The sequence below is a fragment of the Falco punctatus genome (genome assembly GCF_963210335.1).
Source record: "Falco punctatus genome assembly, chromosome: 4".
Classification (NCBI taxonomy): Eukaryota; Metazoa; Chordata; class Aves; order Falconiformes; family Falconidae; genus Falco; species Falco punctatus.
In genome coordinates, this window is record NC_137583.1 from 85,094,689 (window position 1) to 85,238,068 (window position 143,380).

At 44.3% G+C, this 143,380-nt stretch overlaps 3 protein-coding genes across 6 annotated transcripts in view; 1 reads left to right on the forward strand and 2 right to left on the reverse strand.

Annotated features, from left to right (window-relative positions):
* Positions 1-553: 553 nt before the first annotated feature.
* VOPP1 (VOPP1 WW domain binding protein) lies at positions 554-65,600 on the forward strand. The gene is made up of 5 exons (XM_080386112.1): positions 554-1,003; positions 43,779-43,837; positions 59,090-59,167; positions 61,227-61,363; positions 65,244-65,600. The coding sequence occupies exons 1-5, from the start codon at positions 953-955 to the stop codon at positions 65,423-65,425; spliced, it is 507 nt and encodes a 168-aa protein (XP_080242238.1). The 5' UTR covers positions 554-952; the 3' UTR covers positions 65,426-65,600.
* Positions 65,601-74,151: 8,551 nt separating this feature from the next.
* On the reverse strand, positions 74,152-105,327 carry LANCL2 (LanC like glutathione S-transferase 2). Of its 2 annotated transcripts, none has more exons than XM_080386090.1 (9): positions 103,750-105,327; positions 92,366-92,483; positions 89,365-89,572; positions 87,048-87,195; positions 86,300-86,446; positions 82,544-82,726; positions 80,287-80,463; positions 77,164-77,236; positions 74,152-75,414 (listed from the first exon to the last, which is right to left on the reverse strand). In XM_080386090.1, exons 1-9 carry the CDS (start codon positions 103,951-103,953, stop codon positions 75,299-75,301), a joined length of 1,374 nt encoding a protein of 457 aa, XP_080242216.1. In that variant the 5' UTR covers positions 103,954-105,327; the 3' UTR covers positions 74,152-75,298. The 2 variants fall into 2 exon arrangements, with proteins under 2 accessions (XP_080242216.1, XP_080242217.1); XM_080386091.1 differs by lacking the exon at positions 103,750-105,327 and adding an exon at positions 93,107-95,674.
* Positions 105,328-139,016: 33,689 nt separating this feature from the next.
* Positions 139,017-143,380, reverse strand: part of EGFR (epidermal growth factor receptor) — a 204,392-nt gene continuing 200,028 nt past the window's right edge. For 2 of the 3 annotated variants that reach the window (XM_080386069.1, XM_080386070.1), the window contains 5 exons: positions 143,356-143,380; positions 142,741-142,908; positions 142,603-142,650; positions 142,391-142,496; positions 139,017-141,401 (listed from right to left, as the gene is read on the reverse strand). The exon at positions 143,356-143,380 is cut by the window's right edge and continues 73 nt beyond it. In XM_080386069.1, the coding sequence (XP_080242195.1) occupies positions 141,025-141,401; positions 142,391-142,496; positions 142,603-142,650; positions 142,741-142,908; positions 143,356-143,380 (724 nt within the window). In that variant the 3' untranslated portion in view covers positions 139,017-141,024. The remainder of the gene's footprint in view (positions 141,402-142,390; positions 142,497-142,602; positions 142,651-142,740; positions 142,909-143,355) is intronic. The other variant, XM_080386068.1, reaches the window with a different exon arrangement.

Consider the following 143,380-nt stretch of genomic DNA (forward strand, 5'->3'; position numbering starts at 1 on the left):
CACCCACAGCTGCTCTGGGCAGCCTGTGCCCGCGCCTCGCCGCCCCCATGGGAAGGAGTTTCCTCCGAATAACTCCCCTAAATCCACCCTCTTTCAGTCTGAAACCACCACCCCCGTCGCTGCAGGTAAAAAGTCTCTCTCCATCTCTTTTACAAGCCCCCTCTAAGCACGGAGAGGCCGCAGCAGGGCCTCCCCGGAGCCCCCCGGCCCCTCTCCTCAGGAGGGGCGGCCCGCGGGAGGGACACGGAGCGGACGGGCCCGTCCTGTGCTGGGAGCCGGGGCGGGTGTGACGCGTGGGGCACACGGGGAGGGCCGGCCCCCCACCCGCACTCGGCCGTGTCGAACTCCAGGAGGCTCGCACGGGGCTGCTCCTCCTCCTCAGGGCCGCCGGCCCCGGGCACCCCGCGCAGCCCCTCGGGGCGGAGGAGCCGGCGGAGGGCGGGCGCCGTCACGAGCGGGCGGGGCCCGTTACTCGCCCCCCCCCCGGGGCCAGGGCTTTCCCCGCCGCGCCTCGACGCCGCCGTCCCCTCCCGGCCGGGCAGCGGGGCGGTACCGCGGCGGGCCCGGCCCCTCTCCCCGCCCTCGGCGGCGCCCGGCCTCTTTGTGCCGCCCGCCCGGGCGCCGCGCTGCCCGCCTCCCGCCTCGCCTGGCCGCGGCGCTGCCCGCCGGGCTCCGGCCGCCGCTGCCCGCGGGGATTGGCGGGCCAGCCCGCCCTCGTCCTCACCCTCTGCTGCGGGGCTTCCCCGCCTCCGGCCCGCTCCGCCTCACACCCTGCCCCCGGCGCGGCTGCCGGCCGCCCCTTCCCCCGTCAGCCCGCCCTGCCCGCTGCCCCGCCGCGCCGGTGGCCGTGGCCCCCCCGCCGCTGGGGATGGTGCCGCTGACAGCGCCCGTCCGCGCCTGAGCCGGCAGGGCGAGCCCGCCGCTGTGGGAGGAGGAGGAGGAGGAGGGAGAGATGAACCGCTTCCAGCCCGGGGTCGCGCTGCTGCTCTCGCTGCTCTGGGAGGTGAGGTGGGCCGGGGCGGGGGTCACCCCCCCGGGGCGGCCGGCGGGGGGAGCGGGCGGCTCGTACCCAGCGGGGAGCCGGGCTGGGCGAGCCCCGGCTGCGCTGCCGCGGGTGCCGGCCGGGTGCCGTTCGCGCCGGCCGGGCTCGCTCCGTTGGAGCATTCCCTTGCGGGAGCGGACGGACAGCCCGTGTGCGGCGCGCTGGAGCGGGGTGACGCGGGACCGGCGGGCAGCACGGGCTGCTGGAGCTGGCCGCCTCCCCAAGGGGCGCGGAACGTGGCGCCTTTCAGGCAGGGTTAAATGGAAAGGGTGTCTGGTAGGTGTCTTTCGGTTTTATTTTAAATAGCCTTTTCGTGGATAAAACGTGCGTGGCGAGCTCGAGGTGCCGAGGCGAGCGCCCGGGAGGCGCCGGGGCGACCGCGGCCGGCGGGGTTCAACTTCGCGCCACGGCGGCGCTCGGCTCCGGTGGCTGCGGACAAGCAAACAGCAATTAATAATAAATAATAAATAATAATAAAAAAAGGCAGCTTACGTTAATTGGAGGGTGGATTTGTGCCATGCAGTTATGTCGTGGGTCGGGGAAGCCAGCTCCTTTTTTAGCAGGCGCGGCTGTAGGTGGTTTCTGGTGGAGAGGTGTCCCTTGGGCTGGGGTCCGGCCATGGGGCAACGCTGGCCATGGGGCAATGCTGGCCAGCAGGCTCTCATCCTTGCCCCGACACCTGTGGTGACAGGGTGCTAGTGTGACTTCGCAAACACCCGTGGACTTCTCCGAGGTGCCCCCTTACACCTGTGCAGCCCAGAGGCAGTCTGGCTGGAGGGGTGGAGAGCTGTGTTGCTTCTGTGTTGGAGCAGTCTGGACAGAAAAGGAATTAATTTTTTCCAAAAAAACAACATACCACCAAACTCATACATGGAAACCAGAGCGCTGGCTGTGTAATTTTGTTTTTGGTAATGGATATAATTCATGAAAATGATGTTTACTACATGTTTATGCCACCTACATAGATGAACAATTTCTGGTATGTTGCCCACTATGTCATCCAGCATCATCCCATTAAAACACTCAGATCGAAATCACCATTTAATGTAAATAAATGTAACTCGTTTCAAGTTAATTGAGCTGTGTCTCGTTACCTCAGTTGTAAACCTGGCCCAGAGCCTTGCCTGCAATTGCTCCTTGATTCTGCAGAAGCTGTTCAGAAAGCACGAATGGCAAAATGTCGATTAAATGAAGCAGACACCAGCTGTTCCCAGAGGGAATTTGTTCATCTGAGAGTGTGAAAGGTTCTGCCCCTCCAAGATGTATTTGATTAGATGTCTCTGCTCTCTTAAGGTGTGTTCTGTTGAGAAAGAACCTGTGTGCCTGACAGAAGTGATTTGCATAAATCCTCTTTGGATGTAGCCAATGTTGCTGTTATTTAAGCTTTTACACCAGTTTTAATTGTGGGATGTCTTTTTGGTTTGTTTTGACGCTTTCTTTTGATCTAGAACATTTGTTTTGCCATCTGGTTTTTTGCATTTTTTTTGGGGGGGAAGTGCTTAGGATACCTTTTAAATGAGATCCTATGCAAGTAAGAGGTATTGCAGATTGTTTCAAGTTGTATTCTACAGGAAAAAAAGGCCCAGAAACAGAATGCTGGGGGTTTAAATAACTGAATTGGAGACATCTGGTAGTTTAGAAGGTTTTTGGTATTTGAAACTTTTGCTGTCTTCTGCATTGACTTCCATATAGGTTATTATCTGAAATAGTTTTGTTACAATTATTTTAGATCTATTTGCAGCTTTGACCTGATCTTAGTTAATCCTTAACAGTGTGATAATGATGGTGGTGGTGGGAGCCATTTAGTCCTTCAGAGCAATTTGTGGTAGTTTACTGATGTTTAAAGTTCTCCTTGGTTAAATTACCCAAAATGCTTGTTGGAAGATGTTCATGTATTTTTTTGTCTGTGTGCATTCAAAACACTGTTTCTGGTTATATTGATGAAAGGAATAGTCTTTCACAAGAAAAAAAAACCAACAACCCACAAACAAATAAAAACTTGCATCAAATTGATGGTAGGTGTGAATTTGGATGTGGGAGTGTTTCTTTGTGGCTGTCGGGCTGAAACCTGGTCAGTAACCGACTGTGCCGTGTTCCTGTGGGGAAGTGATGGTTTGCTGTGCTTGATGGAAAGGCAGAAGATGCAGAAGAGGGGCTGAGGGGCAGGGGAAGGCCCTTGTGTGTGCTCATGGGTGGTTTCACAAAGGCAACTGAAGGCATTGCTATCGAAGCAGGATTTACATGTAAGAGTTTGCTGGCTCTCAATGTTAGGGTGTCATCCTTTCTCTGTGTCTAGAAGAGCCTGAGACACACTACAGAAATGTCCAGAGCACTGTGGTGGTAAGAAAGGGGGATTAATTCTGTGTTTTCTTGCTGGATGAGGGGTTTCCACCATAACCACAAAGACTTCCCATGATGGAAGAAAAAGGTCTGATCCCAGGACCAAGCAGACTTTGCTCTGAGATGACCTTGATGTTAGGGGAGGAAAACCAAAGATGTCATGAGTTTTGCTCACAACTTAGTCACGGTTGAGCAGTTTAACACTGTAAGCTAAAATGAGGAACTTTGCAGGTGGATAACCTGCAAAGGTAGTCTTGGTTCTTTCAGGAAGAAATGAATGCTGTTGAATCTTCATGCATCTTTTCAGATTAATTTGGCTGCTTGGAGGTAGCAGTGTGGTGTTAACCTCAATTGCCTGAAACGCCCCTTTTCACTGGGAACTTGGGTATCTGGTAGATCTGTAATACTGGGGTATGTGATTTCAGCATTCATGAATAGCCAGTGGTCTCACTTGCTAGTGTGACTTGTGGTTCCACTGAGAGGACTGTGTTTTGTCTCAGTTTTGTATGGGTAGATGGCTCTCAGTTTTATGGGAGGCTTTGAGGAGGGCCTCAAAGTGGTGTCTGTTTGGGGTATATATCAAGATTTTCTGGTTCTATTTCATCAGACATTCCAAGGGCTTTGGCTGTCTGAGCTTAAATGTGACTTTAATGAATAGTGATGTTTTTGGGATGGGGAAAAAATAAAACGAAACAAGCAGCCTGCCTGCCCCCATGATGACGAAGCAAGCTTATTTTCAGCCTGAATAAGGGCACCAGAGTATCTCTGTGTAGCTTGCTTCTCAGGCCGAGTGCTTGCTTGCTTTCCTGCAAGCTGCAGAAGTGCAGGATGGAGGAGAGCTGGGTAGCTGAGGCTCAATTCAGGATTGGGGAGGCTCGACTCCGTTTTTTAAGCTCAGTAGAGGACCCTGCCTGTGCTGTGGTTGTAATAAAGAAGGTGTTGTATTGTAACTGCTGCTGAGTAACTTGCTGGGTAGCCTTAACTTCCAACACTGTCAAACAGTTTTAGGTGCCTAAGCTTCTGGTTGGCCCATGTGGTGTGTTCAGGGAAACCAAGGAGCTAATCGAACTGCCTGAATATTTAAGTCAAGCTTACTAGTGCTCTGTGTTAAGGTAAGCTGAGGCCTGTGGTAGTTGCTGTAGGTTGTACGAGATGTGGGTGAGAATCCCACCAGGAAGGTTTCCACATCGCTATAGAAGATTTAATCGTCACTTTTGGAAATAATAGCATTGATATTTCTACACGCTCAGTTTCTCGTTTCTAAGAATTATAATGTGGATGCTGATAACTGAATGTTTGGGAAAAAGTGATCAGTGTAGTCCTCTTCTTGTTAATTTGTCAGATGAAAGATACTACAAAAGAGTCAAGTGCCTTTTTTAAAAAGAATGGACAGACATGTCATATGAACAACAAAATGTGTTATCTTGAAATAAAATTCAAACATACCTGACAGTCTGTCATACAAGATTTGTTTAAATAAAAGCAAAGTTGGCTAATGCTTCTCAGTTGGGTAACTTCTGTGTGGAGCTTTTTGGTGTTATTTTTATAAGTGAACTTCAACAGGCCAGATTTTAGCAAATAAGAGACCTAAAATATCTGCCCTTCCTGAAGAGGTTTTTTTGTTTTGCTTTGGGTTTTTTTTTTAATTTTTGTATGGACAACCACATTAAGATGGGCAGTCTTAAATAAAAAAAACATGCACTTTGATTGCTGTAGGCACAGGCAGAGTTCAAGAAGTTGTGAGGATTATGGGGACCTGAACCCACACCCCAGTCCCAGTTTCTGGAATATTTTTCTATGCGTTAGCTGTGAGGTCCTTCTTTGTATATGTATTATAGGAATGTACATACCCTTGAACATACGAATGTGTGTGTACAGCAGGGTGGTTGTCTCTGTGATGTCCCTCTGTGGAAGCCCACTGATACAGTCACATTGATGTTCTAACTCTTGTGGGTGTTGCGTCAATGCGTGGTGAGAGGAATAATCCTGTCCAAAGTGATGGAGAAATGTCTATCCCAAAAATTCTGCAAGGGAGTTGTTAGTGTAGAAGTGTCCACTAACCCTCTCCTGCTTGTTAGTTGTAGTTATCTAGGGGCTTAGTAGATTACACAATTTTGGGTGTCTTTTTTTTTTTCCCTTACCCTCTTCAAGCCAGTTGGAAAGCAGCTATTGCATTGCTGAGTGAAGGCAGGAAAGAGCTTACTTGTGATTTATAGTTTGGGGATCCAACTGGTGCTGGCAAGTCTTCCCTGCCTCTTGACAGCAGCGAGATGGGCTGTGATTTCCAGGCGAGAGGACTGAGCTTGCACACTTTTCTCACTGTGCTCCTGCTGAGGAGGAGACAGATTCGGTTCGCTGCAGGAAGGGGACTGTGGCAGTGCTGTTTGCATGCTCTAAGGGGAGGTGCAAATAGCTATGTGGTGTTTTTTTGGTGGGTTTGGGTGGTGTTTGTTTTTTTTATCGGAAAAAGCATCTATAAAAACTGTTCATATTTTTTATAGCAGTCAAAAATGTTTAGCACCTTCCGTTACACTTTCTCCGGAAAAGGGAAGTCCTCCAACTCTCTTTTGTCTCTGTACTTCCCACTCAACTAATGCAGGTGTCTGGAAGGATGTATTAAACTTGACCAAAGCAAACCTTTAGTCTTAGCTGCTCTTTGAAAATGGATTTGGCTAAAAATCAGTGAAGAAAGGCTCGATGGAAACTCTCCTTGGTTTAATGCAAATTTATTTTGGTTTACTCCACTAAGAAGAGGCTTAGGAAAACTGGAATAAGTGTGCCCACATACAGGTTTGCACTGCTTATCTATGTAGGCTGGATTTGCAGGCAGGAACAGATCAATGTTTGAGTTTATACTACAGAATTTAAAACAATAAATTCTTATTTTTTGCTGAGACAACATGGCTACTGATATACTTTAAATTTGTTGTGATATAAAGTAAAATCCATATAAATAAAAAACCCTACAGAAAACTAACATTGAATTTTTGAAGATGCTGTATTGTTTTGTGTTTTGCTGAAGGCTTTATTGAAATCCTGTTAGGGTTTATTATGGAAATACAAACTTTTCTGACTAGCAAGAGGTGAAGCCTTTTTAAAACAATCTTTTTTTTTTTTTTTCTTTGCTTTGATAGTGCCTTTTGGGCAACGAATCTTAGGTCTGTCCAAAGGCTGGGGATGCAGCCTGGGATATTTGAGCACTGATATTTGAGCTTCCGAGACAAGGGAAAGATAAGGTCTTAAAAAGTGGATATTATCACTTTCCTGACATCAGTAAGGTAACATAGGAGATGAAATACCATGCCTGGTGTTTCTGGGGAGCATGGGACGGGAGTCTGGGTTTGGGGGAGTGGGGTCGGGGGGGGAGAAAGAGGAAAGCATTCTTTGAGAACAATGTATCTTGACAGGTTTCTTGCATATTAAATAGAAAGTTTTCACTGCTGAGTTAAAAATGTCTTTCTTCTCAAGTGTGTCTTCAGCTTTGCACTAAATAGGTGTTAACTAAACCCGTGTTTTAAATAACTCTACTAAAAATCTCTTCCTCTTTCTCAATGACTCAGCTTTCAGTCTGGTAGATTTTTAGAAGGAAAGGAATTGGCAAGAAAGAGTTTCTAATCTGTGTCTCATCCAATGCAGAGGTGGATTGTTGCTGGCAAGGGTGGTCCCTAGCCCATTATTCTGCCAGCTCCTGAAGGTCTAGAATCATAGAATCATCTAGGTTGGAAAAGACCTTCAAGATCACGCAAGTCCAACCATCTAATGTCTGTGCAGCCACAGAAGGATTGGATCATCCCACTGACTGAGCCACCAAAAAGAGGATGGGGAAAAATGTGAGAGGGGGTAGTTTTCCATTGGTTCAGCAGAGGTTTGTGCTGTGGCAGCATCATTAAATTTTCTGCAGGTGAGGAGGGGGAATGCATGGCTTGGAGCAAGGCTGCCCATTTTGGTAGCACATTTCTTGCTTCAATACATGAAGTGTCACCTAATGGGAGTCATAGGATTGTGTAGGTTGGAAAAGACCCTTAAGATCATAGAGTCCAACCATAAACCTAGCACTGCCAAGTCCTGCATTAAAACAAGTCCCTATAGACAATAGTGCACTTGTACTGGAGTAGAAGGCAATCATGCAGACCTTTTCCATGCTCTGTTAGAAGGGAAAACTAGTGGAGTCTGTTTTTTTTTGTTTTCCCCTGAAAGATGCTGTTAGATAAAACTAACTTTTCCAGATGGTGTCCTATCATTTCCCCACATTGCTTGCCAAGTGTCTGTCAGAACAGAAGTTCTCAACCTGGAGCAAATGACCTCACTGGCCTTTCCCATCTGTGGGGTGGGAGGGGGCTGTGGCTGGAGACCGTACCTCTGGGGAAGGTCCACCATCAGCTGGCAGCATGAGAAGGACCATTTTCCTTAAGTCCAGCCAGTGGGTAACTGTGAACACAGCAGTCCTCTAGCACACCCTTCACTGAGTCTTTCTCATTTGGAGGTCTGAAAGGAAAAAAAAGTATCTTTGCCTTTCCTTGGAAGTGACTGTGAAGTGATCAGGACCTTAAGTTCAAAGTTCAAAGACAGTGGAAAGTGGGTGGTTTTGGGGAATACTGAAGCAGGGTGGTGGGAGCATGCCCTGACTCCAGCCCTGGCTGCAATCGATCCTTCTGTAAGCAGCTTGTCCTTTCCAGCTGGAGTAGGAATGATGGTGTGTGTTAGTTGGCTTGGTCTCCCACCTCTGACATTGATGGACATCATGCAGCTAAACAGCTGGCAATAATTTTGAGGGTGGAGCCTTCCTTCTCAGGTCTTGTGCTGGTAGAATTAGAGGTGAGGGTCATGGACCCCAAGTATACAGCCCATACCTGTACTTGCCTTGATTTAGTGTATAGGAAAGACAGATTTGTACATTTAAAGTATTTTTATGCCTTTCTAATTAAATGCATTCTGGTTGGTTTGGATCCTCCCTCTAGAGGAAGAAGAACCGGAGAAATCTTAAACTAAATTAATGTGAGAGGAACGTGAGTGTATGGGAGGGTGGCAAGAGTCTCATTGATGGCAGACCAGAGACCGTGGGCAGCAGGTATTTCAAGAGCCTTCCACTTGATGTGGGGTGAGTATTTTATTACACGTGTTCATATTCTTCTTGGGCCTCAGCAGCACTGCCAGCCAAGGGAGGGTGATGGTTTTGTAGACCCACCTGCTTAGCTCGGTCTTGCCAGCCCTGTAGTTGCAGTGATAGGCTTGTGCTACCATGGGGTGAAGAGCTGGTACTGTGCCCATGATCTGGAAGGTTTAGTCATCAAGACATTAGGAGCTCCATCAGGCAATGTATACTAGCAAAAAAAAAAAAAAAAAAAAATCAATGCCTGTAGTAATGAAGACAGGCTTGTTTTTAGTTGCTGCATACTTGGGGTTTTTTGCAGTCACAGTTGTGTCTTTCTGCATGTCTGATGGGTGTAGGTAGGCCAACAAAATTTGTCTTGTCTGTCTTGGTCTCAGTCAGTGTTTCTCCTTTTCTGGACAGGAGATGCTCCTTGACTCACCAGAGAAGTTTAGTTGTTTGTACTGTGCCGGTTTTAGTACAGTCCCTTTAGTGTCAACACAGCAGACTGATATCAAAATGCTGTGCTGCGTTGGCTCTTTATTAAGGCATGATGGTATAACAGCCTAAGGGTCTCTACCTGGGGAATTGCCCAGGTGGAATTCAGTGTTTCATTTCTCTGTTAACACAACAAACTCCTTTTTGCTTCCCCCACGATATCTCCGTAAATGCGGAAGGTTGGTGCAGGCACTGCTCGCTGTGGTGGGTGACTGTAAGACTGTAAGCATGCTTCGGCTCTGGATGCAAGAACTGGACAAGGATGAGTCAAGCAAGTGTTTTCTTTCATTTCTGCTCCTCGGGGGAGGGGGGGGGGGAAATGTATTGCTCATCGCTACAGATAATTATCTCAATACTGGTGTAAGTGAGATCCAGGAATTCACTGCTGACTCTCTCACAGTGTGAGCTCCCAGCTCAGGGCCCCGTTCCCCTCCACGCTTGGAGCCATGAATTCAACCTGGTACAGGAAGGGTTATGGCTGTAAAAGTCCACCTTCATTTGTTCAAATGCCATTAAATCTGGTAGGGTTTCAGTCCAAAACAGAGGAGGAAACTTTCTTCTCTGAATATGCTGCTTTCAAATGGTCAGCTGGTTGCCTAGCATGAAATAAAAAAAAGCAGGGGAGTAAGGGTGCGTGAGAAGTTTTAAATCTACCCTTACATGGTTTGCTTTTCTTTTTAAGGCTGATACGAGCTGCTCCTATTTTGAGTGCTGTCTTGTCTATCCCAAACAAATGTCCCTAATGAGAATCGTGATTTTTCAGTGCTTTGAGCAGCAGCAGTGCTGTCACAGCGGGCACTAATGTGGGCAGCAGTGGTTTGTGTGAGGGGACCCCAGTTCTGCTCTCATCCGCTTGTCGACTACAGCAACCTGCATTCCTGGCTTTCATACAGACTTAATAATAGCGTATGGGATTGGGTTAAACCTCTTCAGAACTAGGTCATCCTGTAGTTTGTGATAGTGTAAGGATAACATTAAGTTGCTGCATTATTTTTTTTTTTTTCTGTAGCTGAAATGATAGTGGTCTCTGTTCCCAAACTTGTGCGTGTGTGTCCCTGCATAAAGTGTATTGTGCCACGTTAAGGCTGGGGGCTTGCCGGTATATTGCTTGGAATGATCTGTATTTCTAGGGAAACTAGGGAGCTGGGGAGGCAGTAGGTGCCAAATAATGGCTAAATATTACTAGTTGCCTAACCTCTAGATAAAGCTAAGGCAGATGCCTTTGGATTTGAGTGTCAGTCAAAAGAGGTGAATTGAGAACAAAGTTTGTTCTGTCTTCTGTTCCTTTGGTATTTACACAACTAAGTGTTTGGGTTTTGGTAGCGTCAATACCTTGCTGTTGAGGGGCTTCACAGTTTAGGGCTTTCCCATAACGTGCACAGCTAACTGAGCTTAACGCTGATCTCGCAGCATGATAATGGAAAATCATCTCAGGATCCACAGGCTTGTATTTTCTCAAATCCAGGGTTTAAATTGTACTTCTCACTTCACTGCAGGTAATGCTTTTGATGCTGACTTCTTAAAGCCCTGGGAGAACGCTAGTAAATTGGGTCTCACTATATGTGACAATCATCTGCCTAGATGTCTGCAGTGTTCCTAGAAGGCATCGAGTGAGATCCTGACGATGCTGTAGGAGACACATTGGGGTATGCCCAAAACCTTCTGGTGGATGAAACTTGAGCGGCTGTGCTGACCCACACTGCCAGCTCCCCGTGTGTGTGCCCATCACAAGGTGCCCTGCGGGAACCTGTTTCAGTTGGAGCTTCACCTGGCTTTCCCCATGTACGAAAACCACAGGCATAGCCCTGGCACAGAGCCAGGGGCATTTGGATTAAGCTTGTTTTAATTCTGTAGTAATCTTGACGTCCTATTTTTATTAAAGCTCTAATCCTGGGCTCTATCCAAAGCTCATTAAAAGTCAATGGAAACATCCCACTTGCTTCCAGTGAATGCTGGGTCAGGCTGCCCAGAGGGCACTGGGCACCTTTGACATCTTGACCAGCTGGAGGTGCAGGTGGTCTCCGTTCTGTGCATCTTCTGGAGCAGCGCAGGCAGGGATGCTCATATCTTCCCTGGGCTGAGGGCCTGTGTTTATACATTGCTGCTTCTGAAAGTCTTGGTTGCCTTGAGTTGGCTTTTAATGTCGCTCATCCATACACCTGCAGTAACTAGTGTGTCCCGCCCATGGTGCTGCTGGTGCAGCTTTCCTTGGGGAAGGAGCTGCTTCAGCTGGCCGCGGTCGCCCTCCGTGTTGCATAAGGAGAAGAGCATCGTAGTGATTATATAAAAGAGATTATGTAACTGGGTGATTTGGTAATTGCCTCTCCGGTGAATGCTAAGAATAGCTTGCGAATACGCGTTTATTTCTGTGATAGCCATCCACAGTGATTAAACATTGGAAACCGTGGGTGCTGGGCTGTGGCGTGGGGTGAGATACCTGACGCTTGGGTGTGTGTTTGCACTGAGGCTCCCCAGCTCCATCACCCCTGCGCTGCTCTGGCAAGACGTGTCAGCTTCTGTTCCCCCTGCCCCACAGAGTGGTGTGACCTGCTGCACAGGCACAGTGAAGGTATAAAACTGCTCTGACTGCAGGCTCTTGAGGAACCTGTGCTAGCTGTTGGTGGCATCCTGATGATGGTGTGCAATGCACAGGCAGAGCAGATGATGGATGAGGGAACACATGTTGCTGCTTCATGAATTGCAGCTGTTTTTGCTTTCTCTTGCTTCACAGTATACAATTTTTTTCATGACGAAGTGGCCAGTACCTCCCATGAGGTGTTTGAGGGTGCTGGAAAATTTCCAGGACTGGACAATTTCCAGGATCCTGGTGAGGAGCAAGGAGCCTCCTGGGCTGCTTGAGACAACGGAGAAGACCCCATGCTTCAGCCTGGCTTTTACTGCTTGCATCTCTGTGGGTTTATCCCTTGCTTGCAGAAGGGAAGGTGACTCACAAAAAATTCAGATCCAGCCAAAGCCAGCAAGAGCTCCTGTAGTACTAATTGAAGTCTTCAGGGAGAAACTGGGCAGGAGATGTTTGCCATTCTTTGCAGTCTCTTAGCTCCGAGAATGTTGTGCAGGGGTGACCTAAGGATAGCTCCAGAGAAGGTGGGAAGGGGGTGGGAGGCTGCAGGGGGGAGAGGAAGGGAGCAAAAAGAGCTCTCTGAGCGCCAGTGATTCATCTGGGAACATTAATCCTGGCTCTGAAAGTGTTCCTGCAGTTCTCAGCTCAAGTGCTGAAGTCTGGGCGGCTGTTGGGCTGCTTTTTTGTTTGTGGTTTGTTTGGGTTTTTTTTCCCCTGGCTTCCTTTATTCTTGCTTTTATAGGTTTTTAATTTCCCTTTCTATACACTGTCCTGAAGGTATAGTTGCCACCTTTTGTTGTCGCTCCAGCCACGTCATCTTCTCTACTTTGAATTGCTTTATTGGCTCGTCATCTCTTGCTGCCTTGCAGCTCAAGCTGTTTAACCTTATCTTCAAGCTGTCACATAATCCCCTCTCCACCTACAGCTCTAACCCGTTTTCCTCCTCCTGGCCTTGCTCTGGACTGTTCCACCCTTTTTTGGCTTAGGGATGGCTTTCTTCTCTCTTTTGTGTGTTACTGATTTCATGATTTGTAATAGTTTCCACCTCTTTGGCTGCCGAGTCCCCGTTCTCTTTTTAAAATGCTTTAACTTTTCCTGTACTTTCGTCTTCTCTTTCTTTTGTAGGCTTCCTTCAGCCCCACCTATGAATCAGCCCTGGCACATCCACCTCCCACGTGGACTTTGCTTCTTCCATCATTTCTTTACTTTCCCCTATTTGCAGAGGGAAGGGCCATATCATCTGCACTTACAAGTGCCCTGTAAATCCATTTCTTGTGTGTTGCAATTAGGTATTGAATATAGATTTTAAAAAAAATGTAGTTAAAAATCCCTTCTACTTGAAAGGATACAGATTTCCATTGTGTCCCTTTTCCCTGAATGTCCGTTTCCTTGCATGCTTATTCTCGTTTTTGTGTGTTAGTCTAGAGATTTGAGGGTTTGGCTTGCTGCTTCTCCATAGAATTCCCTTTGCAGCATGGGTGACCCCTCGTTACAGCAGGCTGCCCTGCGTACAGACCCTTTCTCCTTTGTATTTATGCCTCCTGGTTTTCGTAGGGTATCAACCCTGGGATATGCTGCTGTTGCTGTCAGGGCAAAGGAACATTAGGGGAATGTTCTCAATAAACATATGGTTGTTGCATAATGTAGATGGAAAGTAGGCAGAGGGCATGGTGCATGCAGCTAGTGAGCTTTCTGAGAACTGCAGAGAACATGGGCAGGCACAGGCCAGGGGTAATATGAAATTATTATGATACCCATTTAAATTCTCAGGTGCTTAATGAACTTAATTTTTCAGTCTCAAACTGCATATCTGGAGAAGGATGTGAGTTAAGTTGAGAGTTTTTGTGCAAGAGCATGTAAGGATGTGGGAGCTTCTGTAACATGAAAACTGTTTAATTTGCATCTGTGCAAATACATTAAGAATAATCCTAATGGGACTGGTAGGCAAGTGTGAAGTAGTGAAAAGAGGAGAAGGACCATAATCATGTACTATGTTATCTTGTTAAAACCAGTGAAACTGAAATGTCTCATTTACAATCAGCATTAATGAGAGGTATGTCTGTAAACTCCTGCCTAGGACCAAAGGAAAATTCTTGGTTTCAGATGGATAAGAAGGCTCAAAATACATAAATATAGTGTAAGCAGGTGGTATGAGGGCAATTTTAAGATCTGGAGCAGAAACACTGTACAAGATTTTGCTTTGCTTTTGTCTGCCTTCCCAGTGTCACCTACAGCATGTATAATCTGATTAATTTTAGTAGGAGTGTATATTCTTCTATTTTCTGGGACCTCCAGATGCAGACTTTGACTCCAGCTGCAGGTTGCTAGTTTGTGGAAGAAGCCCTGGGGTTCGGCTGGAATGTACCAGTGGTACTGGGTTTGGTGGCAGCACTCTGGCTGGTGGGGAGGAGAACTGGTTCCATGCGTTGATGTTTGGTGATCTTCTCCCTTCCAAGAAAATAGACTGTAAAGATATTAAACTTCTTACAGAGGCTTAAGTTCAGTTAAATAGATTTCCGAAAGCAAGTCTGATGGAGCTAAAAAGAAAAAGAGCAGTGTCTGCAAATATTCCACTGTCTGGAAGTGCCTGATGGAGCCAAATAATTAATTTCTAAGAAGTTTTCTTCTGAAATGTTCCTGCAGCAAGCTTTTGAAAAAAGATCTAGAGAGGCTTGAAAACAGGAACTCTTTGTAGAACGTCTTTCCTTCAAGTGAGAGCATTTAAACATGATGTGAAGCAAGGCTATGAACAATTAGTGCTGGGTTTCATGACACTGCCTAGAGGAAGCTTGGCAGCCTTTTTCACAGCGGTAGAGATGGCACTTGTAATTTCATTGTCAGCATTTCCAAGTGTTACTCTAGGACTGCTAATGACTCCCTGGACATCTGGAAGGTGACTGCCTCGCTTGTAAGGATTGTAAACATGTGGCTCTTGAGGGAGGGCTGAGACCTGGCTGTGAAGCAGTCTGCATGAACAAATGACTCTTCCGAGGTGTTTGATCTCCCTGTCTATGCAGGTTTGCCATGTTTGCCTGGACTCGACCCTCCCTCAGCCTGGTAGGTGTGTTTGCAGCTGGTCCATGGCAGGGATACATCATCTTTGTGCCTGGGAGCTGTATGTGTGTCAGCGGCACGCAGAAGTGAAGCACTGAAGGCAGCAAAACTAAATCACGTATGTGACTTTAATACCTGCCTCTTCAACTGAAGGAAAAAAAAATAAAAATCACCGTTCCTTTCTCTATCAGTGCTGTACATTGTTCTGGAGGGACAACTCTTTCTTAACCATGTCCTAGACTTTGATATGTGCTGTATTCATGGAAGCGGCTTCTCCAAATATCCATCTTCCAAATAGGTTTAATCTAATTTGTATTTTTACAGTGTTTCTTCATGCTTTATTCAAACACAAGTAATCAAATAAAGAACAAATCAGGCTGTTATGCTTCAGAAGTCTCTGACAGTTAGTACTTACATTTTTATGGGAAACCAGAATTTTGCAATTATTTGTAATGACAAAAAGTGTCCTTGTCTGGCAGCTCTCACAGAAGGGTTTAATAGTACTTAAGAAACATCAGATATGCCATGGCATTTTCCAGTCACATCCAGGCCAGATGTATAGCCATTGTACGGATGGGTAAATGGGCAGAAAGCAGTGAAAGTGTCGGGCACATTCTTCATGGCAGAATGAGAAGCTTAGTGTTTCTGACTCTTATTCTCACTCCAGTGCAGGATAAGGAAACTGCTTTGACTTCGCGGTAAACACTTGCTTTGCAGCAAGCCCTTCCCTTTCACAAACTTCAAACACGGGCATTTTCAGATGTCCCATGCTAGACATCTCATAGATGGGATGAATCCATACAGGCACATAAGTGGTCTGGAGAAAAAATGCTTGGATTGGGACTCCTTTCCTTGTGGAATTGTCACCCTAATGCTTGTTCAGTGCGTACTGTTAGTAGTGAAGCTGAGATCGGTAGGTACATCCAGTTTCTTTACCTTACAGGCATTTTATCCTAATCTTTTGATTCACACACTTGGATGCTTACCACTGAACTATGCTTGTACTCTGTTTCAGTACTTAATGATTTTCTGTTGATCTAAATAATCTCAGACTGTTAGTGATGGCAATAATTATTTGGGCAGAATATGAAATAACACAAGTCTTCACCTGCTTCCCACCTCTTTGGGTAGTTGACTAAATCTGTTTAACTTGCTGTCCTTTTAGTGCTGCATTTACATGCACTGAAATGCTGCAGGAGCTAATACTTGTGTTTGACTGTTTGTGGGGTTTTTTTCCTTCTTAATTAATCATTTATTGAAATATGCAGTCCTAGGACAATCTAAAGTTTTGCAAAATTGGATCAATCGCACTGAGTAGTTTTGGTCAAAACTGAAGTAACAGCACATTGAAACAGTTTCAGTACTTTCAAAAGCTGGTTTTCTTTAAGTACTTCTGAAAGCTAAGGAATTGAAAGTATAGGTTTACAATATGTGGTCAGAGGAGCGTGGAACTTTTTTTCTGAAAAGCTTGGCATTCACCCATGGTGTGGGAGGCCAGTTCTTTTCTCCTTTATGTCCTCAGGATTATTTGAGTGTGTATCACTCTTCTCCTGGGAGTGTTCCTAGTCTGCAGGAGATAGGGTGTCCTGGAATTGATTTATGTCAATTGTTGACATTATACCTCTTTTCCACTGTGTAAAATACAAAGGAAATATGTGCTGAACTCTGGAAAGCTACACTATAGCACAGTGGTTTAGATGCTCTTTGAAGAGGGAGACCTGTGCAGTGCTTCTTCCAATTGTGCCCCTTTGGAGACAGAAGAACATAAAAATGAAAGACAAAAAAGGATGAGACATTAGGTCTTTCGGTTGCTATTAAATAGCATGGCCTTGACTTGGGAAGCCCTTATGTAAGGGATTTGGGGAATCTGCTTGGGTCTGTCGGAGAAATAGGTAATTCTGTCCTTGCTGGTTTTTATGCAATGTTCAAAAAAATTTTGCTGCCGTCTCCTGATAGAGGTAGGATGCTAGTGTAGATGGGCATTTGCTCCTATATTTATGCATTTCGCACAAGTAGCAGCAACACTACCACAAAAATTTGAGATGTTGTCTCCTCTGACTGCCTGCAGCTTGATGTTTGTTCACTTCCAGGAAAGTGAGAGAGGTTTGAGTCCTTCTAGATGGGAGACTTGAACGCAGATTTGCCATATCCTGGCAGAGCACATTAACTGGTTTGGGTGGCTCTTGACTGCTGGGTGACAATCGCTACTGCCTCCTTTCCCTTACCTCTCTGTTCTGCAGATGTGCCCTTTGGGACACTTCATAGATGCCAAGAAAACAAAGGTTTGGGGCTTGATGTTTTATTTTTTGTTTTGGGACTGCAGGAAACAATTAGGTTTTAGAATCCCCAAAATACAGTTATGTGCCTGAGTCCCTAATATGAGTCTGTTTTCTCAGAAGATTTCTGTTAAGTTTCAGATCAAGCTAGCACCATCTGGAGTTCACCTGCTGCTACATATTTAATTCATATACTGATAAGAAATATTTATATTTAATAAATAGCTCATAAAAATCTGTCTTCCCTCCTCCTTTTATGGTGAGAGCATCTCATAGCAGCATTATGAATGTTGCGTATCTAGGCAAGGAGTGTAGCAATACTGTAGAGATTTATTTCAAATAATCACTGTTCCTCTGCAATAACTGGGGAGATGGGAAGGGTGGTATGGTGAAGGCTGTGGAGAAGGCAATGCCTAGCATGCCTTTCACAACCTTAAAGACTGTCATAAACAGATCTGTATAATGTTTGGGCTTAGGGCATTGGTAGTGTCTTCTAAGCACCAGATTTCTGTGGGGCTGTGGAGTGCTGACATTGCTGTGCTACTTCATGGTACCTTCCTCAGCTCCTGCCTTTCTGATGGGGACTGAGGTTGGGAATTCATGCTGACTCTGGTTTTGGGGCTGTCCTTCCCTTTAGTGAAAACCTTAAGGCAATCTTACATACTTAAAAAAAAATAAAAAATTATGTTTACTTCTGTAAAGTAAACTTATGTTTACTTACTGCATGTTTAATACATAAAGTGGTGAGTTTATACGTTCCTGCATAGGTCTCTTCTATGTCTGCTGCTCTAATTGGTTTTGTTTGTTTTTTCTAATATTGTGAAATAATCCAATGATTTACTCTTTTTCTGGACTAGTCCAGTTTTCCAGTCTTACATTTCTGTGGCTGGTGGCAGGGCTGGTAAATCAGGATTGATTTAGTGCTGGCAGCTCTATTGTCAAGAGAGACCGTTCAAGGGCTCTACACAGGGAAATTAAGAGATAAACAGTTTTCTAATAAGGTTGTGCACATCGGCAACAGCAGTCCTAAAGTTCCTTGGACTGATGTGTAGAATTGGCACTCCAGGTTTCTTGTTGCTTGTTGTGGATTTAGGCTCAGAGGAGACTCTGCATCTTCAGCCTGTGATCACAATTTTATGCGCATAAGTAGTGCTGGATTCAACGACGTCCCCGAGGACTTCTCGGTTCTACTCTCAGGCAGATGCAGCGCAGGCAGCGTTGGGGCAAGCTGCCGACATGTATATCTTGCAAATATGGCTCAGACCTGACCTGGAGGGAATACATCTGTGGGTAGAGACACAGCCTGAGCTTCCCGTGTCCCCAGTGCTCTGTCCCTCAGCTGAGGCAACACTGATAATGAATCATGGGGATGACTTTTTTTGTTGGGTGCAGAAGGGCCCATTACGGTGATAATGATGGTTAAAAGCCCCATGTTATTTCTTTAGAGTTCAGCTTATGTTAGAAATGATCAGCTACCTCATTCATTTCTTCATATATTTGAAGATGCTTTTTCCAACAAATGTTTTTGTGTAACCTACCATACTTTATAGGGAGCAATATAAAAGTATGGCCCTGTGGCTAAGGGCAGTGTCGCTTAGGAAGGTGGGGTTCTGCTTTCGGCTCTGCTGCCAGACGTGGGTATGTTTTTTTGTAATCTTTGTCCCATATCTTCTTTTAGTGCTTAAGAAATGATTGAGTTCTATTCTTAAGTGGTCTTGGAAGATATGGGTTAAAAACTGTAGGAAAGAAAGAGATAAGTTTAACTGTACTGGTTTCATTAAAAGCTGGTTTAAATAAAATTAAGCAGATTCTGCCATTAACAGAGGTGGGGAAGAGGAATTACTGAGTACTAAGGAGGGCCAAGGACCACAGAATTATCACCTGCTGTGGTGTTAGCTCTTGCCTCAAGCAGCGCTCACTGATTGTGGGCTGGGGGTCCTGTCTCAGTAGGTTCCCTCTCTTCCATAATTTATATATATTTTTGCTGATGAACTTAAAGGTCTTTAATGAAACTTTAAAAAAAATAAAAAAACCAAGCAAAGTGGTTATCAGTTTCTTTCCCTCTGAGAGGATTAACTTCTGGGGTTCTCTTTTTTTTTTTTTTTTTTTTTTTCCATTCCCTCCCCTCCCCCCCCCCCTTTGTTTCATGGCTGTGGTCACATCAACTTTCCTCTTGGCCTGAAAAGCCCTAGGCAGTGCCTGACTTGTGGTACAGTGAGGGTTGTTCCTTAAGGAGCCCCAGGCAGTGCCACCGAGTAGTCTTAAACTCTCCTTCAACATCCATAAGAGCAGGGCTATCCTGTTTCTGTTGTGTCTTTATTCTGGAACTCGGATACATTGTTTTGCAAGAAAAGAGAAAACTCTTCCTATTTAAATCCATGCAGCTTTGATTTGAGATTAATTTTCAAATGAATTCTAACTCCGAGCAAAGTCCAGTCATAATATTGCCTCAAAATTATGGTTTCCCTATGGTTTTCCAGATGCTTGCCCACGTTTGTCAGAAAATCTTTTAAATGAGAAAGGTGTTCCACCAGAGTTTTTTGATTTGTCTTGAAACCTGAAATACCTTTTGTGGCTTTATCATAATGCTTTCATGAAGAGCACCTTCAATAAGCTACCATGTAGACCCATCCATACATTATGCTGCTGTTTGGGAAGTGTTGGTCAAAATCTGATGTCTTTCTAAATCCTCCTCTAGCCAGTTCTCAGGCCGTGGAGTTCAGTGGGACTTGCTTGGGTGAGAGGAGACGCTCCTCCTACTCGGAGAGCTGTTGTGTGAAAAAATGTGTCTTGCAGGAGGAAGATCATCTTTGTGGTTGCCCATGGATTTTTAAATCTGCATAATCATGGGTTTTATATAGCTACAGTCAAAGAATACAGGTAGAATCTGTATATTTAATGGAATACTGAATACTGCAAAACTTTCATGTATGAACTTGCAGAAGGTTTTTTGATTGGTTGGTTTGTTTCTCAAACTCTCTGTAGGGTCAGAGATCATGTGTCTGAAAAATTCTATACGTGTTGTGTGGGTTTTAGGTAATTAATACTTTATGCTTGCCCCTGAGATATGTGGTAGTGGTTAAAATTCAATTAAGTGGTGATTATACAATGATTATACTGAATGATGAATATTTCATTTATTTCATTTGAAATAAGAAATAAAATATATTTCTGCCATGCTGGTTTTATTTCAAAAGACTTTATCAAGACTAGCATGTTTAAAATCTGTTCAATGTCCTAAATTTATTCTGCTGGAAGAAAGCAAATACTTCTTTGAGGACTTCTTTTTAAAGGGATTTTGTTGCCTTGCTTTGTAAGGATGCTTCTGGCACCTTTTTATAAAGGCTTTGTGCCTTGTCACCTTCAGATACAGGCCAAAGTCATATTCTGTTCGCACCATTTATTAACTGACCTCTTGCTAATTGCAGCTTGATAAATATGCACGACTACAAGACTGAAAGAAATAAGATGGGTGAGACAAGTGGCCACCTGTACCTGTCTTGGATGGTGGCAGGTGCTGTGCCAGAAAGGCCGTGGGCCTGCCCGCTGTCTGAGGTCCGCTCCCTTCATACTTCTCCAGTGTATGGACCACTCTGCATCAGAGGTATTAGGGTGTAGCTCCCTTCTTATTTTCTTTGTTACTGTTTCAGATCTATCTTCCATGGGTTTGTCTAGCCCCTTTTGAAGCTGTCTGCTTCTGCAGTCTCTTGCAGCAACAGATTTCAGATTTTGTCTATCTGCTGTGGAAAGAAGTATTTCTTAATTTAATTTCCTGCTAGGACAAGGGACATTCATTGAAACTAATGTTACGGGGTTTGGCAAATGAAACAGTTCTGTATTTAGCTTCATTCAGCCCTGCATTCAACCTTGCTCTTGCCCATCACCTAGTCACCTGTTTTCCATGTTGAAGGCTTCCAAAACTTTTAGACCCTTCTAGAAAGGTAGCTGCTCCATCTCATTATTTGTTGTGGTTTCCCTTTCTCTGTACTTCTGACTCCTAGCTACGGGTGCTTCTTGGGAAGCAGAAATAAGGATGGAGGTGTACTTTACATTCCTAAGGGAGAAATTGGCCACTGGTATCTGCCAAAAGTTTGGGATTGCCATCCTATATGGAAAAAGAGCTCAAAATCATCTTTAAAATAAATCTATTTTTTTAATTTCTAAGCTTTTAAGGAACTGTAATGAAATTATTCATTGGTTTGAGTTGGATTCCAGTAGTGTTACTGACTTTTAGTTGTAACTTACTCTGCATGGGGTTATTAGTAAAGGACTTCTCAACACAGAGAGCTAAAGACCGTGAAACTTACTTTGAACAGTACATATGGACAAAGCCTGCCTTGTGAAGCTTCATTGCTTTTGATGGGGCTGGCTGAGGGGTACATTAGTATGTGTTCCTACACCGAGAAAGAGAGAAACTGTGCCCGTAGGAAGAGACAGACAGATTTTAGCCTGAAGGACTGTGGATCAGTACAGCTGTCAAAGCCGGTGGGCATACATGTACTGCTTCTGCAGCAAGCGCTCAGCTGCCTTCTGCCGTGCGAACATCCGAAGGAGGGCTGCTCATCATCACGCCCGACTTGTAAGAGCTGTACTGCATAAATGGAAGTTTTATTGTGTGATTTCTAGCTCACACTATTGCTTAGGAGGAAGTTTGGTTTTATGTGGCTGTAGTGCTGCAGTGTCTGCCAGTGGTGTACCAAGTGACACTGCTAACATCTGTCCAGTGGTAGTTGTGTGTCTCAAGGTAAAAGGTTTTGTGGTGGAGCTTTTGGGTTGGTTGGGTGTGGGTTTTTTTAATGTATATATCTCTATGCACTTTTTAATTGTTGTTTCTAAAGGCAAAATCAGGGAGATGTGTTGTGCATTTGGAAAGAAAAGCAGTGGTGTCAGTAAAGGTTTCTGTCTGTCTTTCAGAGTAAGACTTGAGAGATCACAGAGTTTAGACTTGGACCGCTGTCAGGGGAAGCTTGTCTTACTCTGCTTTCTCAAAGATAAGCTAAGGTGACCTGCTGGAGAGCCTTGTACCAAGTTGGGTGAAGACACGGACCCAGGGTCAGCTGGGCCAGATCAACCAGCTGGGTGATCTTCCAGTGACCTGGGTGATTTTTCAGATGAGAAGCTTATTAGGCCATGGGAAGCTTCTTAAGCTCAGTTTTGTATTGTGTGAAACTTTGTGGTAGAGAGTGAAGGTTTTGTGTGTGGATGTGGTGTTCTTTTTTCTTTCTGTTTTTTGTAGCCTGTATTGTTGAGGGAATGCACTTTTGGGACTCGGTGCCTGTTGGATTTTCTGGACACTGATGTCTTTATGGTGTATCACAAACATCTGTTGGTGCTGTGGTTGAACTAAGGGAAGGCAAAGGCACCCATGCCAAGACATGATCCGCAGGATGAAGTGGGACCTCAAGGCTGTTTGGATCTTTTAACTGTGCTCTGCCCTTGAAGCTGCAGGCAGATTTGACCACTTGAGGATGTGTGTGGAAAGTTAGAGATGAATGGAAAATTCTCAAAACACATTCTGCTGCCCATTTTGCTTTCATTATCTAACCCTGTCACCGCAGCAGTACCGCTGTGATCACAGCACTGAGATGCAGGTAGGCTGAAAATCATCTGCAGATTGTTAGCACTCAGGTCCATGTCAGTATTGTTATAAATAAAGATCCTTTTGAACCTTAATTTGGTTATATGGACACAAACCACTGGAGAAAGAACTGGATTACATGCTTTGATCTGTATTGTATCAGTCAGATGACGTAGTTGGGCTGTTAAAAACTAATGCTTTGTGAGTCTATCTTACATTAAATATTGTAAATCAAAGCTCAACTGCTAGGGATCTTACACGGTGGATTGTTGGGTTTTTGTGGTTGGTTTTGTTTTTTTTTCAGATGAGCTCCAAGTGTGGGCCTATAGTAACTGTAAGTTTGTTCATAGATACAGTGGGGGGTTTTTTTGTGAGTAATATGTCCATGATTTTAATGTTCCTTGTGGAAGAAACAAGAAGTTGGGTGCTGCTTCCTCAGAGACATGTTGTTTCTCTTGTTTGCCCATTCTTTTAAATTTGGATATGTGTAGTCTGTTTCATATAGGTCTGTGTAGACTTTAGTTTACCTGTATTTTGCGGATGTGTGGCTAGGCGTGTGTTTAAGGACTGTTTTAAGCATCTCTGATACTTGAAGTCAAAGACTTACGGTTTCTATGTCATGTAAATGAAGCGTGGTTTATTACCACACTTCAGACCTGAGCTAGTTGAATGGATGACATGTAAAATTCAAGCATAGAAATCTTGGTTTGAGCTCAGGTCTAAATTTTTCTGAGACTTTGGGCCATGCATACACTTACTCTTTTCCCTTTGTGATGAATTGGAAATAGTACTATGTCAGCAATCCTTTACTTGGTACCTGGGTGTCTTCAAAATTGTTCTACAAATTCAAGAATGTCACTTGATAAAGCTTACCAAAAAAAAAGAGAGAGAAGAAAGTATTAACTCACAGCCTAATGCCGAAATAATGTTCTATCTGTTTAGATGGGGCCAGAAAATCAGGTAGTAATCTTGTCAATGCAGATGGGATTTAAAAAAAAAAAAGTTTTAAAAATTACCATTTCTGTAAGAATGCTGGTAGTGGTGACACACTGAGAACTAGATCCCCAATAAAAATACTTGTAGGTTTGTGAGGTTAATGCTGTCACCGTGGGTAGCTGGTGTTTGTTGATGCTACACACCACACTCCAAGGAAAACTTGCAGAAACACAGGGACACTAACAGTAGTGTAGTGTTGACTTTGGATGTAGTATCAGAAAAGAAACTGGTGTGAGATTCCTTGATGCTCCTGATGTTTCCTTGAGGTTCCTGCTGCTGCAAGATGCTCTTGCTTTGCTGCTGTTTGGATGAAAACATAACTAGGGTAGTCAGAATAAGGCTTTTTGCATCCCTGTCCCATTGTCCTTGTCCTAGTGCTTTCATCCTAAATCCACCCTAATCTTCAAATAAATCTGTGAAGTTCTTAATAAGCCTCCATCATGCTGCCTTTTTCCCTAACCATTGGGAAAGGCTTTCAATAAATACCTGCAGTTTCTTCCCTTGCTTTTCTGCGGGCCCTACCATGGACTTCAAGCCATGAATGCAAAACTGACAGCAGTTGAGTGGCCCTATCAAGACTGTTTGCTGTCATGACAAGGAATATTGCTTTGCTGTTTGTGTTTTACCCTCTGTTTGCATCTTGCTTTCTGTTGCTTCTGGTTTTTTATACTTTGATAGTCCCTGTTCCCTTTTTGTGTAGTGGCTGTGCAACAATATTCTGGTTCCTGATTAGGGCTTCTGGATGCAACCGATGATAAATATGAAATAATAGCCATCCTGACATACCTTCTATCAAACTCTACTTCTGGTGAATTTATTTCCCCTTTATTTCTTCATGTGGTACTAAGCGCAGCAAACAGCTGCTTCTATCAGCAGAAACTTGGGAGAATGGACTTTCCCACTGTTCATTTTCCCTCCGGTCCATATGGATTTCTCCTTAGACCTAGGGGCAGAAGCAGTATGCCTGTGCAGTTGTATAACACGCCATTGCTTGCTTTTCTGCCCTGAACTCATAATGAAATAATCTAAATGATTATAAAAGCTTTAGCACCAGCTTCATTTCATTTTAATAGACCAATAAAAGCAACCAGTGTGCAAGCTGCTGGCTCCAGTACTCCTGCATAAGCCATTAGCAAAACAACATTACTGACTCTTGACAAAGAAAAACAGCAGTGACAGATCCAAGAATTTGCTCCAAAAGTCGTCGACCAAGTGCCAGTGAATCCAGAGAACCACTTTCATGCATGCTGGCTGCTGTGAGCTCTTTGTTTGAGGTTGAGAAGTCGGTACTTTCTCATAATTTGTTTTACATTCTGGCTTTTTCTTTGTCTTCTGTAAATATCCTTTGCAGTGTTTCCAGCAATGATGGCAACTTCCCAGACGCCTGAGGAGCTTTTCCAGTTAACTTGCGTGCATGGAGACCTGATGGGTTTCACATTTTATGCGTGAGATTGGCTCATCTGGCCACCTCTTATGCTCTGCCCCCTGCAATAGCAGCTGATGTATTTGTAATGTTATACCCCACATGCCAGGTACAGTGTATTGGCTTTGAAGAACAGGAGTCTCTCCCCGAAGCCCAAAGGAGCCCCCAGATGTCACTGCTGCAAGGCCTCTGGTTACCTCACTGGTTGTGGGGAGGTGGGAGAGGAAGCATGACCATCTCGTGGGCCCCAGGACGTGGAGCCTCCTGTGCTGAGCAACAATAAAAAAAAACCCTTGGGGGCCCTCTGTTTGCCTGAAGTTTAAGTGTGCCTTGACGGGTGCCTATACAATTGATATATTGTGTATTTCAAAGTATACAGAAACAGTAAAACTACCTACTAACCCTCGCTGAATATAAACTAGTACCATCTGTTTATATATTATCCTCTAGGGTTTTGCTGTGTTTAAGAAACAAAAGCACTGCTCACGTTCTGGTACCGGCATGGAAACCAGTGGTGTGGTTTCAGCCATGGCTGCCTGTCAGAGTGGTTGCACCCTGGGACTTCCAGATACTTCAGATGAAGGGTAAAACTCCCAGCTGGGCAGGTTAGAAGACCTTGGCTCTGCCAGCACCCTTTTTCTGGACAGTCTGTGGTTAGGCTTTGCCTAAACCCCCTGAAAGGGAGTACATGGTTCTGAGAGATGTGGTCCCCTCTTCTGTGTCTCTTCAAGTTGGAAAAAACCCAGCTCTTTAACTTCACTTGCTGAATTCAAAGACGTTGTGATCACTCCTTTCCAGGAAAAGCTTTCAGCATTTCAAATAGCCTTAAGACATTCACTGAGCCTGGCCATTCCCAAAAACGTCTGGTCAGCTGGAGCAATTTAAAAATGCAGTATCAGCTAGACCAAGATGCTGGAAGAGAGAGGTGGATGACCTCAGCGTGAGTGAGAGGACAGGAGAGAGGATGAAATTATCCCAAAACAGAGCTTGGGAAAAGAATTACTATCCCTCTGTTTTGTGTTATGTTCTGGTAGTTGTGCATTAGGTACAAATAAGGGAATGGAGACTTCTTTCTGTGCCCCTTTAACATGGAATGACATTTACTAAGTTCATGTGGTCTCTTCCCTTCCATCTCTTTACTTTTGCAGAACTGGGTGAACAGCACAGCACCATCACGTTCTGTCCAGATCGTGTTTCTCTGTTAAGATTTGTTTCGCTGTCCCTGCAGAACATCTGCCAATCATCTAGGCAGATGTCGTTACAAAGCAATTTATTTTATTTTGTGATTTGTTTGTGTTCAATGGTGTCATTGGCAACAATCTGAGAGCTCGTGACCTGGTGTCCTGGTCCCATGTTCTTCTCTCCTTGCTTCTTTTGACTGACCTTTATAGTGTGAACTTTTGAAAACTGTTCGTCCTGTCGTTTCCCATCTCCTGATGTCTGTTCTGGTTTAAAGGAGATGTTTCCAACCTATTAAGAATGCCTTTACTATGGCAGCTAGTCTTTTAAACTTGCATTTTTTTGGTAGAGCTGTTCTGAAACAGGACAAGAATTTCCAAATGATCACTCCTAGGCTCTCGGTGCATTGTGGATTTGTTATTTTCAGTAATCTTTGCCATTTAGTTGTCAGTCTCACATTGGTGATCTTCCTTTCCCCCCTTATCAGCTGGTAGAGTCAAGGGGTTATGATTACTTTCACAAGTGAACAGGGAGCTTTGTAGCCTGGTGGTTGCAGATAAAAGTTTTATTCTCTTTGAAGAGAGTTATAAAAAGCCAACACAAAAACATACCATGTAAAGAATTCCAAGTGTCCTGCTGCAAAGCCCTACTAATTCTGGTTTCAAAGTGAAGAGTTTCTCCTGATGGCGTTTCCTTTCCTTTCCTTTTTATTTAAATAAACATTGTACTGTTCCAAGAGCTGGTCTATGTGCATGTGCCTGGAAGAGTCATCAAGTCATCTCACAGATGTAGTCATTGGAGATGTAGGGTTTTGTTTTGTTTTGTTGGGTTTTTTTCCCTGAAAAATACTTTGTGAACACGGGGCCATGGTAAAACAGCTTTATGGTGGGGGGGGGGGGTTCTTTTTTTTTTTTTTTCCTCCCACACACACCCCACTGGAAGGAAAACATAGTTGGCCCTTTAGCTGAATTACCTGGTGGTGTAGTTGCAAGCCCTGAGGTCTCACTGAAAGCTTCTGGCTGGACTAGGCTTGAAGTGTGAAAAACATCCTTAGTGTAAATGTTTCCAAAGTGTTGTACGAGTACCACTGATGGCACGTGAGCCAGTCCAGACAGATGCAGATACTGCCTGCGTGTGCATATTTAGGGTCCGTTGGTATCAGTGTAATACCAGTTGAATTCTCCTTCTGAAATATCTGTATTAAGCGGGTTGTTGGAGCCCAGTGATGACCAGGGTCTGGTTTCACCCCTCCCACGCATCACCTTCACGTTGCAGTGTATGCAAGAGCATTGCTGTGATGCCAGGTGTGCAAGTCTCTGTGGAGATGTCGCCTCTATTTTCTTTGTTCATCTTGTTTTACCTAGTTCCGCAATTGCTCTGTCGCACAGGCGGTTGCTTACATTATTGGTAGCTCTCATACTAAATTTAAAAGCTGCATAAAATCACTTCTGAGGTCTAGTTTCTTTCTCTGGAGAGAAAATGAACTGTTTCAGCAAGCTGGTATCTTCTTGGAGGAATATGTACTGCATGGGCCCTGTCTGAGAGTGCCGGGTAGCAGCCATGCCGGCCTCAAACCATGAAAGCCCAGTCTTTTAGCACCGGGGACTATAGCCTATAGGTCTTTACCTGGCTGGATAGGTGTCTCTGTGCCTTGATATATTTAGTATCCTGTGATGTGACCTAATATGTACAAGCATCTTCTGTCACAGGAGCAGACGTGCATGCAGGGAGCAAGCTGTGGACAGCCAGAACAATTAATCTAACATGACTAATGAGTTCAGCCGTATTACTGATGTCTCTGTAGACACCAGAGGATATGGCTTTGCTCAGTTAAGCAGCAAGAGGAAGGGAGCAGGAAGGACCCAAGACACCTTCGACAAGCAGGATGAGGTCAGGGAGAGCCCAGAAGCCTGACGGATGGCTGGAGACTGAACAGTCTCCAGCAGCTCTCCATGGCTCTCACCATTGCTTTGTCCCTTGGCAGAAGATTCCCCGGGATCTAGCCTGGCTGCTGTTCTTCACTCTGGGGCTGAGGGCAGGAGCACAGCGCTGTTGGCAGCACCTGCGTGCTCTGCTTGCCCTTAGGCGCTCAGCAGCGATGCGGTTCGCCACATCGGTGCTCTCGGTTGCCTTTGGTTTAAACTCATCCTGTTCTTTACTGCAGGAACACACTGGGCTGTGTATAAAACTGTTCTCTACATCTGGTTTTCAACACAATCAACCCATCTTCTCCCTCATCTCAATCATGTTCATCAGGCTGTTTATTTGATGTTAGAGAGAGGTCTGAACTAGTCTGATGATCCGTTGAGTGTTGGATCAAGCCTTTGCGTTCACAAGGAAGGACAGCAGTGCTTGCCTTGGACAGCAGTGGGGAAGTCTCACTGAAAGCTGGGTTGTTGGGGCCTTTTTCAATTTTTTTTTTTTCTTCCTCCCTGGAGTAGATTAAAATTGTATCTGACCATAATAGGGGGCCTTAGCAATGTTGCAAGCTTTGACTTTTTTTTAAAGTTTCACCCCCTTTAAAACTGTTACTTAGCGTGTTTTCAATTGCACTCTGCCAGTGGGCCCTTAACAAGAGGAGAACAGAAGTTTTTTTCCCACTAAATATTACCTGCTGAATGCTCTGGCTTTATGACCTCTAGCTATGCTTTTATGCATGTGAATGAGGCGAGTGATGCCCAATAGAGATAGAAGCTCTGCATTTCCAGTTATAGCCAAGTTTCCCAGTTTTCCTGCCACTTCTGAGCCTTTGAGTTTTACTCCTTACCTGTCTTAATTTTTCATTGGTGCTTCATCACTACTCATGGATGTTGTGTGTGAATTTATAAGCATTGTGTCTCTACTAATTCTGCTCAGTCTAGTTTGTAAGCGGGTTAGCATGAGAAGATACTTAGCAACAGAAGACAGAGCTGCAAGTGATGTAACTAAATAAGCGTTTCTGCTGCATCTGACTTCAGGGCTTCAGAAGTGTTTTTAAATGTGGTTTTAGTTTTTCGATTCTCCTTGGCAAAGCTTAAGAGGCATGTTCTGTTTCATTTCTGTTCCCTATGAAATACCAAGTACTTTATTACCTTGTTCTGTACTAAACTAGGGAAATCCACTCGTCCAGATATAGAAAAATTAAAGACTTTATTCAGGGAGATAAGCAAGCAAACCCTCTCTGTGTAATGCATTCCACACCAGAAACACTCGATACTTAAAATAGAAAGAAAAATCAGCTCTTCAGCTGTAAAAATGTTTTCTACTTCATGAATTTTTATTAAGCACATTTTTTTCCTGCTATACGTGTTAGTAAGTCTGCAAGCCTGATCTAGTCAGCTGTTGAGTCAACTAATAATTTTAAATGAGAAAGAAAATGCAGGAGAAAACATTTGGTGTGGACGTCCAGTGGTCCACATCGTGTTGTCCTCCTGCCCTTTCTCTGCTTGCTGTAGTCGTTGACTTGCCTTCGGCATTCACACGAGCTGAAGTATCTGCCTCCTGCTTAGATAGCCTTGTGCCAGGTCTGAAGCTGGAGCATATTGTTCCATCATTAAATGGGCAACGTTGAATACTTGGGAAATTAACAACAGCTGCAAGTTCTTTAGCTATTTTTATTTGTACTGTGGCTATAATTTTTCTAGTGTGTTTGTGCTGAAGTCAGAAGAGGAAAGGAAAATAGATCCCCCAAGAGGCTGACTTTTTGTTTTTAATTTAAAAAAGGCCCTGTCAAACAAAAGCATCCATAAAACAAATAGTACTGAGGGCAGCCTTGCAGTTTATTCAGTGTTACGTTGGGGCCCTCAGTCTGGTTGCTGGTATGACTTTCTGGGGTTTTAGTGGCACCTTGGCACATGGTGAAGTAACCAGCACCTTCCACAGTCAGCCCTCTCCTTTAAAAGTCCTACTGTTAGTAGCATCTGCCTAGTCTTTTGTAAGGGTTGGTGGCACCAAAGCAATTTTCTGTTTTATTTATGCTTTATGCTCCTATCCAGACACCTAAATCCATGGCAGCCGCTCTGTTCAGCAGTTATTAGATGAGGCTCTAAAATCAAGCTAAGAAAGCTTAGGAGGATGATTGTAAAACAAGGTTTCTTAAGTACCCTTTAATAGTCCAATGACTTAGATTGCTTCCCAGAAGTTGCATGATCCCGCATCAGGAATGACAAGGCAGAGACCGCACTTTAAAGTGAAAGGCCAGTGTGGATCCCTGAGCTGGCATCTTGCCCTGGTACCAAAGGGGTTCAGGCTCCTGCTCTGCTCCTTCCCCCACCACACCAGGCGGCTGCGGATGCAAGTGGGGACACGGGGAGGTGATGCTGAGCGAGAGTGGATGCCCCAGTGTTTGGTGGTGGTGCTTTTTGAGCACCTGGAATTCATGTCCCTCACAAGGAGTTAGGACGTTGTCTCAACGTGTGAAACCTAGTGAGAAACAGCAGCTGAAAGGGTCACTGAGGGGGGGAAATGGGGTTTTCGCTTCATCTGCGGCTTTTTTAACATGCTGACTAAATACATGGTGAATGCAAGAGTGAATGAAAGGAAGACCATCCTGAAGCATTACCCTTTCTGAGAATACAAGATTATGATCCTTAAAAGCCTTGCCATTAGGCAACTGTAGGAACCAGACATAAGTGTATTGTTTGCTTTTTTCTTTTAAAGCAATTTCGCAAGAAATGTAGCAAGAATGCTTTTTTCCTTTGACTGAAGACAGAGGTGGTCCAGTTCTTTTGTGGTTTTATGTGATCCAACTCATGGCCAGACATCCATTCCTTAGGCTGGACATAATTTTAGAAAAATGCATACCACTGGGAATCCATAGCCGTTCCTTTAAAAATGTTGAAAATGTGTTGGTGTATTTCTGGATTTGAGTGGAAATGAATAAGGGAAGTAGTTTCCTGTACCTAGTTGGCAAAGCCAAACCTCTTCCAAACTTGTGCATATACTGAACTTCGTTACTGTGACTAGTAACACAGGGTCCTCTTCATCTACGGAGTCCTAGTCACGTATTTCAAGGAGTGAGGCTTTACTTGGTATCTGCTGTGTGATTTGAGAGTCTGTAAACTGGGGTAAACATTGCTGCTGCTTTAGAGAAACATAGCTTTATTGACATGAGCTGCATTTAAAATGTTCAAAGTTTTCATCTTTTTCAATGAAAAAAGAACAATGTCATGGCAAATGTGAACGGCTTCTTGATGGTGAGGTGCCAGGCTTTTCCTTTCCCAGATTAGAGGCTCAGGAGGCTAAGCATACGACAAAACAAAGGGGTGGGTTTTTTGTGGTTTGGTGGGTTTTGGTTTGGTGGGTTTTTTTGCCTTGCACCGTGGGAAGGTGGTAATGAGATTTGTGCCCTGGGCTGGCATGAGGAGCTGTAGCTAGTTCATGGCATCATGCTTCTGTGTCAGAAAGGGCTTCTGGTTTGAAACTCAGTTGCAGGTGAAAAATGAGAACTGCTGCCTTGCATGGAGGAGATGCATGAGCCATCTGTCTGCGGTATAAAAATGACAAAGCTGGTGGAATCGCCTCTTCACTAGTACCTTTCATGAGATGCTGTCATTCCAATACAGTGGCCTGTCATTCAGAGGCTGCGTCTGTGATTTCTTTGGCTGTCACCCTGTTGGTTTCTGACCTCTGAAGCCTGTTTGGAAAAGTGCTGGAAAGAAGCCTTGACTGTGGCTCAGAGTCAGTGCTATTTATTCCAGTTAGCCTCTTCTGCTGCCTGATGATTTTGTTTCTGAGCAGCAGAAGGGAGGGGAGGGGAGGTGATCTGACCGTGGTCTGATGTCCTTCTGGATAATCCACATCCTGAAAACTACACCTGTGGGGTCGCAGGAGACGACTTGGAATGATTCTGGTTTGTTTCTTCACTTCTTACCTGCTAACTCCAGCTGTCATGCACTGTGGTGAAAGAAGAATTAGCCCCAGATTTTATTCCACTTCTCATCTTGCCGGTTGTCTTGGATACATCATTCTCTTGCTTGCTTCTCTGTCCTGCTGCTCCTGTTCTATTCCTTTCTCCCATCCATGAGTTTACATTTGTGGTTACAAGCTAAAGGGCCCTTTGTCTGCACAGAACTGCTCTGGAAAAACATAGGAACTGTGATGCTGCTTTATGTCTTCGTTCTGCAGTGCTGTTTCCCCTCTGGGATGAACCCATGAGCAGCTGACAGGTCTGTGAAGAGAGGGGCAGCAAGCCAAGCCGTATCCTGTGGAGGAAGGAGCAATGCCCTTGATACCTCTGGAGGTGCCCACTTCTTGCATGGGGGAATGACTTGTCTCCAAAAGTTCAATTTATGCAACACTGTCAATGCTGACCAAATATGTGAGTGTGTCTGTGCTTGTTTCTGAACTGTTGCTGCTATTTCCATCTGTTAATGTGGGCAGGCACTATTAAAATTCTCAGCACTTTCAGTCTAGTTGAATAATTTTTGAGCTGCTAGGTTCATAAATTAAACATGTATAGCCATATCTCATGCTACTATCCATCGGTCACAATACCTCCAGGCAGGGATCTTGAGCTTTTCTGGAGTGTAGACCACATGTGAATGGAGAGTGAATGTTTCATTTATACCTCATCTCACTCTTTCAGTTCTCAGTTGCAGAACATCCGTGAGGTCACCTCAGATATTCTGAGTTAATAACCTTAGTAAAGAGATTTTTGATGTCTGTGTAGTCTGTGTCAAAGGGAAGAGAGGAGTTCATTGCAGCATCTCAACTTCTTTGTGTGTCTTGTCAAGTAACTTCCCTGCGCATGAATATGATCTGTCATCTGCAAGCAGGAATAAAGAAGAATACAAGCTCAGGTGAACCACAGACTGCAAGAGTGGTGACTAGGCATCCAACAGTGATACAGTGCAGGTTTCCTAGTTAACTATTAGAGAAAGCTGAAAGCTTGATGGGGTCCCAATGAAATCCAGGTATATGGATGGATGTTTGAGCAAGGAGCATGCACTGACTGAACAAGAGAGGAGGCATATAAAAACCCACCTACGTCCAGCGTGCCCCTGATCAAGTTGTGAAGTGGGTGGTTTGAGGGCTGAAAGGCGGTGTGAGCCAAGACATGACTCCTATACCAAGAGATTATTTGAATTTGTCTGGTTATTGTGTATCCAGTATCTCTATCTAGACAGTCATCTTTGGAACAAGTTATAGATATTTTGTTAAATATGTTTTCTTTTCCCCCCTCCTTCCAGAAAGCTGTTTTGAATGTGGAAGAACTCAGTGATCACTCAAAGCAAGGAAACTATTCTTTTAGAAAAATTCCAAATGCTGGTATGATTTTGATTTAGAGAAGGGATTTTTCCACACTCTCAGTAAAATAGTTAACATTTGATAAATGGGGACACTGGAGTTTATTGTTTAGGTACATTCACGCTTGTAACAGAAGAAAAGCAAATGTTACAGTCTTACATAGGAAGCTACTTCATTTGGAAAAATGCTTTGCTGTTAGGAAACACTGTTACTTGCCAGAAAGGGTTGACTACTTGTTTGCTATTCTAGTCCTTTCATGGGAAATAATCCAAGGGCAAATGATTAGTATTTCTTCCTGCTCAAATAAGTAGTTGTGAGGTACAGCTGTTGGATTTGTCTCACTGGAATTTGGTAATCGTGTGTTATCACTGTGGTGGCGCATTAGACACTCTGAGCAGGAGTCAGTTTAGGTTCTTAGTTTAATTTAAAAGGCATTGATGTTTCAGTCTACCTGGGGAGCGTCTGCCCAAAAGCCACAGTAGAGCATCTCCCTGAGAGCTTGAATTGACTTGTTAAACAAATACAAATTACGCTCTGTCAGACTCTTCTGCTGCATCTTTGAGGAGAGTTTTGGCCTGAGAGATGTGTTTGCTGCCAATCAACAGGAATTTTAATAGATGTGAGCAAGAATAGAAAAACCTGATTATTAGCCTCGATGAACCCAAACCTATAAATTCCCAGTGTTCCAGGAACTGAATCCCAACATGAACAGTTTTCTGGACTGGAACATGGAGATGATCATATTTTGGCATTCTAATATTCACGGTATCACAGCCCTGTTCATTGAGCTAGCCTTGCAGACCAGACTGCGTTCACCTTTGCTGTGTTACTATGTGCGTTTACTTAAAGGTAGTAATTCTAATATAGCTGGAGCAAATGAACTGAAGTTTCCTTTAGGGCTGTTTCTCCAGTCTTAGTCTGGTCATTAAACCAGATTGGACCTGTACCATAAATTGTACATCTGTGCTTTTCCCTTGAGAGACTGAGGTGCCTCGTGAGGATGTGAAGGACACAGTAATGATGGCTGTTAATAGAAGTAGCTGTAGGTAAGCATCTGACAGTTCACTGTTAAGCAGGTAAGAGCTGACCAAGAACAAAGCTTCCTCCAGCAGAGTGTTGAAGTAAATGCTTCTGCTCAAAGAAGTACCTGGTTTCTGACTTGCTGGGTTTTGGGTTTTGTTTTTTTTTTTTTTTTTTAGAAAATGGTTTTCAAATATCGGGATGTTTCCAAGGTAACCTCTTTAATTTTGACTGTATTGAGATACTCATTTAATACACATATGATATGTAATCTGATTTAAAATGAACAGATTTTCCTAAAAATAACTTAACACTAAACATGGTGGTTTTCTGGAATAACCTCTTGAACGCGACAACTTGCCTTGGCCTTGCATACCTTCCAGGTGAACAGCACGTAGATGGTATTTCATTATCATCGATTTCTTTTGTTCCCTGCACTAGGTGTGTGATTGGTCGTGGGCTCTGCATCTTGTTTCTTGAGACTGAATAGTTGCTGCCTTCAATGTTACAGATGTTTTCAGGACTTCAAAGCTAAAGGATTTTGATCCAGTATTTGCAGTTTTGCAATACATATCTCAAGAAAACTGAAAAGGCAGAATTCTTACTTGAATAAAAAAAGTATTTTGTTTTCTAATGACTCCTCATAAGAAGGATCTGAGGCTAGTGTGCATCACTGTATTAAATGTCAAGAATGAAAAAAAAGGGTAGTAGGGAGGGGAGTGAGAGTTGCTGTGATTATGCAGCTGCACTCTGTCCTGTCAGCTCGCACTCTCTCTCTGTGGAATGAATGAGCATGTGAGGGATGCATAACATCAGCAGAACAAAGCCCAGGAACTCCCAAAGCAACTGCCCTGAGCCCTGGTGACCATCAAAGAAATCTTATTTTCCTGCAGCCTTCGATGGGCTGTCATAGCTTAACTAACCAGCTTCTGTAGCACAACACTGTTACTGGCTCAATCTTGTCTATGCTGCAAGTGACTGAGAAAATTGAGTTCTGAATCCATCTTCCTTTGCTCAGTCTTTCTTTGCTTTGTTTTTTTTTTATTATGGGAGATGAAAGGCAGCCCCTGAGGATTTAAGCACTAGGTAATTTAAAGGTTGTTTTCTTTCTTGGGGTGGTAAAGCAGAAGAATGAAATGTACATAGGAAATGGGCAAATTTGCCAGTTCAGCATGAAATGAAGGAGCGAACACCGGCATGTTTTAGATGAAAATGGGGGAACCCAAATCTAGACTTTGCTCTTAATAGTACTCTAGATAGTAACAATTCCTGCGAGGAGTAAGTGCCTACCTAGGGTCAAGGCTGAAGATGAAGCAAGCTTCCAGTTCTTAGTCAAAGGAAAGAAAGTTTGGTATCTATGTCCTGATGGTGACACTTTCAGCGTTACCTGTGTTCATTAGAGGCTTAAAAGTAAAATTACTGTGTTGCTAAATCTTTTTGTTGGTAAAAACAAGTGTATTTGTTTTGTTCGGTTTTTAAAGAGACTGAGGCTGGCAACAGTGCGTATCCTCGCTCTTGGCGTGGTCTTCCTTTCAATTCCTGACAAATAATCCCTTGCCCCCATGCACCCTACTTTATGGGTTGTTTTATAAGGTGACTTACGACTTGTTCTGTAGCTAAAGAATGCAAGTAATAACCTTGGCTTTGTTTCTCATGCATGTATAAAAGGAAACGTAGTAATTGCAGAAGCTAAATTCAATTTTGGAGCTGTGGAACCTGCCTAGTACCATTTGAAACACATGAAGCACTTCTAGCAGAGTTGGGAAAATATTACATCAGTTTCCTTCCAGTTGGAACAAAAAAGTCTCCCACTACCCCCTTGAAGCTGCAGAGACCCCAGTGGAATGTTGAATCTTTTTTGCTTTTCTTGGGTGAAAATGCTTTCAATATGTGGCACGCCTCATGCTTTCTTGCAGATCTGGCATTAGAACTTTCAATGTAAGGCCAGTTCCACCAGGAAGATGTGTGAAAAAACAAAACAAAACCAACCCCCCCCCCCCCCCCCCCCCCCCCCAAACAACCAACAACAAAAACCAAACCCCAGCTTTTACATTTGTGCAAATGTTGCTGAGTTGATGTGTGTAGAAATAAGAAGCTAAAGCAAGTCCTGACCATCTCTGGTACCGAGCATCTCTTGGCACTTTCATGAGCATCTGGCTTGATGTTCTCATGTAGATCCAAGCTGGATATTTTATGTAACTACAATAACTATTGTAACTGTGGTGTCCCAAACAGTTTGAAGAAGATTCAGTACAATTGTTCCATCCAAGGCAGTCAGTGAGGGTTTGGGTTGATGGCAAGTTGAATGTGAGTCAACAACATGCCCTGGCAGCCAAAAGGACCAACTAGCACAGCATAGCTAGCTAGAAGAGGTGACTGTCCCACTCTGCACCACGCTGGTGCAACCCCACATTGAGTATTGTGTGCAGTTTTGGGTGCCTCAATATTAGAAGAACATCAGACCGTTAGAGTGTGTCCAGAGGAGGACAGTCAAGATGGTGAAAGGCCTTGAGGGCAAGACATAGGAGGAGTGGCTGAGGTCATTTGGCTTCTTCAGCTTGGAGAAGGCTGAGGGGTGACCGCATCGCAGTCAACAACTTCAAAGGAGGCAGCAGAGGGGGATGTGCTGATCTCCTCTCTCTGGACAGGAGGAAATAGGATTAAGCTGGGTCAGGGGAAGTTGAGTCTGGACATTAGGAGAAGACTCTTCGCTGAGAGTTGTCGGTCACTGGAACGGGCTCCCCAGGGAAATGCTCATGGCACCAAGCCTGTCAGAGTTCAAGGAGCATCTGGATGATGCTCTTAGTCATGTGATTTAGAGTTAGCTTGTCCTGTGAGGAGCAGGGAGTTGCACTCAATGATCCTTATGGGTCCCTTCCAACTTGAGATACTCTGTAATTGTTGATAATTTCTCATATTAGTGCTCACAGATGCAATGAGCTCTTTGGTAGGTGCAACTGCTGTGCGCACAGGGAGTGATGCGATGGGTGTGGGTGAGGTTTTATGCCAGCGGTTTGTCGTGGTAGCCAGCTGTGCAGTGGGGGGGGATCACAGCTGCATGTGGCTGGGCCAGGGGTTGTGCTGTGGGGCGGGGGAAGGCTCACAGGGGCAGGTTGCTGGGCCGGGGGCTGGGCAGTTGGGGGGGAGGGGGGGCTCGCAGGGGCGGGTTGCTGGGCAGTGGGGGGGGGGGGGGGAGGGGGGGCTCGCAGGGGCGGGTTGCTGGGCAGTGGGGGGGGGGAGGGGGGCGGCGGGCGCTGTCCGCGGTGCTGACGCCGGGGCGGGGCCGGGGCGGGAGGGGCGCAGCCGGTGCCTGGTCTGTGAGAGCCTGGGGGCTCTGCGAAGTGAGGGTCTCTTGCCTTGCCTTTCTATTCTTAGTTTTTTTATTTTTTTTTCCCCTCGGATACTGATAAAAGGATCACATTCAGTTGAAATTGTATCATTTAAGGACTGAAGTGCATTTGCAATTTACTGCATAACAGGGCCAAAAAAAAAAAAAAAAAAAAAAAATAAGCAAGCCAGGCTTCTGAAATGAAATTGCATGCAAGTGATGTTTTTATTTCTTTTGTGGGAAAGGTTAATAGATCTAAATGTAAAGTAATGCTGTATGATGGGAGGCTGTCTAATGCTAAACCCACATTAATTCTAAATAAAAATATGACTATTAACGAGTGTGCACTGGGCAGCAGAAGGACTAATAAGCATTAGCTACTTCTGCTGAAATTTTTTACTGTTGCAAAGCACAGACTGATTAATTCAAGGAGGAAAAGTTGCATCTTTTAAGAATACTGTATGGGAAATACTTCCCCCATTCTTAGAGAACAACCCAAGAGACTGGCCAGAAATAACTCCTTCTAAAATATATGGAAATCTTTCTTTATACTACGAGTTACATCACTTAGTAATCTTGGTCTTAATGAAGCAGCTGTGTATCTGGAACAGTATTTGTTCTGTTTACTGTCACATGGGAGCGAAAGCTTGGTAGAGGATCAGCATCCTTTCATACGAGAGTTTCCTACTGTTTCCTTGTTACCTTAGTAAATGAAAATACCTTAATGTAGTTCTGGTTGTTATTAAGAGTTGCTTCTGTCTTTTGTGACAATAATATTTGTTGAAATTGCTGATAACATGTCTTGTGAGCTCAGTTTCTTAGAGCAGTTCAGAGATGGACTGCTTTTACCCTCAGCTGTTAGCATCACCAGGGAAGAAGCACAGATGAATTTTGATGGATTCTGGCAAGGCTAAAACAAAGTGTATTTTCTCTAGTAAATTGTTTTCACCCTTAGGCTGCACTTTTCGCTTTTGGTATATGTTGTCTCTTTCTCTAATGGATGATATTTTGCCCTTTTCTTGGCTGTGGGAGAGTAGTATGCTCGTATTCTTGTCTCTGTGAACTCAATCTTTCAAACTTTCAGCATGTAGAAGTTCTTCTGATTTCAGTGCACCTTATCTAACAAGCAGCTTATATCTAATAACACTCGGCTCTTGTCTAGGCACTGAAATGGATGGTGTTCTGAAAGCTGATACAATTTTAAAGATCAGATTCCATAAAACATTGTGATCCCTAGCCAACAATGTGCTTTCTGGAACTGATTATTTAGTCTGGAGTTGCACTGTAGACTGTCCCATCCTTTTGTCTGGGCTTCAGCAGGTACTTGCCCTGTGCAGTGACCAATGAATCTAAAGACCTGTGTGGGTGAGTTTTTCAAGAGGCCTTCTGTAATAGAGGCAGCAGGCATAGCCACTTGTTCCTCAGATGTTGTGGAGCCATATGGTCAGAAAGGCATTGTCCTTCCTGTTTCCTCAGTTACTGTTTTGATCTAGCTATGTGGAAGACTGAGTTCTAGGTATGTTGGAATAGGATTGTGTGATGCTTAGAGACAATGAGGTCTTGTTCAGTGTCTTAGACACTTTTAATTCTTTTTTCATGTTCATCTATGAATTAATCCTAGCAGAGGCTCAGAGACTGTAGCCACAAGAATGGCATTTGGACCACCTTGCATCCTTCTAGTGTATAGCATGTACCCAGCTGAATTGGAGGTAACAGACACTGTGGGCCGTTTCTGTCATATCAGTATGGCAGGCCGCTGTTAAATACCTGCTTTTTCCTTCTGAATCTACTGATTTGGATCCTTGTAATTGTAATATGCAGTGGAAATTGCATGTAGCATCTGGCTTTTTGTCTAGTTATAAAGAGCAAGCCTCACCCTCGGTTGCTCATAACTGATAGGGTTTCATTGACTTTGTGATTGATAGCAGACCTGTGCCTCCTACAGAATCTGGCTTTGAGCAGATGCCACAAACTCACTCAGAGTGTCCCTTCAGCATACAGATAGCAATCGCCCTCCCCCTGCCCTCCACAAACACATCCGTCCACAGCATGCTGCTTTTTTCACTGGCACCTTTAACAAAAATGGACTGTACTCGTACTGGAAAGTATTTACTCTCTACAGATGGAGCTGTAATTGTTTTTTACTGTTTTTATTATTAATTTCCAAACCTCCAATTAAAACACTGGGCATGAGTCCACTGCTCCCTTAATTACAAAGAGTAATTAATTGATCAGATCTGTTTTCTTTTTATTGTCTTGTGGACTGAGAGATAATGATGTGCAATGTGGAGGATATTCCTGTTAGAGATAGTATTTCTACAAATCCTGCAAAGCATAACTAATGATCTGTGGAGTACCATCCGACATTCAGTGAGCAGGCTGCCTGCTCTGTCTTCCCCCACACCATATGCATACATATGTACTTGCATTCCGTATTTTATGGCGTGATCAAATCTGGGTTTTGGTTAATGTTTTAGTAACTTCTCTTTCTCATTGTTCTGACTAACAGCAGTTAACATTTGCAATTTCAATCTGTGGCAGGGAGCACATTTCCTGTCCTAAAGGAAATCTGAATGAATTTAGAGGCCACAGAAAAGGATGGCTTACAGTTTCTGTTGCTGCAGTCTGTCAAAGAAAACAGGCTACAAGACAGATGCTGATTTGTTTAAAAACAAACAAACAAAAACACAAGTCTTGTGTTTTTTCTCTTTCCAAATATGCAATCTTAAGGAATGTATTCGAGCATCTGGCTAATCTCTAAAGATTACATATGCACACCCAATTAGACCTGCATAATTTATTTAAAAAATGAACATACCCATGTATTTGTATTTTATAGTTGTGCCAAATTGTTAAAGGACATAGAAGGAGGAATTTTATAAGCAAAATAGGCAGAGTCCTTCTCCTAGAAAAGTTGAAAGCATCAGCAGGGTCATATCTAAGCTTAGTTTAAAACCCATAAACACACTTACTTTGCTATTAGTGAATGGGTGAAATGGCTTTTTGAAGACATGAATGTTCGTTTGTCTGCTTGTTAGAAACTCTGCGATACAGCCTAGCTAGCAGTGTGGGCACCAGCCCTGACGGCTGAGGTCCTGTTGTGTTGCAGCAATATGAGTGATCTTCCCTGTGATTCTGTCCTGTGGGCTGCAGGGAGGTGCTGCCAGCTGTGGCTTCTTGAGGGTTTAATAGCCTCAAACGACTGCAAAGACATCACCCTCCAAAGGCTCTGTGGGGATGAGAGCCGCATGCTGGCGGCATGCATCCCCTCTCACGCTTGTATGGCTCTCCACCAGCTCAACTGAAGGGCCCACACCACTCAGAAGAATAACTTGTACCTTGGCAAGAGATGGATGATCACAGTGTGCTTCAGAGGATGTGTGTGGGATGGGAAAAAGTAATCCGTGCCCTGACTACACTGTTCATCTCTCTGATACCTGAGTGCTACAGATGCTCAGATCCTTAGAGGCAGTGACATTCCTGTCTTATTCTTAGCAATGAATTCCTGCAAGGTCTGCTAACCAGCAGCAGAGGCGGTGGTTAGTAGCCGCCTGCTTTATGTCGGGGTTTACTGGCATAAAGTTGCCATGGAGATCAGTAGGAGTTTTAACGGAGCAGAGGCCGCGGCGGTTTGCCCTGTGCGTGCAAATCTGTTTGACGTGTCACGGGTATCAGATTTGGCTGTGCTGCTCGCCTTTGAGGTCCGGTTGTTTGTTTGCCTGATTCCCATGTGGGAGAGCTGAACAACTGCCATGCCAGTGTCCATAGCACTGCAACATGAAAAAAAAACCCACAACAAAACCAACACAATTGGGATTGGTACCTGCTGTTCCAGGGCCCATATAAAAGCAAAGCCTGGGCACTGAAAGATTTTTAGTGCAGGTATCCAAGCCCTGTAAGCTAGAAGGAACTGTTAATTGCAAAAACTGGAGCCACCCCTGTGACAGCAGTAAGCATATTGGCTCCTGAAACACAGAATTGTTAAGAGGCAGAAACAGAAATGGTACAACTTGGGAGCTGTGGAAAGAAGGAATCTTCCCAACTCATTTTAGCACTTGTAAAGCAGATCAAAATATGGGGAGAAGGGCGAGCAGAATGAGTACTGAATATAAATGTCTGCTTTACACTTGTAAAGGGTATGCAGGCTCCACGTGCTCAGAAACATTGCTGGGAAAACATCAATTAAAATGCTCAAGACTGACGAAGGCTTTAAGGCTGTTGAGGTAAATGGTGACTCATATTGGTTGAGATGCAGGAAGGAAAAACATTGAACGGCATACATCCCGAGCCGGACTCTGAAGTGAGGGTTCCCAAGGGATCGACCTGCAGGCAGCAGGGATTTTAGCCAGGGCATCTTCAAAGGTGAAGAGCCCAAGTATTTTTCACTGACTTGGCAGCAGACAGGCTGGGTTTACAATGCATATGTGTTTGCAGGGTGTTACAGACAGAAACTTGGTGTATTTCTAATTTTAGATGACGAGGAAACAACCAGCTGATGAAAATATTTGGAAGAAAGGCTTGGAAAATTGGAGGCTTTGAAGGAGTGAGGGTGGGGGTGGGGGAAAGGAGTAGGGCAAATGTGGAGATGGATCTTTGAACACTGCTTGCTCCAGCAGCAGCCTCTGAGCCCTCCTGCATATACTGCCTGGGCTGTGGCATTGATCTGGGAGGGGAAGGAGGCTTCTGCTGTGTTTATCCTGAGGAAAAAAGCTCCAGTCCTTTCAACAGAAGCTAAAGCTTGTGCACGTTGGAGACTGGTGTGAGCCTGTTGTACTAGTGGAAAGACCTGATTGCATGCATCAAAAGTATCATTCCTCCTCCTCCTCCTCCCCCCTCCATCTCCTATACCTCTTTTAACAATTTAATTCATAGCAGTTTGTCTTCATGGGCTGTAATTGATCTGTCTGTGATTTAGCTCATCAGATGCTCATTAAAGAGCTTGCAGCCTTTCTTATTCATGAGGAGTGAGAGTCAGGGATCTAAAAACACTTTGTCTTTGTCTTAACTGGATTCATTCAGTATTCTGGGATTCAGGGAGGCTAATAAACTTATACGAGCTATTATTTAAAGGTGAGCTGCCAAGTGAACATGAAGGATGATCCAAGCACCACCGCTGTGCCGAGCGCTCTCCGACATTGAGTGTCAGGTGTGAGCAGCACTGGGAATTGTTGCTAAAACCCCAGCGAAATATTCCTTGCCGCTCTGCAGAGGGTGTCCTGCAATGCCCTGGCCGTATGTGATCGGATAATACAGCTTGCAGCAGAGCTCCTGGAGCTACGTCTGCAATGAAGGCAGCATTTTTATGCTAGCGATGCCAGCGGGATACGCAGAAATATTTTGTGTGTTGTATATAGAGTTTGGGCTTGACATCTGGTTTTCTTTTTTTTAAGCGCCGCTATTGTTCTGAGCTGCCGTCTGTACTCTGGCAGTGCCTGTAACGATGTGTGCTTCCCACGATGCCTGCACACACACGCTGAGAAAGTGCCTGTTGCCATTCTTTCACAAGGAGATGCTGGCAAGCTGCAAAAGAGAACAATACCCCTGGGCTGCAGAACGCGGTTTCCTCTCCCCGGTACTTTAATGAACGCTTGAGATATTTCTAAGCTGTAGGAAGAGGAGACGGGATGGATGGGTTCTCCATTCCGCTGCTTTCTGAGCCTGGCTCTGCACACCAGAGACTTCCAGAAAGACGAATAATTCTCTTCTTAAATTCAATGTTATTGAATTTGCGATGTAGTCATATGCACAGCGTCATCAAACTGGTTATGCCTTGGAGGTTTCTTAAGAGCCTGTTTGTGGTTATAATCACTGAAGTTCTCTGTTATCTTTTAAGATGGCAGTTCTGCCAGGGAGCACGTGCAGCTGGGTCCTGTGCCGGCACTGAATGTGCTGGCTTTGTGGGTGAATCCTGGGGAGCTGTGGGGCCCACAGACAGAGCCCCCCCGTGAGGGATCTCAGCCCTGGCAGGGCATGCTGCCATTCACCGACAACAGCAACTGGGAAGTCAGTTCCTATCGGGACTGGGGAATCTGTAGGAATATAAACGTTTCCTAAATACTCAGAATATTTATAAATACTGTATGTTTGTGTTTATAATTGTACATTGTGTTACCTAAACATTAATACTATGTTTTTCTTTCTTTGTAGTGTACAGAGGCCAAAAAGCATTGCTGGTACTTTGAAGGATTATATCCTACATACTATATGTAAGTAGTCATCGCTTTTGGTTTTGTGTTTTCTAGTGCTCAAGAGAGAATTAGATTCCATAGGCTCTTAGTGTGTTGTTCTTTTGCTGATTATACTTTTTCTATAGATTCTGAGACTTTTCTCTAATTTAAAAATGAAGATGCAATACACTTTCCTTTCCTTCCCTCCAGCGTCCCATCTCTTTCCTTTTCTCCTCATTAAGGAAAAGTGTACAGACTTGTTTCACCACCCAGTCCAGGTGACCTTTCCAATCAAAACCAAAATGCAACATCTTAAACATCTCTTATTTCAGAGTGCTGGAAGGAAACATAAGTAGAGCCATGTGAGGACAGTTCTCCCTTTGTTTTGAACAAGGGCAGGTAATCAGGCAGGATACCAGGAACACTTTGAAAGTAAGTTGGTTCCTGTTGTTCAGTTTAGGGAGTTGGGATGATTTGTCACCCGTGGAATAACTGTCCTTTTGATGAGTGGCACCTACATTTACATCAGGCTTGGGTGTGAACTGAATGTCAATGACCCGTAGGTGCACGAGTGAGGATCTCTCCGAGTTGCAGTCTTCTGTTTTAAATGGCCCACAGCAACAACAAAAAGGCAGAGGAAATGTGTGGGTGGGAGGTATCTTCCCTGTGGATGTGGGGTCAAAAAGGACATATGTACTAAACTTTGTCCCCGAGTTATATAACTGTATAATTGCAAACACCTGTAAATGCAAGTTTAAAAAAAAAAAAAAAAAAAAATTAAAGTGGGGTGGAGGAGTAGGGTGCAGCGTTAGGATATCTGTTCCCTGAGAAAACTTCGTTGCTGAAGGATTGGAAATTACTGTAATCCTCATGCTACCCAAGAACTTCCCTCCCTTTTCTTCTCCACCTCCACTTCATCTGCCAGAAAGGGGAGAGAAAAATGCTGGAGACAAAAGGCAGCCAGCAAGCCAGGCAAGAAACAAAGCTCACTGGAAGAATGAAATGCTGTATGGTTTAATCATCTGCGATCCTGATTATTAACTGCTTAGGAAATGTTTGTGCCCGGAACACACTGTCTTTTTTTTCAGGTGACTGAAGTGTTGAGAATTACTCATAAGTGGTTGGCCAGAACAGATGGGTGAATTTAAATAAGTTAATTTTCTTTGCATGCTAATAACAACAGGCCTTTGGTTCCACCTACATTTTATTTTGTTTTGCTGCAATGTGGGAAAGAAGCTGGGAATTTATGAAATTACTGAAATCTCACTGTACCTTGACATTCAGGAGTGTGTTACTCATCACCTCGGTGTTCTGCTTACGTTTGTGCCCACATGCTTTGGCAGCTAATTTTTGTCTCCCTTTGTATTACCAAGGGGTAGCTACTCATATACTGGGTGTTTGCTCAGACTTTTCGTGCCACAGGTAAATACATCTTGAGCCCTGCAAAAGTAAGGGGTGCAAGGGGAGGCTCACTATCTGTAGTAGATCTGATGCACGCAAGGTTACTTCCTAATTGGTTTCCTTTTGGTAACTACTTTACTGTTTTCTTTGTGTGCTGAAATGGAGTGTCTTGTAGAAAAGCAGTGTGTTTTACTTTCCAGTCTGTCAAAGAGGTTAATGGGAATTGCACACAGCTTTGAACATTGGAGGGAAGAAAGTTGTGAGCAGGGCTGTGGTGTTGGTGGGTCATTGGTTGATTTGGGAGATCTTTTAATGTGGGGGAAGAGAACAAGTTAATTGGAAGACTGTTAGAAGTAGTTGCATGTGCCTCTGGTAGTTACTGTGGCACCCTGTTGCCTGCGTCATTGCGTAAAAGCGTAGGGACTGCCAGTCTGTTGGATCGTGTGAGTAAATGGAAAAAGGAAGGGGAAAGGGTGGGATGTTTGTGCTCGGTGAGTGTGGTGGTGAGTGTCACGTTAGTGATGATGTTATTGCGATTGTGAGTTTAAGTGGTGAAGAAGAAAAACGCTGAGGAAAGACAATAAGGATGTGGGGATGGTAAAGCTCAGAGGATAGATGATGCGTGACAAGTGGAGTAATGTGGAAGGGAGGTGAGAGAGGGTATCTGAGCACACAGGAGCCCAGCAGGGTTAACGGGGGCATGCATCAAAACAACAGGAAGGTCATCGCTGTCTGCAGGCCTGGGGTTTCCTGCTCTGCTACTCCTGCAATTTCAGTGTCGGCTGCCTGCAGTAGGGGAGAGGCACAACACCAACCTCAGTACCTTAGGCTGAAGTCCTATTCCTTTGGCACTTGTTTGACACGCTTCTGAGTTAATTCAACTTGCTAATCCCACAGAAAGTTGTTCATTTTAGCACATTTGAGTCAGTGTTGAATCAGCATAGTACAGTTTTTGGTGAACACTGGTGAAATGGGAGGGAGTGAGTATTCTGCATATTGTGGGGGTGGAGGCATGAATAGGATCTTCTCCATTAGCATATGGTTAGATGTTAAATCATCTAAAGGCATAATACGTAACTTTATCTAGAGAGTGTCTTCTCTGTGCAAGTCTAGATTTGGGATGCGCTGTAGTGAAACTAGCGTGTAGTATAGGGTTTTATTTTATCTTGCAGTTTCTGGAGCAACAGTCCATACGAAGCAGATATATTTAGTCAAATGAGTTTGCAATAGATTTCATTCCGTTCCTTTCTATCGTTGGTTTCTGACAAAAGTTTTTTCTACCCAGTTAACATATGTAATCGGTCCTTTGGTCTTGAGACTATCTTTGGAGACTTCTGAAACCCAGCAATGTAATCCTTTTTAATGATTACCCTGTGATTTCAGTCCCATGCTGGCAGTATGTCATGTTTCTCTTGGAGACACTTTTTATTACAGTAAAAAGGTTGGCTTGTCAGCTCAGAAATACTGAGTCCTGTGTCTGTTCACAGATCTAGCGTGGCATGCTCAGACCAAGGCACCCCTAGACTGGCATGTCCATATGCCTTATCTCTTGTGGGTAGCACATCCTCCTAGAAGGAGCCTGCTTCTCTTTAAATTGCCCAGAGTAATAGAAATCTGAGTTGGACTGTCACATAGAATGGTTCTTTGCTTTTATTGGAAGTTTAAAGGCAAGATAGCTGAGTTAATCTTTCCTGTAAAGGCTCTACTTCAGCCATCCGAAGACAGAGATAAGACTGTGTCTGCTAAGCAAGAGGAACATGGGATAAGAAATCAGTGTGCCAAAACAAGTGTACTGGAAATTCAGCTACACTGGGGGGGTGTGGGGGGGAACCTGCAGTGATGTGGCTGTTCTTCTTTTGGAGCTTAAGGTGTTTTTAGTTTTTGATTCAATCTGTCTTCCAGTGTACATATTTTAAAAATAAAAAGTTATTAGAGTTGGGACTCAAAGCTTTCTGAAAACTTGTTGGTTATGCTTTCTGTATTAACAGCTAGGGCAAAGAATGGAGGTCTCTGTTACAGAACTAGTGATACATCTCTCTGTCCAAATACTTAATGGTATTAGTACCTTTTTAAAAATTATGTTCCAGTGAACATAATTATTCTAGACTTCATAGATCAGCAGTAAAATTTAATTCAAGCCTGTTTCTTCCAAGTATAATTCCATTTCTGAAGGCTAGGCTGAGGAGTTGATAATTTTCCAAACTTTTCTGCCTCTGCTGTGTGAATAAGATGTAACTTATTTCAGCCCAGAAGCTATCATGGAAAGCTTGCCAGGATTTTGAGATACATACATTGGTCTTCTGTTACTGATACAGAGAATTCCCAAGATTGCTCATAAGTTGCTTCACTAACCAAACTATCCATTTCTCCACGTCCTCGTTGCCTGAGTCGCAGGATATTGTCAGTTAGATACTTTCCTTCTGCTTCAGCAAAATGCTTATTTATGTGGCCTGAAAAAATAAGTAAACAAATATAAAGCAGAGAAAGGAATTAGTTATTGCAGTCTAATTCTTATCCTTTGGCAATGCAGGGAGCCGAGTTATCCCTGACTTTGCTTAAAGAATTAGATCATACATCATCTTGTGTGGATGCACGGAAAGCAATTCAGAATTAAAGCTGTCTCAACAGACTTGACTCTGATCCTCTACATGGATCCTCATCCTTCTCTCAATTAAATAAGCCAGCTCAATTTTATTCTAGATGTAGCTGAAGTGCTGATGTCTGGGGGAAGAGATGATCAAGATACTTCTCCTATGTGGCAATAGTGTGAATAATGGCAGTGAATGCATTAGATTGCAAAATGACCTCCTTGTGTAAGATACTCGGGTTGTTTTTTCCACTTTTCAGTTGGGAATGAATAGTAGAGGGAAAGCTGTCTTACATTTTGCTGCTGAGGAATAGTTTGATTAGAATGATTGTGAATGTCCCCTCATTGCAGGCTGAAGTATGTTCCCCAGGATGACTGACCAATCCCATAGGTCTTTTCTGTTTATTTTTCCTCCTGTTGTTAGGTGCCATCACATCGAAGCTTTTAAGGAGGTGATAAATTCCAGATGCTAGAACCTGCATGTTTCTAATCCTCTCCTTTCCAGGCTCCGTGGCATGTTTATGAAGCAGCACAAATGTTTTTGAGTATGAGTGGTAAGCATGTGTCCACAGCGATAGAGGTGCTGTGGCTGATGTTGCTGGGTCAGTGAAGTAGTTGCCCGCGGGGAGGGGGTTGGCAGACTTAGAGGGAGAGAAGAGTTTTGATGCTGTCCGGTACTTAGTTAACACTATTTCAGCTCATCCTGCTGGATTATTGTGCATTGAATTGTTAAATAACGTGATGTTGTAAGAGGAAAAGATAGTAACTCTGAATAGAGAATTGGAGAGGAACTCAGGTGGGAAGGGCTTTCAGGAGACCTCCAGTCCAACCTCCTGCTCGGAGTAGGGTCAGCCACGAGGTCAGCCCAGATTGCTCAAGGGTTTAACCAGTTAGGTCTTGGGAAAGCTCCAGTGAAGAAGATGGCACAACCTCTCTGGGCAACATGCTCCAATGCTTGGCTGTCCTCATGGTGGGTGATTTTTCCACATACCAAGTCAGAACCTCTTTTTGTTTCAGTTAACATCCATCATGTTTGCCCACTCTGCACCACTGGGAGGATCCTGACTCTGTCATCGTAGTAACCTCCTCCTGGGTACTAGCAAGTTGCTCTTGGATCCCTCTGAAGCCATTTTTTCCCTCGTTTGAACAAACCCAAGTCCCTCAGCCTCCCCTTACAGGGCAAGTGCTGCAGCCCCTGACCATCTTGGTGGTCCTTTGCTGAGCTTGCTCCCATTTATCAATTTCATTCTTTCTACTGGGGATACCAAAACCAAATGCGGTATTTTAGGTGTGGTCCAACAAATGCTTGGTGGAAAGTGACAGTCACTCCCCTTGAGCCACTGGTTAGGCTTCTGATGACGCAGTCCAGGATGCTGTTGGCCTTTATTGCTGCTGTGGCACGCTGCTGGCTCACGTTCAGCTTGCTGTCTACCACGACCTCTAGGGCCTTCTCAGCAGAGCTGTTCCACAGCCAGCAAGATGTTCATCCTTCCCACAAGCAAGACTTTGCATTTGGTTTTGTTCAGTTTCATGAGGTTCCTGTCGGGCCGTTCCTCCAGCCAGTCTAGATCTTTGAGTGACAGGCCTGCCCTGGAGCTCGCTGACTGATCCCTGGCTGGGTGCCATCTCCAGACTTGGTGAGAGCACTCTATCACCAGTTCCAGAAACGTGCTGGTCAACAGGACAGGTCCAGACCTCGGTGGTACTACCAGAAATTACTTTATACTCTCTAGGGTAAGTGTGGCTTGCTGACCACTGTCCTCTGAGCCCCGCCATCCAACCAGGTTTTTTTCTACCCATCTAGCTGTCCACCTGTCCAGGCTGTAATGTCTGAACTTGGGTACAGGAGTATTGAGGGACATGGTGTGGAAAGTCTTGCTGAAGTTGAGGTAAATGATGACTGCTGCTCTCCAGCTGGTCCGCAGATACCACTGCCAGTGTAGTGGTGGAAAGTTGTTTTTTTTGCTGCACTTGGTGCAGCTTCCAACTGTCACTGGTGGGTGAGGTTTGGCTTTCTTGCCATCACACCTACCTGTGTATGTGGTCATTTTTCAACTCCTCCTTGGTACCCTGTACCTGCTTCCGCCTCCTGAATACTGCCTTGTTTTCGTTGGAGCTCTGCCATGGGTTCCTTGTCTTAAGTATGTTTTGGTTGTTTACTGATGTGCTACTAGGTGAAAGACCTCCAGAAAGAAACATAGAAACTTTCTCGGGAAGAAAATGTTAACCATTGCTGCTGGCAAATGTGTGAAGAGTAGAATAAAGCTAAGGGAGTGCTGTCTTGTAAACTCGTTCTAATTTTTATGCAAAACAGAACATGAATTAATGTTAAAGGCATGTGCGGGTGGAAGTGCTGTGTTTTTAGCATGTTTCTGCCATAGAAAGTAGTTTATTGCAGACAGCTGCACATCTACACATTTATTTGATTAAATCTGTTTAATTTTTCATTTAGAATTAGTATAAGAACATGAATGCAAGCCTAAAAAAAGGAATGTTAAATAATATTCTTGACGTTTAAAACATGTTCCTGCCCTACATGGGAACAGTCAATTCTTTTTCTTATTATGGAGAATGCTGATTGTATTGTTTGTCATTTTTCATGGTTTTTTTATATAAATTTCTTGGCCTTTTCCACACATTCCATTTCTTTTGCAGATTAAGTTTTCTTGTATTTGTCACACAGCTGTATTCACCTGTGGTTTGAATGTAAGCCCTTACGTGCTTGGCGGTCAGTCTATACTAGTAACTTTGTGCATTATCAAGAATCTGCAAAATGTTCAGATGCAAACAATAAAAAAGTGATTTTTCTCTCACTGTTATCTGATTAAGATAGCTTAGAGAGCACTTCTTTGTTCAACATGTGTGTAAGAGGCTGGGAACAAAAACCCAGTCTAGACACAGGGCATGTTCACGATGAGAGCCACTTTCTGTGCCCCGCATCCTGTTGTGTTTACTGCTTTTAATTAAGTTGGCTTTCCTGATGATACACTTAGCATTCCCATTGCAATTACAGCTGCATGAAGTGTCAGCAGGTGTGTGCATAGGGCAGTAATCTAGCTGTGGATTTATTCTTCTATTTGATTTAAAGCCAGCATGGAGGGAGGGAGAGGGGAGGCAGCGTAATAGTTTTTCATGCTTCCAGGCACCTTGAATGGCTGGCAGCATACAGAAATGGAGACCTGGACTCAGGCCAGGGCCACCAGTTTAGCAGCGAGCAGCCGCAGGAAGGGCCTGTTTGCATATGTAGTTCAGCACAAGAACGTAAGTGAAGGAAGACAGCAGTAATTATCAGATCATCTGCATATAAAGGCAACAAAACCCCACCACCATTGCTCAGTCCTGCGCGGCCTTAAACAGTAATGGTACAAAGCATCGCAGCTAGCTTCAGTGGTTCATGCCCTTAAGGTGGTACATGCCTTGCTTCAAATAAGGAACTAGCTTCCCTTGGTGTTGATGGATCTGTTGAGGTTGTAGTCCTGGCTGCTGTAATCACCCAGCAGCTTGATGCCTTGCCATGTGCTTGGGTTTGCTTCGATAGATCGGTTGTCCGGTGCGCAACCTGGGGAGAATTAGGCTACCAAATTAACAAGCCACTCATCTCGCCATGAGTGAGTCCTGAAGAGGGGAGAGAGATTTAATATCTCAGCCTGCACAGGCAATCAAGCAGGTGACTGACCTAATCTGAGATTCGAAGCTCTGACCAGTTTTGGAGTTGGAGGCTGACCAGGTGTAGGCAGCTTATTCTGAGGAAAGTGAGGAGGAGAGGGCAGTCCCTGGTGTCTGGCGGAGTGCTGCCCTGAAACCAAACTCCGCTGGCAGAGGTAGAGGAGGGAACCCAGTCCCACCCCGCCTTTCATTTCCAGAGTATGCAATAACCACGGTTGTGCCTTATCATGAGTGAGCCTCAGTTTTTCCAGTTGAGGCTGTTTAACTTGAAATGCACATCCAAGCATTAACTTTTCCATGTCCCAGGCAAGAATCCCAGTGCAGGGCTGAGAATCCATTTCTGGCTTCCTGTCAGTGGGAAAGGAAGGCTCATACCTGGTTTGAGCCCCGGTGGACAGCATCAAGGAGCGCCTGACCCTGAAATCATCTTGAAGCTTCTAACCCTTTCTGGATAGAGAGACCCTGGATTAAAATTTTGAAAGACTTGGTGGCACTACTGTTGGCCATTAGTTCTTCTTGGCATTTGATCATTTCCTTGGTGAAGGAAAAGAAAAAGATTTACTATGCATTAGTATTTTAAATTGAGGTAGACACCCATCGCCCCCTGCCAGCAGGCTGCTTATCATCTCCCAGAGCTGCGATTAGATGTAATAGGGCTGCTCACCCACTGGGAGCAGCTTGAGGTATGAAGAACTAATTATCCGTGTAATAAGGGGCCTGATGATTAACTAGGAGTCCTCGTTCCTGTTGGTATTAGACATTTACAATTCTACCTCCAGAAGATTAAAACTTGCTGTACAGGTTATCCATTGTTTACCTTAAGCTATGCTGGTTCTCTGCTTCATTCTGCGAAGGAAAGGCCTGCAGCTGATGCTGAAAAATGGCTAGTTAAGGTACTGAATACAAACCACAGCAATTCTTGCTGGGTTTTGCCATAGAGGGAGCAGAGAAAATTTCTGGATGACTTTCTGGCCAGCACACGTGCGCTGGTCAGAAAGTCTCACACATGGTGAGAGATGCTGCCGTGACAGTCAACAAGGAGGGTCCCTCTGTGGTGCGGCTTTCCTCCTGGGCTCTGGGAAGAGAGGGCTGGGGTTATGGCAAGCTGTTGCGTAGTAAAAGGCTTGTAGAAGGGTCGGTTTGGTAGGAGCAACTGAGCAAATACTTCTCAGTCCATCAGAAGTGGGGGAGAGTTTATCACATTCTGCGAAGCTTTTGCACAGAGACAGTGGTTATAGGCTCCTCAACTAGAGAATAATTGAGAAACTAGGAGCAACTGGACAATTATTCAATTTTCTCAATGAACATTTCTCAATTATTCAGCTAAATAATTGAGAAAATAGGAGCAACTGAGCAAATCCTTCTCATTCTACAAGAAGTGGGGGAGGATTTACCATATTCTGTGGAGCTTCTGTGCAGAGACAGTGGTTATAGGCTCTTCAGCTAAAGAATAATTGAGAAATAATCCCTTTTTCAGTTGTTGCCTGCTCTTGTTTTTCATGTCTGTGTGGAGGATAGGAGCCAAGCATCTTGTCTCGTTGTGGGAGATTTTAGTTCTGTCAAAGCAGACAGAAATCTAATCTGAGCAAATATTGTTTCTGTCTCTGTTATTTCTACTCTGGAGAAAAAAAAATGACCTGACAGAGCCCTTTTCCTCCTTTTTGCCTTACATTTTTGTACGTAGTTAAGGGCTGGGTGATTTATCAAGTGCCTGGGTAACTGTCTCCAGTGCTCTCCTGGGTACCAGCGATGGGTTTTTACTCTCAAGTACAGATGTGCCACTGAGATCATGACTGCATTCATCTGTGAAGCAGTTACATATATATACTTACATATTTGTTATATATATTAGTTATATATTTGCCAAAATCAGACCTGAGTTTTACAAGGCACTGTTTGTGCCATGTGCTAAGAGACTGCCTTTGCTATGTATGAGAAAAGAAAGAGAAATGCTTTTGGGTAATGCAAACCTGTGGCTGCAAGTAACTGTGGTGGAACTGTGTCCCAGCTGAAAATCAGGCTGTGTACGCAGCCGGCCAAGGAGACACGACCAGCACTGAGACCAGGGCTGGGAAGCAGAAGTTGCCCGTTGCACTGCTCCACCAGCCAAAGACCTTGCCCGTGTTACTGCTCCTCAAGCAGTTGAGTGGGTGCCAGCAGAGGGATGTGGCCTTTGTGTTACCGCGTCATTCTGGAGAGAGATGAAACCCCTCTGGGACTCAGAAATAGCTACTTAGGTGGGACTCCTGAGCACAGAGTTGGACCCTGTGTTTCAGTTTCCATGTTCGGTGGGCTGCTGTAGCGAAATGGATTCCTTGGGATGACATCACCACCATGCTTGCAGCATTAAGTTCCTCCACATGCCTGGTGGTCTTCCCCATGCATGCAGTCGATAACCTGGGTCTTTCCTTACGTAGCGGTACAGGCAGCGGCTTTGCTTTGAAACCTGCTTTTTATTGAAAGATGGAAATGCACATACAGAATGGTCTGAAATGGATTGATCAGTGGTGAAACAAACCCAGTAGAAAAATAACTCCCTCTCTTTTCATTTATGTTTTACGCCTTCTATCGATCCTGTTCCTCATTGCTCACCCTTCAGGTCTAATTCTGAGTCTTGTGGCAGTGCAGTCGGGTTGAGCCCAGTGGCTTTACACCTTGTACATAGCACAGCCAAGACTCTGAGCTTCTTCAGAATTCTTTCTGCTAGTCAATTGGTGGTGGTTGCCTACTTTGTTTTTGTTTTATGGCTCATTTTATTTTTCTCTGTTCAGCACCGCTGTATCCTGGCAGTTGACTTCCAAGTGGATTAAATACTTTTTTAAAAAAAAAACAAACCAAAGAAACCAAAACTTTTTTGTCCTAGAACAAGTGAATATGTATGCACACTTCAGCTGTCTGCCTTCATCTGTTCAATGGTAGCAAATCTGAGCCTTCTGGCTTTGAGTGCTCAGCACTGAGTCTGCCTGGAGGTGACCCAGTCTCACCAGTCCATCCCTTCCAGTTCTTATGAGCACTTATGGTTCTCCTTCTGGTTTTTTGCCCATGCCAGTATTAGGACCACAGCTGCGGCTTCCATAACTTAATCTGGTGCTACTAGTCATTCCCCCCACTATCTTGCTTTTCTGTTCTTAGTTTGGGTCTACTGCAATATCCTCCTTGATTTAAACTTCTGTCTCCCTTTGGTGTCCCTCCCCTTCAGACACTGCCAGTGCTTCTTGTATTCCAGTGAATCCCAGTTTGCTTTATAGATCTTACACAGACACGTAGCAATCACCTATGACTGGCATGCAACCTTTTTTTGGAATTAAGTCAGGCTTGTCTTCAGGACACTGGTTAGAAATCATGCAGTTTACTGTTACCTGGTGGTTGTGGGTGTTTTGTGGTTCTTTCACTCTCCCATCCTCTTGCTTCTGCGTCTACAGTAGAATTTCTGCCACTACACGTGGATTAACAATTTACATTGCATTTTACTCTTCCAAAAACCATTGCTAATCAAATATCTGAAATACTAAATCAGATTTTGGCACATATGATGCAAACAGTCTGGAGAGGAAGCCTAGGAATGCTACAGCCTGCATTTCAAAGGGGTGGTGTTGATGGGGAATACCCACATTGAGTGAGGACAGGGAACACTCGGACCACTATGGCCACACAGTCTACTGAAGACTGTAATCCTTGCTTTAACTCTTTAACGTCTCCGCTTCTCAGCAAGCGCCAATCAGGGAATTATTTTTAGATGCAGTTCTTTGCTGTGCCAGCTCTGGTAAGAAGGGACTTGTTCAGCTGTGTAGATGGTGTAAATGGAGAAGAGCTTCTGGACCATTTCATTGAGCACTTATTATCCACAGAACATGTGCAAGTACGGGGTTTGTTTGTGGGGCTTGGGTCATACCGTATACCCTCACGTGAAACTTTGTGCTTTGCCTGTCCATTAAGGGAAGAAGTTCAGAGTCACGATTTAAGTGGGAACCCATACGAAAAGCTTGGTGCTGTGATCTGACAGGCAGGGTAACTTTGTCTCTGACGCAGCAGTTCCTTGATGCACTAGCAGTGCCAGTCGTTGGACAGGCAGACACATTAATTCCACTCTGCTGAATTATGAATGAAAAGATGTACCTCCTAAATCATACATCATGTTGCAGACAGTTTTCAAAGAGAGACCATATGCTTGGTGAGGTTGCAGATTAGCAAAGCAACTAGCGGATCATCTGTTATCCGCTGTAATGGGTTAAATTTTGATCAATGAAAGAAGCATTGCCCTAGGGAAATGAAGTTCTTGGGATCATCACCGATGTGTGAAAGAGGAAAACTGGCTTTAGAAGAGTCTTCTGTAGGAGATGGCTTTGGTCCAGTTCAGATTGATAGTGAGGCTCAGTCTTCTTCAGCTGGCACTGGGCACCAGCAGTCCTCCATAATGCAGAGCTAAAGCGTGAGCGTGACTTAAAGAGTATGCATACAAATTGTGTGTGTAATTGTGTGTTTTTTTAACGAACCAGGGTCTTAATTCTGCTGGGATTTGCTGTCAGGCTGTAAGAGATAGTACATCAAAGGCTTATACTTAAGCTTCTATGTTTCTCCGTTAATAAGCTGATTTTACTGTTGTCTTTCACCTAATAATAAATATGGCTCCTGTAAGTAAGTTAATTTTCTTGTAATCGGGATTGATGTTGTCAGAAGTTGTGTTGTTTTTCTTATGGTGCATTGAATTGAGAAGAGATCAGCAAAGCTCCTGCAGTACCCCTACAGCAGGATCGCAGATGGGCTGCTTGTTCTTCCAGTCTTTTTTGGTGCTGTTATCCAGTGGTGGGGAATGCAAAGAGCAGGTTGTTGCCCTGGCATCAGCCTTGATTCCAGGCACCTACATACGGGTGCCTGTGTCCATACTCGCAGGCACCTAAAATGAAGTGCCTGATTGGTTTTATGGGTAAAAAGTGAGAAGGTTACTAGTGTCAGATCCCAAAGGATTTTCCTCTGGGTGTGATACTGGTTTAGCTTCGCAGATCCACCCAGCAAGTGCAGAGCTTGTCTTTGGATGACTTCCCTCGGGAAGCTTGCTGGCTCTTAGAAAATAGAGCTTCTCTGAATCCAGCCGTGATGAGGGACGACTCCTTCCTTTGCATCATTGTTTGCAATCATCTGCGTAGGAGGCAGAACTCTTTGGCGGCCTGTTTGTTTGCCCTTCAGTGGTCTCAGGTGCTTCATAAAGATTGAGCAGTTGAGCCTTTCTGGCTTACAACCAGTACTTTAGCCCTCTTCTGCTGGAAGAAAAGCTCAGCCACTCAGACTTTAAAAATGGTGCTGACTTGTAGCCCAGACAATTTAGAAATTAAAAATAAAAAGTAAATTCAAGTACTGTGCTTCTCATGCAGATGCTGTTTTAATTTTGGTTGTTTGAAACACCATAATTATATATTTTAAAATAGCCTTTTCCCATCTCTTCTGACTCTGGAGAAAACAGATGCAAAATAAGCAGGGCAAGGGTGGACACGAGGGAGGTGTACGTGCAGCCACCCTGGGCTCTCTGTTTTATTTTAACTTTCAGTGCAAGTTAAGCTTTTGGGGCTAGATCTGGGCAATGACTTTGGAGCCAGAGGCCAACCTGGTGCGTCCGCTCCCCACCCTGCTTGTGGTCAGGTGTAGGTGTCTGGCTGACAGAGCTGGTATGTGGAGGCAGAGATAAAGCTGCTTCACATCCCTAAAATCCTTTTTCTTTTTCTTTTTTCTTTTCCTTAATTGCCTCAAGAAGGGCTTCTAGATTTACGGGCTTTGTTTTCTTTCTGCTTTTCTGGCCCAGCAAAGTCCTTACTGTGCAGCATCAGCAAAAGGGGCAAATGCCCATCGATATGGATGAGGTGCTCCAATCAAAAAGCATGTTGAAGACCAGACAGGGGCTACCGTGACCACTGGTTTAACAGAAGGCCGTGGCTGCCACCCCATTTCATAAGGGTGTTCTGTTCATGCCTTTAATGTTTGTCTTGAAAGCTCCTGTTGGGTTGATCCACTTGGGGAGCATGGAGAGGCATGCTTAATTTATCGGTCCTGATGGAACTGAAATTAATGCTAACTTGCTGAGCCTTGTCAGTAGTTTTGTGAGGTCTGGTAGCTTTGAGTATGAGTTGTTTAGGGTCCTGGCAACCTTTAAAGAAGGATGTTGGAAATGAGTCACTTTCAGGGACGGCAAAGCAGGTATTTTCTCTTTTAGCATGAGCAACTTAAACTCTGCTCGAGTCTCAAACTGGGTGCCTGAGCATATTAATTGACCTTGCCATGCTGATCATACTGGGTCCTCCGGCTTGCTGAAATCCTGCCTGCTTGTCATCAGAAAAGCGTTGCAAAACAGAGGATTATGTATCCATAAAGCATCTTTCTCTGGCCCCAATTAAAGGCTGAAGCCTCTGTGACGACGTATTTTGTGAGTGAAGGCTTGTTAATTGAGCGTGTAAATGTGTAATTGTCTGTACAGTTATCCAATTGAAGTTTTTATTAGTTTGCATACAAATACGGGAGCACAGTCACGCATGTTGGGTAAAATTTCCAAACCCAGATGCTTAATTCAATATGTGCGTTAAGCATACAGATGTGAACACCCTTAAGAAGATCAATGCAGTTGTGGTAACCTCCTCTTTTCTTTTGGTGTGTGGATATCTGCATGTTTTCATCTGATTCTGTCACATACCATAGTTTCTGTGTTGCCTCTGTCCTTTTTCCTGCTAAATAAGTTTCATCAGGGTGGGAAGCGGCAGTTACCACAGAAATTGTTCAGAGGTTGCTATTAATGCATGTGCTGACTTGTAATGAAGTGGTGCCTTGTGCTTACAGTGATTGGTGCTGTACCACCTTTAAAACGGTTCTGTGCCATATGAAATATGAATTTGAAATGTAGTGGGGTGTTTTTAGAGGAAAGCCTAATTAAATAACGGGAGGTGTTGGCAGTTGCGGTCCAATACAACTTCTGAGAAGCAAAATATGCTGTTAAATTTGCAAATAATGGTATGCTTGAAGTTTTCTCTGCGCTTGGTGGTTTCTCTGTTTGGAAGCTGCTGATTTGCAGAGAGTGAGTGATCTGGCAGTTTTGACCTTGCAATTATTGTCTGTTGCAGTGAATAAAACCTCAAATGGCTCATGTTTGAGGTCTGCAGTGTTCGTTTACTGTGAAAGAAAACAGAGTAATACTGCTTTTCTTTATAACATGTCCTTTTATATAAACTACATTCAGTCTTTCTGAGTTGGCTTTGAAAGAAGTGTATAGGAAGGCAGTTCCAATAACATGCAAAAACTTCTTAAATAACGATATTGCTGTGTCACAGATGTGTATGTGTGATTGACAAGTTTATCTGGCCAAGGGTAATCTGTTCTTATTCATAGACCCACAGAACGGTTTGGGTTGGAAGGGTCCTTTAAAGATCATCTAGGCCAGCCCCATCCGTGGGCAGGGACATCTTTCGCTGGGTCAGGTTGCTGAAAGCCCCTTCCAGCCTGGCCATGAACACTCCTGGGAGGCTTTGCCTCCCCAGCTGATGGTGATGTTGTAAGTGACGCCCTGGGCAGGGGTGGGAACACCATCAGGGTTGGGGATGCCGTTTCAGTCTGAGTGACACCCACTCCCCTAACGCTCTTTCCTCTTTGTTTTTCTGCAGATGTCGCTCCTATGAGGATTGCTGTGGTTCAAGATGCTGTGTAAGAGCTCTCTCTATCCAGCGACTATGGTATTTTTGGTAGGTCAGGACATTTGGGAATTTTATGTTTGTCCTGTTCTTGTCTTGTTTGTAGGACTTAAATGAGGGTATTGCCAGCCCTAGTATTTTAAAGTAAAGCAGGTACAAGTACGCAGTGATGTACGTGTGTACATACAAATGCAAGGACTTCCTTTTTTTTTCTTGTAAGTTTCTCCTGATGTAGTGAGAAAACACTGAAAAAGGAGGTCACTTGTGTCACATTGACCTTTCCTGCCTCTGTGTCCTGCTGGCCTTCTGCAGTGGTCCCACTTTTATACAAAATTGCTGGATTCCTTATGCCTGTCCCAGCTATGACCAAGCGGCAGAGTTTGTGCAATTTTGTTGGGCACCGAGTTTTAAAAGAGGATTGTATAAGAAGGATTGTGCATTTAGGCATGGTTTAAGATATTCTTGCCAGCTGAATTGAGGTTTCAATTAAAAAGGAAGAGAAGTACATTTGTGACTCTGAGGATTTCACTGGAGATGACAGCAAGGGAAAAGAAGGCAGAAAGATTTGAGCTTGTGAAACCAGCAGCTCAGTAATCTGGATAAAGCTTAAACTAATCACTGTTATATGTGTAATGAAAAAATAAGGTAAATTCATTTTGGAGAGGAATTTACGAAAGCACCTGAATAAAACCTTCCCATTACAGTAGAGAGAAAGCAAAAGCTCTCCTAGAAAACCTGATTTCAGGTGTTTTCATGTAGAATTGGAAGACTGCTTAAAAAAAAAAAAAGCCTTCAAAACTGAAACAAATAAACACTGAAAAACAGAAGCCTGATATATGCTATAATACAGAGATTTCCCAAAGCTGACTGTGGGATTTTGGTGTACAATCCTTACTGATATAACTGAAGAGCTCTGCATCTCAATCCCTGGGGTGACGTCGTAAATCTCTGTTTTTCTGTTCAGAACAAATCCTTGGCAGGAACACTGCCAAAAGGGAGAATGTATTAATATTGGCTCAGGGAAACAGGACCTCCTTCTGCTCTCGTTTCCACTGCAGAAACAAGAACAGAATTTGACCCTTTCCATGCAATACCTCTCGCTGCTGTGCAGTGTCGCGCTCCTCCTCTTGGGCACCTGGCGGTGCTCCTGGGGAGGTGAGCGTGGTGTGTAGGCTTACCTCTGGCCAACTTGGGTGGCCTCTGGCCAACTTCCATCCTTTCCAAAAGAGCACTGTTGTCGTCATTCTCCAGTAAAAGGCCCTGAAATGAGGTGGCCGTTAGAGGCAGGAGAATCGTTTGGGTTTACGGGAGCTTGCACCAGCCACCAGCCTGTCTGGTATCAAGGAAATATGGTGAAAGCCACTGTCTGAAGAAGAAAAATTATCTGACCTGCCCTTGCTGCATGTGCCTGTTTCCACAGCACCAAGGGAATGGCGAGGACAGCTTAGTCAGTTTGGAAAAGGAACTGGGAGAAGAACTGAAGCAGAATAATGTCCTTTTCCTCGGGAATGTGTATCCTGTCTAGGAAGCACAAAGCAAAGCTTGTCATCTTCAGTGCTGAGTGCTTCAGTCTTCTGGCTTGAGCTTAAATGCCAGCTACCATATTTCCCACAGGAGACAGAATTACAGTCTTGAGTAATTTAAGAACATCTAAGAATCTTCTTTTAAGGGCAGCTGCAGAATAGTTTTCCTCTCTGTCCCCCACAAACCTCCTGGCTGGCCTTGATGCTGTAAGTACAAGGCTTGTGTCCAAGATATGCAGTTTGACCTGGAATTTCAGTTCAGCATGCCAGTGCAGTGGTCAGGTATGAACCTGAACTTTCCAAAAGTCCGAGGGCGTTTTAGTTCCAAATTTGTATTTTTCGTGGCAGAAAACATCGGACAATAGTGTTAATCGCTGAAGTCATCTGTAATAGACCCAAAGTGCCCCACGAGTGCTATCTCAGATGACATAGACCTGCTCTCAAGAGACAACCTATTTAAGAAACCCTGGTAAAAGTTGTAGGGTGATGATTGCTAGGTGATACTCCTGTTTCTCTCGACAAACGCTCTGGGTTTGAGAGCTGCCTGGATGTGGGTGGGTTTTGACTTCCCTCTTCTCTTTGCCTAGGTTCCTTTTGATGATGGGAGTTCTGTTCTGTTGTGGAGCTGGTTTCTTTATCCGAAGGCGGATGTACCCTCCTCCACTAGTAGAAGAACCTACTTTTAATGTGTCTTACACCAGACAACCAGTCAACACTGCATCAGGTCAGAAACTGCTCGTTAAACAAGTCGCACTGATTTCTTACATTTGCCAAGGCATTTAAAAAGGGGTGGGTTTGGGGGTTTTGTTTGGCTCGTTTTTAGAAACTGGGATGTGGATGAGGGATTGCACTGCACTAAACCGTGCGGCCACCTCCCGCGAGGAGCGAGGTCTCCTGCCTTTCAAACAGTGTAATTCGGCTGCTGTGTACAGAAGTGCTTTTGAAACCCAGCATGACAGGACTTTCAGCTCCCTTCTGTTGCGGCTCCTAATGCCTTTACAGCTGTGTGCCCGTGCATGGGAGAAGGCTAGGAGGCTCTCACTTTGCAGTGTAGACAAAACCGTAGGCATCCAAAATGGACAGTGACATGAAGGCAGTTTTAAATATAGAGTTTTAATGATAACGATGGGCAGAGGTGAAGGAAAGCCTAGCATTTTTCTTCCAAGATGGGCCTATCTTGTAAGTCTGGCCTTTTTGATTTTCCCTCCCTCTGCTGTGCTAGTTTTTCTGCAGCAAAGCAGTCCTCCCCTTGTTAGTCTGATTGCTGGCTCTCTGATCACTGATAGCTGTGAGCATCAGGAGGATCTACCTGGTGATGTCTGCCCCGGCAGGACTGCTCTCTAAGTTTGTTATTCCTTCCCCTCTGGCTGTTAGACAGTCCCAGTTGGGAGAACCCTACAAAATAAGACTCACCTGTAAGCAGAAGATGTTTGTGCCATATGGGAGCATTTTGACCCCAGCTATCTCTAGCTGGAAAACCTTTTACAGCGCTGAGATTTTATCTGAGTGCGGGCTGCGGTGCTTGCTTTCTCCCTGCCTCAGCAAGGCCGAACGGAGACATTTTTAACCACTGTCCAGATTGCATAAGCCAGTGCTAATTTGTGCCACTGGAAGTACACAGACATACGCAGGCACGCTTGGTATGCTGACACTTTTCTTCCCGGGCTGTCATCTTGTTGCACGTTGTATTAGAGAGCTGAAGCCAGAGGAAAATTATCTTTTCTGATAACTTTTGGGGGAATTGGCAGTTTGTTTTTTATTTCATACTGGCTTGAAAGTGGAAATACTACTCAGTATTTTATAATGGGAAGGAGGTTCGCTCTGAAATTTTGGTGCCTCAAAACACTCTATCAAAAATTGTCTTCTGAACCATTACATCTCTGTGCAATACTGTGGCTGCACCAAGACAGCCTCCTTAGAAAAGCATCCTAACCCCCTTCTAGCTCACTGTGCTCACTGTGAGCATTGCACAGAGACATAACATTTGGGCTCTCCCCGCTGTCCTGCTGGCTATTGCACACCCCCGTGCCTTGTGCAGGCTTTGGAAATAACCTTTCTCGCGTCCTAAAGCATGTAGTCATAGGACGTGCTTCTCTCTCTCACAGGTCGAAATGGATAAAAAGATGTTACGGACACAAACTGACATTTTATTCACCCTCTTTTTGTTTAAACCTTAAGAGGTTTTTTTAGGGCTTCCATTCTGCATCTGTTTTTGTGCTTGACTGAATAAGCATTTCCACAGAGAGTATTTATTTTTCAACAGCGGAGGGCTGGGGGCGAGCCAAACTAAACTAATATTTTTAAGCCTGAAAAATAACCTCAAGATGATGCGAACAGGGAGCGTCTTTGGCTAGATTGGCAAACACCAGATTTAATTTTAGAGCACGGTTTTCCTTTTTTGTGACACTTCATGGAACATAAGTTGTGGGTAAATATAAAACAGGCACAAGCCCTTTGATGACCTGCTTATGCTACCTGCTTCCAGGCCATTACTGCTGTTACTGAAGAGCTTTGGTCTCTGAGCTAACCTCACCATTTTTATTTTTTTTCTGCTCTTGTGGGAACATGCAACAACAAAAGCAATGGGAATTAGTAGTCAACCAAGTTCTTATTTCCCACTAGCTCCTTTTCTAGATCTGGTAGCAGTAACCAGCTCACTGTTGAGGTGGAGCCCTTGACACGTGGCTCCTTGCCCATCTCCCTCCTTCCCTGAAGAGACAATGGCAGCATCATCTGCCACCCCAGCAGCAGCCTGAAGTGGGAGTGCTTTTTCTGTGGGTCTGACTGGGAAAATGGATTGAACACCTCACCTACAAGCAGCAGTTTGCAGACCTGGTGGTATCTTTCACTTCATCCCTGGCATGCATAGCCCCAAAATGGCAGTTCAGGTGCTAGAAAAGCTGGGGTCCCTTTGTAGATGCTTTACAAGTACTTACTGAGCTGATCCCCCCAAAGAAGCTGGTATTCGGGTGTTGTTTTCTGCTGGGTTTTATGAACTGAAAAAATATCGCAAAAGATTGGTGTCCACGCTTGCCCCCTCCCCCCAATTCAATAATTATACCTGCAACTTTTGATGAAAACCGTAATTTTCCTAAAGAACGAGATGCAGTGAGCTGCCTCCAACCTCTCCCATTTCCCTGTGCGGGTGGAAACAGCAGAAATGCAGAGCTGGGCAGAATTTAACTTTAAAACAAAATTGCTTAAGAAAAAGGCTACAGAAAGAGTATTGGCCCAGACTTTGGAGAGGTGGGACTTGGCTCCTGTTCTCAGCCTGGCTGTCCCACAGCCGTGTGCTGATGCTGTACATGGAAGCAGAACGGGGGCTTCTGGTTGCTGGATCGGAGGAGGAGAGACTGTAGAGCAGCCCTCTTGGTTCAGACAGGAAAAATTACTGTGATGGGGTGTTGAAACTTATTGTGTTAAGAAGGAAATAGCTGCATTCCTGATCTGCTTCCCATCCTTTTTGCTCCAAGTGCCCAAACAAAGCTCCCTAGGCAGACACCCCAGGCTCTGGGACAGTTTGCATCCCTGTGCCTTGTGGCTCAACCATCTGATTCAATATTGTAAGGACGTGGTTTGGGGTTTGGTATGTAGCTCCTTCCTGAACACCTGAAGTCCTAAAGGACACTTAAGGCTTCAAAAAGCCTGTATTCCTTCTGTGGCAATAGAGTCCCAGTGTCCCTAAGTCACGGAAGGGAGTGACTGAGGGGAAAATCCCTTAGAGGCTGTGTCATTACAGGAAAAACAGACTCACACCAAAAGAAAACCTGTTGCTCAGCCAAGATTATATTTTTTTCCCAGTCCAGCTTTATTTAAATAGGAAAAGAGAGGAAAACTAATTTACATCTTGAGATAGAGGCAGTCTGTGACTTAAATTGCTGGAATTGCATTAAATAGTCTTCCACCACCCTCTGTGATATCTGAGGAGGGTTGCACGCCACCTTTGTTATTCCTCATGGCAGCAGTCTCTGCTAGTCCTCATGTGTCACGGCCAAGGAATTTTGTGTTTGATTGTACATTTCCTTTCCTTGTCCCTGCAGGCTCCAACATCATTTCCTAACTTTAATCTGTGTGAAGCGATCCTGCCCCATTGCATTAGCTAGCCATAATGGGCTTCGGCTTGGTCGTTTGGTTCGTACGTGTTTACTCCTTAGCTGTGTCATGCCTAGAAGGGAAATTATCTGTTTGAGATGTGCTCTGGCTTACAGGCAGATCCAGCACCCACAAAATAATCTGTGAAGCCCTTTGGTGAGACTTGACACCCAAGTCGGGGCTGCAGTGGGAGCCCCGTTGTCCACCTGGGACCCCACAGCTCTCCTCTCTGCCAGCATGGCGGCTTTTCTGTCCGGGGGTCTGGTGTCCTGTGTTTCACTAAATGATTGTCATTGCACGGGAATTTGAAACTTTTTGGTGAAATCCCAAGAAGTGAACGTAAGTCCCGCAAGCCTGGGATTTCTCTGGAGTGGGAGAAAGGTGACGCCTTGTCTTTGCTCTGATGAACACTTTGAGAAAACTTGTCTCAGGGTGCAGAGCACAGGCTGGGAGAGCACAAGCTTATGTCGCTGCCGTTGTTCATGCCTTTTCTCTCCTCTCCTTCCTTTCAGGGTCACAACAACCCGGAGTGCCGTATTACACAGATCCAGGTGGACCTGTGATGAATCCCATGGCTATGGCTTTCCACGTCCAGCCCAACTCCCCGCAAGGAAACCCGGTTTACCCACCCCCACCTTCCTACTGCAACACGCCACCTCCCCCTTACGAGCAGGTGGTGAAATCCTCCACGTGAGGACTCTTTGGCTCTCTGACCTGACTGTGTGAGAAGAAGGTGCCATTGCAAAATGACCGAGATGGAGGGCATCTGCCCTTTTGAACACTTGCTAGTTCTCCAAGTCCTCTCTCCCTCCCTTCCCTGCACCTTTCCTCATTAAAGTTACTTGCAAAGGGGTGATTTTTAAATATTATTTTTTTTTTAGTAGAAGTGGATTTTTTCTTTGTCCTCAAAATGAGAGAAGTTGTCTTTGTAATGCTTTTAATGGAAACCTATATTTAAAACCTGTATGTCTTCCTCTTTATTTATTGTTCATTTCCATCATGGGTTTAATTGCATTGTGGCAGGCTACTGATAGCAGTTCTTCCTGCAGCCCCAGCGCGATGTGCGCTCTCCTAAGACCCTGTAGCACAATCGCCCTCATCTAAGGGGAATGACAGATAAAGAGGGTAGAAGTAGAAGAGGCAGCGCGATGCTTTTACCAGAAATGGTGACCACCATCTTCTTTTTAAGATTTTCTTGTACAGCTCGGTTCTGATGCAGAACAGAAAGACGCTGTGATAGAAGTTGCTGTGACTGGAGCACCAGTGCTGGTCGAGTCGTGGCAGGGGCCTTGCCAAGCGCCCTAGATAGAGGGGAGTCATTACTTCAAACGATGCCTCCAAAAAGTGAAGGACCGGGACTGGAGTGTTTCTTGGCCAGCACCTGGACTGTGCCTGTGTGGGCGGCGCCCTGGCCCCCCTTGTTTGGCCAGCAGCGAGACTGTCTGACACAGCCGATGGCCTGAAGGTTGGTAGTGAGAGGGAAGTGATACAACCTCAGACCTTGTGCCTCGGGACAGAACAGTTAGAAACACAGAAATACGTAGGTAAGTTTTCTTCCCTAAACTGAAAAATAATTACAGTAAGAGGGAATGGGAACACACTTCAAGGTTTGCTCCCTTAGATGCTGGCGGGAGTTGTGTCCCTGAGAAATAGGTTTCATCGTGGTCTTACTGCTGCCACAAAGGGTACTGAGTAGAGATGTCATCTCCAGGTGACAGATATGTAAAAACTTCTCTCCTGTCTAGGTCAGGCAAATAAATAACTTTGTGGGACTGGTGCGTAAGAGCAGTTCCTTGACCTGATGCGCAGATGGTCTGGCTTTTGTTAACCCTTAGTTCTTTGTGCGTCCCAATTCACCGTCTCATGCTCGTGGGCGACTGAGCAACCACAAGTCAACACCTTCAAAGAAACACAGAGCCCCTTCACCTGCAGGGGCTCTCCCACCCGTCTATGTCTAGCAAAAACGTGAAGCTACTCTGAGACGTGACTGATGGGACCTTCTCCCTTTGTGCATGCTCAGAGCCATGTCAGTAATGAGTGACAAAAAGAAGATGCCATCGCCTTCTGCTGCTGAAGGACCTGCAGAGCCCTGCATAGCTGAGGGTTAGGAGTCCGGCATGGTTCTTTGGGTACCGGGCGAGCGCTTACTCGCTGCCAGTACACCGATGGCTCCTGTGTTGCTCCAGCCAGGGCACAGAGCTCACCGAGGTAGTCAGAAGACCTTTTTTTTCCAATTGCACAAGCAAGTGGCTTGTGAGGACTTGCTCCTAGGCAGCAAGCTGTATTTGCAGAACTGGCAGAAAAGAGTATCCCTTTTGTTACGAACGTGCGTCTCTGACAGAAAAACCATGAAGCGTCACTGTTTCTAAACACTGTTTCTGACTGGTGGAGTCACCTGGAGCAGAGCTGGCTTTTGGGAGGCTCATTCCTGCAGACCTGACCTGGGTGGAATTGTAACTGAGGCTTCCCCTGACTGTGGATCATAACAAGGGACAAAGTGAAGTATTTCTGTGTGTGCAGTGCAGGCTGGCAGGCACTTGACAAAAAAGTACACTTCATGTATGATGACTAGGTCCATCTGCACACCACAACTGTATATATTTTCTAAATTAGTGTGCACTTGAGGTTTAAAGCTGCATATGTCACTGAATATGGGTGTGTATACATGACAGGTTTTTAAAAGCAAATCCAACCTTTCTTTTTCTGTCAATAGAAATTACAACAGACCTCATGTTAGTAGATAGATGTTAAGTCCTTTTATATTATGAAATGTATCTATGACAGTTGGCATTTTCCTGGACATATTGAATAGAAACCTTTTATAGTGAATTCTTATGCTGTACATTGAAGTTCAACTTCTGGTAAAGTTTTCCTGAAGTCTGGCTGGTTTATTTGCTAGTGTTCGTGGCTGACACCACCTCCTACAGCGCATGCGCTCCTCTGCTAGCAAACCTGCTTGGTCTGCTCTTGAAAACACAGCACCTGTGTGGGCATTCATATGAATTACTTGCAAACTGTTTACGTGCCTTTCCTCTCATTGCCATGCTTTTGCAAAAAGTTTTCTTTTTTTCTCCTCCCCCATTTTCCCCCTCTTAGCTTAAAAAAAAAAAAAAAAGGAAGTGGAGAGGAAGAAAGGAAAAACCCTGTAACTTTTGGTAGGGTGATATCAACAGTGTGAGGTTGATTGGGAATGTACATTGCACACTTTGCAAAGTTGGTTTGGAGGGTGAGTGGAACAGAAGTAGATCTTTCTATAGTCTCGGGGGCTTCTATTGCACGTAAAACTTGTGCCGGCACTTCTTTTGAAATGCATTTTATTCAAGTAAGACGGGATGCTGCTGTATCTCTAGCCCTCTTTGTTGCCTTTTCCTGAATTGTATGTTTAAAATTCTTTATATTACCGGTAAAGAACTCTTGTGTGCAGAGGAGGAAAGGCAGGGCTAATGCCACTGAGAGGTTTGTACTCAACAGCACTTTAAGAGCCAGCTATGAAACGGGCCGCAGGCACACCGCTGGAAAGGGCAGAGCTACTTCTCAACAGTAGGCAGAGAGGACAGGCCAGGCGTGCAGTCCCACAGGTGAAGGAAAACAGCATCTTCTAACAGGATTTTACTTGGCAGCAGCGGTGCCCCAGGAGCTACCAGCAGCTAATGTGAGCTTCCCTGCGGTGCGCTGATGCTTTATCCGCTGGGATGCCCGCGTCTGAATCTCTGGGTGCTGCTACTGCCCTCTCTAACCCAACAGAGATTTTGGTTCTCTAACCTCACTGACAAGGCAGGGTGGTGGTTGGACTGCAAAATGTCAGGGCTGGTAGCTGGGAGCCCTAGGGATGTGTGGGGCGCTGCCCTGCCCCTTCCCGGGAGCACCGGGCCAGGGTGCGGGGCTAATCCCCCCCCCCCGCCGCCTTTGTGATCTTGCCATCTACATCAGGAAGTCGATTTAATGTGTTGTAGGAATCAGTCCCCTGGTTCTTACAGAGGCATTTGATATAGGAGGTTTAAATGGCTTGGACAGGGTTTGGGCAGAGTGGAAGCGCTTAAGTCGAGCCACAGAGCCTGGGGTGGGTGGGAGCCCGGAACATAAACATTACCCCCTGGAGGTGCTTTCTTCAGCTGTGTGTCCTCAAAATGTGTCTGACGTACCTGGGAGGAGGCAGTGATCGGGAGGAACATGCCTAGGTGGGTAAGGAAACCTTTGAGGTCTCTGCTGCTGTGACCCTGGCAGAAATGGGGAGGAGGAGAGGGTCAGGCGCCTTCTGCCACGATGAAATCTCCAGCAGTGCTTTGAGAGAAAAGGCTTTTGGTGTGCCTTGCCCCCAGCTCTGGTGGGGCCAGGCCTTTGTACATCCAAGGCTTCTGCAACAGGCTGCGCGGTGGGATGAGGAGGGAACCTGCCCTTTTTGTGGCTGGGCAGTTGGGTTTCAGCTGGAGGTTTTGCCATTGGTCCAGTCTCAATGAAGGAGAGCAAATGCTGTGGCTGGCTGTGTTCTGCTGGGGATCGTGCAGGGAGGGAGTCGGCAGGGGTCTTCATAGGCTTGGAAGGATCCTCATGTGCAGCTTGTGCCTCTAGGTATGCTGTCATCAGCTTGGTCTCTCTGTTAAAGGTGGTACTCCTGAGGCTCCGTGGCTTGCAACGGGGAGCTGGCCTTCTCCTCACGCAGTAAACCTTCCCACCATCGCCTGTTTGCGGGGCTGCGGACCTGGTCGTGTTTCTGAGCAGGTGCCAGCTGCTAGTTCTTCTTCTACCATTGCTGATGAGACTGAAAAGCCCTGTTTGCTTCCCTTCCCATCAGCTGTCGGTAGCCATGTGTGACCAACACATCATCCACCTGCCTCCTGATGAGCTCTTGGGCGAGTGCTGCCCCACCTTATCCCACCAGCCGTGTGGCTCCCAGGCCAGAGGGGTGCAGGGCTCTGCTCTCCGCGCGGAGGGAATAGTTTATTTCTTGAGTGTTTTTCAGGTCATTACTTGAACCAGTCTGCCTACCGATCCTGGAACACCTTGAGATTTGTTTTGGATTATGTCAACTCGATTGGCTGCCTGATGACTGCTAAGGGTAAATGCTTGTGACAGGCTTATCCTGACTCCTCCACACCCTAGTCATGCACCTCTTTGGTGGAACAGGCCTTAAATCGTGGTTTAGGGGGCAAGCTGAGGGTGAGGAGGGCAGTGTCTGCCTGCCCTTGTGTCTGTCGTGTGGGAGCCACCCTGCCACCGCCTGCAGCCACCAAACCCCGGCAGCAGGGGACAGATGCAGGTGGTACCGTGCAGCTGGTCACGCGCTGCCTGTCAAGTGTATTGCAGACTGGGTGATGTGTAAATGCTCAGCTTGATGGGATTTGGCATAAAATCAATTCCAATCCCTGCATGGCTGCCCTCGACTCCTGCAGCCCCGTCCTGCATGGTGGCCATGGAGGGCTGGCAGGGCAGTTGGTGTAGAAAGTGCTGGCAGGCCTGGGGTAGGTGCTGCTCGCGGGAGCCTTTTGGCCGGGAGGGTGGGATGTGGGTGACAGGTGGGTGGGTGTGACCCAGCACCAGCAGAGGCACAGAAGCTGATCCCATGTCCATCAGTAAAGGTGTGAAGTAGTGGCACAGCTTGAAAACTTGCTGCTTGGCATCCTGCGTGACGCTCCGTGCTCTGTCTCCTCCTCACCGGTGTGACCGGGTTGCCCCATGGCTCATAGGAGAGGGGCAAACGTCACCTGCAGCATCCTGCAGCACCTTCTGTGCCTCTCAGCAATTAGCAGGCTGACTCATCAGTTGTACTGTAAATAGGACCCAGCTTGTCCTGGAGGGTCCTGCCATTTCTGTTCGGGGCTGCCAGGCAGCTGTGCCCATGTTTCATCACTTTGGGAAAAGATAATTTAATGACAAGGTCGGGGGTTTTTTTTGTTTGGTGGGTAGGTTTTGTGGTTGTGGTTGTGTTTTGGTTTTTTTGTTTTCTTTAGGGTGCTGTGACAGTTTATGCTGCTGTGAAAACAAACAGCTGGGATTACATTTTCTAAGCCCTTCAGACTATGCGAAGAAGCAAAGGAGGTATTGCTCATTCTTCCCTAATTCAAACGAACCAACCACCCCCAAACCCTCAGATGGGTTAGTTTTAAAGGCATCTACCCAAGAAGCCACTTTTTGGCATACAAGAAGATAAAACACCTTGTCTGATAGTGGAACCTTACTTTTCCCCCCATCCCCCTCCACTAGCATCACTACTAATTCAGGAGGCGACTGAAATGGGCCAGGAGCTTTGTGGGCCCTGGGGCCGTGGCAGCCCTCCTCTCTCATGCCCTGTTGCTGGGGAGCTGAGATTTTATTCCAGGATTTTACAGTTGCTTGTACTCTTTGACAGGGAAACTACTCCACAGACACAAGAGGCTCCGGCATAGCGGTTTCTACGATAAGGATGCTATTAGAAGGGGAGAGGTACAACCAGCAGCCACCGCCCCAAGCTGCCACGTCCTACAAGGTGAAGTGGACAGCAGAGAAAACAGAGGGAACAGGGAAAAGTTAAGCAGCCCTCTGACCCCAGCCCTGCACAGGAAGGTAGCTCGCTAGCTGCACTTGCGTGTTATTTTTGCTTTATGTAGTGAGAGAAGGCACAGGGTAGGTGTATGTATCTCTGCCCACGTCTCTGGCTCTGTACTTTTTTCCTGCTGCTTAAGCTGAGCTTATCGAATAGCTGCAGCTGGAGTTCCAGCAGCCCATTTGCAGGCATCAAGGAGAAGTGACGGCTAAAGACATGTCACTACTGCTCCCTGCATACAAATCACAGTTGCTGTGCTGGGCAGAGACTGGGTTCCTGCACCTGTGAATTGATGTGAAAACAAACGGGAGGAAAACGAACAGTTTTCACCAGGAAAAGGACTGCTGCATCAAAATACGCTGACGGGACAGGGCAGAGGCAGCAGGCTGCTGCCTAGCTGTTACCTGACACGCAGCACACATGCTTCCTCCCACCTCTCTAACCTACCCTATTTTGACTGTGCTAGAAAAGCCCTAACAATTTTATCTATACAGCTGAATTGCACAGATTATTTTCAGTTCCCTACCTACAGACCAGAAATAATGCTATTAATTCAAAAAAGCAGCAGTTGCTCTCAATGGCAAAGAGGGCTGCGAGTCGCAGGTGGGGTTTTATGAAACAGAAATACTGCCCCTTGCTTGCAGCATACTTGCAGTTTCCTTCCATTAAAGCCTAGCTACAGAAAAACGTGAAGACTTCTCAGAGCTGGAAACCAGCTTTCAGTCACCTGGAGACAGGCATGTCTTCTTAAAAACCAGTTAGTCATGAGTCAGGCTTTAGCAGCTTTGCACTAAGCGATGTACAGTAAAAATCACCCAGGAGAAGCAGCAGTAGAGAGACCTGCAATGCTTGTAAAAGAAAGTGGTTAAAAAAAAAAGCGATTTTCCCACTCTCCAGCATGTTTTATCCTGCAGGACTGTGAGATCAGAGGCAGTTCAGCAGTCAGACGAGTGGGACCATCATCGCAGTGCTGGAGGGAAGGAGTACTACAGGGGGTGGGGGTGGGGGTGGAGAGAAGAACCACACAAATTACCACCACATAGCTTGATCTTTACTAATAAAGCCAAAGAACAAAACAATCAGCATTTTTTTTCCTCTTTTTCTGCCCAAAGAGCATCTCCATTTTTAACACTACTGCTTTTTGCAACAGATGGACTATTACACACAGACAAAGCAAACTAGGGACTATTAAGACATCTTCCACATTCTTAGTTTGATGTGATTTCTGAAAACAATGCCTTGGTGAAATGCATTTTTTCACCTTCACACACTATCCTTTCTTAATGGGCCACCTAGATATCACAGCGCTGCGGTGAACAGGGAAAGTCATGTCAGAAAGACAAGGCAGACACAGTCAGACGCTTCACAACTCAATACGTTCAGTTTCCAGTCTTGCTCCATTCCAAGAGGATTTTGCAGGGAAGCCGGTGCCAGGCCCCACCGCAGCAGAAGGCTGGCTTGGTACAGAGAGCTGGTAGCTGACTTGCTTGTTATTGACTGGTACAACTCAAGCATCTTGGAGATCTGCTCAGTATTAAGCTGTTGTAAATGTGTATATACCTCTATATTTTTTAAACCAACAAGATTTAATTCCTCCTGGGCTCCAGCTAGCCAAATATTACCTCCCACAGGTGCCGTTCCAGGCTCAGCCACCAAGAAGGCGTATCTGTGTACAATGACTGAATGCAAAAGCCCTGCCTGTTGACCCCCTGGTTAAGCAGTCGGTACGACACGTGTGGGATTTGCCAGGAAGGCCAGTGGCTTCTGTTCTGTGTTTGCAGGTGGTTCCTGCAAACCTGGCAAGCCCCTTCCCCGTTAACCCACCCCACACGCCCTGCAGTCTCAGGTGAAGGAAAAAAGGGGTGGGGGGCGATATGGAACAGGATCAGAGCTGCCCTCTCCCTTCTTTGTTAGAAATTTCTGTGAGACTTCAAACCAGGCAAGTCTCCTCCCTGTCTACGGGCAGGAACACGATCCACAGGCTGAAGAAAGAAACCCAGAGTTAGACCTCAGCACGCTGGCCACGGAGGAACATGGCCCTGGAGATGGCCTCTACTGGTACACGCCCTGCACTGCCTCCCACAACCAGCTCTCCCCATTCCTCACCCATCCCTCCGTTCTGCTGCTCCGGTGTGCTGCACCCCAGCTGCTTGCCAAGCAGCAGCCCTCCCCCCCCTCGGCTTTTCAGCATTTCCCCTCATCTCCAGCTGTACAGCTGCAGCCAGGTTTGGTGCCCCCACTTCATCTCCCCTTTGCCAGAGAAGTGAAAAAACCTCTCCCACTGCTCCCGTGTTTTAGTCCTAAGTGACAAACCAGCAGAGGAGCTACGCTGTGACGTTACGCTGTCCCTGCACTGGCACTGCTGCTGTCGTCCAGCAGAACTGAATTTGCAGATTATTAATATCCCAATGGATTTGGCAGCCAACGCTATAAAGCTCAAGGCAGGCAGCCGCTACCATTCAGAGACTTGCTCGGGAGCGACGGTGCATCTCCAAGCCTGACCGAAGCGCTGGCGCTCAGCACATGGCCCACAGGTCACGTATCGCGATGCGTACCTTGAAGGTCAAACTCTGTCACCTGTCACACTCTGCCCAACAGAAGAGACCAATTAAAATAACCACCTGGAATGACAGAGCACAGGGAGACCTGCAGGAAAGATGACAACAGAGCTTGAGCGAGTTGAGTATGCTACGCTTGCCTTTCTCAAGCAGTAAGTGTACTTACTATTTGGAATGCCTAAGCCACCGTAAGTGTACTCAGAGTGTGTCCCACTTCTCCCCAACTCAGGAGCACCTGGAGGCAGGTCTAGTATTTCACAAGCCTACCACACCACAAGGGGAAGCAAAGCACTAGCAGCACAGTTAAAACTAAGGGCAAAGGGCTTTTTCTGTTGGTTTGGGTTTGGTTTTTTTTCATTTTAAGATGAAATAAACTTCAATTACAGCCTCTAGCAATAGTTTCATATTGCTTATTAATTTTCTGCAGCCTCCACAAGCAGCTGGTATTTGTCACTTCTGTCATACTATACGGGCTAAATGCAGCGGGGCTGGAAGAGAGAGGGAAGGGCCCAGAACAAACCACCACCTCGGTTTGGAAGCAACAGTCATCCCGAGATACCAGCAGAAGAAACTGCCCTGACGCCCTCCCTTACTCATTTGTATACTAGATGCTGCAGGACAGGTTTATTACAAATCCTTGTGCAGGGGAGAAGCACAGTTACGCTGTCCCTGGCAGCAGGAGGTTGGTACAGGTAGTTCCACCTGTAGTTTAAGCTCATGCCACGGGATGATGCTTTGCAGAGGTGGGGACAAGCATCTCCAACCTGCTCCAAGTGCTTAACTCGCTAACCAGGTGCAGGTATGGGAGGGAACCGCTCTTTCAGGTTTTCAAAACAACCTTCCCCAAGAGCAGCAAAAGACAAGTCAGGTCCCTTCCAGCCTGCGAAGTTTCTGAAAACAGAGATGGCCTCACACCTCTTCATTGAAAAGGGCTGATCTCCGTCACCTTAGCTTCTGGGGACTGTGGAGAAAAAAGCAGAAAAATATGAACATAAAACTGTTTTTCATCTCTTTTTAAAGCTGCCAGCTCACCAGTGAAGCTGGACACTGTCCTGCAGCAAACTCTCTGGCGTAAGGTGGAACTCTCTACGCAACCACGCTGCAGAAAGCAACACTGCTGTTGTGAGTCATGCACGAAGGTACAGGACAGAGAGCCACAAGGAGACCAGCTTTTTGCTAACAACAAAAGACTCGAATCAACACACAACACCAATAAACATGCAGAGCATGTCAAAGACCTGAAGAAGACAAATACAACAGAAGAAAGTTCAAAACTTGACTTCTCTTGTCCTGCATCTGAAGGTGTCACTTTTAACAGAACTCAAATGTGGCTTCTCCCGTTCATGCTCTAATGAATTCATGGTCCTTTGGGGCAAGAGGGGTGAGGAAAGGGGTTTATCCATCCGTCAGTTCAGGGTTGAGTTGGTTCAGTATCAGAGGCACTAAACAGTCTCATCTCTTGGCATCAGTCCCCTTTCAAAATGATCTTTTAACTGTCCTGTTCCACTTTGTTTTCCCTCCTTTGAGGTCCAAGTTCAAATGCTGGAAACTGGGAAGTCTCCGGCACTGAAATATCTGAGAGGAAGTGAATAGCTCCAGCCATGCCTAAAACATAATGAGAAAAGAGATCTTTGCACATCTTTGACATTAAAATAGCACAACTGACAACAAAAGCAATGGCACCTGTTCAAACAACCTCCTCAAGTAGATCTTTTTTTGAACAGGTGGACTTAGGGCCTACAGAAAGGCAAGTTCATCTGTACTTTACCCAGGAACCCAAGTTTCATTGGAAAAGATCAAAGGCAAACCCCAAGATCTCTCTGCTACCATCTTTTCAGCTGCACAATCTCAATGTTACTTCAATTAAAGAAAAAGTAAATCCCAGTTTGGACTGTCCCTCCAAATCTGAGCAGCTCTTGCTTGTCATTTTACTGATTAAAAACAAAGGCAAAACTTTATTATACTTGTAATGTGAAGATTAATTTGTTCACTACTCATAGAGGTATGAAACACTAACACCCGCATCACCTAATAAAACTCTTAGAGGGACAGATAAGAGAGGCACCCTACAGCAGGAAAGCATACAAATAAAATACTAGCTCCATTTTATGATCAAGTTAAAATTCTATTTCATCAGCAGCTAAGCACATACAAAGGAACCTTCCTGAAATACAGCATCCGATGCAAACGAAACCAGACAGTCCCATAAGATGCACATGCAACTTCCACTGAAAGTGTGCACATACACGCAGAACTGGACAACTTCATGCACAGTTTTGGCTACAAAAAAATAATCCCCAAAATTAAGACATTTTGTCTCAAATTTGAGACTTCAGATTTTTCTTAAAAAAATTCACTGACATTAAAAAGCTAAAACAGACGCTGTATGTCAGCATTAAAGCACAAATCATCCTGTTGTTGGCAGTACTCCACCTTCCCAAAAAATTTCAAGCTATTATGTAACAGATTGCATGGCTGCTTTTTCCCTCGAAAAGTGCATGCAAGGGAGCTCTCAGGAATAAGAATACTTACACTTTTCTCACTTAAACATTAAGACATCAACTCCGTACTTAGAAGGGATGCATATAACTACTGCTCTCTTGTGTTTACACCTTGGATTGGTTTATTTGTAAAATAGTCTTTATTTGGTCTGCTGTAATCTCACACATTTGTGATAGGTGGCACACTAGGCTCACGGTTCATGAGGCAGCAGCCCTACTCAAACCTTACTTGGTCTGTTGATTCCTTGCTACTATGTTTCTAAAATATAAGGGTGAGATAGGGAATGGAAAATAAACTACAAATTAAAAAACAGACAAAGCTCGAGGACAGTATTTAGGAGCAACTTTGAACTGACAGAAAATTCTCTAAGAACTTTGTATTACTTTTCTGTTTGAGTGATTTGGGTTCATACTAAAACTTAGCTTTTCCTTGCTTTGGTATTGCAGCAAAGGCAGCCTAGCTCTGACAAGCCCGGAACTACTTCGAGACCCCCTACGCGCAGCTGCTCCTCTGCCCAGTCCCTCTGCAACAACATCTGTGACAAAACTGCTGCCCAGACTTCTGTTTGCTTTAAGCCAAGAGGCACCAGCACAGCAGAATTTTATTCCAGAGTAACAGTGGCACTGGCTTTACATTGGCAACTGCTGAAATGCAACCGAAAGCAGAAGTCATGACAGCAAATTACTGTCTTTTGTCTTTTTCTCCCCCCATTCTTTTAAGCAGAGGCGGTGGTAGGGGGTGGGTCTATTTTTAATAGTAGAGGAACCCACCAAAGATTTCCCAACTCCTAAGCATGTGCCAAAACCTTCTTTCCTGTATAACACAACAGCATTAACATCACTGCCACTTTACCTTCAAAGAGAGAATAAGGTCGGTCAGGAATACGACATCCATGTGCACCATACTCCAAACACCATTCAGCAAACTGGAGGAAAAAATTTTAGAAACTGTTTATTTAAGACTGCTAAATGCAAGCTTGAGTATCTGCTTATCTTTAATAGGTACTAAACATAAAATAGTGTAAGCAGAGACAACACAGAAATCACTGTCTGAGATCAATTTGTCCCACTTCAGCCAGGACAAGGCTGCCGTTAGGTTGTAGGATATGTATTTCCACAGCACAATTTTCAGTTTCATAACGATGTAATTACATGGGTTGTACTTCACTTTGTTTTCTGTAAATCAACCCTGCTACATGTCAATGAAAAATGCTGTGAGAGCAGACACTTTCATTTTCAAGGGCAAAATTTTTCTAATATTATAATATCAGCTTCTTATCTGTCTTGGCACTTAATTTATCCACGTGCTCAGGCCTTAGGGTTGTTAATTGCATTTTGGTTTTCTTTCACTTCTGTGCACTAATTTAGAGTATTAAATCTTCAGCTGCTGTTACTTAGTTTTATTTATTTGCTCTCCCCAAGCCTTAAGAAAATTTGTTATAAATACAGTTAGACAATTATCGCCATCAATATCTTGTTGCAGAAGATGGAATACCATTAAAAAGAGTTAACAGTATCTTTCTTGTGTTTAAACAACACTGCTGCACTAGCTACATTAGACATATGTGACTTATGAACTGCATCTGGATCAACTGAATAGCCACCACCTATTTCTCCTTTATGGCTCCCCAGAGCAAACGGGGCCACAACTTCCCCTGGCATTTCTGTGCTTGGAAGCAAACTGCTGCTTATTCAAAATATGGTGCGGAGATTCCTGCAAAGCGAAGAACTGAGAGGTCTCTCCCTGCTCCCCCTGCAATTTGGGCAAGTGCTAACAAACAGAAAACCCTACTAACTAGAGGGTGCCCCAGCTCTAGAGTTGGAGCTATATGGGGTGCAAGCATGCCCCCAGAGCCATCAGTCTGTTCAACAGCAAGATAAATAGTGGCATCTCCTCCCTTCTTCTCCCCACTCTGTCCTGTTTAAATGTTTACTGGAGAATGGATTTTTCTTCTCTTGGTAGGTGTGTGCACACATGCAAACGTCTTGAGGAAACCCAGCAAAAACCCCACAAACATAAACACTGCAGTCCATACAACTATCAAGAACTGACGAAACATTTTTGGGCCCCCCACAGGTATGAATCTTTAAACCAAGGTTTAATTCCCCATGTAATCTTGTCTTATATGTGAGGACTGAACAAGTTTATGCCATGTTTCTAAACTACAATCAGTTCTTGCCACATCCACATCTTACCGCATACTAGCCTTTATTATTACTGCCAGCCTGGGAACTGCAACAGAAACTAAAAAAATGCACCCCAGGCTACTGAAGCACAACCATCGTTTACAAGTTCATAGTTTCAGCACAACTCTGAGATCCAGTAAACCACACTAGTATCTTTGTTAAACCAAGGGGAAGAAAAAAAAATAGAAAGAAAAAAAGAGCTATTTTCTAGCAGGAAGGCATCTGCCATTATTTGTCATGTAGGCTTGGCATGCTTGCCACCAGCAGCGGTTTAATCACAGTGCTGAGCGCCACAGGGCTCGGATGCTCTCTGCTGCCTAGAGCCCAGGATGCTACAGGCCGCTCTCCTCCCCCAGGCAGGCCAGCCAGGAGTGGCTCAGCCTCCCGGGGGCCTGTCTGATAATGCTGGAGAAAAGCTGCGAAGCTGAAAGTGAGAAGCACAAACCAAGAGTCTCTGTGAGCCACGGCCTTCCAGCTCTTTTGGTTCATTTGTAAGTTTCACGACTCCCGAGAGGTAACCAGGGATTCCCGGGCAGACTCCTTCCCCCAAACCTCCTGTTTTTGGAACAAACACTCTGGAGAGGGGAGCCATCTAGTCCTCTCAGTTACATGCCTTTAGGTACCAACACCATGGCATGCTTGCTTCCCTGCATGCTCCTGCTCAAAAAGAAAAGCTTGGTGTGGAAGAAGATCAGGATTCTCTTGGGCCTCTAGAAGAGGAGCACCAACAGGAGGTGCGAGCGCTGCACAGAGCCACAGAAGATGTACTAGCACGGAGACACAGGGAGCCGGAGAGCGGCACTGGCTGCAATGCCAGCTTGGTGCTCTGGCTCACACGTCCCAGCGGGGGAGTCCACATGTAACAAAGTCCCACTCGCCCTGGAACACAGGTATGCCTACAGGTGTCCTCATGGCACGATGCTTTGGTAAACATGAGACAAGCAGCAACTTTTAAAGCTCTGCTGACTGAGGACAGCCTGACAGTGGAGATGAATACAATAGCTTTACACATGGCCAGTGCGCATCTAAAAGCGCTTAAGAAGCAACTCATCAAATTCCTCATTGCATTTGCTTTTAAAAAGGCCTCAGCTAAATAGCTACATATGCGGTATGAAACCTACTATCAGTCAATTAAGCTGAAAGAAGTCCCAACAAACCAAACCAAAACCAAACCAAAGTCTTACGAGATGATGAAACAGAGTCAGAGAAAGCCTTGTCCTTTGGTAACTGCTAGCTTATAGCCAGAGCTGAATCATCCAGGTTCTGCTATCAAGTGGAAAAATTCCGAGTGTGTCTTTCTCTGCCATTTGAATTAATGAAAAAATTCAAAGTGAGCAATTTGAGAACTGTGATTCAGAGCTCTAGAAGGACCAAACAGACACTAGTCTGAAAACAAATAATTACAAAAGACTACAAACAGCATTGCTTGAGGGAGTTGAAGACGACACTGGATGTCTCAAGGGAATAATTATTACCACATAACAGTAGTCTGTTATTGTTCAGACAAGCTGATTTTCAGACTCTGCTTTCTTCTGAATACATGTTTACTTCCTCTCCTCTTTACAGAACATTTGTGCATTTCACTCTGCATATTAAGGCAGTGCATGCCCCACATACACAGCTGAAATTGTCCAGTCAACGTGGAGCAAGTGACAGGATCCTCTTGTCCCACCAGCCAGCCAGCTCCAGCTCTAGCACACAACAGCCTACTTGGAACACAGTTTACTCTTGCACAGGCATAACGACGTGAAAGGGAACAGTAATTTTGTTGGGATGCTGTAGAGCTCACCTTGCAAGCTCGGTAGAGGTACTTTTTGTCCTGAGTTAGATTATAGAGAGACAAGAAGGAGTAGCCATTGCCAGCAGTACCATGGCAGATCCCGTATCCTTTCCTCAATAAGCCTCTCTGCCAGATGACATCACTACAATCCATAGCATCTTTCAAATATTTATCCTCTTTAAAAGTCTGTGGAATAAAAACAGAATAAACACATGTAAGTTTAAGTACTAATGGGAAAAAAATAAAGGAAGCTGGACCTAAGAGTTGGTCCTGCTGTTGGTCTGGGGGTTTTCCATATAAAATTTATTTTTTATTTTAATAATCCATTCGACATAGACTTGCCTTTCTCTTCTAAATTTCCCTACATGGAAAAAGGAAGAAGTTAAGTTTTTGTTTCTGAAATTAAGACTCCAAAGGAAAAACTCAATTTCAAAGGCCCTTGGTTCTACAACCTGTAATCTATTGGAATGGTACATGGTCCTTTTTTTCCTCTCTCCTCCATTCCCAAACCACAACATCATTTGATTTGAAATATAGAAATGTAATTCTTGCCTCCAAGAAATGTAACACAGAATACTGGCCATCAAACCTGGTCTTAAAAGGCCAGGTTCCAGTCTCCCTGAAGTCATTCTTCCTGCTTACTCACCCATCTGCCTTCAGTTCCACGTCAAAAATACACAAGAATATCTCCTTGTATAGCACAGGGATACAAGGACTCTCTTCTGTCACAAGCACAAGCAGGAACACTCCATCACCTTGATGAGTATTTGTATTAGAAATACTCAGAAGCACTAAGCCAGTTTGGGCAAAGGACCAATTTTGCAAAGTTTATTGCAACTAAAGTGCATTTTGGACACAGAGAGCCCATCAAGAGAGCGGAAAACCAGAGCAAGTAATTTAGCTGAAAACCACCAGACTTCCACCATTACAAGGCTACTCTTTTGCTCCCCTTTGCCTAAGTCACTCTACAGATCAACAAGACACACAAAAAATGAGTAACTGATACACTACTGTAGACTTCAGTCCTTTAGGGATGGCATCCCCTGGCAGGCTATTTAATAAGGTAATAGAAGCAATTAACATGCAAGACTCTTAAACCCACAAGCCTGATAAAGTCCGTCTTTCTGAACAGGCTTTGTCAGCTACTTAGCTGTAACATTATGAATTAAGGACTGGCAACAGCATTTGATTTCCAGGACAAACACTGCTGTCTGTAATCACCAGTCCCTGTGCTGGATATGAAAGCGTAGCCAGCAAAACATCCTGCTATTCTTCTTACCGCTTCTTCAAAAGGCAGAATAATAAGAGTAAAAGAAAAGCAGCACATGCCCCATCATCTTAAATATAAAAAGAGGCCAGAAATGAGGCTGCTAAACAGAACTTGGTCCTATCCCCCTTATTGCCTGCAAAACATTTTGTGCTGGGGAAAGCATCACGTTGACAAAGAAGGGGGAGGCGGGGGGGAAGTCTGCTGTGTTAAGTCAACCTCCTACCACAGTCCAAAGAAAAAGCAACTGTGACTGCTGCTACATTCAGCGATGCTGTAAGAGATTTACAGTTTGCATTTCAGGTAGCAGCATGAGTAATTATTCTATAAACCAAGCCTGCTTTTCATCAGCCCACCCAGAGGCCAACCAGGGAATCTGCCAAGGAGGGCTGTCAAAAGCAAGAATCAATTTGCATATATTTAATTAAATAGCATACTTTTAAATGCCATGCAAATCAGAATTGCACAACACAAGAGAGATAGCAAACCTCGTTAAGTATAGAGAAAAGCAAACAGTAGGCTCAGTGGTTCTAGTTATGCCCTAGATGGGGCCGAGGACCTTTGCTCTGACGTTAAGTTCTCAATAGCTATCTTAATCATAGAGCAATTTATGGAAGACATTCTTTGGCAAGACACATGAACCCACGCTTTTGAAAACCAACATAATTCTTAGAACTCTTGGGATCAAGATTCAAAGAATTTAGGTCAATGTTCTCACATCCAGGACTTTAATACCAAATTGTTTAAATACATGGCCCATTCCCAAGAAAGCCTGAAGTCTAGTAACTACTAGCACCCTGAGAAGCAATTTTATCCACTTATTTCCTCTTTACAAACATACCTATGTAATTATTTTGGGATTTTTAGATGCCTAGCCTAGGGTTCTGGTTTGAAAGTCTAGATCTAGATAGACTTAAAATGCAAGCCTCACAAACTAACAGGCCCACATACAGGTCTCTCTGGAAAAACAGAAGTCTATATGAACACAGAATGATTCACCTTATAAGCTTGCATGAGCATGTGGATGACTCCAGGGGCACCATGGCACCAGTGAACCAGTCTGTCAGTCTCATTGCTCAGTGACGATGGGTAATTCCCAGATCTGAATTTTTTATGACGCACATAGTCAATGCTCGGCTTCACCAGCTCTGCCAGGGTCTCTTGGTCCACATTTGCAACTGGCTAAAGAAAACATGAAAAAAACTACCACCAAACCCATAAACAGGAGTAGCAACCAATTGTGTATTGACACACTTAATTCTGTCATCTATTTTCAAGTATCCTACATATGTGCCCTTGATCCAAATACTTTGAATCATTTTATGCAGATTTAATTAATGTCTTCTTACAATACCCTTGGGAAGCACATTTTTACAGCTACTGTAGAGAAAAGGAAACTGGGGCACCAAGTTGTTACCTGTCTTACTGGAGGTGACACTGAAAGAGCATGGAAGAACTGAGAACAGAATATGGATCTCAAGACTTCCAAGCCTCTCTTGATACCTTAAAATAGAGAACACTTATGGAAGAAAGATGGTTTTATACCTACCTTGCTCATAATACACACTTAAAACACAACGGGTTACACATTTTGTTTTAAAAATAACACGTAAACAAACCTGTCCTATTTCCCAGTAAATGAAGAAGAGTGTATGTAGTGGCATACCTGGCAAAGGTTTGTGAAGGTTAAAGTTCCACGTCATAAACAAAACTCCCTGAAGGTATAGGCTATAAATCTTCATTTCCAATTTCAGAAGCAACAGCTACTTCTCCAGCTAGCTAAACATCTTTGTACTACAAACTCATCTTTACCTTGCTATTCTGAATTTTCTTTCTCATTTCTTGTATTTAGTTTACGTCCTTCCAAAAGGAGAATATATTCTTCAACCTGCATGCTACTTGTAAGTAAAGGTTTAGAAGCTGACTATCTGTTGAGTCTGTAGTTGTGCTTTGTTGGCATTCTCTCCTCTACCAGCCCATTTAACAGTATTTTCATAACAGAACTTGCTGTTTTTACACAGCCTACATGATTTCTGGAATTCCTGCAAGCTGTGGGAAACAACTTCAGAAACTGGAACCTATAGGAGCCTAATAACTGAGCTTATTTTTTTTAAAAAACTTGGTCTTTGTGGCTGACTCGATGTCATACAATTTCCCTGTTTCCCACCGGCTCCAGCACGTTTGCATTCAATAGATGAGCACACTGCAACAATTGCCAGCCTTAAAGCCAAATGAAGGCAGACTTTCAATAGCTGTATTTTCAGTAACCTGAAAACCACAAAAGCCTTTATTTCACCTCAGCCAGGAAAGCTTTGCCAGACTTCTACCTGCCAGGTCCTTCAAGCAAACACCACCTCTGCACTTCCGAGTGGAACGGAAACCTTCATGCTACTAACCAGAAGTACACCTGAATACAGATCAGCTCATCACGAGGAACACCCCGGAGCGGATCAGCCCTCACTCAGACGCTGACCTGTGGGGTAGGGAGGCTCTGGGGGAAGGTTTGTTTTCAGGCTCTGATTTCATGCTGCACCCCTGCAGCAGAAGGCAAAGTGGATGGGCACCAGCAATAAACGCTTCAGTCTTCAGCTGTCCAAGGCAAGTCCAGCCCAGCACATCTGTCCTTGGGAGGTAAATCCAGGAAAAGCAGAGTTTTTTAACAACATCTTTCTCACCCTGTGCTTCTGAGAAGATCTGAGTGCAAATGAGTTCTTTGCCTGAGCTGCTGAGGTTCCCAGCACCTACTTCCAACAGCAAAAAAGTAACCTACAGGCATGTGTCCTGATTCTCTGGCCAAAAGCAATGATACGCAAACAGACATTTTTGCCTCAGGGTTCGGGAAAGGGGCTAGGATGAGAGATTCCCCAGCTAGCACTTCAGAATTCCCCCTCTGCCTCCTGAATGAGTTATTTAACTCTGCTGAGCTCTTGTGCTTCCAGTAGTCTTCTGCAAATAAATCCATCAATACACATTTCTTCATAAATGTGTACAGAAATTATGATTAGTGACCTTCTCATCTCAGGTGCTATGTTGGACACCCTTTTTTTTGTTATAAATCAACCCTTCGACAAACCGTCTCCTGAATTCTTTGCTGAAAATACATAAAACCTGCCCTCATTTGGCGTGGGAGGGATGGGGAAAGGATGAACTCCGATATGCCATCTTCTTCTGCAGTGGATGACTCAACTCTGCATGACTCACAGTATTTAACGTACAGTGAAAAGACAGTAATCCAATGCTGCACAAACAATGGCTTTGTGGTAATTCTTAAAAGCAGCAATTATACGTAAAGGAAAAGATAGTTACAATTTTAACATGTACACAGAGTAGCTTTTGCTTAAACCAAGAAGTACTGTGCAATTACTTCTGCTGTCAGCCTTGAATAGTAAACAGATGATGGAGCCTTTAAAGAGGCTTCTTTAAAGGACCAGATGTTTCTCAGAAAATCTAGCAGAGCCAGGGAAGAAAAAATGGAAGCCAGGAAGATGAGGGAGCCGGAACAGGGCAGACCACCTTGCTGAAGAAGGCAGGAAGTAAAGACAAGAGCACAGTAAATCAGAGCAGCCCGTGGCCCCAGTGAGATGGTCATTGCAGAAAATGGGCGTAGCGAGGTTCAGACAAGCTCCAAGGTAGCAGAGCAGAACCCATTTCCATAGCAAAGTCAGCTGCTTTAGCCTGAGCTACTGGTGGAAGTGGTGTGAGCTAATCTGAAACAGATGGGGAGAAGTCACAGCACCTTCTGCAAATGAGGAACGGCTGAGCAGTGGCAACACCAAATACCAGCTCAGTCACTTCTGCTTCAGGCTTCGAGGACATGCAGTCCTTCCACTTGCCTGAAGGAAAGTCATTCTGCATGAGCTGGTAAGAAAATTAACATTTGAAAAGATGCACGGACTAGCAGCACCTTTAAAAAACAGAAACAGGTACAATCAAATTTTGCAGCTCTATGGCCACCTTCTATAATGAATCTTAAGGCTGTTTTTCCAGATTGTACAACAGAAATAAGATATATAGGTCTGTTCTGAAAAACACTGTAAACTTACTGGAGATTCTCAGGGCAGGAGGGAATGGATTTAAGTGTGGGTAAGAGGAGGTATACAGAAGGGAGGAATCTCACTTAGGACAACAGAAAGAGGAGAGCAGGTACCATAAATGCACTAAGGAACATCAGATTTTTGGGGGACAGACAGTGGGGATAAGGAAGAGGAAGAACATATAAAGAATAAAAGCATACTGAAGACAAATGTGTGAAAAATGATACTCTTCCAAAAGCTTCAAGACAATGAAAAAACACCACAAAACCCACAGTCACCAGAGAAAAGAGGACCATCATGGAGGGCAGGAGAGGCACCAGCGGCGCACTCATTTAAAAATACAAAAAAATTGAAGAGTGATGGATGGTGAGTCTTAGCTGGTCTAAATGCAGGCACCAGAAGACCTAAGCATGAGGAGAAGGGAAGGCACCTCACTGTCTCTGCTGAGGATAGGAAACTTTATCTCCTGCAACACTGGTGCTCTGAACCACAACTCAAGGGTTAATTCACTCTAGTGCAAAGATACTCAAGTCAGTTTTCTTCGGATATCAGGGCCTGAACTAGTATCTCTGCACAGTTCTGTGCTGCAGAGTCTAACTCTGAATTGTGAGACCCTGACCCAGCACAACACTGTACGTGCGTAAGAGCTTAAGATAAGATCCTCCGATGCAAAGCAAGAAATCACTGGTGTTTTACTCCAGCCCACAGAAGATGCTCTTACCTGCATGAGCATGTAATAGATCCCAGCCACTCCATGGGCCGCTCCAACGTATTGCTTCCTGTGCCACTGGTACAACAGAGGACAACGGTCTGTTTTCCGCTCCTCCTTCGAAAAGTTTTTCCCCGATTCAATAATAGCATCTATTACCTAAGAAAAAGAACACACCCCTTCCATTTATCTTGCTCGCTTTGATTCAGAGGGTTTTGCTTTGTCATGACTAACACTACAGTAAAGAATAAGCTACAATGAACCGTAACAGGACAACAATATTCAATTAATTAGGATCTGAGCGTTGAGGTAGAAATGGCAATTTTCCTAAATGATGGAATCACTTATGTTTCTAGGAGAAGAAATTTAATATGCAAATATTTCCAGCATTTTTTTTTCCAGGCTTGTCTTCTCTGCTTCTGGTATCTGCAGAATGCATCTTCCCCGCACCGAATTCTCCTTCTTTTCACTTAAGACTTCCATGCTTCTGTCTTATATTTTTTTGTAACATTTTCTCATCCTCAGATGCTCCCAAACTAGTCACATATTAGATCCATTTCCAAGGCTGGCCACAGACCCACCCGCACCAGCCTGTCTCAGCCCCAGCTGGGCAACAGGAAAAGTGGGAAGAGACTGGAAGGATGGATAAGACTGAGTTCCCAGTTCTAGGTCCCTCTCCTAATCCCTTAAATTATGCAAAGGAGAGATTCCAGTTCAACCTCACTGATGCTATGGGACTGGAGAGAGAAAAGTATCTTACCTCTTTGATAGCAGACTGTGGGACAGTGTCTGGACCGATTTCAGTATTCAGGTACAGCAAGGCATATAGGTAACCTGCTCTGCCATAGAGCAGCTCATCTGGAAGTTCAGCATCTGTGCTTATGACTGTCCTTTGGAGCTGCAACAGCCTGCATCAGATAAGGAAGGTGGAAAGAGAGAGAGAACATCTCTAGAGATCATACTAGACTATGTATTGTACAAGCCATCAAACCAGAAGCAGAACGAATGCTGAAGCCCAGCTCAGCTGGCTGCCAGGTTTAACACGGGAGCCCTGGTGCCCACCATCCCTGACAGGCAGGCACCTCTGAGCCACAGCCACGTGAGCAACTATCAGGTTTTCGTGCAGACAGAAACAGACGTATGGGTGCAGGTCGAGGCTTTGGAGGAGGATGGAAAGCCACTCCAACAAACAGGGAAGCCTCCTGGAGCCTCTGGGAATTTCACCTAAGTAAGGATCCATAATTGTAGGTGTGTGAGGGGGGGAAAAAACAAAACCAAAAAGCTCTAATACCACCATTCAGCACTCCCCCTCCCTAGACAACGTTTCAAACATTTAGCAGCTCAATTTTGAAAAGTGCACTGTTATTATGCACAAGTGTTTTGCTTGCCTTTAGCAAGGGAAAAAAACCCTCGGGCTGGCCATCACAACTCTTATCTTCTCCAGAGAGACTCCCCGCTACTACCCACCAGTCTGCATTAGCACCGAGGTGGAACAAAGATCTGTTTTCCAGCCCACACCCTCCCCGTCTCTTCCCATCTTCTGTGATTAAATTGGCAATTAGACGAAACCATGGAGATCATCACATTTTAAACTGAGGAAGGGGCAAGGCAATCTGCACTAAGGCCAAATTCAATTCCCAGACTCCCCCAGCCACTATTACTCAGCAGAAATGTTAGCATTAATGTCATACTGGAGCAAAACCACTGACCTCAACAGTTCATTTACGTTGTCACTGCTTAATACCAAGGAAAAGCCACTCACAAAAAAAAAGTTTGATATTATCATTCCTTTCTTGGAACGATGCTTTGGACTTAGAATTACATTATTTTCTTTTAAATGGTCCACTGTTAAGTATTATTATTCAAATCATACAGCTGGACAGCTATAAGGTAAAAAGTGCAATCATAGATTACAATTTGGCATCTATAATGTATCACTCAGCTAGTGTCGTGAGTATATTAAAAAAAAAAAAAGGAAGAAAAGAAGCAAATAAACAAACTAACTAACCTCCTTTTCAGTCCTCCTCCTAGAAATGACTTTCCAAGGAGAGGCGAGACTAAAAGATGTATTGCTAATGTAATTTCACTAATACTCATGCTTCATACCTTACAGCAACACTGCTTTCCAAGCTGCATCCAAAATGACATCTCAAGTTTACTGCCAGTTCTAAAAGCAAAAAATCCCAAACCTACCACCCATTTCAAAACTGAAATATTCATTCAGGAACAGCCACACTAGTATTCTAGATCAGAAAGAGCTCAATTATATTTCCAAATATGAACCAGAATGGAGATGAAGACATAAGGCTAGTCTGCAAATTCTGGTGGTCTCAAGTACGCTGCCGGATCACTAGCAGGTGGATTGCTGGTGCCAAATGCAAACCCCACAGGGCTCCAGTGCTGCCAGCCCTCACCAAGACAGCAAATCAGCTCTGTATCAGCAAACGGACTGTCAGTTCTCCAAGGAAGCTCTAAATCTAAATGGAATTTCTCAAGACATTTGTTACATTTAGATTATTTTGCAAAGGGGCTGGAATTTTTTCGGGCTATCATTCATATGCTCTGACCAAATTAAAGCCTTTGCCTGTTCAGCAAACACCTCCTCTTTGTTTTATTAAATCTGTTACATACCAATCCAATGTGCCATGTTTCTGTCTGGTATTTCCAGATCCCTCCAGTGTACATGTTTTGTAATGAATCTACAATTAAGACCCACTCCTTACAGGAAGCATCACATACTGCACAAGCACTACATATTGCCAGTGACAAGTGTGCAGCTTTTGTTAAATGTCACTTGAATGTGACAAAATCAAAATGTGCATGCATTACAGATATGCCCAGGACATCCTGTCCTTACAGCAACGGAGGACTCAAGATAAGCTGTTAAATATGAATCAAGTGTAAGGCAGCTTTAATAAAGATAAATCCTATTTTGTATTCTTCTACTGAAAATGTATTAGGGGAGAAAGCGTCTCCATTTTTTTAATCCTGTTGTCCAAAACTCTGCTTGGAAACATTACTGAACCAATGCTCTCCAGAAATGCAAGGCTTCACTTTTTCCACCATCAACCACTTACTTGGCAACACATTCTTTAGATTCATTGTCATTTTTCAGCTTGTGATAAACCACTGCACCCACTGCCAGTGGCCCAGCATCACCACAAAGAAAAGTAACTCTTCTGCCATTCAGATTGCGAAGGATTCTCTTCACATAATCAAGAGATCGCTGCAAATGGCTCTGGTTTTTCGTGACACGGTACAGTTGCAGATATAAGAGGGCAATACCTGGAACAACCACACGAAAAAGAGAGTTTTGTTTACTTCTCCTTCTAACTATACCATGTCCCCCTCTTTAGTGCCTCTGAAACTAAAATGCAAATGAGAAGAAGTATTTAGACAATTTAAACACGTCAGTCAAGGGTCCTAGCTCATGCAATGGGAAGGCATCAGACCATCTACTTTGATTACATTTCAGTCTGGATTGTGACCAAAAAAAAAGTATCAGACTGAAGCCCAACAGTAGACCCACAATTTGCAGAGAATGAAGAAAATTCATGACATAGGCACCAATGCTTGGTGATGAAATCACTGAAGCTTCAAAAACTTGGAATAACAAGCACGTGTATGACCAAGCACCTCGTACAATACTTACCTATTATATGCAAGAAGTGACTTGTTTTCCATTTGATTTGTAAAAGGATGTTTTGATGAGTTTTTGGATTAAACTTGCCAACTTCTCTATAATCCTTAAATGTATTTCACAACAAAATTATGAGCTTCTACAAGTTAAGCTGGTTTGAAAAAGCCAGAAAGCAAACAAGTCCTCAGAGAATGCTGGAAGGTAATACCAAGCTTCACTCCATTAAATTCATTACATAGTCCTCCATTAAAACCAAACCAAACCTTAAAAATTGCAACAACGTAGGCTGAAGAAAGTTAAACAAATCCATCTAAGTGAATGTTTATTGGCCAATTCCAAACATACATGTTCAGAAACAAAATGTTCACCTCCAGATCCTACTCCATCTCAATCCCCTCATCTCTGAACAGGGAGAGCACTCTTCCAAGCCACAACTAAAGCCAAGTATACACAAGGCCCACTTAACTCCACCGAGGGCTACCTGAGGAGCACAAGCAGAACAGCACCGCAAGATTGCTGGTACATCCTCAGATGTTCTCCAGGCTGGCTCTGAACGTGCCCTTCTAGATGAGTCCAAGAGAAGAGCTGTGGAGCTTGGTCAGCCCAATTCAGTGGCATGGGAGCTTATGGGCTATTTACTAGGATTTCTGTAACGCTTTTTTATGTTGCAACACATGTAGAAATCTGGGCTTGACCAAAGGATGACCAGAAAAGTAGCCATGAGGCCCAGTTCATCCAATCTTTCTTTGTACAACACCCTTGAAATGGCTCCTCCAAGATGTGTGGCACATACAAAGAGTACTTGTATAACCAAGATGGACTCTAACATGAGTCCTATGATTGTTACATGCCAACAGTACGCACCCCAAGATTTTAAAGTTTCACAAAGTACAAGATTTACGTTTCACAAAGTACAAGAAAATGCTCAGGACTGCACTGCCAGTAAGATTTGTCTAGACTCGGTACGTAACAAGCAAGGCAGTTGTTTTCAGCGTTGCTTTTACCTTCTCATTTGCACACTAGCAAAATGCTGCAAGTTTGGGAAGAAAGTATTTGCACTAAGTATTTCCAAAGCCAGATAATGTCAATATTTTTATTCCGAGTTATTTCCACATGAGCCTTGAAAGAAGTTTATGACTTAGAACAGACATAGTTGGCGATCCTTCTACTGCATGGAAAAACCCCACTCTCATTAGACTGCATTACTTGTTCATCTACATTCTTGTTTCAGCTAACGATGGCTGTGTCACTTTTAGCTTATGACTCATTTTCAGCATGCTCTGGTTTATCAGCTGTAACGTCAGTTGTCAGTCACAGCGTCAGAACCCAGCTCCCTGGGAGATGTTTTATAACGTCAGTGCGAAAAAACCCACCACTGGAGACCTTCTGCACTCACTTAGCAGCCACTCACTTTCAGACCTTGAAATGCATCTACCTTTTAAGTCCGAGTTGTCTAAAACTTCCCTACCCATCCACCCACAGTACCATCTGTACCGAAACAGCAAGAAAAAAGCAAAGAAGTTTTACCCTTTCGTTGCCTGAATTAAGCCAGAGCTGAGGCAAAGCCTGGAGAGTTTTTCCAAGCTGCTCCCCCTCACGACACAAAGATAAAGGAACAGATCTCCTCAGGGCACTTTTCAAACATGCTGGGCTAAAAGCGTAAGTGTGCCTGAAGCGAGAGCTAGACAGAGCAGGAATAGAATATGCCATTGTAATAGCAAAGTGGCACTTAAGAGGCCTAGACGGAAAAGCATTTTGGCAGCTTGAAGAGCAGCAGCTGCATCAGGCTTGACAACACCAGGCTCTGCCTAAAGGATCAGAAGGGCTCACTCACATCTGGAGAGCATCAGTGATGCAATGCTAAATGAATGATATAGTGCCTAGCAATAACCGGCGCTTGCACATGTCTGCTTATCTTCACAAACTTCACAATCTTGCAACCCCACCTCCATATCCCACCTCCTCCCACATTCATTTGAACATTTTTGTACAGACAGAACAAGCACAGCCAAACTGTCCATATTCCAGATTGTAAGGCTTCAAGCTCCTGGGCACAGATCACCCCACCCCCCACCCCCAAAGGATTAGAAGATGTTACCATTAGACAACTGCTAACTAAAAGTCAGTTGAACAGAAAATGCAAAAGTAACTGATTTTAAGAAAACTAAAGAAACAAGAGGTAAGCTGAAATAAAGAGCAGCTTTAGAAAATCCACTCCTTTTGAAAGACAAAGATTTCCATATACAAAACAAATATCTCTCTGTAACTTTGCCTGCTGAAGTCAATGGAAGTCATTCCAGACAGTGGTGATCAAGGGTCCAGAGTTAAAAGAAACCAACTCACACAGATGCCCGTATCAGAGTATTTCTGCTGCTCCTCTGAGAATACCAGAACCTCCTCCTGTGAAAAACCCAATTACATCATTTAAGCTTTCTCACCAGTCCAGCCAGTATAGGCAGAGCAGTCATGTGGATCTGCTGTCTTCAGCCCTTCCTCCATTTGTTGCAGAAGGTCCTTGATTTTTGCCTGAATCCGTTTTGAGAACCGAGCACTGACCTGAAAGCAAGAGACAGAAGAAAGGGAGCGAGTCAGAAAAGGAAAGAATGCAAGAATGCAAACTATCTGCTCCACTTTCTTGTTTGGGAAAAAAATCCACCCCAAAACAAAACTAAAACACCAAAACCACTAAACAAAGAATAATTAGTGGATAGATATTACATACAGCCATTAGCGGCGTCAAGGTGGTTCATCTTAAATGTGTCCCGTGTAATGCATTCTCATTACATATTAGAGTAAGTTACTAGTATCTACATCTACAAAATTATCTGGGGAAGCTTTAAAGTCACATGAAGAGCAGCTATGGATACTGTCACAGTACAGAATTGTATGTTGCCTCTTATCTCAGGCTCTAAATACAGTAAACAAAGCTCCTCTGAGCTGAGAAAAAGGTGGACATAAGCAAACAGAAGACGACCATCTGCTGCCACTCCATGTGGCCAGTACTCCCTCCAGGGTCCTGGTATGAACACCATGTTACAAACACAGCACAGGGAAACTACAAGCCCCGTGTCACTGGTGCTTGCTCTCAGCACACCCTTTGTGTCACTATGGAGCAGAAAATAGCTAAAGGAAAATAAATGCTCATATTTGAGACAATCAAGCCAAAGTCAAGACACCACCTTTAATGCTGTGCTCAATATCCATGATGTAGTCACATTTTCTTCTTAAATCCAAGCCTTTTTTTGATGTCCCAGTTTGTGATTGCTATATGGAAGGCAAGTCACCCACAACGCCACTTCTCCTGCTTCTTGCTCTCTCCTCTCCCCAAAACAATATTAGGGCTGACATGCTTTCTCATGAGAGGAGGCTGTTAAATACAGTGAGATACTGAAAGAAAGAGCTAGACACAAAGAGGACAAGCAGAAGTAGCTCAGCAGCTTCAGCTCATGCATGAAGGTGAAGAAACAAATCTTTAATTCTACACATTGCTTGCATTTACTTTTGACCAAGAAAGGTTTACACAGATGCTATATATGAAATAGAGGATGCTTTACTTTTGCCAATATTTCTCCCTCATTATGCATACTGTATGGGAAGATACATTACTGATTATTCCCCTAAACCTATGGAACATGGAAATAGTCAATTAACTAGAATTTATTGCCCTATTAACTTCCATGGGAAAGAGTATTCATGTAGTCCCTTCAGAGGACGATTCTACATTTGAGTGGGAGCATCAGGAACAACAATCAAAAATGTCTGGGTTGTTTGGTGGTTTTTTTTTTCTTTTTATTAAACAGTATCACTTATTGATCAGCTTTTCCTATTAGCACATTTATTAAAAACTATTTTATATATTTAAATAGAGCTTAAGGGCTAGGTTTCCTTACAGTACTACAGTTTATCTACTACAGAGCTAGAGAAGAAAAGACAAAAACCCTCTTCCCTTCCTAGGCTATAGAAAACTCTTTATCATTCTGAGATAATTGCATCATTCTGATAAAATAGTGATGTACACAAACCTTGCGCCACCCACAAATATTTCCTGAACGTATTATCCACCATCTACAGAAAGCCCCAGGCATACATCATTTGCCAGCCATACCTTAATTATCTGGAAACAGCCAGAAGAGAAACCCTAGGAACATGGAAGTCAGCAGAGCTCCCCTAGCTCCCAAACCAAGAGCCACAACACAGTGGTCATTGGAAAAATGGCATTATGCAATTTGGCTACTTGCCAGCTTACACTGACAATAAGCTACTGTTTTCTGAGCAGTGCTTGATCTCCTTCCACTTTTTGCTTCCCCAGCCTGCTCCTAGATAGCAGATATAACAAATCAGATCAGTGAAGGCTTAGTTTGATGTTAAACACATCTACACTTGTATTTTTTTTTAACTGGAGAATGAAAAAATTTGCTCATTGGGAAGGTTAAGTCCTTGTTTGACTACAACACATCTGAAAAGGGAAGGGTTCAGATAAATGACAGGTCCTGGATGCCACCATGCAACCGATTACTCAAAATACATCACCCTTTGTAGTCTTGTTCAGAGCAGAGCTTCAAATAAAAATCAGTGAATTCAAACATCCATTCAACAAATTCAGAAATCAGAAAGATAACAGGAATTACACAAGCCCTCTGACGCACCAGAAGTCTCCAGGGTCAATGGTTCAAACCCATTTTTTTGATGGTAGGATAGGAAGCGAGAAGGGAATTGTGCCACTGTATCTCATGTTGCACACATACCACTAAGAGCTAGAGTCCTTAACCTTTTCCAGTAGCTCTAGAAATAGAACCAAACACAGCAGGCATCTGATGTCTATTGCTTTTTGGCCTTAATACGGTGCTAAGCATCTCTTTGTTAGGGAACTGTACCATGCACAAACACCACCACCATTCTTTTGACTAGCTCAGTGAAATCTCAACACAAAGCAAAACCTTTCCCAAGGACAGGGCTTCTCTCCTTCAAAAAGACAGCTATGCCAGTGCTAAGGCATATGGTGAAACAGCATGAGGATATCCGTGTGGATGCACCTAGGCATAGTGCTCTGCTTATCTGACAAGAGCGAAGGAAGGTTTCAGACTCCTGGTTTATTTACCTACTGCACATCACAAGCAGGCTGGTTATCTTTTTGCTCTGACAATACCTGCTGGTAACCTGCTGTTACCAAATCAGAATATTTTTTTATTAAACAGCAGATCAAATTACTTATAAGCAGAAGGGGAGTGCTAGGACATCAGGACACCTGGGTTCTGCTTTGAAACCTCAGTCCCATAAAAATTATTTTGCTCAGGTTTGCATATCCCTCTAAAACAGGAATTGTAACTTACCTATCTTGATTCAAGGCTTGGAAAAGCACAGATGAAAGGATTTTTTAAAAAATTATTATAATTATTTATCAGCCCAAACAAAGCTACTCCCAAGCTTATGCCAGTATGAATAGGTTATGAGTGGCAACAAAGTTTTCCCCAGCTACCTACTCCACCACTGCTTCTGTTTTTTCGGTTTTGGTTGCTCTGAACTTCAACAACCAAGCACTGTCACTGTTCATTTGATAAGATTCCACTACAAGCTTATAACAGATGCTTACATGCACTGGAATAAACTAATTGCATAAAGAAATGAATGTTGAAAGGTAGCTTTAAAAGATCTATAAACCTCCTTCAAGGAATCTTGTGGCATTACAGCTGTGTACAAAGCACAATAATTCATGCTGAACGCAGACTGAATTTCATGAGAAATATATTCATTTCATGAGAAATATATTCATTTCATGAGGATGATCCCAGCTGGCATTCAGCCTTTTCTGCAGGTGACTCTTGTTATTCCTGTAGGGACAAACAAAAACCAGGAAGCCCAACCTCCGATATCCAGTATCATGTTTATTCCTGGTTCACACCAGACTGGGTGATAACAGGAGCTGAAGAGTATTTTTAACTAGAAAAGGCTCTCTCCAGGAATTCAACTGCTGCATCACTCCTCTGCTGCTGCAGGAAAAACAACTGCTATCATCCTAACCACAGCTCAAGTTTTACAACAGCAAAACACAAAAAATGAGAGCTCATTCCCCATGACACCCAACAGAACCTTGCACCCTCTTGATTATGGTAACAAGAAAGGCTCATTATCAGCATGAAACAAAAGTAGCGCAGAAAATACAAATATGTTAGTTTTGCAAATTATCTTGTGATATATATGAAGCATATCACTTTTTCCATTGCAGCAAGGCAATATGCAAAGCTACATCCTAATCCAAAGCCTTTTAAAGCCAACAAAAATGTATAGAATGTAAGCGTGTATGTAACATTGCTCACTGGCACTAATGACAACGTCCAAATTATGCTGTCCTTGTCAGCAATACCTGTTTCCCTTATCTGCTTCCTTACCCTTTCTTTTGCAGGGTTCCTAAAAAGAACTTAAATCACCATCTTCGGTAAACCCAGCACTAAAACTATACACACACAGGTAATAAAAATACACCACGATGCAAATAAAACGTCTCCTAAAAGAAACGCACATTTCAGTTGCAGTTGATATTACAATACCATAGCAACTACCGATCCATTACAGCTATATCCAGCTCTTTTCAAGCTGTAGCTTTAAAAAAGCCAGCACTCAGAGCAGATGAGGTAATTAGCAGCTGCTCTGTATGTGTTTTATATCGTGATTTCTGGTAGGTAAGAGAAGCCTGTAATTTAAAGTCTTGCATGCACATTTGGACCAGGTATCACAGTGTAAGTCTGACAATGCCACCGTGAGACCTCATGGCACTCCTTTTGTGGTTAGAAGTAATACTTTGTTTTGACAGACACAGGGTGAGTTAACTCATCTGCCTTTGTAAAAGACATTCAGATACCAATGTGTTTTTCAAAAACACCTCTCAGCATTTATTTGCATCATCACACATCTATGCCAGCTATCTTGTGCAGATTCACAGCAGGACAACGGAGACCTGAGTTCAACCTCTTCACAAGTTGCCAACCTACTGGTCTTTCGTGCCACCACCAGCTCCCAAAACAACCATCCTGATATTAACCCTATTTTACTTCTTCAGCGTTTGGGGGACTGATGCTATGCACAAAACTACACCGAAGGAGGAAGGAATTGATTCTGCAGAAGCAGCAAGGAGATGGCCTATATGCACAGTGCTACCTACTGAACAAGCAAAATATGTTTTGATTTCATCTCAGTTCAACTCAGGTTAAGGAGAGAGATTTCAAAGAAAAGCGGCTATTGTTGGTGACGTGCAGAACAGGAGACATAACATGGTGCTGGCTTTTCTTTCAGCCAAAATGCATTTCACAGAGAAGAAAATACAGCTCATTGGCACTGCAGCAAGGACTCATTCAAAAACCAGAAAACAGCACGAGGGACATGGCACACTGGTAAGGGAGAACAGGGTGGGGGGTGACTTGCAGCACTATTGAAAAGAGAAATCCTGGCCATACTGAAATCGCTGGGTACCAAGTTTCACACCCATGCACTGGTGCATGGGTTTATTGAAGCATGACGAGGTCTCACACTCATCTCCACAGAGCTCCGGCAGGAGCCGACCAGAAGGAATGGCAGTAAGATCCCACATGCAAAATCCAGCAAAGCCAGCTGGGAAGTGACCTGCCTATTTGTACAGAAAAACAAATTTTACTTTGTTCTTACCTAAGTTAATTTTTCTTCCCTGAAAATACCAGAAACTAAGAAACCTCATCACCCAGCCTGTGAAACAGTTAAACACAACTCTGCTACTACTCAGTTAGGTCCTTCCAGAAACAAATGCCAGTTCTGCAAAACCACATGCTTAATAACTTGAAACACTGCTGTCTGTAGAACACATGTCTATGTTTTTCAGTGATCTGGCACCTAGTGCTATATATGAGGCAGTGAGGAAAAAAAAGGGGGGGGGGAGAAGAAGAAAAAGAAGTGAAAAGGGGGGAAGGGAGGGTGAGAGGGAAATTAATAGCTGTAGGCAAACTGCTACATTGTTCTAAATGCCAATTTAGGAACAGGCTTTAAATGCAGGCATCACCCTACCTCAGAGGCAAGGAAGGGTGTGAAGACCAGCACTAAAAGGCAATCCATTCAACTTACAGAAGAGTTGCCTCTAATGAATTTGTGTGTAAAAGGAGCTGTTTGTCTCATTGGTAATTAGGGTGCAAAAAAAACCCAAAGCTTAAAGATTTACATCATCATAAAGAGTCATCAAAAAGCTTCAGATTATTGATAACAAAAATAAACATGATTAACAGACACTGAGGAACTTTATCTTATGTTTGAGGAAACGGAGGCTGATAAAGCAAAAGAGCAACACTGAAAATCGCTGGTCCTCCAGGTAGCTTAACACCAGCATGCTACTTCTTGAAAACTAAGAAAATAAAAGCCTATTGTGAGTCTGATTTGAAGTCACTCACTACACAGAGGTCTCTGCCCTACCTGGGACATTTTTAAGTGGTCCACAGTTGCAAAAAAAAGTTAAAACCTCTGCCAATACCGTCTAAATTATTTTGATGCGCAGAGAGCAGGTATATTCCACATATTGAACCGGACAGCATATCAGTATACTGCAGTTAGATCTCATTCATAGTTTCTTTTCACCAGAAAACAAGTATCTGTTACTGCATTTGCTCACGTAATGCACCAAACAACTCCTTAACAAACAGGTGTGCAAGAGAGAACTAGAACCCCGTGAAGAGCAGATGGACATGACACAATTTAATCAGAACTTGGGTTCTGATTCAAAAAAGTATCTTCATTCAGAACTGGTTGACTAAAACCAAATAAACATGTGGTTAAATTGTCCTAACTAACAGGAGAGGCTTTCAATATAAAAGCATCAGCGAAGCACTAAGCGGCACTTGGTGTCGATGTGTGCTGTAGGACAGCAGCAGTTCTTCCTCTCAAGCTGCGTACACTAACTGCCATCAGTTAGTCATGGACACCGAAGTACAATAAACTGATTCTCAGACTCAATTTTAATGAAGACTCAAAAAAAGCAAACCAAACTGTCCTTCAACAGAAACATGACTTGCAGTATGCAGAATCCGCTATTAAAATAGCATGCACCTGACATGGGGTGCCAGGAAATAGCAAAAAAAGTTGCAATCTCAATAAGCACAGCTACCCTATTCCCCATCTCTGGCAAAAAAAGTGGGAAGAAATCATTACTGGCTCCAGAGGGTCAATTTTGCCTCCAGTGCAATGGGTGGTATGATTCCCACTAGTGTTAAGTGATTGCAGAATCAGTCCCAGAACAAAGAGAACTTGCTGCTCCCAGTGAGACAACCCAAAAATATTTAAAAATATCACAGGGAGGGGAATGAAGAGTGAGGCAATGACAATAAACTTTACATATTTTTTAAAAATATATTTTAAAGCCAGAGGAAGACTAAAAAGCCACATGAAAGCAATTGTCAGAGCTAACAGGAGATTGAGAAAGCACTAGGAAACTAAACACTACTAAATCACTCAAAAGATAATCTAAGTAAATAGCTTGTATCCCCATTAAGAGATAATCTTTGCCAACAAGCATCATTGCTTTAAAACAGGTTCCCCTGTAAGAAGCCCTCTGCAAAGCCTAATTAAGTACATTGTATACATTTGTCAGAACACTCCCCCCTTTTACTAATATTCTTAAAACATTATGGCAAGTCAGAAAAAAACTTGCCAAGAAAGAATTGGCTTAAGAAAGAAGTCACTGTCTGGGCACTCCAGTGACCTATCCATAAAGTCTGAATCCAGCTGCGGTGCTGTCAAAGACTGTCCTGTGATTCCACAACAAATCCAGACAACCTTAAGCTGCGGGCTCACCGTGTTAATGCCTTGATGCCAAGGGTGCTTTTCTTGTGCACACGCACACACAAAATCCACATCAGGTTGCCTAGGCACGGGGTTGCTGCCACCTTCCCCTGGATAAGCAGGTAATATCAACCGGCTTTGGGTTCCCAAGTCACTGGCGCACAGATGGTGTGAAGGTGGCTTCCAAATCACACCCTGCTGTGCTATGGATGTAACCACAGAGCTGTGGTGGCTCTGAGGATGGTGGGCAATCTGAGGCTGATATTGGTGGGTCACCCATGATGCCAGGTCCTTGAACAAGCTATCACCACCTTACCAGCAAGCTCTCCTCGCCCTTCCTCTTCCCAGGAAATCCATTACTGCTCCGTAGCTCTCCACCACATGGAGGTTTTGATAAACAGTTTCTGAGCCAGGACACTGGCTGCCCCTGCTTTATGCAAGCCCGTGCAGACCTCCCCATTCTCAGTCTGCACCCACAGCTGAAGGGTAACACAATGTCAACAAGTCTTGACATAAATTGCACCTATAGGTCACCGCTGCTGCCGTTCAGGTGGGACAGCAAAGCACAATACTGCTTTTCCAAGGTACTCTCTGGTTCCCAGCCTGCACAGGCCCATAGCCTGGTATTGCTACGCGTAAGGGTAGATGAGTTTATAGCTGAAGTTGCCTACAATGCAGGTGAAACTACCAGAAGAACATCTGCTTTTCAAATATTAATACCCAATAAAGAGTTACAGTGAATTAAAAATTAAATGAAACAACAAAAAACCTGATTTTCTCATGACCTAGGGAATATGCTTTGTTCTGAGACTATAGCTGTCTACTCATTTCTCTGCCTTCCTGACCATCTACATTTCCATTTTGAAAACTTTTGGACCACTGTGAGGTAAAACCTAGACGTACTTTTTCAGGCTAAGGTATCACTAAGGGATCCACATCAAAAGAAAAAGGGCTACAGGATATGTACTTAATTGAAAAATTTGTTATTTTTTAAACAAAGACTTACATCTAAAATTGTTTCTTATTAATCTAGAATGAATGCCGTCTGATTAATTATTCCCTTAAGCTTTCTCAGACAAGCACCAGAAGCAATTCAAGTCCAGGACACTTCCAGTGAAGAAATATAGTTAAAAAAAAGTGAATTTCTAATACATGAGCAGAGCCCACCTAGATAACTGATATGCAGCATTGAGTGTGACTATTTTTAAGGCAAATCAGCTGCCCCAAACCTTGTTTTCGCCCACTTCCACACCTTGCTTCCTGGACAAACAGACACTTTCATACACAGCACTTTGTTCCAATTGTCTCACATTTCAGACAAAGACTTGAAGAGCTTCTTGTCCTTTTATCAGCCGGATGAATTTTAGATGGCAATCGTGAAAGCTTATGAAATCAAATGGAGGGATTAATAATGCACTGCCTTCCATGACAACAGCAGAGCCCCGCACACCTCTAGCTGTCATTACATGAGTCACTCAGTGCTCACCGCTCCACACAGCGGCAGACGGGAGGAAGAAATTATGTAGTGCACTGAGGGCTTCTGAAAGCTGCCCCCATTTTTAGGAAACTTGTGCTATTGTGTACAGAAGCTTACAGAACAGACTTCTCAACCTATGTAAAGTCCTTTTGTCTTCACTGGGGCTTTAGGCAGGCAAGGACAATTCTCTGATGAGACTGGAGCCTGTTAAATGAAAAAACAAAACAAAAACAAAACAGCAACAAAAGCACCCCAAAACACTCATCGTGAAGTCTCACAGAAATCAGGATAGTACTAGGATTGACAATATGAAAATGCTGCAAAGAATATAAATACACATAAATATACTCAAAGGTATGTTCTAGTCCAGCAATATGTAGAACAATGCCTCAGATTTTGCACATGCAGAAACAAAACAAAATGTACACTCGCATTTGCCTTCTCCAATGAAATGCAAAGTTGAAAAATTCAAATTCCACCAAAAGTTGCTGTAGTTACGTCACTTCAATGCAGTACAGAAGATGATTTTTTTTTTCCAGAGGAGCTTCATACTTTTGAACATAACAAAACCCAGACACCATCTTTTATCAAATACACAGCTACCCAGGTGCTCAAAGATATTTTCTGAACAAAGCTGCAGAAATAGGTGGCAACTGCCATGCTGTAACAAGGAATGTCATCCACCATTGATACTGGGAAAAAACATTTGCAACCACTGTAAAATAGCATACTCATCTACAGCAGAGCAGAACAGACATTCCTAACATGAATACAGGGCTAGAAATTATTGACTAACTCATTTCAGGTCTGCCACAGAACAATGTCTCTGAATTTGGATTCATTCAAGAATTAAATCTGAAGTAAATTAGAGCTGAACTATTCTGCAATACAGGTAGTGTTCTTTGGAAAAAAAATAAAATAAAAAATTTAAGGAAGTTCACCTTCCTCCAATACCAATTCTCACTTTGGAAAGCTGTAGTCAACCTAGATCAGCAGTAAATGAAGGCTTATTTTCTCTTTTAAAAAATGGACACCAAGTGTGGGATCTAAAGCAGGTACATAAGAAGGATGGCTGGCCTACAGAAGGCCTTAGAAGAAAGTTCTTGGTATGTTTTTTACCCATTTGACAACAATGTATAGCTATAGATGTTCTGCCATCTACTTCTGCCTTCAGCCTTCAACTCATCATCCTAGGATGTTTTCTGTATACTGAGCCAGATACAAAAGAACAAGGAATTCACAGGTCTCTCTCATAGGAAAAAAATAGTTTTACCAGCACTGAGCAAGTATACTGCCAGGGATTTCTGCAAAAACAAACAGATTTCACATCCAAACCTACCCTTGCTTTTTAACCCTTTTCAAGTGCCAAGTTCTGCTTTTGACAGCTGCAATTAGCTGTAGCAGCAAGACACCAATTCCCCAAAGTATTACCTTTTGTATGCTCATAAACCACAGCTGCAACAACTTAGTGCAACCTTTCATTGCCTTGGACTGATGGTGAGCTGATGCCGTCCTCTCTCCTACAATGCTCAGGAAGACTCCTGCTCCCATCACTGGGCATCACCACCCTCATCCCCCACACTACTAGTTAGTCAAGGTAATTCCTTACTATCGCAAGGAGAAAAACGCAAAACTGAGATTAAAGGCTCTGCTTTTTTCACACCAGCATACAGCTGAATGCATTAGGAAAGTTAGCTTTCCACCTAGTGCATCTACCCATGCTACCATGCAGTGTTTTTCATCCAAAAGATGACAAAGCAGCACAGTTCTGAACGATCAGGCTGCTCGGGCTGAAATGACAGAAGGTCCACATCTGGTATTCCTTCTGCAGCTTAAGCCAGCCTGCGTGCTATCAGTCCAGAGCACCTTCGGTGCTTAAATCCTAAGACATACGCAGCTCCCCAGCCAGCAGCGTGCAGTGCCGAGGAGGTAAGCGGAGCAGGGTGACGGCGAACCTCGTGTGACCAGTGCCACCAGAGAGCTTCTGCTGGCCCGAACCAACTGCCAGGTGCCCGTGGCGGTGCCGCTGAGCCTATGAACGCGTGTATGTCAGTGAACACAGGCCCCGCAGAGAAAGGTCCAGCATCACCTAAAGTCTGAGGGTCGCGGTCACCTGAGACGAAACTCGTCTGTTGTAGGTGCGCGCTCCTCTTGCCCCTTCCCTGCGGGACTGCTGCGGCGAAGCTCGGGCAACGCCGTGCCAGAGCCGCGCGGTGGCTCCAGCACAGGCGGCGCTGCCTGCAGGCCCCGCGCCATGGCGCTCGGGGAGGAATCAACAGCTTACGGCAGCCCCCGCTCCCGGCCGAGCAGCCGGGCGGCGCCCCCCGCTCCCTCCCTCGGCTCTCGCCGCCCGCCGGAGGCCGACACCGGCCGGCGGGCAGGAGGCGGCCCGGCGCTCCGTAGCGGCGCGGCCAGGCCCGGGGCCACCCCAGCGGCCGCCGCCAGGCCCGGGGTCCCGCCGGAGGCCGCCCCGGGGCAGCGCCCGCGCGGGGAGGGAGCGCGCCGCGGCAGAGGCAGGGCTCGGGGGAACGGGACGCGCGGCCCGCCGGGACTCACCTTCCCGTCGGCGCCGAAGGGGAGGGACTCCTCGTCCGGCGGGAGCAGCGCCCTGTCCCGCTGGGCGTCCGCCGCGCTGGGGGCCGCCGCGGCTCCGGCTGCGTGGGGCTGGTAGTCGGGGTAGGGGTTGGCGAAAGCCCGCTCCTCCATCTCCGCCTCGCCGCCCAGCTGCAGCTTCAGCCTCTTGGACATGCTCTCTCCCATCTCAGCCGGCCCCCGGCCCGCCTCCCCGCACGGCAAGCCGCCGGGGACACACTCCGCCCCGCAGAGCGGCCGATCTGGAGCGCCGCGAGCGCCGCGGCCGGCGGCTCCCACCGAGTCACGGCCGCCGCCGGGGCTGGGCGAGCGCGGCGGCGGGGGGCCCGCGGCGGGCCGGCGGCGCTGGGGCCGGGCCGGGCTCGGGGAGGGCGGCGAGGCGCGGCCCGCTGGCCCCGCGCTGAGGGGGGGGCGGCGGCGGCAGTGCCCGCGGCCGCTGGCCCATCTAGGCCGCCCCGAGCCGCCGGAGCCCGGCTTGGGTAGGCGAAGGGGGAGCTCGGCTCTGCCTGGCTCAGCCGGGGAGGGGGAGCGGCGAGCGCGGCGGCGGCATCACACCCGCAGGGGCTGAGCGCGGCCGGGGCCGCGGCCGGGCCCCCCCGCGGGGAGAGGCAGCCCGCCCGCCCGCGCAGGCTGGGTGGCACCGCTGCAAAGCCCGCCCGAGCTCCTCATCGTGCCCCGCCGCAGCCTCAGGCCCTCCGGCTGCCGCCGGCCGCACGCCGGGCAGCGGAGCGGGGCTGCCGCCGCCCCCTCCCGCCCGTTCCCCGGCGGCGGGGCCGAGCCGCCGGCCGGCGCATCTCAGAGGAGCGGCAGGAGCAGTAGGAGGGGGAAGGCCAGCCCCAGCAGCAGGCAGTACGCCACCAGCCCCTTCGCACGGCTCCTCCACCGCGCCGCGCTCATCCGCCGGCAGCCCCCGGGCCGGGCGCGCCGACCCTCGGCCACCCCCGGCGGCAGGCAGGCGGCGGCCGCGGCTCCGGCGCCCGCCCTGAGGAGCGGGAGGCGGCCCTCGGCCCCCGCCCGGCGGGGAGGGGAAGGCGGCGAGGGGGGGCAGCTCCCCGGGGAGCAGCCGGCGGGGCCCCCTCCCCCGTCCCGCCCTCGCCGTGTAATGGCGGCCCGGCGCCTTGGTGTGGCGGCGCGCACCGCGCTGCCCGCGGCGCAAAGCAAAAACAAAACAAAAAACCCCAAACAAACAAAAAACCACAAAAAAACAGAACTCCCAGCGCTGGAGATGTCGGCCGGGGTCAGCCGGCCCGGCGTGTGCGCCCCCTCCACGCGTGGGGCCGGCGCGGTGGGGCCCCCAGCCACAGGCCACGGCACTGGCTGGGAGGGAGACCCCATCCCGGCTGGATCCCCAGTGGATCCCCTGTTTGTGTTTGGGATCCAGCCCTGGGCAGGGTGGGGGGCTGAATGCCAGGCCCCCCCGCGTCAGTGTAACCATGGCCCGCCGTCTCATGGGCGCTGGGAGGAGAGCTCCATGTGAAGGGGCACTGCACAGTAATAGAGGATCGGTCGGTTCTATTCACAAATAAACACGAGGTGCCGTCGATGATGTAGCCCGGCACTGCCGGCTGGAATGTCTGCGCGCAGGAGCAGCCTGCAGCCAGCCCAGCGCACGGCCTTGCGTGGAAACTCGGACATTTGAGGCCTTGTTATCCCATTAAACATTTACTCCCAGCTATGGCATCGCCTGTTGCTAGTCAGTCAGCCAGACCATAAACTATTAATTCAAGATTTAGACACCGTGCAGACTTACTGATCTTTGAGTTTATTCACTGAGTAATTTTATTGCTACCAAAATACATCCTCCGTGTGTAAGGTTGAATATAGGCGATGCCTGTCTCAGTGTTGGCTTCAGTTTATGGTTGGTTGTAACAATATCAGTGTGACTAAATGGGACATGTCTGTTACCTTGTGGCAGGATGTAAATTTTAGGCAATAATTTCTTCATTTTATTTCTTTTTGGAAGTTGAGCTGATGACAAAGCAGAAATTCCAAACAGCTTGTCCAACGAGAAGTACCCTGTATTTACCTGGAAGTTAAAAGAACCATCCACTGAAAAATTACACCATCATCTACAAAATACTCTCTTGATATTTTGACACTGATCCTCTAATCATTAAAGAAACCACTTCATGCATGATTTAATCTTTAATGAGGGACTCTTTTATGCTGTGTTGCAGAGCCTGAAAGGGTAAATGCAGAATCTTTTTAAAAAAATGTCTCATCTCTGTGTAGACATTTTGCTGTGTGAGGAACATGTTTTCACCTTGAACGGTTTCCTGCCCTCAGCACAGACCAGCTGTGTCAGTGTGAGTGACTACATCCCTGTAATGAAGATCAGAATTAAGCCTTTAATACAAATGTATGTGGCTTCTGGTTTTTTACTCCTTCGACTATCCTTGAATCAAAATGGTGGGAATACAAGCAAGCTCATACCAACTGGCACCTGCTCAAGGCCTACAGATGAGGAGCGAAGGTACTCCCCGGCACCTTGCAGGAGCGGGCTCTTCCCTTCTTCTGGAGCAGTGGGTTGAGGGTGGGGGAGTGTTTTGTTTACATCTGTTGCCTTTTGCATCATTGTGCTGTTTGGGTATCTGCATGCTGCCGTGTTTAGCACCCTGTTCAACACCTGTTTCTGAGGCACATCTATATTCAACCATTCTTCACGTTGATTGCAGTGTGGTATGTTGAGTCTCAAGCATACAAGGCCTCCTTTTTTGTTCTTAGCAGGTGGGACATAGCTCAAAGACTTTTAGGCTTTTTGTAGTGGGTGGGTTTCCCTTTTTTTACCCTTGATGCATACAGAGCTCCCACAGCCTGAATGGGAATCATGGATGAAAGAGGAGGAAAAAGGTTGGGCGGAGTAAGGTGACAACCTTTACCATAAGTTCTAAACAAGAATAAATTCTAGTCACTTGTCTCTAGCAGAATGGAGCAGGAGGCCTCGCCTACTGAAATCATGATTTCGTGGAAACTTTCACGCAGAATATGTCTAAATGCCACTGAAAACAGTGAGCCCTCATCCTTTCCTCCCACTCCAGCTATGTACTCCTGCAGCCCGCCTTCTGCAGCACTGGCAAATGTGCAGCCCTGCAGCAAGCTGATCTGGCCAAAGCTGTCCTTTTCCTTTCTGTGATGTAGGTGAAATCCAATGAATGTTTAACCAAGGCCTGAATCCTACTCAGATACCAGGTGCTTCATGTAAATCACGAATGTTTTTGCTTAACAGATCATTGAGCTACTCATTCTTTGCACAGGAGGAATTCATAAACCCCTCTGGTTTACTTCTTCTGGCCTTTCCTTCCCTCCAACCCACTTTACACCCTGCAGTGTCTGATACTGTGCTCCCAATGAGACTAGTGCCGATTTTTTAAGTAGTAAACCAAATTATCTGTTACTTTTTGGGCCAAGACTAAATAATCATTTAGACAAATAAAAATTAGGCCATGCCTAAACCATTAATGATGCTGTGCTCTCCCATGTATTTTGCTGTTTGATTCCCAGTACGCATAGTAAATTATCCTAACTAACAAGGAGGGAGGGCGCACTGTATATCACAGAGGCAACCCTCCCAGGGCTAGCACGCAACTGCCCTTCACGCTATACCCCATGAGAGCTTCTGAAGCTCTAGCTGTCATGTTTAATGGTTCCTTCAGCTGCTGTGTGCAGTCTTATTACAGTATAATGGTGCTCATTTTTTTTCACGTGCGATGGTTCCAGGTATGTGCAAGCAACAGCCCTGGCCACGTTTTGTTCCATGGAGAGAGGATGATGAGTATGTGACTTGAGCATCAATGGTAAAGTGCCTTGTAAATTCTGGGAAACCAGTACAGCAACTGCCCTTGATCTCATTTATTTCTAAATGTATATCTATGAGATTCAGCTGAAATTAACTGAGAGAAGTGAGGGCTTCAGGAACAGGCCCTACTAACGTGATATATAATGCAGAACTAGGCTGTACCCTGCTTTCTTCAAGTATTTACCTGCGGAAAAACAAGGCATGGCCATTTCTCAGCTGATATTAATTAGGACACCAGGTCAGTGGAGATGGGGCAGTTTATACCTGCTGTAAATCAAGGATCATACTTCTATTCAACATAAATGAAGTCTTTCATACTGACTTTTGCTTTGTCTCTGGTCCTCTCCTCTTCAGGCTGGGCTTTGTCTGTGTGGCATCCTTTGTGCTCTGCAGCAAGCCTTTTTCCCCTCTAGCACTACCATAGGCCTGTAATAGCCTATTTGGACTTCCTAACTCCCTCTTCACCGTTACTATCCCCTCCCCTTAGCTGTACTTCCTAATTTCCTTTTTTGTCCACCACTCTCTGATATTATTTTCTGCAACTACATTCATTAAAACTGTTTAGGCCTAATTAACTACAGGGGGCTCCTTCTTGCAATAAACGTGATATTATGAAATAAAATCTGCAAGATCAGGTTTTGCATTTTAATTGCAAAAGACTTGCAGGCTTTGGACCAAATTCAGTGCTGGGTTCAATTCAGCTTTAGGTGGAGTGTAATGCAATGTAAGAACAGATAGGTTTGTGTGATATGTTATTGACATACTGCTTTTCAGTAGCAACAGATTTCTCTGGCTGCTGAAAATAACTGATCTCTTATTATGGCATAATCTTCCTATTTAAGACCTCAGAGATTTCTGCAAATCTGAGAAGGCACTTTGCTACTCAACCACGAGACTAATGTTTTAATAATAACTCCATCTAATACAGTTCTCTTCTTTTTTCCTGTTCTTATCTTTGGTCTTGTAGCAGAAAAAGCACTGTTGTCAAGTCTGTTGCACTTCTGTTTTGATGATTGCATGCTAGTAAATGATACACCTGAGCAGCAGCTGTTGCACTTCAGCCTGTTCTTAAAGAATGGGTTTTGTTACAATCAAACATTTCTGTTAATTATCCCTTCAATCCCAGCAGGTTTTGATTTGCAGATCCTGAGGAATACAATTAACAATGAAAACATGCAAAGCTGCCTGTAAATATTCTTATAGGTCATTACAGTCTATGGTGAAAATGAAACCAGCTCACTGTTGTTAAAACATACCCTTAAATAATTACTGGCCTGGTGTTGGAGTTTCAAAGGAGCTATTTCCAACTCTGACAAGGTTTTAAGCCCAGGGAAAGAAAAGTTCGGTTAGTAGAAAACAAAGGTAATCCTCCCAAAGGCAATGAGCTGGAGGAACAGAGGTGAAAGATGGGTACTTTTAGGATACCTGCGGCTGGCCAGTATCTATAAAAAGGAGCGACAAAATGAGTGTTGGAGGAGAGGTTTCCCTTTGCCTAAGGAAGCTGTTGCAGGTTGGATGTACAAATTCAACTTTAACTCTGCTACATCTTGTTTTCTTACTTCTGATATGCTTTGAATGACACAACGTCACTGTGGCTTAAAAGCAGCCCTAGTCACTACTGTGAGGTAAGGACAGGTGAAAGACCCAGGCCCAGGGTTTACCAGAAGTAATGGGCATGGTGCTGCGATGCACTGAATGATCTGTCCTGTTCATTCAGGGTTTGATTAGAGAGGTTTGTGTTCTTGAAAATGTGCTCACAAGTCCACAGGTTTGGGTTCTATTTTCAGTGGTTTTCACTGCATCAGGATAGAGTGGGATAATGTTTTGTGGGAGGGACTAAGCATGCAAAACGCAAGCATGTTCAAGCAAAAGTAGCTTTAGAACTTTTGCAGGATAAGAGCAAAAGACAATAGTGTAAGAAGGGAGAAGAGAAACAAGGGGAAACATGGGAATGCAAGGAAGACGAGAAACATAAAACCACCAAGGACTAGGGAAGTGGCATGCTGCTCCCACTAAGGGAAATGGAGGAAGATCTCACTGACTTTAAGTGAGGCAGCTAGCTTATCTCTACCCTGACACTGAAAGTGCAAGTAAAGAAAGTATTGGTCAAGGTAGTACAACCTGGATAATGATAGTAGTGAAGTGGCATGAAGGTCCCTAACGCAGGCTGTTAATGCCATGTACCTGTTGCTGTGGGTAGTCATCAGCCTCTGAATCAGCAACATGGGGCCAAGAGGGAGGACAGACAAACTTCTTACCCACCTTCTGGCTGCAAGAAGTCAGAGATGTTGCTGACATGTTTGCCTGACCAGATTTTAAAAACCACCACCAAGAACAGTCGTCTCCACAGGCAGCCATCTCTGCTGTTGTTCCCATGAGCAAATTATCCCATGTGCAACCTGGAAGTCCTGTGCTGCAGTTTCAGAGCAGGTGGAGAAAGGTTTATGCTGCGATTTATGCCTCTGCAGCCTTCCTAATAAATCAGAACCAGCACAGGTACAACCACCTCAGTACAGTGTGGGTTTGTGGGTCATGACGCAAGGAGTGAAATGGGCCCAGTGTCTGAACAAACACCCTGCTCTTTGCCCCCTGCCCGCCTCCCCCCCCCCCCCCCCCCCCCCGGCCCACACCTTTGCAGCATGATATTTTGGCTGCCTTGGCTGCCATGCATTTGATAGCTATGGGCTTTAACCATGCTACACCTCCCTTTGCTATATGCATCTATCTCCCAGAAGGGCCCTGAAGATACCTGGCTTGCCACCAGAGGTAAAAAGGCTGAGAAGTCATGCATTTAGCTGGAAACCTGTATCAGAAAAGCATCTTCAGGTGAAAGAAGAGCCAAAACTATCTGTGTATCTCAGTTGATTACTACTAATTGCTCTGAGAGCCCTTGGGACTGCAGCATTTGTAGAAGCACAGAAAGTCTTGTTTTCTGCTGTATGTTACAGACGTGGTCCTGCAAGCTGTGGTGAGTTTTTCTGATAAGCATATAGTTTTCAGGAGCCTGGATCAGAAACCAATTTACTAAGATGTTATTGGAGCATTCAGAAGTTGGCAAGATCCTGTCCTTCTCGTGTACATGCTCACGTATTTTACTAGAAATATAAACTTTCTATATAGACTTCTGCTGGTGGAAACATTCTGCGCATTGCCTGATGATGTGGAGAGCCCTTTTCATCTCTCGCTGTGATGTCCATGCTCCAACTTTAGTCATGGAAGTGGAAACCACCTCATCTGGTGCTTTAGGTCCAAGCCTGAGCTGAAATTGCAGTGTAAGGAGAGAGACAGGGTCAACAAAGGGATAGGCATTTTTCTTTCCTTACCTAAAAGGCCAAAGGAGAACCACATCCATGTGGAAGAAAAGTTCCTAACACTGTCTTCATACAGGAAGAACCTCCCCATGGATACCAGTCTCTCGGTTTAGTTATAACACATCCCTCTTTTATCCGTATGGGGAGCTGGTGTGTTTTCACAGAAGAGCAGGGATGACCAAGGGAGTCACAGCCTCCTTATTCCCATTGTGTAGCGCAATCTTGCTCGCATGTTGTAAGATGGAGTCACAGGTACAAGGTTGTACAGCTCACCCCTTCCAGCCCTTCCCGATCAGTGCAGGGCTTCACCTGCCCCAGCTCTGCATCACTAGCATTGCTTTTCCCACAGGTTCTGCACCTTGAGGATGGGAAGAGGGAGAGACAGAAAAAGCAGCAGCTCCATTTTTGCATTAGCGACTGAAATGGTTCATGTTAATCAAAACCAAGTTCTGCCAAATATGCCTGGATGATCTTTTCTTTTGAATTCTTCTTGGTCTCCAAGTTCTGATTTGCATCTCTAAAAAAAGCCCTGTTTTTTCAGAAAGTATGAAGGAAAAAGTCAGAGTTTCCAAAATTAAGGTGACTAGGATCTTGCAAAAGATAACAACTCTTGCTGTAACAACAGTAAAATCCATTTAGCTGTATAGGTAAAGAGCAGCAGAGAAAAAGATATTGTTGTCTTTTTTTTAAACAAGGTAAGAAGAAGCTTAAAAAGTATTAAGGTCATTAATGTTAATTAGGTCTAGTGAAAAGCAAAAAATATTTTGGCTCAGTTTTCAGTAACAGTGGTTTCAGAATATGGCAGTGAAACAGGGTGATGGGAACAAGTGAAGGAGAACAAATTAGCACATTGTGGGTTTGGGTTGAAACAAAACAAATTATTTAATATCCAGTTTAACTGAGATCATAAAAGTTGGCAAATGAAACTGCATTTCCCTTAGTGATGTTTATCTGTGCAGTCATCAAATTAGCCAATACTGGGTGGTTGGAGAATGGCACATATAGGACCTGTTTAATGAACAGAGAAATAATGAAGCCCTCCATTGCTAACACTTAATACAACCTCAATAGGCTGGAAAGATTTAGTACAAATGCTGAAGAAAAGATTAATAGGGGAGATGGAGATAAATGGAAAAAAATACAATGTACCTTTGTAATACGTTGCTCACCGTGGAGAAACTCACTGCTGGTTTTGGTGAGAAAAGCAGTTCTGTAGCTAAAGGATGTACAGCAGCTGTTGCTTTTTTGTACAGTTGCAATAGTATAATTGGTAATTTCTCATGTAGCCCAAGAGCAGGTTAATACAATTATGATACAGTAAGCAAGGACCAGGCAGAAGGGGAGGCAACAATGTGCTGTTGTCAAAGGGGATACATGGGGCTAGAAGAAAGGTGACAGAGTTGATGGTAGAGGGAACAAAGGAGTGGATTTGGGACTGATCCTGATAGATGTTTGTATTAACAATGTATGGAAAATAAGGAGAAAAAAACCACCAACGTTTAATTTTGCAGAGAATGATCAGAAAGTTGTTGTAGAAGACTTAAGTGACAGAAATGGGCAGCCCTGAATGTGGGATTGGTAGTTTCAGTGGGAGTAAGGGTGTATTGATCACAGCCCAAGGTCATAATAATCCTGCCTACAGCAGAGCTGGTCAGTCATGCTCAAAATGTTCCATTAAAACTGGAGCAGATGCAGAGAATGAGAATGGAGAGTTTGTTTTATGAGGAAAGCCTAGACCACCACTCTGGCTCTTTTAGCAGAATGAAGGCTGGAATGGGGTATAGTTGTTGTTCATAAGTATGAAAGAGAGATAAATGTAGATCTCTATCTATACTAGGGAGAAGGCAGAATAGTTAAGGACAGTACTTGCCACTGAACAAGATGATTATGTATTGCCTACTATGAAATTCAGTCCAAAAACAAAAAAAAGGGGGGGGTTACCTATCGAAGGAGAAGGGGTTTGGAGCAGATTTTCAGTGAGGCTTTTTAGAAGTACTTTAATAAATATATTGGGAAAAATGCTATAACGTGGTGGTAAATCACTGTAAACCAAGATTCTCGTATTCCTGTGCCTGTGGGAAGTACAGGGGGCATGAGAGGGCTTCTCCTTATTAATTGACAGGTTCTAGTGATTAGGAAAGCATAGTGGTTTTTTTCCCTTCATAAAATTCCTGCTGAGGGAGGTATATTGGCAAGTGAGGTAGTTGTAATATTTGCTGTGCTTCTGAGTGAGATTTCCTACAGCGGGCTTTTAAAGTCTAATTGCCATTAACAGCTCTGTACATGCGATGTTTACATGAGGATGGAGAACAGCATCTAAACCTGTTTAAAATTCTGCCAGGGGAATGATGAGCCAAATCACTGGGCTGACAGATGAGAGAAAGTTAGAAAAGGATGGATCTAGGCAGCTTTCCATTTTATGGCCTGAAGGGAGATTTCTGTCTAAAGTGAACTCCCAATTCAGACAGTTTCCTGACGTGTGTGCTTATTTCCATCACTCTCTCCTGGTGTTTAACTGTACAAATATTTCTGTCATCCAGTACTGAGCTTCCATGTCTAAAAATAATGAGAAGACAGCTGAAATATGAAAATGGTGTTCTCCTGGAAGCCATTTAAAATCAGTCAGTCTGACGTAAAAGAGGCTACTAATAGTGCCATATTTGGATTTTTCCCAACCTGAACAGGTAAGGAATTTATGTGGGATGTGCTCCCCTTTTTTCCTCAGCCTTGAAGAGCATTTTGGGTCACAGAATAGAGGAATGACTTAGTTGTTGTATAGTCCCTCCATCACTGTTGGACTGGATGCAGTTCACCATAAGGCTGAAGGGTACCAATATGGATATCCCTCTGCAGTTATGAAGATGCTAAGATGTCACAGTGTACAGAAGTTTGTATGCTTGAATAACGTGAGTGGTGATTGCTAACACCTTAGAAAGAGTGAACTTTGCTGGGGTAACTGTGTTGACTGGTTTAGGTTTCCTTAATGAAATAGATGAACGTTACTTCTCTGCACGTGTGTTGCAATTGAGTTGCTACATCACGTCCAGATCAAGCAGATCACCTTTGTACATTTCTGGAGTAATGTTGATCCTTATCAAGTAGTACAAGTATTGTTGTATTCAGGTTCAAGCAGGACATGCTTTGCTTTTTCCTATCTTTTGTTTGACCGTCAACTACAGCAGCTTCCAGATACAGGGGTTTCTTAACACACTGGGCCAACTTCTGTAAAAATGATAGATGACAGGAACTAAGGGGGAGGAAATGGTTGCAAAGCTATTGATCATAGTTCACTATTTTAAGAAAAGGACAACAGGAGAGAAGCAAAATAGAGATAACGGGTTTTGGTAAAGCAGGTATTGATAAACTCAGGGAATTTGTAAGAGGATTTTCTTGGGAAGATAATTTAAGGGGAAAGAAGTGCAGGAGAGAGAGCAATTACTGAAAGAAGCAGTATTTAAGACACAACAGCAAATTATTGTACTACGAAGGAGAAGGCAATCAGCGTAACAAGAAGGAATAGCTGCAGCAGAAGCTCTTTAAAGTCTTGAATATTAAAAAAGGATTTATTTACAAATTAGGAACAAGGACATCTGGCTAAAGATGAATAGACCAAAAGTGGAGCCCAGAAAGATAAAGTGCACCATTAACTACTATTGAGGGTGATTAAAAAAAAAAAAAAAAGTGAAAAGATTGCATTAACACTACAAGAGCAGAAAAAGGCAAAGTAAAAATAAGGCACATTCCTTAATAAGGGAGGACTGCTGCAAATAATAGGCTGTGATGACAAAGTCAAGATATTCAATGACATCTTTGCCTCAGACATGATATAAATTTTGAGCAAATGCCTACAGCAATTAGGTTGTTTACAAGAAAACAGATGCACAAATCTAAGTAGGGGAAGAAGAGGCTAGAAAATATTGAATATGATACATATATTAAAGTTAGAGTGGCCTGGTGGGATTTACCCTTGAGTAGCTAAAAAACTTAAGCAATATCTGAACCATTGATGCTCATTGGTAACAAAAGAGGAGAAAGTTCTCTAGGAACTAGAAGAAAACCCACAAACCTCACCCTTCCAAAAAGGAAAAGGAGGGTTCAGGGAGATAACAAGTCTATCTGCATTACCGTGAAAGATACAGAAGATTAAATTATTAAAGAATCAATGTATTAAGTACCTAGAGAATAATATGCTAATAAAAACAGCTGGAGTAGATTTGTCGAGAATAAATCATGTCAAACTAACCTTGTTTCCTTCTTTGACAAGATAATTGTTCTCATGGGTAAAGGAGAAGCAGTAAATACATCTTGACTCTGCTAAGGCTTTTGAGATGATCCAACCAACATGCTCTTAAGGAAACAAAAGAAGCATGTACCTACTCAGAGCCACGATACAGTGAGCACACACTCACGTGGTTTGGTGTTAAACTGGGAAGGCATTAAAAGCAGGGCTCTGCAGAAATCATATTTCTGCTCAGGATTTTGATTAACAACTGGAATCATGAAACACAGAAGTTTTCACACAACATGAGGCTAGGAGGGTTTACAAGCTCTTTGAGATACAGGATCAAAATTCAGAACCATATTGAGAAACAGCATGAAAGGCCCAAAAACAGCAAGGGAAAATCCAGTACTCAAATACAAACACTTACCTTTGGGAAAGGGAAATTAAAAAATAAATTATAAAATAGGAAATGAAGAGATGCAATTGCTCTAATGGAGCCATGATGAATGAAATTGTCATAATATGATACTGTTACCAAACTAAGTGAATCTCATGCTGTGTAGTGCTGACAGAAGTGTTGTAGGTAACATATGCAAGGTAATTATCCTTCCTTGCTTGGCCCTAGGATGCTGACATTGGCACTGAACAACTTTGGGCACCACACTTTCTGAAGTGTTGCCCAACCGGGAGGAGTCCAGAGGAGGGAAATAAAAAAGGTATGAGGTAAAGAAAACATGGCCAGAAAACAAGAGCCAAAGCTGTGACTTTTGAGAAAAGATCAAAGGAAATGGTTTTGTTTAGTATAGGAAAGAGAGACTAGAGGTAAAATGTAATAATAATCCAGTATTTGTAGACTTATTAAAGCGAAAGGTGGTAATTTGTTCTCAAAGACTCTTGCAAAACAGACTGTGATGCACTCAATGAATTTGCATTGGAGATATTTTGTGGTGTGATATTAGGAATTATCTGTGGTGTAATGCCTAAATATGCTACACAGAGGAGGAGTGTTTATGGAAGGGTTTCAAGATCAAGCTAGACAAATTATTAGATGTGGTCTAGGTGTAATAGCCCTATCTTTCAGAGAGGAAAAAACTCTGTGATCCCAGGAGGTCCTTAGCAGGCTTGCATTGCCATTATTCTATTAAATTAAGACCAGGAACACAGCAGGGTTGACTGTTATTATCTTTGCAGATAATTTTCAGTTCCAAACTTCAAATATACTAGGCTATTATAAAGCATCTTTTGTTTTATATGGATGTTGGACAACCACAAGTAAGAAAGGAATGTGATTAAATACTTTTTTAAAAAATTACTTTAATTTGGGGCCAGTTAAGGAATAATGATACGTGGAGAACAAGATGTAATTAAGGAACAGTGGGAGGCCTTTAAAGAAAAAATCTGGTCTGTATAATGAAATCTCAATAACTTCAGCAGGCCAGTCAAGCTGGTAGCCTGGGTGGCAGAAATCAGGCTAATTGTGTGTACTCTGAGAGACCATTCTTAGGGTTATTGTGGAAGAGAAGATGGAAGATAAGACACATCACAAAGACCAAGCACACAAGAAACTGAAAGGCAAGAAGTGAGAGCAGGCTGCAGGAATCCCGAAGACCTCAAGAACCAGAAGCAGTAGTAGAGAAATATGTTTAAACCCAAAATCTGCTCTGTGTTTATTAGCCAGGGCAAAGACTGCAAAGGCTTCCAAAGTTGTCATTTACTCATTTGTACTCTCCAACCATGCGGTCTAGTATGGTGGTCGCTGGAGAGCTATGACCCTAATCCTCTTGGGAAACTTGGAATGTAAAACCTGACTTGTAACTGTCACTCCAGCCCTGCTCTGTAAGACCTCTCCCAAATAAAGGTCTGTATGTAAAGATTGCGCCTGTGCTGGTTTCAGTCGGGTCTCTGACACAGCAGAAGCAAAAGGCATTGCTTGATGGATGCTGCAGACTGTGCCTTCATCAGAAAAGCCCTGGGGTTTGGAGTGCCAGTTGTGGGTGTAATACGGGAGTTACCAGCGAACTGGGAAACACAGCGCTCTCCTTACCTCACTGCTGGATCCTTGTAGACCATGTAGTGGCTCCAAGCGCTGCTAACAGCCTCGAGCAGAGGAGGCTTTACTGATTGCCACCACTTTTGAGGAAAAGCTTTGGCTGGTGTCACTGCCACAGCCCTCTGCCAGCCAGCTTAGGGGTGCTTTACATGCAGTGCAGAGGACAAGTGTCTGTGCAAACACAATGCCCCTCCTGGGTCCTCATCTCCCAGGCACTGTAGCCTCACCCCAGTCTAAACTGATCCCCAGAGGTGAGCTGGTGGAGCAACAAAAAGGACAGAGCTCCTCTCACCCCACCTGGGAACACGGCAGCCAGGAGCCTTATGGAGTGGTGCTGGGGCTTCCTTCCCCCATACGCTTTCCCAATTCCACATCTGTCTGAACCCCTCTTCTACAGCAGCGCTCCTCCAAGAACAGGGGCTTTGGGATCTCTGCATCAGACACGAGCCCTGGGGCTGAGCCTGGGCTCCATGCCTCCTTTCACGTGGGGAAGGCAGGTAGAGACCCTCAACAGGAGAAGTGGGTCTGGGATGTAAATGGAGCTGCTCCATGGCCTGGGGCAAAAAGCTTTCCCTTTCCCACTTGGTGAGTCACATACTGTCCCCGCTGCATCCTGAATCTTGATGTTTAATAGCAAAAGATCCATTACAACTCTTTAGCAGAACCCTGGCATTTGCTATAGTAGGCTGCTTAGAAAAGGCACAGAGCAGGAGGGAAGGAAGAAGCTGTTCCAGGGAAAGTGTGTTTTCTGAGAAAGCTTCAGAAGCAAAGAGAGTTAAGTTTGAATGAGTTCTAGCTTGATTCCACATTAATCTCCTGGCTATTAATCTGGAGTCATTATCTTTGAGCACCAGTGACTGCAAATGCCCTTCTTACCCTTCTGAGCAGAGGAGCACGCAGGCATCAACCTGCACCTCGGAGGGGCGGCAATAGATAGTGGGCAATCAGGGTCAAGTGAGGTGACCCTTTCCAAAGTAACTATCCTTAGCAGATGGGATCGGTTAATTCTTTGTTCTTAAGCAGAGTCCTGCTGTTAATGAGAAAGGAAAAAAAAAAAAAAAGGAAAACCAAAAAGAAATAGTGATTTTTCTGCTCTGAGGCAAGCGGAATGCCTGAAATATCTGAGATATGGCTAGTCTAATTTACAGGGACTCAGGAATCCCGTGTGGCATGTGCTTGGGGATGAAGTAGAGCTGGGCCCTGAGGCACTGTGACCTGTAAGTCTTAAATGTGTCTGCTTGATTTTTGAAAAGAGGCAGAAGCAGCCACAAGGTTAACATCTTTGCCTTCTGATGCCTGAGGCTTTGCAGTGTTATTCAAGGCAATAATTTATCTTGTACCTACGAGGAGTTAAACAGCAGGGGTTTTGCTTAGAAAAAATTACAGCAAAACCTTGCTCCTGTCAAGGAAGAAGACATGGTGTCTTAATTAACTAAAGGACAGAGTTGTTTAGCTTTTCTGCTGGTGATGCCTCAGATCTCACCGACCATCAGCAGTAAAAAAGGCAAAGACTATAGAATGTAAGTGCTTTCTTTAAACTTTGGGCATTCTTACTGTATTACAAACGAGCCCTTCCCCATAAATGAATAAGATTAAAATTTAAGAAATAGCCTTTTAATCTGTAACTTCAAGCACCTCAACAGAAAAGTTAACATGCAATGATGTGGTCTCTGTTTTCTGTGTCTAGGATGCTTATTATTACACTTCCTGATGGGGTAGCCTGTGCTACAGCTAGTTAAGCTCACATTTTCTGGAAGGTTTAGTCAAGACCCAGCAGTGCATTGTTCAGAGAACATGATCTGCTTATCTTCCTCATATTGAGCTATTGAACAGTTATCTACTCTAAGGGCTGCGAAGCATGCACAAGTGTTCCTATTTACCTAACAATAAATCAAGCATCTTTTGTAACAGGAGTGCGACAGAGGAAGGAGAAAGGATCTGTAACAAGAGGACACTGATAATTTGCAAATCCTGAAAAACTTAACGTGGTATTTAAGAACTGAGCATGATGGTTTTTTTTTCCTGGCTTCATCATCATCACCACTCATTAAAACTTGCCTATAACTTGTAAAATCTTTTTGGCTGGGATTTAATTAAATAATTCTCTCAAAGAAAAACAAAGCAAGTTAGAACCTGGTTTGTGCTCTCCTAGCTGTATAGCATTTTTGGAGCTCAGACACTTGAGATTCAAACAACGGTATTTTTATCTTGAAATCAGCACAGAAGATGCTGAAAAGATACCTGTGTGAGACCAGCGGAATAATAAACACTTTACATATATGCCTACTTTCCTGATTTCATTGACAGTAATTATGAGAAAGAATTGGTAAGACTTAGAAGTTTTAATGTTATTTGGATGTAGTAAGAGATTTCATGACTTCTTTCTTTGCTTCTAGGTTTTACCAATTCATCTCTGACATTCAGATTTCTGTGGCTAAAATGGACCTCTGTGCATCAGTCTTCATAAGTGATAGAAATCAAAGACCATCACACAGCAATTTCTGCAGCTGGTGAAGAACTTATCTTCCAATTATATCATGTCTTAAAAAGACATCCTGGCTTGGTTTGCTCTCTGTTACAAATTCTATTCGATTGCCTTAGTCCTTATCAGTAGGTATTTTGGCTTTTGTTAGTGCTTCAATATACCAGCAGAAATATATTTCATTGAAATGCATATATATTGCTGCTCTTCCAAATAAAAGATACATTAATTTAATGACAGTTAAAATGTGCAGTTTACACATATTATCTTGACAGTACTAATTAACTCCACACCTGGTAGCACCTGAAGAAAGAGCTAAATGAGTATGCAGACATCCTTGTGATGCTGCCATCTCACCCAGGGTCAAAGCTGAAGGGCATTGGTGTAACAAGAGAAGCAGCTTGTTTTGCTGTGGCCTGGCCTCTCACTAGACACATTGATAAAAAAAAATATAAAAATTATGGATGTGTTGTGCTTGTGACACTTGCAGAATTTACAGTATTAAGTAAAATAGGACAAAAAAGATATTCTCCAAAAGATCTGCGTCTAGTGGAAAAAAATGATGTGTATTGTAAACCCTCCTTTATCAAAGATACCACATTACTTTCAGAGGAACCATTATGTCTTAGCAATACCAAACAGCTGTTGGTGGTGACTACTCAAAGGTCACTGATTGCTTAAGCTGGTAATAGTCTATACCATCCCTAGGATTTTCTTTGCATTGAGTGGAAAGTCATTCCTGTGCTATTTTGGGTCTACTAACAACATTAGTGATGTGATATTTTCTGCCTGCTGCCTTCTGGTTTGTTAGTGTTGGTTGTGGAGTTTTTTTATTCTTCATTTCTGTGTTGAGTCTGCATTGCTTATATGACCTCTCTTTGTTCTTTTTTCTCTCCCTAAAAAAAGAAATGCTTCCCTCTTTCCCAACTGATCAAGGCTTAGAAACCCACTGCCTCAGGTATTTTGAGTCTCTTTTGAGTTTAACCTTGTTCATCAGGATTCTTGCCAAGCGCCTCAGGATGCAGAAGAATCACAGGCACATCATCTGGGAATAGATTTTGTGTTCAAGCCCAGACTGAATTGACTTAGTGGTTATATAGGCTACTAGGGAATACACATATTCACTACATTTGTCTTCAGGTCAGGAGTTTGCTTCAGTACAGGAGAAGAAAAATTTAAGATTTATGTTTTAACAGAATTTTCAGGTGTGTTCTTGCCAAATTTTTAAATTCTTTTTTCATATAGTCGGTATTTTTAAGTGGATGTTTTCTGACACACTGAATGGCAGTGTCATGTTCAAACTACTAAAAGGTGTCTGATCACAGCACGTTTTGTAGTTCAGTCATCTTTTGTCCTGAGCATTTTCTAACCTAAAGATGAGTGGATTTGAGTTTGGATACAAATCTTGCCAAGCTGAACTGTATAATTTGGTCATAATCTAAAATAGCCTTGGTCAAAAGCCATGCAATTTCATGGGCATCTTTGGGAACACTGTGACAAGGAAGGAAAATACCCTTTTTGGTGACACTACTACCATCTGAACGTGTGGTGTTAATCTTACCAAGATCCTATTTGCTAGACAGACATCTTGCCATAGACTAACTTTTGTATTTTGCAAGGTGCAAATATACCCATCTAGTAATTCTCATTTTTCCTACTAATTTTCATGTGCTCATAACCTTGCACTGCTGTTTGCTGCAGCATTTGTGCTTTTCAGCCATGTTCATTTTCTTATCATGAATACTACCAAGTCCTTACTTTAGAAGAGTTGAAGGTTCCTGTTTGGATGCTGTGGGAGAACTAGAACATAGAGGGAGTTATTGGGAGTATCTGGAGCCAAGGACAGCTAGGAGAGCCAATAATTTTGTCTTTGATGCTTGGCAGAGCTGAGGATGTGAGACCCTGGGGTAGTAAGTCTCCCACATACAAGAACCAAGGTTTAGGGGAGCTGCAGGTCTGTGGATTGGGAGAGCATCAGGAAATTGTTTTTGGAAGCTTACAAGTACACGAGATAGTATGTTGGAGGCTTTGCAACAAAATCATTTCATGCCAGCACTGACATACTTATTAGATCACAGATCACTGAAGCTACTCTCAGTGTAGCTGCTTCTTCTAGGTGCAGTCTGAAAAGCTGAGGAAATGCTCCTTTCACCCTTCTTCTTTCCTTCTCTGCACACTCATTTTAAGACCAAATGCAACCTGGCAAAATAGGAAACCAGTATATAAGCCACCTTGAATTCCTCAAAGCGTTTTCTGAATCAAAAGCATTCACCGGATGTTGTCAGATGTTGCACGTTGACCCACGTTGGTACTTTCCTACAGCAGACATCTACAAAATACTGGACTTGTATCATCTCAGTCCTCAAGTATTTGAGCATGACCATAATTAGGGCTCTACTTCTGTGAAACAACCAAACCTGAACAAAAATGGTCTTCTGATAGTCCAGTTCATCTCACTTTTGCTGGATCCAGCCCATCAGAAAGCACCATAAGGTGTCCAGGCTCTAACAAGCAGTGATATCTCACTTGACTTGGTCTGAGGGAGAAGTGGGTGCTCAGAGAGCCCCCTCCAGCAGCAATGTGTGACAGAAGACCTATTTTAGATTTTGCACAGCAATGTTGATGAGGGACATCTCTGAATCAGCACCTACTTTGATGAAATGGGAAGGTTTCCCAACAGCCCTCCATGTCCTGACCACCTTTGGCCAGACTTAGCCCAATGGGTGTTGCATCCAGTCTGGTGCAGGGAAAGGTTTCTGACCTGCACAGCCTACTAACACAGCAGAAGAATCCGCTCACTCACAATCATTTTTTTTTTTTTTTTGTGATGCCTAAAAGCACAGTTGCTGAGGAAAGCCTGGTTCAGTGGCTAACTGCTTTGTTTTTCAGGGCTGTTAAGAGATTATTTTACTCACAAGATGCCTTCCATTCTTCTCTTCACCTCTGACACAACATTCCTGTTCCAAACTGCTGAGCTATTTTTGCTGGAAATTTTTAACAAAAAAAAAGCCTTTTTGGCAGACACTGGGGGAAAAAAAATACAGCCAGAAAGGAGAAAAAACTGGCCCACAGAAGACTGTGGGAAATACTTGTATATTTTGATCTAAAGCAGCCGCTGGGGCTCCTGTTCCAATTACTGTTCCTTTTCGACAAATCAAGGATAACTGATGTAGAATGAAGCCACTTGGGAAGCAAAACATCAGTCCTCAGGCTGCAGAACACTTCATTAAGGAAGTTAAGCTATCAGCTTTCCATGGGGGGGGGGGGGGGGGGGAGAAGAAAAAAAATCTTTAAACAAAGCAGCCCCGAGGGGAGAAGGCAGCATCAGCTAATCTAGTGGCTGACAGGATGGAGGTAGCTACAGGCTTTGGGTATGAGATCTTCCTCCTCGGCAGGGTGCGTCCTCCTTGTAGCTGTGTCAGATCTGGCTTCCCAAAGACACGTGGCTCTAGTCAGGGCCACACGTTAATGTGAAAGAGCACAGGACTGAGGTCAGAAGGTGGGAAGGGATGTGAAGCTAAAGAACCGGCAGATGGTTTGAGGAGGCTGAGGAAAGGTGGGAAGAGGACACAGAATCCCATAAGGTGAAGATGGTGGTTGTGGTCTAAGCAGCAACTAGACCAAGGATGTGAATGAGAAAAAAGAAAAAAGAAGAATAAATTAAAAAGAATGAAAAAAATTACCTTTTCCTAGCTTTGGCCAGGAAAAGTTCCTTGGTCTTGGACAGGAAGAATTCTTTGGTCATGTAATGCAAAAGAGTGGTGAGAGTGGAGTAAGAGAAAAATGAAAAGTTTGGGGGACATTCCCAGAGAGGAAGAATTCCCAGATTCTTGCTCAAGGACTGTGGTAATGGAGGCAGAATGTGGTTTTCAAGGTTATACCAAGCTGTTTGAGATGCGATGAGGCAGGGGAGGTGTCAAGTGGAACAAGAGGATTTAGCAGCCCAGGCCGGGTGAGGCGGGATGGGGATCAGAGGCATGCTCCTCACCTGAAGTGTTTCCTCACGCCACTTCAGATCTTTCTGAGCCAAAAACAGTTGCAGAATGGATCGATGCCTCCATTCCCCCTCTAGCTGTGGGTATAATGGGTACATTTTCTTGATCATGTATTGATCTTGATGCTCACAAAGTTACATTCTGGTAGCTGCAGAGGCTGAAATCTGTCACATTTGGGTACAATCAGACTACTGTCTCAATCTGCTGTCTGTACAATCAAGCTCCTGTTGTACTAAGGTCTCCCAGGGCTAATTCCTAGGGTAAATGGACAGATCTGTTTCCATGATGATTAGATCCAAAATCTTGGTGATGCCACCATTTTATTCCAACAATTAAACTGAATCCATCTACCTACTTCACGCAGGTGAAACAGTTGTCAGAAGACAGCTTTCAGCAAACCCTAATTCAAAGCAGCCACATACCACTGATTTAGAAATTCATCCTAGTCCCCTACCAATTCCGTGGGTTTTCCAGATCTCTCTGTGAGTATTTCTCTCTCTTTCCATCTTTGGTTTTAAATATAAACAGATGGATGGTTTAGAAAAAATAAAAAGGAAATGCTGTGTGGTTTCTAGCTATTGGTAAATACCCAGATAAAGTGCCCTCAACAGATTAAAGAAGTAAGCTCTTAAGAACCTTATCTAGCCTAATCTCCTACTACTGAACCTTTACTTTTTCAGAATTAGCACTGATTTGATTTTTTCCTGAAATTGTTTGCTTCCTACGTGGTCTGTCTTTGCCACACGTAGCTGTGCCCAGTGTGTGTTTCAGTGCATGCTGCTGATAAATGGGTGGCAGCTCTGAGGACAGAGAGTGTTCACCTACCACTTTAAGAACTGGAATAGGGGGCAAAACAGGCAAGAAGAGGCTTTAAAAAGAAAAAAAAACCCAAACCAACCAAAACCCCCAAAAAACCCCAGCAAACCCACACTCCAAATTATAATGTAGGTGATGCAAGTTTCTGAAAGCTGATGAGACAGTAGGAAACCCAGTGCTTGTGCTAGCCTGTGTCTGATAGCAAAACGCTTAATTGCTTTGAGGAAAGAGTGAAGGCAGGGCGCTCAGCTTTGCTGTATTTTGCTCATTGTCGCACAGGGGAAAATTAGTATAACCTTTGGTACAGCACCAAACTCTGAGAAACAATAGCTCTGCAATTTTGGAACAGTGGATCAAAACTTACATGGACTCATTCAAGGACTGAAAGTTTTAGAAAGAGTACCTCTGGGGCAGGAATTGAACTTGAATATTCCCAACTATTTGTACATTATACAACTGATGTACATTAGCTCCGCTAAGATCCAGGCCAAGCCAGTGAATTGGCCAAAACAGTCCCAGTCACAGGAAAAAGTGCTGGCAGTCTAGGAGCTCCAGTGGTCCGGCAGAGCTGTGCCGAAGGAGGGGATGGGGCGGGTTTGTAGGAGGTAAGGAGGCGCCCTTCAGCCATGCAAGGTGACCTCAGCTGGCTTTGAACTGCCTGGTGCTGAAAGTTTCCCAGAAAGATGAGGAAACCCTTTGTATGATGGAAAGAAGCGGTGCCTACATGGCTCAAAGAAGTAAAAGATGTGAAGGTTGCCTTGTGTGAAGCTGAGACAAAAGCTTCAGGGAAAACTTTTCAGAAAGTGAACTTTGAGGTCCCTCTGTGCAGGCCTCCTTAAAGGCTTTCATCTGATCAACAGATGTACCCTTCTTCCCACAGGAAAGTTACAAAGAAGAGAGAAAAATCCCATTTATGGCAGCCTATTTGGTGGTTCAGTGTGTGTCTTGAAACCATTTCCACACCCCAACACTGAAGAGGTCCTACCTCATTTGGACAACTCTGCTTTGCTTCCAACACTGTTGGCAACCCATGCTTGAAGAAAATTTCCTGTTGTTTCCAGTTAATCACCTGCAACTTTATGGATCTAGTTTTCCACTTGCACAGTTTCCCTTGACTGCCAAACTGCTGAAACTGGTAAAAATCGCATCTGGACTAGTAAATAGCCAATGCTGCTGCCTTTGGTTAATTGTCGGTGATGTCCGCTTATGATTATTTTGTCACTCTGTCATGGTTGTCACCACAAAAGCCCAAAAACTGAAAACATGCATGGACACCATCATGGCAAAGCCTTAAAAAAAAAAAGCATTCGAAATGAACTAAGTAATATAGTCTTCAGCAGAGCTGTGTAACACTAAAGCAGGCGCAACTGTGCCAGACAGCAAGATCTATGAGAAAGTCATAAATCATCTAGAGATTAGTTGAGAGCAGGAAGAAATGCCTCCTATGAACTCAGTATTTATTTTTAGGTGGGTTCTCAGACCTTGCTGGAGCCAATGACAGGAAACTAAACTTTATGACTGCTTTCCTAAAACAGCTTAAGAAGGTTTATGAGAAAAGAGTAAAGAAAAGTTTCCATAAATGAAGCAGGACCACAGTTTTGAAAACAGTGGGAGTCAGACGGTAAATGGTAATCTGTCTGCTAGGAGACTGACCAGGAGGCTAAGTGAACGCCTGAAAGTCTGCTTTGAAGGACTGGGTCCCAAGTGATCAGGTTATTCCAAATTCCATTGTAAAAGAGACCTGGCCACTTAGAAGTCTGTTTCTCTGAGCTTTCATAAAGGGATTCACATTATGCCATACAATATTTTTGACATCCATAGATCTAAGAGGAAATATATCTACAGGATTGTTTCATTTTAAAATGAAGATTTTACTACAGTTTCGGGTTTTGGATCATCAGCTAATGAGTTGAACTCAACTTTTCTAACATGCAGAAATGATTGATACTTTTATCAGCATCATGGCAGCAAACTCCACTGCGGTGAGGCTTCTTGGGGGATGCTCTAGCTTGGGCCTCCAAGTGAGTCCCAAAGTTGCCTCCCCAAGACATAAGGATGCCCTTAAAAGTGAGAGCAGTGGGACTGGAGGACCTACCTGTGAGTAAAGGCCTGTCTGTGCCAGCCAGAGTAATGGTCCAAGCTGCCAATTTATACTCATTATGGCTTTGCTGATGCAAATGTTGCATGCTTATATTACATCAGGAACAGCTTCACTGAGCTTCTGTGGGACTACTTTGCAAAGTCAATTATGTATGGAAGTCTTAGCAGACCCACCTAGAGAAATTCAGCCCAGCAGAGAGGGCTGATGTGCCATTAGTCATGTTTTAAAGACTTAAGAGGAACATAAAAGATGCATAACTTTTGGGTTGTATACACAGGTATACATATCAATGGCATTGTTAGTGCTATTTGAAGTATTTATAGAAGTGCTTTGCATTCAGTGGTGAGTTAAAAGAAAAAGGAGTCTGCTTCAGCCGACATCTTAAAGGGATGTTTAGAAACTTTACTGCTGTTTGCCCTGAGGCCCTTCCCACGATACATGCAATACTGAGACATGGAAGGTTAATTAGTGAATATTTGTAAAGGACTTTGAAGATAAAAGCTTTCTTTCTTTCCTTTTTCTTCTTTCTTTTTTTAAAATGCTAAATATGCTGATGATTATGAAGGTGGAATTTCTGACAGCTTCTTTGTTTTGCATGATGCACTGAAGTGGTTTTCTATGAATCCAGTTTGCTGCCAGATTTTCAGTGGGGAGATCTGTCTGTGTACCTGCCTGCTGCTGCCTTTGGTTATGCCATGGACCAGCACCGCCAAGAGTGCCTGCTGGTGCGGGAGGAGGCTGGGATGAAGTGCCATGTGGCATGCCACCAGCAGCCACCACTGTAGGCCAAGTGGAAGAACCTCCCTGTCTGTAACATCAAGGTCCATCAGGGTTTCTCCTTGACTTCAACAAGCAACAGAAACGCAGCCTTGCAACCCAGAAAGGGAAGCTCATTGAACAAGATCTCTAAGACTAACTCTTCTCATCTACAAAGGCAACCCGCACTGACGTTCTTCTTAACATAATACTTCCTACCCTTGCAAGGTTGAAAAAGACGTGACAGCAGCTTTACCAGTGGCAAGGCTGACAAAACTGTCTGTCCTTGAAATTTCATAGAAAATAATTAGAGCCAAGTGCTAAACAGTCCATGCTAGTGCATCTTACTCATTTAAACACAAGAGCTCAGCAGCAACAACAGGCTTTGAGTCTAATTCTCAGAGCTTTCTGCTGTTTCCATAAAGAAACTTCCCTTTCTCTTCATTAAACTCATTAGGTCATTCTTTATCTACCACATACGCTTTCACAGGAACTGAAGCATGGAACAAGGCAAACAGCAGCCTCCATCACACAAATCAGTACATTTTCATATTCAGTAAAACTAGGTAATGCTATTCTGCCAGCAATCTGATGTGCCTAATTTATTAAGCTCTCATTAAGGTAGACCACTGTAGTACGGGAAAATTTTATACCTAATAGAAGTAGTTTTATGAAATAGATTAGATTATTGGTAAAAATAAGTTTTGAGGTATTTATACATTTGACCACGTTTTATAGCTGAGACATGAGGATACCTTGAGAAGATGCAAATAGTAACCATTGAACATCGTCTTGGCCACTGCCAGTTACTTGATGGCTTGTTGCTTTGCTTGGCTGCTCTGCCTCTCCATATGGTGAAATGCACCTTCCCTATAAAAAGCATCCAGAGCACTATGACAGAAATCTGCCGTTAGAGCAACCCAGCAGTGTTACTGAAAGAGTTGGTGCTGAGACAGAGCAATAAGCAGAGTAAGAACTTTCTAAAGGTACAAGCTCCCTGCAAAATGAAAAAACAAGGCATTTCCCCAGCAAAGAGCAAATTCACAGCTAAGAAGCCTCTTTAGCTCAACCTGTGTTAAAATATTTATTGTAGAGTAATAAGATGTTGGAGGGAAGGCATGTATACCGCATAAATAACTCTCCATCTTGTTCTTGAAATTATATTGCAAATTATCACTACAAGTTTATTGAGCACTAATTTCTCCCCACCTTTGGGTAAGCAGCCTATATATATTTACGCCTGCAACACAGAGTGCCCCAGCAACAGGGAGTAACTCTGCTGCTTGGTGAATGGGAGTGACCTGCCAGAAGTGTTTCAAGGGTGGCTGGAGCCAGGCTTGCCCTCTAGTTTTCGTCAGCATTATTAAAATCCTGGCTTGGTGTCATCAGACCAAAGGTCTATATAGCAAAATATCTTTCCCAGTGGCCAAAAGTAGGTGCTCAAGAAAAGCCTGTGAGAAAGAAAGCATCCTGAGGTAATTCAGTTTATAATGAACCTATTTATTCATTCCCTGATAGCCTCTGGATAATTTCTTGGTGTTTCTCTTGTGTGAGAAAGTATAAATTTAACTTGTGGTCATTACATTAGTTTGAAATAGATATTGATAGAACAGCAGTCTTTCACACAATAAAGTTTTCTGAGCAAACATTCTGAACAATAACTTCAATACTCAGCAACCCAGCACTGAAGACAAAAATGTCATCTGTGACGCCATTAAAAACTCTTTGAGGTAATACCTTCTCTGTGTAAGCAGCTGTTAGGCTTGCAAAATAGGAAATTGTATCCTGCAGGAGGATATATACATGCCTGTGTCCTCTTCTACCTGCTGAGCAAACCTCTTTGCATGGAAAGGTTAGACCAGAAGGCCATATCCAGCATCTCTTGGCAGAAGGCATGCTTGATGCAGGGGTCTTTTCCATGCAAAATCCACGAGGTCCATTTCAAAGGGACCTAACTGAGTTGAGTACCTAAGAAACCTTCCTAAGAAACATGCAGTACACAAATCAGTCTGAAGCCTGGACTAGATCAGCTACAGAGCTAATGCTTGTGAAATTGCACTGACCGCATGAATAACTCTCCATCTTTTTCTTGAAGTTATATTGCAGAAGTTAAAGGAGTTGCCATCACCTCAGCTGAAATCTTAAACACAGGCTCAAAAATTGAGTTTTATAGGTACTTCCTCCAAAATGCCTTTTCCTACAGTGCGTGCTTCTCCTCCCCACCTCCAGGCAAGACCTACAGGCATGTCTCTTGCCATGGCACTGCCCAAGAGGCCACTTGCTACATCCTCCTCCACAAAAGAAAACAAGCCCAGAACACCATCCAAAGAGCAAATCTACCTAATCCTGTCCAAAACATCTCCAGAGAGCTCAAACCTTTGTCACAAAAAAAAAAATAACAACATACGTAAAGGGGTTCAGTTAGTAACTCGGGAAATACAATGCTCTGTGTGTGCACATGTATGTTTGGTCACTCAGCAGTGACCAGATTTGGATGCAGATTTATTTTAAAGGAAATGCCGGTTTTCCCAGGCCAGTCAACCAGCATCTGACGTGTCTTTTTCTTAGCTCATTCCTCCTCCAGGTTTTCTTTCTGTCTTGAAAAAACATGGAATTCTTCCATCCTGACAGCCCTTGTGCAATCATATCAATACCTGTTTGTTCCCTCCTCTTAGTCCATCCCACACCAGCTCAGGTTGTGTTTCTTTATCATGTTCTTTTTAAAAATCAAAATAATTACTTTTTTTTTGTGACTTGTCTATAACATGCTTTCCCACCTCCCAGAGTTCTTGTGAGGCTAGATTTGTATCCCATGCCATGAAGCGGCTGGGGGCACCATGGAGGTTTCTCCAGGATTTCTTTGTATAGTCTGAATATGCCACCTCCACCCTCCCGTCTCCTTCCCCCTGCAAACCAGCCTGGTGGAACTCCTCTGAGCTGGCTCAGTTACTGGCGTTTCAACAGGCTCAGCTCTGGCTAAATAATGATTTTAAGCTTCCCGGTGAGCGTTGCCCCCCGGGGAGAAGTGACCTATTGGTCTGAACCAGCTTCTATTGAAAGGAAACATTAGAAAACCACTGCAATTAGTGCTCTGACAAGGATGCTTACAAAGATGAATTTGAGATTAGTGTTACCTCTAATAACTATTCCCTAATCACATTTTGTTTAATTACATATAGATCACTGTTTGTCCCAGGAATTGTCTGGTGCCTGCCTTTTTGTGTTGGTTTCAAGCGCCCATCAGAGGCAGCCTGACCATCAGTGATGAAGGTGCACCCTGCTGCTGTAGGACCTGGGCAGGGGTATCGGCATGGTTTTGCTTTAGTATGAAACTGGGGAGAAAGCAGTCTGACTTTCAGGAGGAGGGCAGCTGCCTGTGCTCCTGTATATGTTGTGTATTACTTACCAGTATGTGCCTCAGAGGCCACACTGTTGCCCTCTGCAAATACAAAAGAAAGCCAAGCTCCCAAAGATCTCAGGTTTTTGGCGCACAGGCATTTCATTACTTTTGCCCACTGACTAAACTGATGTCTGATGGAAGTTAGGTTTGTTGGTTTAGCACCCAAAACCTGAGAACAATTCAGAGCCTCGCCTATGTACAAGTTTATTCCAGCATCATTATTCACAGCAAAACATAGATCCTCCAGGTTTTTTAGGCAGATTTCCTTTGAGTTTTGAACCAATAAAACAAGTACTAGAAATAAATGTGCATTGGGAAGCCCCAGGGACCAATATACTAATTTTAAAAAGTATATGAAGGCATAATTTGCACTTGGTAAGACCATGGCTCTGCTAAAACTGCCGTTCACTGAAAATAGCCTTTTTTATTTCTGCAGTGGGATAAATTTATGCTGGGACCTCCACATATGAAACAGAAAGGCTGGATAAAGACTTCTCCCTACCAGCAGCTTAATGATCACCACAAATGAACCTAAGTCTCTTTGTGCTGACACAGCCTATTTGCAGTAAAAGTCTTCACAGCATCTTCTGCGCAATATTGCTTTTCTTGCAAGACATGAAGAAACCCAGTAACTGAGCATTAGGGAGATGGAGTGCTTTACAGTAACATGCACAAGAGCCTCTTGGGGCAGGCAGTTGTCACACTTGTTATGATGCTGTCACTTGTTCACCTGTCACCAAGGGGTCCAGTTTTGTCCTTCAAATGTATGTTGCCACATCAGATGTCAGCTCTATCGTGCATGCAATTGCATTGCAAGTCTGCTGACACTAAACTGCCAAAGAGAAGGATTAATTTTCCATTGGATCAGTGCAGAGACCCTTTCCAGCAGCAGCCTGTACTTAGGTTGGATTAAATGTACCATGAACCTGTACTCCAAATGGCCTGGAAAATAAATCGCCTATGCAAGCTCATTTTTTCTGCTCTGTGTGCTGGGAGACCCATTTTAAAAGCTGCGTATACTGTGGACAAAGTTTCTTTTTCTTCCAAGAGAGGGCACCATTAGCTTTCCTTCTGCTGCTCTCAGAGGCAGGGTGGTTGTAGCAGCCTCCTTGGCTGGGCCCTGTGCGCCAAGCCTGGGGACAGGCACCAGAAAGCACCAGCTTGGTTTCCTTTTGGAAATCTCAGATAGCTGGCATGCTTTCTACGATTGTCCCGCACAGGTCTGGCCCAAGGGAGAGCCCTGTGCCTGGAGGACCTTGCCACCGTGCTGTGCCGGAGCTGCATCCCACGTACATTAATGCCCAGCCCAGCCTGGTGTGCCCTAGCAGGGCCTGAGCTCCAGTCAGCGGCACAGGTCACGCTTTGCTGGGTTTCTTCTGCACGAGCACTGAACTCACATGCAGGTCCTCTCCTTTTGATGAGTTAAGAGACTCCAAGAGCTGGATGGAAACCTGTACAACCAGCTGTGACGCTTATTAGCTGTACTTTGGTTTGTTAAATGCATACCAGTACAAATACTGCTAAATAAAAGCTGTCTGTGAGACAAGAATAACCATCTCTTGTATCATCATTGCTCCTATCTGAGAGCAAGAGTGTCCAGTGAGGTCTAATGCAATCTGTAAATCTGTGACCCCCAAAAAATGAAAGGGGGGGGGAAAGTGTAAACAGCCCATATGATACTGGATAAAGATGACAGCGCGCCATTTCTGAGCTAGCTCGGTTTCACAGGGCTGTAACTCACTGAAGGCAGCAGTCTCTGGAGTTAACACATGTATTAAATAACATTCCTCCTGCTCTTTTTAGAAAGAAAACAGGCTTTAAAGTAAAAGCTTTCTACAACATGAGCTCTGGTGTTGAACTTCACACAGATGGTGCTTACCAGAGAAATTTCAATTCCCAACGATTTCAAGCACCACCTGATCTGTAATTCCAGCTTCTCCCTCAAATAAACAGCAACAATAAGCCAGAGACTCGGGACTTACTCTCCCATAGATACTTACAGGTGGGCTCCAAGCAGGCTGCCTCATCCTGTGGGCTGGGATGTGGGGAGCGAGCCCACCCCTCTGAGCAGGGCATGTCCCTGGGTGCCTGCCCTGCAGCAGCACCTTTCCTGGGGGTCTGCCATGGGTGTGACCCATGTGGGCGCTGACATAGAAGCTAAGTCTGTCCCTACCAGCAAAAATAATGCAGCTTTAAGGACTCTGAGTCATCTCTGCAATTCCCAACACCTGCCTTTGGTAATTGCAAGGTCCCTCTCTCTTGATACAAATACCCCTTGCCAAATACTGCTGCAGTGTTGCCCCAGCCAGCAGCCTTAGGGCAGGAAAGAGCAAGGTTATCTCCAACCAGCTATTGCTGAAGCACAACTGCCCTGAAGAGTAATGATGAAGCTGTTCACTATTGTAGTAGGCATGTAGGCCTGTCCTAGGTACCGTGGCAGGTGGCCCCACTATGCTGGGGGCCTCCTCAGAACACTCTTGTTCTTTTATTGGCAGCCTTGTAAATTTTGTACGTGATCTGATGTAATTATTGCATGTTCAGATCAGTTCCCTGGAGGCTGGCTCTTTGTTGCTTTCCTGGGTCGAGCTCAGGAGCGCTGAAGGGTGATGCTCACTTAGTGCTGCTGCTGACAATGACAGAGCATGTGGGAGACACTTGTATTCCTCTCCTATCTTTAAATAGCAATTTTCTTTATCTTATCTTAAACTACCATATCCTGTGCAGGCAGACAGGGGGTTAAACTGCAGCTGTGTTTCTTTGACTGTGTTCTCTTCTGCAGCCTTTGTAGCTTTTTGTATTTATTTGAAGTTGGCCGCAGTGAGTTTGGTGGAAGTTCTGGATGCTTGTCCTTCCCAAATACCTGCACTTTTCTATACCGACACCATTCTTCATTTTAAGTTCCTCTCTTTTGGTGCCTTGACACTGGGATTTAGCCCCATCGGTGTCCCTGGTACCAGTGTCTCTCTGGAGTAAGCATGGGGGCATTGCTCTGCCTCTGTTATCCTATCTGTGAAATACAGAGACCGGCACTTTCCTGCCTGATAAAGACTTTTGAATCTGTAAGTCATTTTCTGATCTTCACAGAGGAGGAATGTACAACGTATTTCAGTTTCCTTCTTGATATTAATACTACTTATTTTTCTTCATAATATCAATGCTAATATAGAATCTTCCCAAGCCAGCTGATCACTAAAGGAGGGTGGGGAAATCACATGCCAAAAGAGCAAAGATTTATTTAATTACTTTTATTAAAATAAAAATATCATGCATTAATACGCATTAGACATTTCTGAGAACCAGTAATATGAAGATTAAGACTACGTCATTTCTGCATAAAATAGGTTGAGCTGGTAGAACATGCAGCCTATGTATTGGAAGGGACTGGATGGAAAGATGAAAATGAGAAAGGTGCTGTAGTGGCTTTTTTTTTCTGTGTACAAAGTTCATCTATAAAGACAAAAATGATTTTATTTACTAATTGTGATGCTGGGGACTTATCCAGGCTGAATGTATCCTGACAGTTCCAGCTCCTGTCGTCTTTACTGTCTTGCCAACCCAGTGTATTTTGCTCTGTTATGCTGAGGACCCTGTAATTCCTTTAATCTGTCTGCTACACATTCCACCAGTTGGATAATTAAACAACAATACTCAGGGGACACAGGGCTTCATTTGACTGGCTTTGCTAACAGAATTTATCTTTCTGCCTAGTGTAGTACAACAACTTAAGTCACCAGTGTGACTCTGGTTGAGACTTGACTTTGCCTTTCCTTCCAAGGGAGTCCTGCCTTGCTGGTGCACAGCCCATAGCTACGCAATTCGGAACCGACCAGCAGTACGGCTTCACACGCCGCCTGCCATGCCGATGAGGGATTGCTTTGACTCTGCTTCTGCTATTACGGTAAAAGTGAAGTGAGAACCTGCCATGCAATTGGAAAGAGCAGCTTTTATTAGCGCCCCGATAAAGCAGCACCTGGGCTTTCATATTGCACTTCCAATGGTCACAAGCGTTAGCTGTATTTTTGCTCACATTATGAAACTCCAGCACTGTGTGTGGAGAGAGCCAAAGGGTCTTGGAGAGAGGAAAAGGTCCTGTTATTAGCTTCACTAAGCCCTGGATAAATCCCCAATGTGACAACTTTTACCAGGAAAAAAAAAATTAATATCTAAGTACATCAATAAAAAGCTCTTAATGTGAGTTCTTCTCTGGCTACAAACCCTACAAGCTAGCCACTGATTTTTCTTCCTCCCAAATACAACAGTATATTACAATAAAAGTTCTCCAAAATTAAAAACAATTAAAAAGAATAATATACACCTCATTTTTATCGCTCAATATACAAACAATCTTTGATCAACAGTATAAACCATTAAACCATATAAAAGTCAAGAGTTTCTTATTGTACAAATAGTGCTTTCATAGTTGAGTAACTTTACAATGCTGCAAGGGTACCGCCTGTATCAATGGGAATATTGCTTGACAGTTTATTAAAACCAGGACATTATACCTTATACTCAGTTGATTGCATCAATACAAAGCAGCCTAAAACAGGCAATGGATCCATAGGATCTCTGATTATTGCGAGGGATTTTTCAAAAATCACTCAACATTAGCCTTGCTTTATACTCTCAGTGTAATCAAGTTAAACACCCTATTAGTTTCAAGGTGAATGATGTTAGCAATGTAGGTTTAATAAAGCAACCTAGGTATGTAAGCTAAGCCTCCTACCATTGTAGACAACTACTTTACTTATTCTCTTTCACAAAATATGAGGATAGCATCGATGGTGGTTGCTAACGCACACTCTCCAGCTAGCTTGCGAGAGGTAAAGAGAAGGGTCTGGATAAATTCCAGTGGGACTGGAAACGATGTACCGTATCAGCTACATAGGAACACCACCTTCCATGGTTCAGTTGTTACTGGGGGGTTGATTTCTGGTTTTCACCTTACTAATCAGAGAAATCCGTTACTTCAAGGTGAGAAGCACAGAGAGACCACAGTGGCCGCAGTGTTGTGCCTCCAGACAGCCCCACCTGCACCGCGTAAGAGGATGAGAGCAAGGCTGGTGGAGCACCAGCCCTGAATCTTGGCTGAAGGCATTTTGCCTTTGAAGAAAACCCTTCTTTTTGGGTGCTACTGCGGTTTCACTTGACCGCTAGCTGTGGTACAGCCTGCTGTTGCCACACTCTTCTCTCCCCATATAAGAAGGAGGGGTGGCATGAAGTACCTCTGACTACCTGCAGCCCTCAGCCCACGCGGCCACGGTAATGCAGGTGAGCTGCCACGACACACGGCCTCACATGGCAGTGGGATGCGTGGCAGACAGCAAAGCCTACCCGGGAAGCGCTGTGATTCCAACTCCCCCGCATAATTAAAGTAATACATAACCGACAGTGTTATCGATTTAAAGTCTCACTGCCTGCCTACACACTTCCTCACATAAAAAGCAGTTATCTCATCATGTCTCATCTTCACATAATTGTATTTTTTCCTGATACTGACCCAAAACATCGTGTATTTATTTCCTTTTTTTTTTTTTTCCTTGACTGTGTCCCTGTTTAGCTATTGCGTTAAGTAGAAAGTGAATCCAAATTGAGTAGAGGTTCTAGGTCTGGCCCTGAAGCGATACCTGGTCTTGATATTTGGTTTGGTTTTCTACAGACAGGCCTCACCCTCCTGTCAGCCCTCTTGGCTCCATGGAGGTCTGGCCCAGCCACAATCTGGAGTGGAGAGGTTTAGCTTTTCCCTGGAATGAGAGGCTGTGGAAGTGGTGGCCAATACCCTAATTCCTTTAAAGCAAGAAAAAAAGTCGTTACATCTTTGGTCCTAATGCAGCCCATTTGACAAGCTACTTGAAGGTGTCGCATTTTTCTTTTGTATAAACATTTTTTTTTTTATTATATTATTTAAAAAAGGCTCCTTAAAAGTTATATGTCCGAACAAAGAAATAACACTTACAAAAAGAAAGCTAGAAAATGGGATCCCGATATAAAAATTTGAACCAGTGATGATAAAACATTACAAAGCGTAATTCTTGCCAAGTGTATACACAGAGCTGGACATTTCAGGAGTATATGGTTGCCATCACGAAGGAGGACACAGGTACATTTTCACACTTTGTCCTGATTCAGCTGTTTTCTCACAGAGAAATGCAGGGGGATGCAAAAGCCAGAGTACCGTAACTGCATCTGGAGAGGCGGTGGCTGTACTAACAGAAGATGTTGAACTCTGAATGTGAAAAATGGGTGCTTGTCTGGAAATGCAAAGGTTCTCCTTGGTACCCTGGAGCAGTCCAGAAAGACCAGGACACCCCAGGCACCTGGTGATGGGACGTCTTTAAGCTGTTTGGGTCTGTGTGACATTGTTGTAGCCCTAACTGCCTCTCCCAGGGAAGAGATTCACCGCATAGTATGAGTGCTGCGTACATCAATTTTCACACGAGCAATCTCTGCAAGAGGGCTTCCCTTCAAGCTGGTAGCGGGGATGGGAGTGACGTGTCTGTCCCCACCCATACCTGCAGGAACGGTCAATGGCCTCAGTGATATCCCTGGGGAAATTTGGCAGCTGTCTCTGGTATGGATTGCCTGGCTGCACCCCTTCTCCAGCATTACTCTCCCTACACAAGCCCCTTCCTTTCAAATAAAGCATGGGACCGTAACGCTGGGGCTTCACATGCCCATCCACAGCGACGCTGGTGGGACGGGTCAGCACACTGAGGTGTTCCAGAAACCACCATCTAGTTCCAACTGCTCTCTTAAGAAAACTCGCTGCCTAGTTGCCCGCCAGCTGGAAACAAAAGCAAGCCCTTGGCTTCTAGGATGAATTTACCTGACAAGAGCAATTGCAACACAAAGGGAACTTCCTAAGCCAAGAAGAAAACAACCCAAGGCCCAAATGAAGTCAAGTGTGCTGACACTGTACGCAGATCACTGGAACACATCAAAGGAAGATGAAGACTCTTGACTTAACTTACATTTTCATATATTTAGCAGTTATTAAAAGTCTTAAATTACTATTGCAAAAGCAGTTCCATATTAAGTGGTGCTTTATGGTTAAGAGACGCTACGCACTAACTTGTGAGTGGTTTTATTTTGCCTTTCATGAGAAATACAGTAAAAAGGGACATGAAATTTTTTCTATTGGTAAGACTGTTGGCTTTTAAAAGTGGCTGTGGCCTGCTATATTTCCCTATTGAGCTGCATTTTAAAAATCAGCATTTTCTACCCACATGTCCTGAGGGACAACAGCAGAACTTTCAAGTTATTTCTGGAGGCTGAATTATGCCGCCCGACAGTGTTTGCCTTTGTGAGTACCTGGATCTGCAGGGAGCTCCTTGCTGTTAAAAGGTCAGTGAGCTGCAGTGGGAAAATCAGACCATTTCAGCGGCTTATTGATTATTGTTATTTTCAACTCAGTGGAAATCATTTGGTACATCGCTGATGTCTGTTCCTCTCTGAGCATCATCTTGCATAGTGCGGTCCCATCCGCTCCCAGTGGTGCCGGATCTGGCCCTGCAGGCACTCGCCCACAGACTACAACCTGCTGCCCAGTTTTTATTTTTGGCTGGCCTTTTGAATTGTTACTGAGCTGCCAATTTACAGTTTATGGCTTACGGGATACCTGCTTACCGGAACTACTTTACAATATAACTGATCCCACCAATCTGGAATCAGTACGTTTGTATCGGGAGTTTGTGGTCCTATATCCTCTTCCCTACTTTTCTCATCAAAAACAATACATTCAAAAAGCAATGCTCTTTCAAAAATACATTGCTCAATTTTTAGATGAGTCTCCTTGTTTCTTGCAGTGAGTTGCTACTGAATCCCTCCTAAATTGTTTTAAAAGGGCAAGCATATTAACCTCTATGAAATAATTTTCATGCTACATAATGCTGGTGATACATATTGCTATCTCTTAGTGGCTTGGTTTAGTTAACAGGTTTAAACAAAACATCAATAAACTCCTTTGTGCAATAGTGTCTGAAAGATTTGGCAGGAGAACATGTACTATGTGATTGTCTAGTGTTCGGCTTGCAGACATAACAGATTTAGCAAATCGAAAATTATCTGCGATTTAGATCTTTTTTTGGGGGTTATGTACATTCCTCCTGGGGCAGTGGGTGGAGAAAAGCAGCACTGCCTGTGCTCACATGTTGCACGCTTGTGAGAGCAGCACAACACATCTGCTCTCAGGAACGCAAGGAGCAACCTGCCACTAACTGGACATGGGAACTGGATTTAGGTTAGGGTTTTAAATACAAGCTAGTAACAATCAAAGTCAAACATCGCATCCTCCATACTGCTGTGCCTGGTACTCAGCCACAGTGACGCGTATGTCCCAAATCTTTGGATTTTGACCCAATATACTGCTTTACTCTAGACTGCAGTGTGGCTGGTAAGTTACTGCACACACACAAGCTGCTAATGCATTTTACACTATGTTACTTAGAGAAGGGGTCATTTCACATGACCATTCTTCTCCGTCTTGCCTCAATAAATCTGTAAAAACAATGTTCTGAGGATTTGCTGCTTGCTGCTGGACTCCAGATGCAATCCTTAAACTGAAACACATACTGATGTATGCAAAACATGGTGGTGGCAGAAATCTGACTTATTATAGACTTATTACAGACTACCTAACCTCTGTGACTCAGCTGCTTATGCCACCCCTCAAGCAAGTTGTCCACATTCAGCTAGCTAAAGGCCTTTGCACCAAAATCACCAAACATGCATTTGCCTTCTGATCTGGCGGTTTGATTAAAACAGCCCTGCCAAGCTGCTTCTGGGCTGCATCTAAATCACTGACTAAATTTACATTTTAGGCACTTTACCCCTTCTACATTTGTAAGAAATATTAATGATGGAATAATCTGAAGTTCCGGATCATGGGTCCCTGGTAAAGAGTAGCTGCTTTTGCTGCTGTGATTGATTTATACTATCAGGCTAAAAATCTCAGCCTTCCTCACCTGCCTGTTCCACACTGATAGGAGAAGACAACGCTGGGTATTTTAAAGAAGCAGTAGGCAGCCCTGTGTTTCAGAAGAGGGAGGTGATCTTTTCCATCGCTCCAGATTATTCTCCCTTTCCTCAGTTCACTCTCACTGCCCCTCCTGCATTGCCAGGATCTGTAACCCCACAGGGCCAGGCAGCCAGCCCCAGCGTGGTACAGCAACTGGCAGCCAGTAAAGCACAACAACTGATAAACCCCTTTTCTTTGCCACATCTATATGGGAAAATGGTTTCTGCTCTGAGCCCCTTCAAGAAGGGAAATAAAACTGCTTGGCTAGAGCTACCTGTGTTTCTTGCCCTAGTCAAATTTAATTTAGTATAGTTCTTCCAGTCTGTCTCGTGAACGCTCCAATTTGCCACCATTTGCATTTCCTTGACATTTAATTAAAGTCTGTTAAATGTTATTTGACACTTCATTTTTCAGTTATGGCAACATCTTTAACAGTTCTGCTGAAGAAGAAAGGCATTTTGACAACTTGACAGCTGCATAAGGGATCAGCAAAAAAAGATGTCTTGTGTTTGACCATCAGAAAACAGAGTAATGAGCACTTTAGAACCATGTACAGATGATGCTGAGGTGAGTTCCTCCTGTCAGTTTTTAGCAGTAGTGGTCAGTAGGTGATGCATTGTGCCATTCCTTGTGTTAGTTTTCCCCAGAGCGATCCACTCCATACCGCCCTGGGCAGAATCTCCCATCCATCCCCCAGATGCACTGCTCTTCATGCCAAGAGGCAGTATGTAGAGCCAAATCGTAAAAATCCGGTGGTTTGGAGTAACCGTTTCAATTCCCGGAGTTCTGGAAAACTATTTAGTAACATTTTTATTTTTTTTCCTGCTGGTGATCTTGAGCACCACATAGCAGACCAGCAGTACAAGCATCTGATCTCTTAAAAGATCCAAAAATTCTGTTAGAAACATTTATAAAAATACAGACTGTAGAAAGGAATTTGACTGTACAATGTGTACAGCTCACAAGTTCATCCCAGAGTGGCTTCTTACCATGCTACCATTTGAAAATGAAAGGAATGCATCCGTATTTCTTCTGTCCAGCCAGATCCCGCTCCATCCCAACATGCATCCCAGTGCAGGCTACAGGCCTCAGTTATTATGTGGAAATGGGCGAGAAAAGATGCAAACTACCATCAGATAGGCTTCACAGTTTCAGCCTCCCTGCTGAAAAGGAAACGTGTGCTTATTGATGCATTGTGGTTGCCGTTCACTCTGGGCAAGGGTCCGTTCTTGCAGCAGCCAGGTAGTTCACCCAGAGTCTGGCTTGCCTCGTTGCAAGAAGAAATTCTCTATGGTCATGCCGAGGCTTCAATGTATTCACTTTTTGGTGCTGCTACCCTTAAGTACTCTGGGTTTTCTGCTGCGGGAACTTTCAAGAGACCGTTGGGTTTGGTTTCCTTCGGTAAGAAGTCCTGCTGGTAGTCAGGATTGTCCAGATTTATTTGGTGGTTGCCTGCCTGGATCCAGTAAGGAGAGCTCTCGAAGACCGTCTTGGCCAGTGGAGACTGGTTGGTGTTGAGATACTCCGGGTTGTCCACAGCTGTGCTGTGTGAATTCTGGTAGCTGGAGTCCGTGGGGACCTTTGAGTTTGCTGTGAGAGCAAAGTTGTTGTAGATTGGATTCTGGACCGCTGAGGCAGATGCTTTCTTGGGCGCCAACTGGTTTACGTACTCTAGAATAAAAAGAAAATAAAAATAAGGAATGAAAACAAAGAGATGTAAGTAATGCAGCCACCTGCATCACTTGAGATGTAGTTTCAACCCAGCTGCCACTTGCTCTTCACACAGCATCTCAATGAGCTTCCCAGCGCAGAAGAGAGCCGACGGCAGGGACTGCCATGCCGTGGCACCAAACATGCTGCCCTCCAGCTGACCTTCAGTAATTCAGTTTGTAAAGCAGCAGAAAGATGGCTTGAACCACGAGACAGCAAGATAGCTACTACTGATTTTAGTGACGTGTGGGTGGCTATGTCCCAGATACTGTTCTGAAACTGCAGTCTGGGAGCTTAGCTGCCAGAAAATGTTTCCCTAGAAAAATATTTAGAGAGGAGGAAAATGCTTAGAAAATACAGGACCGTCAGTAACAAGAGACTCCACGTTTCACTTCAATGCCACTCCTTGCAGGGTCTTTCACCCTTTTTAGCTGTGGTGTATTTTTGGAAAGGTTAGATGGGATTTTTTGAGGGCACAAAGCACCATGACCACATAACCCAGCACCATCTCCCTTGGTGCTTGCTGGCTCGCTCACCAACCGCCTACACTGTACGTCCACGTGAAACTATGAACTGCCTTCTGTGTATCAACATCTGAAAGCAGTGAAACTGCCAGAAAGCTGTTTATATTGCTCAGATGGTTTAAGGGGTGAAACCTGGGTTTTAGAGGATATTCTCCCCAGTAGAAAGCATGCAAGCTCCCGGCCAGATGACACACGTGGCAAACATGAGGAACATGGCCTATGAAGGAACCAAAAAGAGAAACAGCCAGATAAAGTGTAGGGAAAGGATATGTGCACACATTTCCACTCCCATTTACCGAGAAAAAAAGGTAGGAAGCATTTGGATTCGCTTCCTTTCTACAGAAAAAGAAGGACAATGATTATATTCACGACCAAATGGCTTGTGAATGACTGCTCGTGTGACGGAGACATGAGAGCCATACTCACCCGGGGCTGGCAGGAAGCTGTCGTCTATGCTGTCCTCCAGGAAGGCACCCGTTGGGTCTGAGCTATACCTCTGGACGAAGCTGTCTTCCCTCACAGGGTGCCCCTGCTATGTTGGAAGTAGAGAAAACCAGTATTAGGGGGACTGTTTTGTAGAAGTTGATCCACACAGAAAGAGTTGCTCCTTTTTTAAAGGTCAACTTTTTTGGACTTACCCCATTCCTGTCAATGCAGGTTGTAGCAGAGTTGTTGCTAGTAGCACTCTGAGAGAGAGAAAGAAAACACAGACATCATGAGAGGCAGCTCACTCTTAAAACTGCTTGTCATGTTTCCACAGAGGAAAAGTTTCATACCAATGAACTCAAGAGAGGAGTGCGGGATGTTGAAGGGCTGTTGAAGAAGCCCTGGTGTGGCACGAGATACTCATCCGCATCCACTATATCTTCCATGTCCTCCTCCTCCATCAGGGTGCGATAAAATTTGGAGTCCGTAGGGCTGGGCAGGTGCATCCTGTCATCTCCCTGTGAGACAAATGGGCGTGAGGGAGGTCTCGCAGGCTGCCTTCGGGCCCTCACTATCCCCTCCTCCGGGAGACAGAGTGATTTAGCCAGAGGCCCAAGATACAAAATCTTGAGCTGTGTGTTTAACCGAATTTACCTAGAGTTTAGGGGAATTTGGGTGTGCAATCTCTGCCCATGCTGCTGTAAAAGAGCTGCATTCTTAAAAGGATCAGACTGTTCTCTCAGGACTGCACTATGGACTGTTACTGGCCTGAGGCTGGGACCAGGACTAAGAAAATAGTGACTGCTCTTGGAATTCTCTTTGTGATTCTAGCTGAAAGAACCTGGCCAGCAAGGATAAACTGGGCCTTAAATTATCCTTATTATATGCTTTCACATGCACTAATCATCATTTTGGGTCTCGTATTAAACGCCCGCCAGACACCTTCCCACTGTTGGGCTTAGTACCTGTATAACGAGGTAGCGTGGGGGG

Excerpts from the sequence above, each read along its gene's own strand:
- VOPP1 (XM_080386112.1), top strand. The coding sequence starts at position 953 with ATGAACCGCTTCCAGCCCGGGGTCGCGCTGCTGCTCTCGCTGCTCTGG. Across the intron at positions 1,004-43,778 it reads TGCTCTCGCTGCTCTGGGAG|TGTACAGAGGCCAAAAAGCA; the intron begins GTGAGGTGGGCC and ends CTTTCTTTGTAG. Across the intron at positions 59,168-61,226 it reads CAGCGACTATGGTATTTTTG|GTTCCTTTTGATGATGGGAG; the intron begins GTAGGTCAGGAC and ends CTCTTTGCCTAG.
- LANCL2 (XM_080386090.1), bottom strand. The coding sequence starts at position 103,953 with ATGGGAGAGAGCATGTCCAAGAGGCTGAAGCTGCAGCTGGGCGGCGAG. Across the intron at positions 87,196-89,364 it reads TCTAAAGAATGTGTTGCCAA|GCTGTTGCAGCTCCAAAGGA; the intron begins GTAAGTGGTTGA and ends TATCTGATGCAG. Across the intron at positions 82,727-86,299 it reads TCTATTACATGCTCATGCAG|CCAGTTGCAAATGTGGACCA; the intron begins GTAAGAGCATCT and ends TGTTTTCTTTAG.